The 114867-nt window shown below is 39.8% G+C and overlaps 7 protein-coding genes across 14 annotated transcripts; 3 read left to right on the top strand and 4 right to left on the bottom strand.

Annotated features, from left to right (window-relative positions):
• The first annotated feature begins 21768 nt into the window (after nt 1–21768).
• Nucleotides 21769–41343, top strand: mrtfbb (myocardin related transcription factor Bb). 5 transcript variants are annotated; one of them, XM_034142576.1, is made up of 15 exons: nt 21769–21788; nt 23021–23240; nt 27378–27443; nt 30845–30900; nt 30994–31069; nt 31937–32098; nt 32908–33089; nt 34548–34697; nt 35582–35832; nt 36611–36746; nt 36862–37689; nt 38702–38812; nt 38949–39065; nt 39829–39889; nt 39986–41343. In XM_034142576.1, exons 2-15 carry the CDS (start codon nt 23141–23143, stop codon nt 40432–40434), a joined length of 2745 nt encoding a protein of 914 aa, XP_033998467.1. In that variant the 5' UTR covers nt 21769–21788; nt 23021–23140; the 3' UTR covers nt 40435–41343. The 5 variants fall into 5 exon arrangements, with proteins under 5 accessions (XP_033998467.1, XP_033998469.1, XP_033998466.1 ...); XM_034142578.1 differs by lacking the exon at nt 21769–21788 and having other exon boundaries at nt 23001–23225; XM_034142575.1 differs by lacking the exon at nt 21769–21788 and having other exon boundaries at nt 23001–23240.
• Nucleotides 41344–41422: 79 nt separating this feature from the next.
• snrnp25 (small nuclear ribonucleoprotein 25) lies at nt 41423–48903 on the bottom strand. 3 transcript variants are annotated; one of them, XM_034142581.1, is made up of 7 exons: nt 47515–47602; nt 46804–47420; nt 45850–45999; nt 45579–45713; nt 45435–45506; nt 43933–44080; nt 41423–42880 (listed from the first exon to the last, which is right to left on the bottom strand). In XM_034142581.1, exons 2-7 carry the CDS (start codon nt 46811–46813, stop codon nt 42772–42774), a joined length of 624 nt encoding a protein of 207 aa, XP_033998472.1. In that variant the 5' UTR covers nt 46814–47420; nt 47515–47602; the 3' UTR covers nt 41423–42771. The 3 variants fall into 3 exon arrangements, with proteins under 3 accessions (XP_033998472.1, XP_033998474.1, XP_033998473.1); XM_034142583.1 differs by lacking the exon at nt 45435–45506; XM_034142582.1 differs by lacking the exons at nt 41423–42880; nt 43933–44080; nt 45435–45506; nt 45579–45713; nt 45850–45999 and adding exons at nt 47828–47918; nt 48526–48903 and having other exon boundaries at nt 46976–47274; nt 47346–47420; nt 47515–47620.
• Nucleotides 48904–49140: 237 nt separating this feature from the next.
• polr3k (polymerase (RNA) III (DNA directed) polypeptide K) lies at nt 49141–52811 on the top strand. Its single transcript, XM_034142574.1, has 3 exons — nt 49141–49393; nt 50234–50321; nt 52444–52811. Exons 1-3 carry the CDS (start codon nt 49283–49285, stop codon nt 52569–52571), a joined length of 327 nt encoding a protein of 108 aa, XP_033998465.1. The 5' UTR covers nt 49141–49282; the 3' UTR covers nt 52572–52811.
• Nucleotides 52798–59312, bottom strand: cdip1 (cell death-inducing p53 target 1). Its single transcript, XM_034142573.1, has 6 exons — nt 59203–59312; nt 57715–57766; nt 56884–57022; nt 56515–56682; nt 55665–55929; nt 52798–54708 (listed from the first exon to the last, which is right to left on the bottom strand). The coding sequence occupies exons 3-6, from the start codon at nt 56957–56959 to the stop codon at nt 54597–54599; spliced, it is 621 nt and encodes a 206-aa protein (XP_033998464.1). The 5' UTR covers nt 56960–57022; nt 57715–57766; nt 59203–59312; the 3' UTR covers nt 52798–54596.
• Nucleotides 59313–63109: 3797 nt separating this feature from the next.
• sult3st1 (sulfotransferase family 3, cytosolic sulfotransferase 1) lies at nt 63110–67151 on the top strand. The gene is made up of 7 exons (XM_034142303.1): nt 63110–63159; nt 63871–64208; nt 64309–64514; nt 65092–65218; nt 65979–66073; nt 66227–66398; nt 66793–67151. The coding sequence occupies exons 2-7, from the start codon at nt 64067–64069 to the stop codon at nt 66900–66902; spliced, it is 852 nt and encodes a 283-aa protein (XP_033998194.1). The 5' UTR covers nt 63110–63159; nt 63871–64066; the 3' UTR covers nt 66903–67151.
• Nucleotides 67152–67638: 487 nt separating this feature from the next.
• eif3d (eukaryotic translation initiation factor 3, subunit D) lies at nt 67639–74156 on the bottom strand. Of its 2 annotated transcripts, none has more exons than XM_034143543.1 (16): nt 74035–74156; nt 72868–73019; nt 72737–72782; nt 72482–72618; nt 72289–72374; nt 72131–72203; nt 71678–71793; nt 71145–71277; nt 70908–71055; nt 70256–70386; nt 69774–69859; nt 69541–69670; nt 68957–69099; nt 68341–68533; nt 68146–68239; nt 67639–67750 (listed from the first exon to the last, which is right to left on the bottom strand). In XM_034143543.1, exons 2-16 carry the CDS (start codon nt 73015–73017, stop codon nt 67737–67739), a joined length of 1680 nt encoding a protein of 559 aa, XP_033999434.1. In that variant the 5' UTR covers nt 73018–73019; nt 74035–74156; the 3' UTR covers nt 67639–67736. The 2 variants fall into 2 exon arrangements, with proteins under 2 accessions (XP_033999434.1, XP_033999436.1); XM_034143545.1 differs by having other exon boundaries at nt 72868–72993.
• Nucleotides 74157–85833: 11677 nt separating this feature from the next.
• On the bottom strand, nt 85834–101632 carry sstr3 (somatostatin receptor 3). Its single transcript, XM_034143429.1, has 2 exons — nt 101401–101632; nt 85834–88313 (listed from the first exon to the last, which is right to left on the bottom strand). Exon 2 carries the CDS (start codon nt 88233–88235, stop codon nt 86817–86819), a length of 1419 nt encoding a protein of 472 aa, XP_033999320.1. The 5' UTR covers nt 88236–88313; nt 101401–101632; the 3' UTR covers nt 85834–86816.
• Nucleotides 101633–114867: the final 13235 nt, after the last annotated feature.

Genomic DNA, 114867 nt, shown 5'->3' with positions numbered 1-114867 from the left:
TGTTGAACTACTATATGAGCCTGTCAAAATGTGCAAAGGCAACTTATTAAAAGCATGATTCCATGTCATGTAAGTGATCATTTACAGCAAGCTGGTCATGATTGCAAAATTAAACCCAGACAGGATGAGCTATAGTGGTTTATTATGCAATAATGACCAGCTGGCTGTTCATTATTCTGTACACTGCTACTCACTCAAGAAACAATTTAACGCACAAGATATTTAATTGATTTAAAAAGGATTTTTATTTGCCTCCCCTTTAAAAAAAAAGACAGGTTTCTTTATTTTATCAATATGTTAATAATGTTTATCGCGTAGTTTCTAAAGAATCAAAAATGTGGACATGTATGGAAATGATCCACTTTCTAGCAGGGAATTGGATAACATGATACTACCCTTTTTTTACTGAGCTAGTGGGGGTTTGAATACTTTACATTTAGTATTTCAACATGTAACAAAGTTTAATTTCTTCCAATCCAAAAAAAAAACCTATAAATTAAAATACATACAGAATATGTCAAGAATAATACATGGATTAATTAAAGAAACATTAAAAGCTATAGAACAAAAAGCAGTTGATGATACTCTCATTTCAAATAACACTAGTACAGCAAGCACACAGTCAGATGAGCATTACAAAATAAATCTGGAGAAATGTGCTGGAGGACAAAACTTAAATTCAGATCCTGGTACAAACAATTGTTTTGTGTGGATTTAACAAACAAGAGATCATATGTTAATGAGTTAGTTGTGCTGGTAGTGGAGGATGTGGTCTCTTTGCACAGAGCCAGGCCAGCAGGGTTCCTAACCTACTGTAGATAGATTTGACAAAAGTATGTTTTCTCTTCTAACTCTAAAACATTAAAGGTGGGGTAGGTAATTTTGGAGAAACCGGCTGGAGATCGCTAGAATTTGAAAATACACAGCCGGAACAAATCTGCCACTTCCTTACAGAGCCCCTCCTCCAACACACACGAACGCGCACATGACCAATGAGGGCACGAGATAAGTTTGTGCACAGATGGAAGGCTGACAGGCAGGTAGGCCGGCTAAAATGATTGGTCGTGCTTTTTACAGCGCTACGGCTTCCACAGATGACATTTTTTTATGGATCTTTTGTCAAAGCACTTAAGATATTCATTGCTATCGGGATGTTAAGAGCATTCCATGGAATATAACAAAAAGTGTATCTCGAGCCGGTTTCTCAAACTTACCTACCCCACCTTTAAGTAAATAAAAAGTGTTTTAACTTGAACAGTGCTTTGAAATGTATGGGCCAATACATTTTTTAAAGATATTACCATTCCTACATTTGCAAAGACATTTTCTCAAGATATTTTATTATTTTACAAGACAATTCATAACAGGGAAGCTAATAAAACTAATAACAACTCGATTCAAACCACATACTAAACGCTTAAACCATTAACCCACGATACACTACTGCCACTTAATTAAAGGTTCAGTAGAAAAAAAAGATATATAATTATTGCTTTACTGCAAAGAATGTTTCTTCCATTTGAAGACTCGCTGCTGTTGGTGGTTATTTTCAGATGTCATTGAGTGTTCACCTTGCCTTTCAAAAACTCTCTTGCTGCAGGCGATGCATTATGTGTCAGAGACCCAGATATGTGAGGCTGTGGGGGGGGGCGTAATGCTTCTGGTGCTGGGAACATTCGCAGCTCGGAGGGAAAACACTGTGGACCTGCCACAGCAGAGATATCCAGAATCAGGCTGCCAGCCTTGGCACGTGTCCCGGAGAATTGTGACTGCAGCGGTCATGTTTGAATGTCCGTCCAGTCCGCTCCCAGGTGAGCCGACCCACAAAAACCCATCACTATGTTTACAGAGGTTCGGGCTTATTTGATTAGTTTTAGCCGCTTTCAGAACACGAGCGTGAGAGGCAAAGTCACACTCAAAACATTTTCATTCAAATAGAAAACAATGTTTCCACAAACAACAGACAATGTGTTTTCCCGGGATGTTTGTGACTCACAATTTCAAGCTGAGTGATACAAAACTCAGAGGTAACTTTAATATAAAAAAATGTTTTTAAAAAATCAGACGCTAAATGATTTCCCAACTTCTTTTTGGCAAATTAATTACACACATTTGTGTGTAACGTCATCCCTAATTTCAATATGTGATATAGTATTGTTGGGGTGCACAAACCTTTCCCTTGGACGGTCAAAACTCAAACTTTATGTCGAGCCTTGGGTGGAAAGCAAACACCTGTTGTATTAAAATGCAAAAGAATACCAATATTCAACATTTCTGAGACACTAAATATTAAAAATAATTATGCTGTTTTTCAGGTTCATATTTGTATGTTGTGCCTCTACTGTGACATTTTTACTTGCTTTAATGTTCAAAAAGGTTTTTATTTTTTACAGAACCTAGTCTGCTCTGATTGGTTAGCTTGCCAGTCAACCACTGTTGAATGTAACATAGTGATGTCACTATGTTAAAGAAGTAAACAAAGGAGTACAATCGAAGCATTTCAGACAGGGGGGGGGGAGTGTCTGGGAGAGAAACTCCCTCTTTAGGGAACTTTTAAACCATTTACATGCACGAAAAGTCAAACCCCAAAAAGCATAATTGGGCTTCTTGTCTTCCAAGAAATATAACACAACAGCAATACATTTTATATGCAACCAACATTTACTTAATAATTCAAGGATAAATATCACTTAAAGCAAAAAACCTGTCTACCTGTCTACATGTTTGCACATTTCACTGTCTTTAGCTTGTGCTAGTTCACTGTGTTGATAATGTGACCTTGTCTGGTGTGATAGTCCACTGTGTGCTGCTCAGGAGAAGAGGAGACCTCCGTCTACAGAAGTGAAGAGGACATCACTGAGAGCTTTAGCAGCACGGGTCTCCTGTGCCATGTAATATGAAACACTAATCTTCGATCAGGCCTATTTTCAGCCCACACATTTTGTTGGGGCAAAGCTGATCTCCCTGACATGCACTTTGGGAGGAGTCGCACACACACCCAACACCCACACACACAAACACACACACACACAAAGCAGACGCTTGGCAGGGTTACTCAAATCCAATCGGTACTAAATTTGACCTTTGAGGGAAAGTCTCAGGTCTGTCCTCATCTGCAATGAGTATATGAAAACAGTCTGTCACATTAACACACAGTGAGTGAATTTGCTGTCTTTATTTATTTGCGATTCTCCATAGTTTGCATATTCAGTGGAAGTTACAGTTTCAGGGAAGTCATCACATAGACATTGTCTCTAATTTTGCACATTTGTCCTTCATAGCTCCAGAGTTTTTGTTACGTTGAGTTAGAATACTTGTTTAAATGAGACGGTGATGCTAACGCCACATTTCGGTTTGTGACGATTCTGACAACTTGATCAAGCTGCCCAATATGTCTGAGGGCCAGAAGACTTTTTCCATTTACAACATAATGTGCTTTTATTCGCCTGTCCTGTCAGAGCAGTATGTCACTCCACCTTGGATGGACATTTATTGCTGCTGTTCACTTTCTCTCTGCAAAAGTTCTCCCCCCAAGTCGTCTATCTCTCCACACTGTTCCGTTTTCCCATTATTTTTCACAGCTTTATTGCTTAAGTCGTTTGGTGGAGTTTAATTGAAACTGACAACTGTCGGCATCACAGCTGTAAATTCAGTTTTTATGGAACTTGTTTTCAGACAGCTTGGTTTATTTATTTGCCAACACACTCTAGCAACACATGCACATTTAAAACCGACTGATCGATTGCGAGTGTTGTATTAGTGGTATTTAATCTGAAATATGAAAACTGAAATGACAAATTCATGATGAATATACAGTAGTTTCTAATGTGTCCCTAGTATGTGCTCCAGTATGTAACATGATGTGACGTTCTCAAGATTATATATCAATTTTTTTAACCATATAACCTCTTCACACTTTCAAAAGAAAAATCAGATCCAAGCACTAGTCCTCTTTACTAGACAAAACTACGTAACATACCACCAATTTATATTTTAATGAATGAATGGATTAGTTAATTGTTTAATTTATTAATGTGTCACAACAACTTCAGGAAGCATACAAAGTTGCTAAGAGGCTGAGATTTTTTCTATTTAATTAAAAAACAAGATGATCAACTTATTACAACATATACAGAAATGTTATTGATAATCAAAGCAATCGTAAAGTTTGCGGTCAACAAAAATATACAGCCACCCTCTCTTCCACACACAACTCACACAGGTGAACAGGTGATTAAAATCCCTAGCAGTGCCGCCATTATCCATGTGACAAAACAAAACAACCCACTGCTTTCACACAATACAAATAAAGTAGTACAAACCTTATTGCTTTTAAAACTAAATTCATCACTTTTAAAGTTTCATGGCTCTTGCAGAATGAGTAAATCAACAGAAATATACAACTACTATGGGCTTAGATTTATTTATTATAAACGTTAGTCCTTCCTTAACATCTATCACTGTGTATATCACCATTCAAACATCTTTTAAAAGTTGAACAAACCCCACACAGCTCAGTAAAGACTGTGAAATGTTGACTTTATTTGATCATTTCAGTAAAAACTAACGTTCATATTTCTCTTTTTGATTATAACACTGATGAACGTTCAAAACAAAGCACTTTGGCAACTTACCACATACGTTTTAAAATGCTTAATAAGCACCGTAACTTTCATGATATAATTTCTCGGTCATAATCGGTTGTTTCCGTGAACGGCCGACTGTTGTGTGACGGCAAATGCTGCGGCTGCAAGGCATTGTGGGGCAGCATTTTCTCCTCTCCTTTCGGTTAGGGAGGTCCAGTGGTTCCTAAGCTAAAGGAGGTTATAAAGGAAGTTTGAAACCTCCTTTCCTTTCATTTAGAGAATTCGAACGGCACTTATCATGGCTGCCACTGAGGGACTTCCGGGTCATTTCACTCGGTTAGAAGGTTCCTAAGCTAAATGGACTATTCGACTGCAACCACAGAGTTTTGAGACAAACCTTCCGCCGGTCTCGACCGAAATCTGCTCGTGTCACTCGGTTATTTTCGGAAACCACGTGATGGCCTGCTGATGACGACATTTCCGCATTTCAAGGTTTCAAAGTAAGAGCATGATGGCTTCCCTCTGGAGTCGACGCTCGCAGCGCCATGTCGAAGTGCGCATATTCTACGTATTTAATCAGATCTTTTCGATTATAAGGAGTACAAATATCATGCAGATAACCACCGAATCGCTGGAACTGTAGCTTTCCAGCGGTACCTATTGTGAGACTTTACCCGACGACTCGCAGCAGCCAATAAGGCCGCTCAAAGCAGCTTGACTTTGCGTTACACTGTGTGGGATTTGGTTGTATCTAGTGATGGCGAGATGAAGCTTTGAAGCTTTCCAGCCAATTGGTTCGCAAAAGGGTTCATCTCATGAGGCTTCATCATGGGCTTCATTTGAACACAAACCCCCCTGTTTGTCAAAGTCTCAACAGTGTGCTCTTTCTCATACCGAGTTCCCAATGAGTCCCAAACAAACCATCATGCTCTTACTTTGAAACCTTGAAATCCGGAAATGTCATCATCAGCAGGCCATCACGTGGTTTCCGAAAATAACCAAGTGACACGAGCAAGTTTCTCTTGGCAAGTTTGTCTCAAAACTCTGTGTGTGTAAAAAGACGATCCACAAGCAGATATTTGAGATCCACAAGCGCATTTTTGGTTGACAAATACAAAATGGATTCACGGATGCCTGATCGAAAGTGGTCAATGTTAAAGAGATATTCACAAATTCCTTTTGTTTATTTATAAATTAATTATAGTATTCACAGATCTTTTTTTTATTTGTTAAATTGTTTGCGTATTTGCAGATCCGTTTTATTGGATGGTGTTTTACATTTACATATCACATATTTACACACAAATTATTTTTATGTTCACACAAATATTTATGAGACAAATCTAAGCCCATAAGCAACTTATATGGTGATTGATTTGTTATAAACACCTTTTTAAAGCAAAAATGTAAAATAATTGAAGAATGTTCAGAAATGTATTCGTAAATAGCAAATTCAACAATAATGTTGAATTTAAAGGGTAGGTTGCAGAATTAAATTGATTTAAATAAAGGGAATTTTGCAGATTTTCAACCAGACTGGAATCATTGCAATGTTGGTGGTGTGTGAAAATGAACGCAACGCATCATTTTGTATCATACAGCCAACTTTTGCTGACTGGGAGCTCATAGCGCTGGCAACACAAAGAGGAAGTGTCCATCATTTGAACACACCATCCAATTTGCAATGATGTAAATCCTGCTGAATATTCTCAGTTGCCCTTTTATTATAAACTGCCACCACAGAAGCAAATGACACAGAAAACATTCTTGCAATCTGCCAAAAACGCCCTAAACAAAATCTGTTTCAGTACAGTGAGTGTGTTCTTTTGCGTCTTAGTTGGGTTATTGTGCAAACAGTAATGAACACATTTAAGCTAAATGCTGAAAAAAAACAAAAGGCTAATGAGCTTTTCAGCTTCTCTACCCAGAGGGATTTCATATCAACCCTTCAACTCTTATCTATTTAAAACAAATGTCATGCTTCTCTTGATGATAGCGCTCAGAAACCTCAGTGGGTGAAGTTTTTGCGAGTCCCACCTCTCAAATTGTTGTGACATTTCCATTCAGCGAGAGTCAAGTGGAGGCTGCTGTATTTGTAAAGGCTTTAATCACTGCTGCACACTCTGAGGCCTGAACCACAGCCTCACATACTGAGAGAGAAACATACTGATGGAAATTAAAAGACTTGTGAGTAATCAAGTTACTGATTTAATTTAGAGTTCAGCGACAATAACTGCTCATCAAAGATAAGGATGCACAATAATACATTTTGCAGGTGCACAATGAGAAACACTGATTTTATTATGTCAGTACCGGTTAAAAAAACAACGTCATGGATTTCAATGACATTTGATTTAAAGTCTAGGCCACTGAATAAAGAACAAGTGTTTTCCTTGTCAAATTTTCCAGAATTTCTTTCACCAATTTATTACATTTCATTGCAATTATTATTATTTATTTTTTTTAAGTTTTTAAGTGATTCATGTTTTTTTTGTTAGTGTATCATTTTCCGATTAGTTGGCAAATGCTCATTAATCAACAAAAGTACAATAACACGCATATAGTAGCTCTAAAAATGATGGCATAGCATATGACATTTTGACTCCAAATATCAGCAACAAGATACATATTTGTTGAAATTCATCCTTGAGAAAAGCTGTAATTCCCCTTCATTTCAATTTTAAACTCTGCTGTGCCCCAAGTTTTTCATGGTTCCCCAAGCAGCCACTACATTTCACTAATCGAGACACCGAGAGACGCAGAAACAACATATTTTTGTAGATTCATGAGCTCTGGCTCTGTGTTTGTTTCAGTAAAGCAGCATAGTGTGCTAACCTCCATCATCAGTTAATACAACCCCTTTTAAAATATAGGAATTACACTTCCTTAAATACAGTAAGAACTTAAGAGAAACTTTTTATCATTCCCGTCACACTTCATAAAAATAATCTTTGAAATGAAGTGTTGAATGTAAATTGAAATGCAGTTATCCTGAGTACCTCACCAATATAGCTGGACTTTTGAGAACAGATAACAGAATCCCGATGGATTCACTCCCCACCATCGCCTCCGAGGCAGAGAATCACTGACTAACATTATCACACTCCTTTAGCCTCGTACTTAGCTCTATATTTGGAAAGAGCTGATGGAGGGCATGTGGACTGAAGAGATTTTAAAATGATCACTGTGTGGTACTGAAGCAACACTTCAGATATCATTTTAACCTCCCAGATTCAAAGCCAACTGACGAGCTGCGTCACAGTTTTCACTGCCCCCTTGTGTCTGTGAGAGGCGAAGATGAAAGGTTTAATAATTAAACCTCCTTTTTTGATTATTTGTGTTAAGTTATAGGTATTGTTTTTTTGTGGAAAATAATTGAGGTTTACTTTGAGAGAGCCAAACTTGACTCCTCCACAGTTTCAGAGTCACACTATCAATCCTCCAGATATAGACTCAGCTTCCCATACAAAATATCCAGAACATATTGCTTTTCCACAAGGTCAAATAGACATATAATAAACATAAATGCAGAGTTATTTGAGAACAAGATGGGAATAAACCACACTTGATTATAATAATGAAAACCTACTGAATGCCAACAGTTAAAGAAATGTTATTTATATGAAATCGGTACCCATATTTGCAGCATGCATATACCAGAATCAGAATATGATATGTTATTTATTCCCAAGTTACAGTGGCTCAATTTTAGAATAAAATAAATAATAAAAATACATTTACATTTGTTTTAAATAATAATAATAATAATAATAATAATAATAATAATAATAATAATAATAATAATAATAATAATAATAATAATAATAATAATAGTAATAGCTCAAATCAGTATGTACTGTGGTTAAGTCTTTGCTGAAACACAAGGATATTGCCTGCAATCACCAGTGTAATATAGTAATAATGCCAATGTAATAATTCACCAATTATCACTGCAAAAGCAAAATGTCTCCAGTTTCTTTTGTACGCCACTGGAGATTTGAACTGTTGAAGACTCATAAAGTATTTCTTCTCAAAGATATTCAATCTAATTCTGGTTGCTTTTTTCATATAAGATATATTGCTACTAAAGGAATTTTAATTTGCAGTGCAGCCCATCTTGTCTCAACATGGCAGCCTGAACACCGGATGGTCCTTGGAGGTTTGAAGTGCAATTTGGCCAGAAACTCCACAGCTGGTAGTTTATCTTCGGGCCGAGGCTCCAGAGTTTATTTGGTATGTCCTACGTACAGCTGGGGATAATACAAGATTGGGTTAGGCTCATTCTAATTTAAATGGCAAAATGAAAAGTGTGTTCGTCCCCACGCTGTCTCTTAGGGGTTAGAAGTGTCTCCGATGGTTAAAGGAGCTATTAGGCTGCAGCTGCTTTTGTTTTCAGTCTTCACTAAATGTGGCACAAATATAGTCTTAACTCTTTCTCACATTGTTTGGAATAGAACAAAAGCTGCCGAACGGTTTACGCCATACTGGAAAATGTATTATAATTGTATATTTTTATTACACTAGATGGCAGTGTAATCCATTAGATGGGAGACTCCAGCCAATATTGACAGTGGGTAAGAGGAGGGCACAGATAAATACTCCTATTCATACCTATGGGCAATTTAGAGTTGCCAGTTAACCTCACCTGAATGTGTTTTCCCTGTGAGAGGAAGCCTGATGGTTATCTGTGGAACCCTTACTTTGCATCAATATTCAAACATGCCTAGATCTCCAGAGAGTGTTTCTGTAGACATCATGGTTTGCTTTTGCACTCGTCGTTGAATCAACAAAATAAGATTTAAGGGATAGTTTTACATTTAGTTTTAGTTTTGACAAATATACCTAAAACTGCATAAAGTCCAGATAATAAAAAAATAAGAAATGTGACAGTATGGCAGGCTCTCTCTTGAAGAGACCTATCTTTCTATATGTAGGGAAATGTTATGTTGCATTAAAGCTTTAATCTTTTCTTTTTTTAAATAACTTGTACCACGTGTGTTTGTTATCGACTATTATATCATTTTAACATTTTATTGCTGTAATTGTTCTAGTCAATTAGACTTTTCTGTCTTCATCTATTTAATCCTGCTTTGTGATGCACTTTCTGCAGCACATTTGTACGAAAGCTGCTATATAAATAGAGTTGAGCTGTTCAATATTTCCTGATTGTTTGTGACAAAATATACCAAAGCACGGGAAAAATGTCCCGCCATGTGCCAGGTTTTTGTTTTTCCTGGGTTAGTGAACCCTACATTAAAGGCCCATAATAGAGTTATTATTTGTTTTCTGTTCGGGTTAGCTCAACATCAAGAGTGGTGGTATGATATTAGAACATTCAGGACACACTGTCCGCTGTTTTTGCAAGTTTCAAACCACAAGAAGTGGGCATGAAATCATGAAATAGTTGTCACTAGTTTTGGGGGAAATGTGGGGGAGTTTCAGGGGGCCCAAAGCCACAGGGGGACTCCGAGGGGCCATGTTCTCTTGTAGAGAGTTGTGCAAGAAACAAGTCATTGAGCTCCTCAAGGTGCCCATGGATTCAGGCAGTAAATCATTTTAAATATCAACTTGATCAGATTATTTGATTGCATTAATCCTTTGCCAAATACTATATTTTTGTGATATATTCTGGATTAAGAACACTACTCTCCCAGGAACCTTTGGCCTTTGTAGCCCTATGATGCATATGCCATGTGGGTGTGGGATCTGCAGAGTACCGCTCCGGGCCTGAGTAAATACTGTAGCCATTCCAGGCATTGCTGTGAATGGTGGAGGAAGGAAATGTCTGTAATCAGGGTAACTTCACTGTTTCCCATAGAGCTGAGGCAGGAAGCAAATTGGTTGCAGGGAGATGACAGTAGATGAATAGAGGGAACATATACTGACGGACAGACAAAGGAAGAGATCTTACATCATGAAAAATACCATATTCCGTAATTTAATACATTTCTGCTTGGTTCAAGAACATAAATGTGATTATTAATCCCCCCATGCTGCCTTTAGTGTAAGCGCTGCATTAAACATTTGAAAGCTACACTGCTCACTTTATATTCCTGGCATTTATGGAGCAGTTAATGCTTCCCTTGTGGTCTGGACTGTGTTCTGACTGTCCGTCTCTCCTCAGGCTGAGGCCGTGGTTACACTGTTATTGTTACCTGTTATTCCAGTGAGCAAATGTTATTTCTAATCTTTTTCTAGGGACACAGAAATGGTAGCACAGGGCTGTGTCGAAGGAGGGTTTATTGTTGGAAACATCAGGAAGCAAATGTTCAATTTTAGGATTTAGGAAAGCATCTGCATACTGGGTTGTAAGCTCCTGAAATGAATATCCATTTAGTTGCACAACAAAATGTAGTCATTGTACCCCAAACTGAATAAATGAAGAGGTTTTCCTTCTCCACTCGGGCATGGAAATATGTTGTTGTTCCAAATGTCAGCACCTCATCAGTAAGCCCAGTGCATTAACTGTTACTCGGATTAATGACTTGTTCACATGTAAGCAACTGCTAAACTTTGTTTTTCTGATGATATCATCACAACAGTCTGCGACTTAGCCAAACGCTAAAACCAGATTTCTGCCTATGTCATTAGAATTAAAAGCACCTTCATCTAATGCAATGTGAAGATGATAGCTGATATAAAGTAAGAACCGTTCTCATTGAGTCAGCAGAGATGCAGGCCTGGGATTATATTACATTAAGTTTTAAAACATCTTAACAGTCCTCTAAGCAGTCCTACTAATCTAATACAAAAATGTACTTAAGATTCTTAAAATAGCTGTGAAGAATTTCTTAAAGGCAAGACAATAACAGGCAAGAACTTTTTTATGTCATGCCATTTCAATTTTGAAATGTCTTATGTTAGACAAGTATAGAAAGAAGTAGAGAAAAAACATTCATAATGCACAATAAGTTCACATTTGAGTTTATCTTACTAAAGCTGTCTACTGTATGTACGGCTGTAGATGTATCCTAAAAAGTTGGCATAAGATAATACCTCATTTGCATATTTAGACATTCAATTTCAGAAAATGTATACATACTCATAGCTAATACTTAAAGGTAGGGTAGGTAATTCACTTCAGAAACACTTTTTGTAATATTCCATGGAATGCTCTTAACATCTGGATAGCAATGAATAAATTAAATGCTTTGACAATAAATATATACAAATATTTCATCTGTGGAAGCCGTGGCGCTGTAAAAAGCAAGTCCAATTATCTGCCTCGGCCCGCGGCAGATAACTGGATGGCCTACCTGCCTGTCAGCCTTCCATCTCGTGCACAAACTTATCTCGTGCCCTCATTGGTCATGTGCGCGTTCGTGTGTGTGTTGGAGGAGGGGCTCTGTAAGGAAGTCTGAATGAAGGGGCAGATTTGTTTCGGTTGTGTACTTTCAAATTCTAGCGCACTCGAGCTGGTTTCTCCATTCTTACCTACCCTACTGTACCTTTAACATAGTTGTCTTAATGTAATTTATCAACTGCAGAAGTATCATGGTGATATTTCTTTATTTTTCTTTATTTTTTTCTTGAACTGGATCCTTACATTTATTGTGATAGCTGATGACCCTTTTTACCTTTAGTGTCTCCCCTAATAAGTCATGTTTTTGTTTATCATGTAAAAGAGTTTAACGAAAATAAAAAAAACTGTTAACCATGTAATTCCTCTCTGCACGCATCAGATGGGAAAACAAAAACAACCAAGCCTATAAGTTTAAACTATGATCATTCAGAGAGGATGTTTTGTCTTTGTGTTTTGATTACTTTGTCTCAATGTAAGCCTTTTGCAGCCCTTAATACAATTGCAAGCTGCATGTTTAAGCTGTCTCTCACAGATCCTACAGTATCAATGCCAATGGGTTTCAGGATCCCCTATGACACCAGATAAAAACACAGAGGCCTGTCTTACTCCCAGAACAACAGAACGAGTTGAAGCATGCCAGCGAGCAAACAAGAGGTTATTTCTGTCTGTGGTTGACCCCAAACCAACCCCCCAGCAAGGAGGTGATGGGAGGGGGGGGGGGGGGGGGGGGGGTTGCATGTTGTGTGAAACGGCTCTGAGTAACAGCCACTTGGGGGTTAATTACGCTTATGGGAAAGTTTTGCTTGTTGAAATCAGGGAATGTTAGAGGGGCAGTGTGAAGAATGTGCCCTTCCATCGCTGGAGTTGAAACATTTGTTTTCTTTCCATGAAGTCCACATGATTATGGGGACCCCGTTATGCCCCGGACTCGCACAGAAACGGAAAGATTTTCTTCTTTTCCTCTCTCCCCCTCGTCCAGCTGCTTGTTCTGGCTATACGAACGGCTATTTTTAGCAGCCGAGTCTGCGCCTGCTTTATTGTGTTGAGATAATCGCTGGCCAATGTGGGTTGTTTTTTTCATGGCGACAATTTTCTACATCCCTTTTAAAACATTTCCCCTTTCTTTATGGCTGTGTACACACGACTCTTTCAACACTTTTTAAAATGTTTTCTTATGGGGCCAAATCAACCCGATTTAAAACAGCTGTAATCTTTTATTGTCCTCATGTTCCAACCTTAAACTAGATGAACTGTATGATGTCAGTAATCCTCTGTGCAGTGACGTTACTGTAGGAAGACACACCTCCTTTGCCTTCTTGTCCACTATTGTGTCTATTCTTTTTCTTAAATGAGTTGCTTTGTACGGTTATTTTGAAGACATTTGAAAAATGACAAGTTAATATTTAGTCTTGCACCTTGTAGGCCTTATTTGATTTGAGAAGTTTTGAAAAAACACCATGATTGAGGAAACAAAGATCATTTTTGATCGTGTTGACAGTGGTTCTGTCATGGGTAAAACTATAGAAGAGTATATGCATCTGAGATACCTCTATTAGAAAATCAGAAACAGGTTTATTGCCAGGTAGGTTCGCACATACTAGGAATTTGACTTGATGTCATGGTGCATACATCAAATATAAAAAACAAGAAATCTAATACAAAACACAAAATATTTTACACCGTAATAAAATACAGTTAAATAAAAATTAAAAATTAAATAAAGCAGTAATTTACATGGAAATAGAATGCTATGAATGAATTTTTGCATATAAACTATGAAATGTGAAATCAGAATATGTGCAGAAAGGAGTATGACATTGTGTGCATTAATGTAATGCATATAGTCTATGATGTGGCAGAGGTAAAGTGTCAGCGGGGGGGGCCGGGCCTTGTTTAAGAGGCTGGTAGCGGAGGGGAAGAAACTGTTCAGGTGGCGAGAGGTTCTGGTCCCGATGGAGCGCAGCCTCCTGCCAGAGGGGAGGGGGGCGAACAGTTTGTATCCAGGGTGGGAGGGGTCGGCCACTATCTTCCCTGCCCGCCTCAGGGTCCTGGAGGCGTGCAGGTCGTGGAGGGATGGCAGATTGCAGCCGATCACCTTCTCTGCAGAGCGGATGACACGCTGCAGCCTGCCCTTATCCTTGGCTGTGGCTGCGGCGTACCAGATGGTGATGGAGGAGGTGAGGATGGACTCCATGATGGAGGTGTAGAAGTTCACCATCATCGTCTTTGGCAGGTTGAATTTCTTCAGCTGCCTCAGGAAGAACATCCTCTGCTGGGCTTTTTTGATGAAGGAGCTGCTGTTCTGCTCCCATTTGAGGTCCTGGGCGATGATGGTGCCCAGGAAGTGGAAAGACTCCACAGCAGTTACTGGGGAGTCACAGAGAGTGATGGGGGCGGGTGGGGCTGCGTTCTTCCTGAAGTCCACAACCATCTCCACTGTCTTGAGGGCGTTTAGCTCCAGGTGGTTTTCCCCACACCAGATGGTCCATCTCCCACCTGTAGGCAGACTCGTCCCCACCAGAGATGAGTCCGATGAGCGTGGTGTCGTCTGAACTTCAGGAGCTTGACAGACTGGTGACTGGAGGTGCAGCTGTTGGTGTACAGGGAGAAGAGCAGAGGGGAAAGAACGCAGCCTTGAGGGGAACCGGTGCTGATGGTCCGGGGGTCAGAGACGTGTTTCCCCAGCCTCACGTGCTGCTTCCTGTCAGACAGGAAGTCTGTGATCCACCTGCAGGTGGAGTCGGCACGTGCAGCTGGGAGAGCTTGTCCTGCAGCAGAGCCGGGATGATGGTGTTGAAGGCGGAGCTGAAGTCCACAAACAGGATCCTGGCGTAGTAATTTCCTGGTGTGTCCAGGTTCTGGAGGAGGAAGTGAAGGGCCATGTTGACAGCGTCGTCCACAGACCTGTTGGCTCTGTAGGCGAACTGCAGGGGGTCCAGGAGTGGGTCTGTGATGGATTTCAGGTGGGACAGGACAAGGCGCTCAAAGGACTTCATAACCACAGAGGTCAGGGCGACGGGTCTGTAGTCATTTGGTCCTGTGATCCTTGCTTTCTTGGGATTATGAAGTACTTGCAGAAAATGTGATGCTAGTTGGTTATGTGCATGGTATCAAATCAGGTCAAAGCAAAGATATAGCTTTGTACATTTTTTGTGATTCGCTTTTTTTTGTTGAAAGAAATACGAATATATTTAAAAACATAAAACCATGAAAAAAAGACTATACATGTTTAACTTAAAACAACAATAATAAAGAAACAATTAAATTTAAGTTAAATAAAAGTAGAACATTTTCAATTCGGACCAGCTTTACATGAACAGAACACGGATATGAGAGAAGTTGGGAAATAAAATCCTTGAGTTCAATCACTCTAAGTATATAATAATAAACGTAGTCAACCACAAGTAGATTTTAGGGGATTACTCGTAAAAAATATGCCACAGTTAATGAAATAAATATGACGCTGTGGCATGACTCAGTTGTATTATCTGGATGCATTGAGTCATGGTAATGGTAAATCAGTCTAGTCAATTTCTATGGTATTTGGATATCATAAGAAAACAACTTTTTTTCGCAAGCCTCGGCGTCTCAATAAATTGCTGTATATATTGACTGATTGGTTATCTTGGTAAAACGTGGGAAAGAATGTGTTTGATTGGTTTATCCAAAAGAGCAAATACAAATGATACGTGGTTGCAGTTTGCCTTTAGGCAGCTGTGAATATGTTTTCTTTTTGGTAAGTGTGTGCAATTAGTTGTTTTCGGTGGCGATGTTAATGTGGCCCGAGCCGGCTGGGGCCTGCCTCTTTTAGCGTCCCGTGGCAGCTGCTTGTAGCGCAGCTTCAAAGCAAACTGCAGGCCTACAGGGATTTCCCTCTGGCTTTCCCACCATCTGCAGAGGCCTTCATGGGATGCAATGCTGTTGTGGAGACTCCCCTGTGAAAATGTATTTTCACTTTTACTGCACACATATGTAATCTCTCTTGACATCAGTGAATATTCTCATATTTTTCATTTGAAATCAAAAGCTGTTTATATCCATGTACTGGCTGATGATCAGGCCCCAGCCGGCGTACAGAACATCCCATCATTAAAGCACATTCCTGCTTTATTGTCTTTGCCTAAATTTAGGTCCAGGTGTAATCTGATACACCTAATGCCTTACTGAAGATAATGCCGTGGCAGCCACCCAGACGTTTCACTACCATGATAAATAACTTTACTCTGAGGCTTGAAATGTCAGTGTTTTATAAATGTTCAATCAGTCATGCACAGCCCAACACCTGATCCTTTGAGAACTAGTCTGATTAACAGATTCCTAGTTTGATTAAACTGAACATCTGTCTTCGGTGTAGCAACACATGCTCAACCAAGTGCTTGCGATCTTATTCTGTCTGACATCTTGGCTGAGAGTGGGCCAGAAGTGAGCTGCGTGTTATGGAGGGAGCTGTCTACTTTGCATACCTGCCCCTAAATTACTCCAAATGTGCGTCTTATCGAGACTTTCTCTTGGATTCTTTCTGGAACCACCCCAGTGAAAATCCACAAGGAATTTGATGCAGTCTGGGTTTTATAGGAAATACCTATGTGAGCTGAAAGGCGCTGTATAGATGACTCCCTCATCACAGTGCACCTGAATTTCATTACAGTGTGCCCATCAACAGGCATCATCAGAGAAAGGATAGGGTTACTCCCAAACCCTTTAAGTGGTTGTTTGAAATCGGCTTATGGTGCTTTCAGAGTGTTTTGACCTTTGGTGTTGTTCTTTTCATGCGATAAAAGTTAAAGTGTTTGTCATAAAATGTTGTTTGACCTTGACCCTGTACTGTACTGTACTTGGAGCATAAACAAGCAGATGTTATTAATCTTAGTAAGTGCGTGAGTTTGAAGCCCCCGCATGAGATGATGTCAATGATTGCCTTGAGTGTTGGTATCAAAATGATGGAGTGCACTGTCTAACCAGGACAACTGTATGACGGCACTTCAGCACAACTAGAAAAATAACTCCAGGAAACATTAGACTCATAAATAATATCCAGCTTTTGTCTATGTCATCTAATGTACCATATTATATAGACGTCAAACATAAGAACTACTTTTTTCCTCCGAAAAGGGGAGAAGGTAAAAGATGTCGATGGAGTGAATGTGTTTTCCATTCAGTTTTTAAGGGTCACTCATAAAGCTGTCAGTAATAATCAAAGGTGTTAGCTATACAGAGTGCAAACATTTAAGCAGTTTAAGAACACCATAGCCTAATACACCAACACAGCTAATAAAAACCATCCATTCAAAAGCACTTTTCAAGAGTTGTCTCCTTTTGACTCTTATCCAATTACATTCAGTTTGTTATAGTTCCTTATGTCTGTAGTGTGCAGGGGACAATGACTCAACCTCCCTGATCAATAATGACCAGACAGACCAGCATAATACTCTTCTTAAATACCCATATATTGTATTTGTAAACTTTGTTACATCATTGGGCAGACACATTATTATAGTATTACTTTACTGTGCATACATATCCTGAGAACATCTCAGGAAATAAGTTGAGGGAATGAGTTTGTAACTTTTTCTCCTCAAATACTTCAAAACTGAAAACCAAATCAGAGAGAAGCACAGGAGCTTTCTTTTTAACTTGTTTTTATTTGCAGAAAATAGTCCAAGAAGTCAGATTAAAAAAAAGTCTGTGATAAACTGACTCAAATTCTTCCTTGATTATTCTACCACAGTACATATTTTCATAATCAAATCAAATCAAATCAAATCAGGGTTTATTTATAAAGCACATTTAAAAGCGATTTTTGGTCGGGCCAAAGTGCTGTACATGTAATAACTACAATCACATAAAAACACATTTCTATAATCACAATAAAAGACAATAAATGACAACAGATAATGGTTTTATCGTCTCAAATGCTGGTTTCAAATCATCTTTAATACAGTACAATGTTCATTTAGTAAATTGTGGTCCCATTTTGTAAAATAGACAATAAACGGTGTGTGCTTTAGGGTGTGGCTACCTTACAATTGACAGGTCGCTAGCATGGTTTGTTCCGCTCTGGTTGTGTCAATTTGTCTTACAGTTGTTTCACAATGTGTTTAAAGTTCAGGAAAGTTTGATTTAACATTTTCATCACTGAAAAATACTTGTTTGGTTGCACTTACTGTAACTCCACCCTTTAGAATGCCAACCTAATACCCTTCTTATATACAGTGTATGTACAGTAATCAATATTCCTTTCAGGCCCTGGTGTAACAGCATAGGGAAATGAGAGTATGGATCTAACATGGTCAGCAAAATGAAGGCTGCCATTGTTCCTGGCTGAGAGTCAAGGCTCACGTTACAAATTGCCTCACAAAATACCAACAACATTGCATTGTACACCAACATACCCATCCCCTTTTTCCTAATTTTGTTAGTGTTTTTGCTCCGTAATGCCAGGTCCCGATTCTTCTATATCACTTAATTACTACCAAATGTTTCACTTCTCGTCATTGAAATGAGTCATCGTGAAGAAACCTGTAATGCAGCTGGTTTCCTCCACTGGAAAACGGTTACACTGTGGTAATGGGGCAGATGAGAATGGCGTTGTCCACCCTTGGGGAATGTGAAGCTCCTAATTACAGAGATTCTCATCGAGAGGTGGTGGGGGGGGGGGGGGGGGGGGCAGAATGACAATGGTTGGCTCTGTGTCACAAAAAGTACTTATCCAAATGTCAGTACGCCTACGTTTTTCACAACACAAACAATCCCAAGTAATATTAAATGATACTGACACTGAAGTAATGGACATGTGTAGACGGGACACATTTCCTTTATAATCATTTAATTTATGGTAACATGAGAATCTGATGTTTTTTGTTTTTGCACTACTGTCAGAATGACATTGTGCAATGGTTGGCTCTGTGTCACAAAAAGTACTCATCCAAATGTCAGTACGCCTAAGTTTTTCACAACACAAACAATCCCAAGTAATATTAAATGATACTGACACTGAAGTAATGGACATGTGTAGACAGGACACATTTCCTTTATAATCATTTAATTTATGGTAACATGAGAATCTGATGTTTTTTGTTTTTGCACTACTTTATATGTGTGATTCATATCCATACATTACACACATGCACATTTAAATAAACTCCCCATCACACAGGCATAGACAAACAATATGTGATGCAGTATAAATAAATATGATTGATTTCTGCTGACCCTAAATATCACAGCTTTTGGATCATCAGGAGTCGTGTTTCACTGACGTTTAAGAGGGTCTCCGTCCTCCTGTGTGACTAAAATAATTTCCCTTTGCGGTCTCAAGGACTGCAAGATCATCGCCGATTTAAGAGCAAGGCAACAAGGAAAACAAATTATTTTCAATGATTTGTTTGTGTTGTGACGTTGGGGATCAGATTAAATTCCCGGCGGGAACCAACACATAATCAGAGCCAAAGTAAATAATACAATCAAAGGTTTTCCTTGGGAACATGTATAGTCATGTGTTCATACATGATTACATCATTGAATTCCATATTTGTGACATTGAATCAAAGATTAAATATAAGTGCGTTTTTTTTTTTTCTGGGTACAACTGTTCAAAAATATCCATCTCTGAATATCCTGGTTTTTACTGAAATAACTGGAAAGAATCATTCTTAAAAATGACGATTGGATAATAATGGAGAACGGCTTTTCTATTAGGTAAATATGCAACAAAGGTCCCTAGATGTTGGTCTTCATGTTATGTACACTTCACAAATCTGAAACTTTTAAAGTAAGTAAGACAGAAAGTGTAGGAAAGACGATTGAATGACTATCGTGATTTGTGGCTTATCGTGTCAAAATATGATACTGATGACAGTGTATAGTATGTGTGCTGCACTAACATAAATATCTTTTGTACTAAACTATAGTCTGGTTTTAACTGAATAAGCATGAGTAATACGTTTTCCAGATGGAAAACAAGTGTTGCCCTTCGTTTCTGCAATTAAGTATTTGGGAGACTGTTTCCATTTTTCAATGGTGATAAAACACAATTTAAAGCTTACTGCCTAACTTCTCAAAATGACATCATTGTAGCGTTATTCGTAAGTGGCTATAGTGTTAATTATCCCAAAACCCTTGTTCTTTGTTTCTGTGGAACACATTTCTTCTATTTTAACGATGCCCTATTATGCTTCTTGGGGTTTTCCCTTTCCTGTAATGTGTAGGTTTTTGTGCATGTAAATGGTCTGCAAAGGCTACAATTCCAAAGTTCCCTCCAGCGGGAGTTCCTCTTCCACACAATGTTTACCTCCTTAACATAATGACATCACTGTGTAACACTCGCTCTTCTATTGACTAGCGCTCCAACACATTGTATGTGATAGGTTAAGGGGCGGGACACATCCGAAACATTTCTAAGCAGTTGACCAATCACAACAGAGCTGGCAAGCAAACCAATCAGAGCAGACTGGGCTCTGGTTTCAGACAGAGGGTGAAAAGAAGTGCTGCAGCACAGGCAGTATGAGAAGGTAATTTGAGGTCATCCAGGACAGTCCTCTTCGACTACTTCACCTTGTAATTTTCTCATAGACTTCTTTACAATTGGACTTCTTTTTTTCCAGCGTTTCCCCTTGATGGATATCAAAGAAATGTGCACTTCTGCATTGGTTTCACTTTTGAGTCCCAGCACATTTGCTCTCAACTGAACTGAGAACTGAACATATTGTTTCAGAAAGTGATTCAGTTTAGTTTGTTCACCCCAAGAGGTTTGTTCTATAAAAATCTTTCGTGAACAAGAAGAAGTCTGTCCATATGGCTTCGTGTTTACGGCCCTAGGTTTGGTCAATGAATCAGTATTTTGCCTGGTTTTCCAGTCAAAAGGAACAGAGCTACAGGTGTAAAAAGTACACTTAATCTTCTCGTACTTGTAGGAATAAATCAGGCAGTGATGTGATTTATTGTGAAGTTAAAGATATCTTTGAATCCTGAATCAAACACTGCCTAGAGACTGCACCTGTAAACTTGAATGTTTTTGCTCTAGTCTAAATGAGTAATTATGAGGTTGCAAAAATGAAAAACAGCTGGCCCAAGGAAAGCAATTGCATGTTATACCGTGATCTTTATCAAGCTGAAATGGCTATTAATAACAGTCAATGCAGGGAAACTGTTGCAGTATTTTAATTGAACACAGACATTTTTGAATTAGTAGACGTTTTAGTTTAAGAAATTAGACTTTAAAATTGTTACTGAAGTTGAGAAACAGCCTTGTTCTGGACTGGAAAGAGAAAGTGATAACCCACACCTGACTTTGATACACGAGAGAGGTTTGGATTGTGGGACTAAACAGGTGTTAAGGCATTAATAAAATCAGTTGTTGAAAGAAATGGAAATTCAAAAGTATTCTGTGAATTTACGGAAGGTGAGACATGCAGAAATATGCTTTTCCACATACCAAAAGCTCCAACTACCCTCCCATGTTTCTTTATGGTCTTGTTCACCATTATTCAAACCCAGCTGTGAAGTGTCATAAAACATTGTGCCTGACTGTACCAGTCCTATTTACTTTATCAACTCCATGTTTCCCATGTGTCCCATGCTGTTTTACATGCATATTTCTTGATTCTTAATCCCAGTCTAACCAGCCTTCCTGGACCCACTGAGAAACACAGAACTCTCCACAATTAGTGTAATTCCCCTTTTATCTCATTTCCTGTTGGTGCGTTTGTAGTCGTGGATGGATCTAACCACCATTGTAAGCAACGACTATGCATGTATTAGCTGCTGCATTTAACCCACTTTGATTTTCTTCTGACCAAGTATGTGTTTTCTCATCACATTTTTGGACATAGTCACATGCAAGATGGAGTTCCTGGGGATTAAAGTGCTATTTTGGATGTTTTGAAGCTGGGTTTTATAAGGTATTTATTTATAATCAGTTTATACCTAACTTAAATGGAGATTTTCACGCCCCCAGTTTGAAAAAGCAGACAGGAGTTCTGCCATGAAAGCCAGGTTTTTACGGCTTTGAACCCAATGTCCACCTTATCAAAATTGACATTAGTGTGTGATATATTTGGCCCCGATTATGATTATTATCAGGCCATTTAATGGCTGTCAGTAGTTGTTTTCAATACCACTTTAATGCATCTGACGGGGCAAACTGCACCCACCAGTAAGCAAGAAGATGCAGACCCAATGTTATGATTACACTTACATGACGTTATTATAGCATTGTACTGATGGTAGGTTTCACTTTCAGTTACCCAATGTTTAGTCTCAACTCCAAGTGGTTAGGTTTAGGAAAAAAGGTCATTTTTTTAGCCTGTGTGCGTTAGTAGCTCAACAAGTGGATGGAGCTCACATGTACTGGTGCTGAGTCCGACCCACAGCCCTTTTCTGCATGTCCAAATCTCATATCTACTATACTATCAAAAACACAAACAGTTTGATAGTTTGGTAATAACACATTCCATAACTTTGCTTACATAGGCTACGTCACAAAAAACAACTTGATATGATCTTCTGGTTTCCCACAGCACACAAACTCTGCTCCTTGGCAAATATCCATAAACTGATATAGATTTTCCTATGAACAGTCTTTGTTAGGTGGCTAAAATATGTTTTGATACAGCAGTACAATGCTTATCATACAGTGACTATATGAATAAGTACCGTATACAACCCCACTTGAAACAAACCATACAACAGCTAGGATGAAGTTGCTGATTTGAATCAATGTTGTTGCATCTATTCATGTAAAAAAAAGGATAAAAAAATGATAAGCTTCCATGACCCTGAGCGCCCAGTGTGTTTTTTCGTGTCATTGCTACAACGACTTCTTTAGAAAAACAAAACAAAACACTCATACAGTTTCTCATGGAGATGTGCCCGTTTGAATTTCCCAACAGCTTGTTTGGATCAACTATGTATTGGTTAGTCATAAAATATTCGATTCCCTGCTGATTGTTCATAAAAGAAAATATCCTCTGGGTTTTGTGCTGTAGTCTGATGAGCCCTCTGTGAGTAGAGCGAAATGACCCAGAGAGGGTTAACATGAGCAGCGTTGTGTTCCCTCCTCCTGACATTGACTGAGCGCTAAACACACACACACACACACACACACACTCACAGGCACACACTTTCTCCACAGAGGCCAGCACAGAGCCAGAGAGGAGGGACTGTTTGCAGCTCTGAGAGCCAGCTGTCGTTCGCTCAGCGCTGGGTCTATTCTCCCCCTGACTCCCTCGTTCTCCACTGGCCTCATCCCTCCATGGGACTCCAGACCTGGCCGCCAAGCAACCCACCGCTGTCCTCCATGGCCTGCCTTGAAGTGGAGACCCCTTCCATCTGCAGGGGTAAATTCAAATCAGGTGCCTTTTGAACTTTTTCCTTGTCTAACCCGCGCATGCTTTTCATTGTTGTATTTGTATGTTTACCTATGCTAAACTTGTTCTAATGTTTACTAAAGCTGTCAGTTGGAGAAGAGGTTGTAGTGACGTAGACTCATCCCCAACAGGAAATGACAGGGCAAAAGTAAAGCTCATCACAATGAGTCATGCCATGCATCGTTCTTACAGGAGAGACTGTTGTGTTCTGATGGATCATGAATCAAAGTTTCTCTAGAAAAACGGTCACAGTCTGCGAGGGGGAACATGCCGTTTATACTGACTGTGTTTATATTGGCACTGTTGAACTACTATTATGGTTTTCTGTCACATTATATAAGCAACACCTGTAATGTTAGTACACACAATGAGCTTGATTCAGATGGAGTGCAATACAAATATATACTGCAGATCAAGATTCTTATCATTATTTGCATTTTTTATATTCTTTGTCTGCACCCATTAGCGGAAAAAGTGTCCTTGATTAGACCAGAAGTTGAGTAATAGTGACTTTGTTTCTGTTTCGAAAACGTAACATAGCTGTCTTTAATTGACAACCAATATTGCTGCTTCTTTGAAGTAATATTTGATGAAAACTCCCGAGGGTCATGAGTGTATGTTTAAATTGTTTTTGATTTGGCATGATTTCTAAAATGATGGATGTCGTAATATGGCATAAGTGTTATCTTTTCCTGGTTTTAACGGTTGCATTACAGTAAAGTGACGTAATTGTCTGGACTTACCAGATGTCTCCAGCTCTTCTGTTATTTGCCTTTACCCACTTAGTCCCTATATCAACATTACGGATGAATATTTATCAGGAACCTCATTGTGTAAATATTTTGGTATAAGCACCAATAGTCATCCCTATAACATTGCTGCGATATCAATATACTGTAAGGTATTTGATCTAAATATTGTAATTAATAATCACATTGCCTAGCCATACTTTTAGGATAGAGTAAGAAGATTTATTACATGGCACAAGTTCATAATACTATATATGCTTAGTTTGTGTAAATTCCTCTCTGTCAGGGCCATCATGCAAGTTTTTCAGGTGTATTAAAATCAACACATAATTCATCATCTGACTAATATTACTGTTTTTAAACAAACCCACAGCAGTTTGCCAACACAGACATGCCCACTCATGGACTCACTTTCTTCTTTTTTTAAGACCTTTTGCTGAGGGAAAATTACAACAACTTACAAATCATCTTAAATTCATTGAGTGCCCATATCATCGTTTATTGCTGCACTACATTTTTGGTTTAGATATATCTAAAATCATAATCATAATAAAGGTACATTTAACCTTCTATACATTTGTTATATCAAAATGACACTGCTTAAAGGAGCCATAGTATTCTAATGTTCAGGTCCATATTTGTATTTTGTGTCTCTACTGTGACATGCTTTAATGTTCAAAAAGATCTTTATTTTTCTCATACTGCCTGTGCTGCAGCACCTCTTTTCACCCTCTGTCTGAAACCAGAGCCCAGTCTGATCTTATTGGTTAGCTGGCCGGCTCTGTTGTGACTGGTCAACCGCTTAGAGATGTCCCGCCTCTTAGCCTATCATGTACGATGTGTTAGAGTGCAAGCCAATAGAAATGAGTGATGTCACTATGTTACGGAAGTAAACAAAGGTGCATAATCGAGGCGTTTCAGGCAGGGGGGTCGAGTGTGTGAGACAGAAACTCAATCTGGGGGGAACTTTGGGATTTTAGCATTTACAGACCATTTATATGCACAATAACCATACAACACACTACAGGAAAGGGAAAACCCCAAAGAGCATTATGGGGCCCCTTCAAGCTTTACTGATTTTTAATGTCACAATATTAGATGTTCTCTACTCGATTTTTATGCCCAAAAGAATTCCTGATAACAATTTTTGGGATATCTAAAGAAAAACTGAAAAAGAAAAGTATTTGTGTGCAGGGCTTTGTAGGAGGTAGACAAAGCAAAAAAAGTAACAAACATCTATGTTTTTAAAGAGGCGCCAGATTATTTGCAGGATATAATGGTATTTGTATTATAAACACTTTTATAATAGTAACACACTTCTACAGTATCACACTATCAGTTATTTAGGTTTATTTGTGCTTTGACGTACTGTTAACGTGACCTCCAAATAATCACTTTCTGAATATACCATACTTCATTTTTGTTCTCCTTCTTCAGTACAAGACAAGGTCTATTCATTATACTAGATGAATGTGCCTTACAGTACATGAGTTGTGACTCCATCATAGGAAAATGTATCAGAATTAGCCACTGCACACTCAAATGACTTTGTGGATCTATGTAAACTCTATATTCGTGGTTTGACTTGGTCTTTGCTAAAATGGGATTGTGTTTAAAGTATTTGGTATTTATAACAGTAAAGTCATCATAACCCAGTGTCACTCTGTTCCTAAACTAAATTCATCTTAATCCGCACGAGCAGTATCTGAAGCCACACCAAACTGTTTTTTTGGACTTTATTTTTACTGGAAAAAAAACCCAGAAATGTCAAATAAAATCAAAGTTCTGATGGGAGACCTCCAGGGATGATTTGCTGAGAACAACTTGGTCTGAGATTAGAGATTACATCAGTAGACAGAGATTTCAGCAGAGCTCTCTCTCTCTCTCTCTCTCTCTGTTTCTCCTCTGTTTACGCTCTGCTGGTGAGCAAGAGAGCGGAGCCGGTTTGCATCGTGGAGAGGTTAGCCAGGGTTCACTTTGAACACCACATGACACAAAATGAGTAGGGACCCCTAGGCATGAGGTGTACCCCCATACTGGCGCTCAAATTAAACTCTTTATTCTCATGGAAGGAAGCTTTTGATGCTATTGATATGCAGCAATATGTGCTTATAAATCTTCTAGCCTGTGGCGCTTTTTCCAAGTTGCAGTGGATATGAATATTGAGACAAATTGATGGCAATTCTTTTTTTTTTGTACAATCTCCTGGTATGATCTGTCTCAGACCGCCTGGGTCTTTAATAGGAAACACAGCAGGCGGGGCGGGCACACTGTGTTCTCTGCCCCACAGTTGATGGGCTGCTGTGAGAGTGGTCTTGGCCTCTGCACTTGTCACTCTGAGTTCCCTTGCCCACCAGTGGAAGCCAGTGAATGTCCCCTCGGCTCTCCGCGTACAACCGTAGACCCCACCCCCTTAACAACCCCTGAATTTCATGGTTCCCAGGCCTTGTTCTCACAGCTGCCCAGTTTATTTTTGCTAGAGTGAGTCACAGAGGCTTGTTCAGACGCAGCGCATTTCCCAGGAGAGTCGCAGCACGTCTGTGTGTGTTTGTGTGTGAGTGGGAGTAGCTGTTTCCCCTGAGCCACAGAATAGCTGTAGCAAAGCCGGGTTCACTTCACTACATTGGTTACGATGAAAGGTCTCATGTACCTCAACCCGCCGCCTCATTCGTCGCCATCACCCACCTTCCCCTTCATGTTTTTTCTGCATAAAGTGGTGTTATTCTGCTGAAATAACAAGTCCACGCTCACTTGTTTATAAATGTTTAAACTGGGATTTAACTACAGTTTATATTGACGGTGTGGGGCCTGCATGCGAGACTCTTATTTCTGCTGAAAGATAGTCAGTCTTTGATGTGCCTCTGCTCCTTGCTTATCCACCATAAGCAAGATTACATTTTCTAAACAATTTAACAAATACACATGACTCACTTTTTGCTGCCGTTATGACCATCGCCATTTTTGCTCATTACTGCGACCGCAGCTTTAACATTAATCCCTCTCTTATCTGTGTGTATTCTGTACTGTAGATACTTTGTTTGACTTCTCTGTGTATTTGCATCCCAGTAAGAGATATTGACGCTCATTTGGAACTTTTTTTTCCTATCGCATTGCACTGTCCTGAAGTAACTGTAGTAAAACTTGTGGGATAAACATCAGTTGAAACCATGCAGGAAGTGGATTGGATGTGAGTGGTGGTGAAGAGGGAATGCTCTCCGGCCTTTGGGGTGGTTTATTGATTGAGAAATAATAAGCATTTTGTTTTATTTGAAGTCTGGCAGGTTTCACAGTTTATGGCAGAGATGGTTGTTAGTACTCAGCGGACTCGGCTCTGAATGGTTAAAGTTCAACTGTGACCTCTGTGTCTCTGCAGTCCTCCAGCTCTGTCTGCAGCAGAGGAGAAGTCGGGAGCAGCTCGTGGAGCAAGGCATCATGCCGCGTGAGTTATCACATCACACACTAACAAAAGTTTCACCTAAAGAAATTAGTACAGTCAGCAAGAAAGTTACCAATATGTCCAAAATCCAGAATTCCTTTCTCTCTCATTACATTACATTACATTACATTACATTACATTACATGTCATTTGTTAGACGCTTTTATCCAAAGCGACTTACATACATTCAGTACTGTGGACAATCCCCACAGGAGCAATTTGGGGTGAAGTGTCTTGCCCAGGGACACAACGACATGCTGACTGCAGTGGGACTAGAACTTGCTATCCCCTGATTCGAAGTCCAGCACACTATTCACTGAGCTACAGCCTCCCTATATAACAATAACAATTCTATACTTTCTGCAGGCATAATATTAGGGATACAAATCATCTGTTTACTTTACTGCATCATAATCAACAAAACATCTTAGGTGCTTTTGGCGGACATATTTGTAGTTCCATTAAAACAATTTGAGACCCATTTAAACGTCATAATGTTATTTGTGATTATGCACTACAAAGTGTATTAACCACACCTGCTTTAGTTGTCTTTAAGGCAATGGTTTAGAGTAGAGCATTTGCACTTTAAGACAGTTGTTGTACTTTTGACTCCACTATTTCACTATTAAACTTCAATTACTTTAAATATTTAGATTAGGTCTATAAAAATGACTCAACAGATAATTAATCAGGAATTTATATATGGTAAGATTACCTTTATTATTCCCTTGATGTAATGCACAAGCAGTTTGTATAAAAATCCTTATTTATCAGCTAGAATATCAAAGGGATGAGCACATTAATGCATACATCATAATAATACATATATTATTTTGCAATGAGCCAGCAAAATTATTACTTTTTATAATTTAAATGTTGATGCTTATGCTTTTGTAGTCTTTCTTGGTTTTCCTTATCAGAGAGTATTTATACAAAGTGGTAAAAGTACTTTTACTCAAAAGATCTGAGTTCCTCACCCACCACTGATATAGGGTGATAATGTTTGAGCTCACACAGGTCTATCAAAATGTTAAAAAGATTATTTTGCACATCTAACCAATTTATTAGGGAAGTTCAGGATTTTAGAATTGTATATTTTGCATAAAAACATTGTGTACTTCTGCACATGAATCAATATCTTATCCTTATCTAGACAGTGTAAAAGTGTATTGTCTCATTCAGACTGTTATTAATAGTCATCTTATTGTACTCCTGTAAACATAATGATGAAAGATATTTTCCACTTGTTAGAGTCTAAAATTAAACCGTTGGAAATGTAGGCTTTAAAAAGTCTAATATTGGTTTCAATTTGATTTTATAGTTCCGAGATTTAATTCTCTACTCTTGTTATTGCAAATAAAATGTAATTTACTTTAGCTCATGAATTAAGTGTTTCAATACCTCCATGCTGACTATCGTGCAAACTTACCAGCTTCATAAGATTTAGATGTCACTTCTAGCTAGATTATGACTGCTCTCAAAGTAATTATGGAACTTATTTGTATTCATAGGGTATCATTTCCCTGCATGTTTGTGCTACTATATCAACAAGATACTAATTAGTACTTAATTGAATTTTATGTAAAAGCCCTAAAAAGCCTTGTACTTTACTTGAAACCTACAGAAACCCGGGAAAATAATTTTTATATTTACCACAATAAGCCATCAAGCAACAACCCAGTGCCATAACAGAAAGAAAGCACTCATGCTTTACACCGTCCATCCTCTGATGAGACTGGAGTGGAGCAGACTCAGTCCCCTGTGCTACTCCTAATAAAAGATAAGCTGAATAAGTGACAGAATCATGCTGAAAGCTGGAAAGGTAGAAAGAAAATAAGACAAAGCTCTTTCTCTTCGTCCTGTTTTCCGTTGAGAGTCTCCTGCAGTCTCTGGCTCCGCTCGGCCCCATGAGTCAGCGCCTGAGCCCGCAGTGGAGGTCAGGGGCCCGGCCAAGCGTGGCCCTCGCTCAGACCTACGGCCATCCTCCACTAAAGCACTCTGCTGCTCCCACTTATAGGCTTATGCTAGGTATGCACTGAGGTTTAGGTGACGAGCAGGAATGTTTTGCTTTCCTCTCTGACACACTCCTAAGAGCACCTCTCCCACTCCAGCCAGTGTGTCTCCAAACAGTGCGGGTGATAGCAGAGGTGACTACTCAGAGCCAGACCTCGCTTAAAACAGGACAAGTTTATTCTGCCAGATCAAAAAGTCACTCTCTGCTTGAGTCAGTAAAGCTGGTACTTCCTGTTTGACTCCCATGAGCTCCTGCTTACTAATATCACACTCATGCAGGAGGACAGAGACAAGAACATGAAATGATGATCTTGAATATGAATAACAGGATGGACTGTCATTTTCCAAGGAAATGCTGACAACATATTAGAGATGGTGAAATGATGCTTATGTGCACTTCATATTGACCTGTGTATGACACAAATGTTCTAAAGCATTCTGAATCAAATGATACATAGGGATATATTTTTATAAAACAGACAGATATATTTACATTACATAGCAAATGCCCTTCCTTTTGTATTCCAGGCAGAATTCTACTGTCCTTGAGTTAACTGTGTATTATAAATTGAGCTGAATATTAGCGCTTTATACCTTCAAGGTATCGACCAAAATAACCCAGTCGCATGTTGAATCTTCCACACTCAAGCAATACCTCTTCAATCCATTCTGTACCAAGATCCCGAGAAGTATTATTTTTTTTCTCGCAGCCAAACACTGCAAATGTTTTTTAATTGAATGCAACCATTGATTGGCATGCTACCGTAAGCAGATTCAACCCATACTGACTCTGTTGCTCCAGTGAAATAGTGAATGTTAATACATTTTTAACACTTCCAAAATGTATTTGTATAGCAATCATTGAGATGGGGTGATGGTGGCATGTTGCTGCTTCCATTCACATGATGGGTATTGAATGAGGTAATAAAAAAAGTATCAAATGCAGTACTCTATTGATACATCATCATTTTAGGGGAAGTGGTATATGTACTGTGTTATTTGAAACAATACCAGCCCTTTTACCGTCAAACGTTTATATTATATTTGCTGCTGATTTGTGTCTAAATGTCAAAAGGACAACATGATTAATTACAGTATATATACATCTAGCAGAGATGAAGCCTTGTGTACTGTGAAGGAAGGGACTTTGGTTAATTCAAAATGCTTCCCTTAATCCATAACAAAGAGTAAATACAGTAGAAATATTCTGTACCTCACATTATTCCACTTACAGTATGTTGTTACATTAACCTCCTTCTGTTGATTTGTAGTTCAATTATCAATCATTGGTTGCTATTCAAAATGAATAACTGTAATAAACACCCCAAAGTAAATGGCCTTGGGGAATAAAAAGGGGTCATAATCTAAAATGTTATTTCACCTTTTCACAGCCCTGAAAACACCTGCTGCCTTTCATGAGCAGATTCGCAGCCTGGAGAGAGCCAGGGTAAGACTAGTCAAACTGAGGCTACTGATCGTATTGGTCTAAATCTAGATGATAACCCCAAAATATATGTTATTTATTTTTATTTTCTTACAGACTGGGAGCTTCCTAAAACACAAACTGTGCAGGAGACCTGAGCGCTCTGAGCTGGTCCGTATGCACATCCTGCAAGGTAATCTGCTCCTGTGAGCTCTTAATGGCTTCTAGATAACAGAGATGAATAAGGTGCTCATTCATCCAATGGCACCTAATGGCTGTTTACATTTGTTTTACAAAGTTAAAACCAGATAAATGTCTTTGGAGTTAACATAGAAGTTATTTAGGTCTCCAGTGAGTCACTCTGACAAAGCAGTTAAAGGAAGACTTAACCCCAAAATAATCATTTATATATCAACTACTCACCCTGTGTTGCCTTTAATTCTTAAAGAAAACGTTTTCTCATATAAATGAAGGAGTGACAGACAGAGACATTGTTGGCTGAATTGAAAAAAACAACAACTTTGGTTTACAAACTCTCACAAAACTAACCACTAAAATCCAAGACTGATTCACTCAGTCGTATGATCTCTACTTTGCAAACACATGTCATTCTCTATTGACTATATTTAAAACAATTTTAAATAAACATTCTCACGTTAATGCAAGTCCTGACGAGTAATGCGAAAAGGCGCTTGTGAAGTAGTGATCTTATGTCTGACTAAATTAACTTTGATGAAGTTTCACTTTTTGTGTGAGTTTGCAAACTTTTAATGTCATTTGCTACGTTAAAAAAACGATTTTTCCCTTTACAATGAAATTATTCCTTTGCTTTCCAACCCTAAAAGTAGTGGGTAATTGTCTGTAAGAATGGGTATGTGGTATAGTTTTGCTGTTGTTAAACTTGTGTTCAACACTCGTCATAAAGGCATGTGAGAAAAAGTGTTCTTCAAGAACTCAAGATATTGAAATACAAGTGGTCATTTTGTGGGTAAAGCTTTCCTTTAAAAGTCTAACTGATGCTAGTCTTATCACAGCGAATGATTCTCTGTGTTTTCCCCAGAGACGCAGGCTGAAGCCTCGCTGCAGGCCACACAGTTGAAGCTGAAGAGGGCCCGGCTGGAGGATGATCTGAACGAGAAGCTGGCCCAGCGGCCGGGAGCCATGGAGCTGGTGGAGAAGAACATCCTGCCTGTGGACTCCGGTGTGGAAGAAGACGATGATGGTAGGTACTCTGTATGATACATGTGATGATGATACATGATACAATGATACACTGTATCAGTATCATCCTCACTGTCAGCAGACCTGAGCCTTCCAGAGTGTGTTGTAGCGCTCTTTGGTGCCAAGCTCACCACCAACAGTTGTGTAACGGCCAGAGAGTTAACTTAAGCCAGCATTGCAGGCACATGTTTTAGCTGTTACTGGTGTTATTACACATGCTTGACAGATTAACGTCACATTTTTAACAAACATTCATTGAGCCCACTGGATGAAGCCTACTGACCTTGGTGATACCGTGGCTTTACCTCTAGTACCACCGTGAAGTTGACATTTTTGGTTATTAGTGAAGATATCCCAAAAACGTTTGGATAGATTGCCATGAAATTCAGCCCAGATGTTTACTTCACTCTTAGGAAAAATCGTAAACACTTTGGTCATGAGCTGACTTTTCATCTAGCACCACCATAAGGGCCAAATATCAAGTAGCTCCTCTATATGTTAAGTACTAATTATCAAATGTTAATATGCATATACGCTAAGTACAATTGTGGAAATATTTTACATGCTTAACATCAGCAGATGTCTTTGTTAGCTTCTTCAGCTCTTCTGTGTTGTCGTGTGTTGATTCAAGTGATGGCTTTTTTACTATTTAGTTACTCATAACTCAAGTTTTCTTTTATGGAAAAAAAAACGAACTTTCTTATAACAATTTGAATTTAAGTGGAGTGCCATAACCCAAAATCCAATGAGTTTCCTTTAAGTTTCCTTTAGTTAAGCTGTGGTTGCTAATGTTTGATTCTTGCCCCACAGGTGGTGAGGTAACCTGCTCTAAGCCAACAGACATCTACAACTTTGATGAGGACAGCAGCGATGCATTATCACCCCCACAGCCTGCCAGCCAAAAGTCTTCCAGCTCCACGTCTGCCTCTCCAAAGGAGTCTGGAGGGACTGAGGCCACTTCCACTTCCTCTAATTTAAACTCTCCAGTACAGGTACAACAATACAATGAACATTTACAATATATAAATTACAAACAACCATTAAAATAAAGGGAAGAAGCTTCTCATGTGTAATAGAGGCCCTATTATTTAATTTAGGGTTTTCCCTTCCTGTCGTGTGTTTTGTGCATGTAAATGGCTGCAAAGGCTAAAATCACAAAGTTCCCTCCAGAGGGAGTTTCTTTCCCATACACTCCCCCCCCCCCCCCCCCGATGCCTGAACGCCTCCATTGGTCTTCTTTGTTTACTTCCCTAACATAGTGACATCACTGAAACACTGGCGCTTCTATTGACTATCAGTCCAACACATTGTATGTTATAGGCTAAGGGGCGGGACATCTCTAAGCGCTTGACCAATCACAACAGAGCCAGCCAGCTAACCAATCAGAGCAGACTGGGCTCTGGTTTCAGACAGAGGGTGAAAAGAGGTCCTCTAGCATAATAAAAAGTATAATATTTAAAAATGATTAAAATAGTACTGCTTTAAAGAAGGCTGTGGTAGCCAGTGGTATCATGTTTTACTTATGAGAAGACAATTCGAGACTTGATTTGAGGCAAATACAAGGAACTTTTAGTTTTATCTTTAGCTCTATTATTTTTATTATAATTTAGTGGTATAGGAGTACCTCTGCGTCATGCTGATAAGATCTTAATCTGGCTAGTGTCTGTATTAGTTTTGGAAGTAAGTGAAAAGAAAGAAAGAAAGAATCAACTTCTTTTAAATACCATATCCCTTAATGATGGTGAAATAAAGTTCACTTTTTTAAGCCACCAACAAAAGTACATATATGTATGTAAAACCATTTCTTTCAATGTATTTCCTAAATAAACTAAACATATTACATACCAGTCCAGGATGGAGAGTCGATTAAGGATTGTTTTTGAATTCTCTACAGTACATGTGTTGTATTGATTTGTTCTTTGGTCAAATCATTTTCTTTTTTCTTTGTTGATCCTGCCCCAGTATACGACATAACCACTAAATATAGCCTACGGAAAAAATGATTTTCAGAAGTCTAGTTTATTTTCAAAGGCTGACATGCTGCTCACTGCCAAAGTATGCCTCTTAAAATTTAAACATGGCTATTCCAGTCTGCGAGCCTTAATTGTTTTGTCTAATGTTTTGTCAAAGAAAATCAGACTCAATGACAAGCATTAAAAATAAAACCTTCTTGCTGATGGTTTTCTTATGCAAGTCATATATAGGCATTACTATTTAAAAACTCCCTTTATATATACATATGTTTTACTGTATCTAACAGACACCTTATAATAAATGTGTAGACACATTTTGTTCTCGTGCTTCTACGTGTTTATCAACCTGTGTCTTGTTATATCATTCCAGTTGAGGTACTCTTTCTTCTTGCTCAGGATGATGACTAACAGGCGTAGCGGCTTCACTGTTCTTACTGAGCGGATCATGTGGTTTCTCTCTGTCTCTTCTGTTCTTAGCGCTTCCCCCCCCCTCCAAACACACAGTGCACATCAAACGCAGTCAGCCCTGTCTCCACGGGCGAGCGACAAAACCACCAACAAGCCTCTGCACCTCAGCCAATCACCAGCTCTGTCCCAAACATCACCCCGGGGCCACTTCTTGTAAAGGTGAGCTGCAGTTTACCGAAAAAGGAGAAACTTTCCTTTTATTAAGGATGAGTTAAGTTAAGCTGTAAATTCACCTAGAGTCTTTTTATATTTACACCCAGCCGACATGAAATTGACCTCAGTCACGGAGCTCAATTTGATTGATTGCCTGTTTTTGTTTTGTTTTTTGTTTCCTTTGGAAATGTGAAGAGTGTTGTCGGAAGACACAGAGTCTGTGTTTTGTCATTCTTTAAAGTGATATCAGTTTTAGGCTGAACTGAAAGTCAGCATACAGCCAAGTTAAACGCACTTCAAAGAACAACAGAGTAATTTAACAAATCCTTAGGCTGGAGTCTGTGCCAGCCACAGCTTGTCTTTGATTTCAGGACAGAATGGCCTGCATCATTCAGGCCAAGAAGCCAACAATCTAAGGATGGGAGTGAGGCAGTAACGTTTATTGCATTTATCATAATCCGGTTATCCTCTGAGCATAGGGTGAACTCTGCCTCCCTTGGAATACCGAGGAGGAATGAGTTTGACAAATTAGAGGCCGGTTGCTTGCTTAACCCAGCTTGAGTTTCTGGTTTCATAGCAAGAACCTGCTGCTCCTGTGCCAAGCCATTTCCATGTGTATCCTGTAGCTGCAGGTGGTAAAACAATAAAGGTCACATTTACTACCCGTTTCCTCATCTTGCAGTTCTCATCGGGTGTCAGAACAATGTTCTACCTTAATGTTTCAAACTATAAAAGCCAGGTATCAGTTCCAAGTCTTGCAATGTTGGAACTGGCACTGCTTACTCTGTTACCTGATAAACTGGACTGAGATCAGTTCCAGGAATCAAATATCCTCCAGATGGTCCTCTCAGCTTTGACATGCTCCTTTTCTTCTGTCTTGTGTTCTGCAGCAAAGCTTAACCAAGCTACCCGGGGATAAAAGCCGCAGCAAAAAGAGCAAAGAGCCCAAACCGCGGGTGAAAAAGCTGAAGTACCATCAGTACATTCCCCCGGACCAGAAGCAGGATCTCAGTGAAGTTCTGATGGACTCAGCTTACGCCCGTCTGCTGGAGCAACAGCAGCAGTTCCTGCAGCTTCAGATCTTAAACCAGCAGCAGCAGCAGCAGTACAGCTACCAGGCCGTCCTGCCCGCCACTCTCAAGTACGGCTCCATGCAAAATGCACTTTTGTACGTCTTTTATACATGTATGTGTCCCCGGTGGAACTCACAAAGTGTCAGAAAACACAACCCTCTATCTTTTCCTCCTTCCCCACATCTCTAAAAACGGGGGTACAACGGAGCTGATCCAGATTTGCGTCCGATCACGTAATATCGGAAATGTGGGCTGGCTTTACGCCCACGGCCCTATCAGAAACGTCGCTATCAGAAAAAAAATGGTGACTTGTTTTGGAAGTAATATGGTCTTTGTTTACATTAGCAAGCATCGCTAACACTCAGAGCTAACCTGTACTGGAGAGAGTATGTGTAAAAAGGCCGGATATAAAAAGGAACTCACCTTGTGGTAAACCCGCAAGAGAAAAAGCATTTGAGCTCCCCCCCTCTCTTTTTTTTGGGGGGGGGGGCTGAAATAGTATGAGGCATGGTTAGAATGGCTGATCTGTTTGGTATTTTGAGCAAAACACTTCATAGGCATGTTTTTTATATATTTGTATATACCTGAGACCTGTAATATATGCCTAAAAATAGAATAATAGGAGATCTTTAATGTCTAGATCAAAGACATGTATTACAACTAAATGAAAACACCTGGTTTTACATAAACTAATAACTGTTTATCCCCAGCTGCTGTTTGTCTCATATATTCTACATTTCCTGCTGACGGCTCCTCACATGGAAGCTGTTGATTGTGAGAAATGGATAATAGTTTAGATTCCATCCCTGATCTTTACTCCCTTTTTTTCCCGTCTTAAAACAACAGACCAACTACTGAGGTCCAAAGCAGCTGCTGCAGAGTTGCTCTGAGAGGAAGCGCTGCGTCTCCCCCTGTGCACCCCCGACACACTCAGACCAACCGCAGGCCGGATCACTTACCAGCTAACCTGGATGAGATGAAGGTGAGACGTTGCTGCCTGCACACGGTCTAACACTAATATGCACCTCATGCATGCTACAGACGAGAACGAGCGAGATCTTAAGGAGGTATTTTACCTTTATATGTTATCTTTACAGGTTGCTGAGCTGAAAATGGAACTAAAACTCAGATCTCTGCCTGTTTCTGGGACTAAGACAGATCTAATAGAGAGGCTAAAGATGTATCAGGAGAACTCTAACCCCCAGACCGCCACTGAGACCACAGCCTCACAGTCTGAAAACATAAGGTTAACCCCGCCTGTGTCCCCTATAGCCTCCAAGGTGTCCAGTCTGGGCATCGAGGACAGCCCCACCAGGCTTCCTGATGCTCTGTCTGCAGCCCCCTGTGTGACCTCCCCCCACAGAGCTCCACAGGAGGAGAGTCCCACCGAGAAGAGGCCCTTTTTTAAGGACTCTGAGAAGGACAAACGTCTCCACGAGAAGCAGCGGCAGATTGAGGAGCTGATGCGGAAGCTGGAGCAGGAGCAGAGGCTGGTGGAGGAGCTGAAGATGCAGCTGGAGGTGGAGAAGAGGAGTCAGCAGGGAGATTCTCCAACTCACCGCAGCCCTCTCGCTCCCTTCAAGGTCAAAGAGGAAAACGTGTCAAACTACTCAGTGTCTTGTGGTTCTCCTGGCCTTCCAGTGTTGGTCAAACAAGAGGAGGCGGGTCCTCAGAATCAATTTATCAACCAGACAATGCCTGAAAGCGTGCAGCGAGGTCAGGCTAGAGCTCAGATCATCCTGGCTTCATCCCATCCTCCCTCAGCAGTCGCGGTCCAGCTCCCTCCCAGCAGCATTAAATTACACACTACTGTTAGCAGCGCGGCCCCAGGCCTCATCCAGACGTCTGGACAGGTGCCACAGAAAATAGAGGCCTCAGCAGCGCTACAACAGCACTGCAGCGCTCAGACTCAGCCGTCCACAAAGGTAAGAAAACATACGCGTGCTCGCATAGCCTCGGTCCGTCTCTGTTTTACTCGTCACTATCAGCTGTGATTTTAAGCTAGGTTTGGATTTCTTGAAAACGTGTGAGTTGTATGTTATCATCCATGTGCGTGTGTGCACCTGAAATCATAAAGTGTGCTTTCCATGCAGTTAATTCAAGTTAGGTTGCACGTCACACATCTGCTGCAGTGTTTATGATGGCTCCGGCTAATCAAACATCAGAGGGTTTCTTTCACTTTATTGATGATCTTTCATGGGTAATGCATCTTTTTTGTTCCCATAATAATAACCCTTCCTTATTCACATCGAAACAAGGCTTGTGGAAACTGGAGCAGGCGCTGAGTGGAGGCTGACAGCAGTGCCCTCTGTCGTCCCTCTGCTCTGAGCCATACTAGCAGCCAGAATTATCAACAGAATTAGCAACTCAATGCTAGCTGGGGATAACACTCATACTGCTGTCAGTATGTGGGGGGAAAGATGGTGAGGCTTTACCTGATGAGGTACCTAAGAAAAGTAAAACAAAGATACATTGCTAAAAACCTGGAAGTGATGAGCAATCTTCATTTAGGTTGCCCGTCATTTTGTCCCTCAAAAGCAGCTTGGTTGCTCCCACAAAGATAGTGGGTGTTGTGATGCACAATGTTGCCAAAAACTGCACAGCTCATTCACTTTTAATTCAGATATACATATTTTTTTCGCAGTCATAAAACACTCCTTTTTTTGCGATCTTGCTCTTATTTGACCTTTTATTTCCTCTTGGGTTTCTGTATGATCATACGTCAAAGGAATTTCTTTATATTTGAAAACCTACTTGGCATTAAACTGAATTCTGACTCTGAATCTGATGGTATCATTTCATTGGATAATGTGTGTCCCCATGCTGACCCAGGGGCGGACTGGCCATTGGGAATACCCCCTGTTGACAATTGACTAGCGGTACCGGATTTTTAGTCCCTGTCCGCCCCTGTGCTGACCTATCTCACTGTCCCTGCAGACATGGATGATGGGTAATGCAGCACAAAGCTTACTCGAAACATTCCCAGCCAGTGGTGGTCCTGTAGGAGCCTCCTCCAGCCAAGCTGGTCCTAAGGATGCTACTAATAAGGTACTTACTCTATTTGTCTGAAGGACATTATGACTCCTGATTTATTTACGTATCGATACAGCGGCAAGTGCATTTGAATGATGTTTTGTCTCTTTTCATTTGGACTAAGCCTCTGTTGTCTTCTCCTCTCTAACAGTCTCCCTGCACCAGCCAGCCAGCGTTGATCATGCCAGACCATGTGTCGAAGTGTAAAGACCCGCCCCGCTACGAGGACGCTGTAAAACAGACACGCAGCATGCTAACAGCTGTTCAGGTGAAAATATTCAATAGGAATGTGTAATTGCTTCCTTAGCTAGAGCAGTTTCTTCCTGTGTGGTCTCCGAGGCATATGCTTCTGCAGTTAATACTGTGTGTTTAGTTTATTGTGTTTTAACATTTCAAGGGTGATTTGGAAGAAATATTTTATTGTGATTTCCTTTTTTATTGATATTGCAATTGTCAGATGATTCACTATACTGAAGGGAACTATCATTTTGGAACATATATTCTAATTTGTATTGAAAGATATTGGAAAATGATCATGCAATGACATGGTCTTTTTTGCCAGGATCTTTCAGACAAGAAAAAAAAGTATTTAGAGTAAGTTTTGTAGGCTGAGAAATCTTCGCAGAACCACCATTTATGTATTCATTATGCCTCCTGCGATTTGAATAGTAGTGTTCCATAATGTGATTTCAATAAATGTCCAATACTAACTCAAATAATGTTTAGCTCCATTGTGTTTCTAAACTATATGTTTGTTTTATGTGTTTGAAATGTTACTTAATGTTCAATCTACACAGCTTAGGGGCGGTGCAGACAAAAGGCAACAATAAGATAAATAGAGTAGTAAGGTAACACACTAAATAAAGAATCACTGTATTGCTGCTGTCTTGGAAGTCATGTTATCTTAATGGGACTTGTCTGGTTAAATGAAGGCTTCATTAATATATAAATCAAATGTATAATACAGTATATCATTGACATTGTTTCTATGGCCACTCAAACATTTACTTACCTTCCTTATTTCTCTGCAGGGTCCCAGCGCAGCCAGCCAGCAGATGGATGACTTGTTTGATGTGCTAATCGAGAGCGGTGGTGAGAATAATGCAACCTTTCTTTTTAGGACGGACTGTCAAAGTATCTTTTAGCTTTTTGGATTCTCACCATGACCCTTTGTGTCCTTGTTCACAGAGATCTCCCCCTTCATCAGACAGGACCCTCCCTGCCTGGACAAGCCTCTCCCTGTGACAGCCAGTGTCACCACCCTACCCATCAGCACGGCTCTGTCCCGCCCTCCCCCTGTGGTCCAGGTAGCCCAGCTTCCTGCAGCGCAGCTCAACCCCTCTGCCAGCTTGGCGGCCCTGACCTCCGACCCCCAGCTGGAGACCCTGCTGGCTGCTCACACGGAGCCCCAAACTCTGACTCTGCTGGAGGAGCTGCACTCCCCCGGGGTCAGCATGGAGGTGGACTCCCCCTCCGCTTCGCACTTGCACAGCACCAACATGGACAACATGGATTGGCTGGACCTCACCCTGTCTGTGCCCGCGGGGGGGGTCAACCCTTTGGACATGTCAGCGCCGGTGGGCGTCTTCTCCTCCGACTTCCTGGACTCACATGAACTGCACTTAAACTGGGAGTGACCGAGGAGATTTCACGCACCTATCAGACGATTTTTTTGTATGCAAGGGAGGTAGTTTCCTGTGTGGAGAAATAAGTGCTTTTTGGAGGTGGGGGCAGCTCTGTTTTGCTTTCTGCCCCATAATAATCAGCTCAGTAATAATCGAATATGTGCTGCATCAGTTAAGACGTTCCTGCATTGCTTCCTTTGAGGTCTTTACAGCCTCTGATTGTAATGGGAGACTGACATTAAGTAGGACTGGTACTGGCAGATTAAGATGACAGTGGAAGGAGCTTTTAAAATGTCAATCTTAAATAATTCCACCGTTATTGCTTTCCTTTCGTCCTCCGATCGTAATGAATGTACAGCGTTTTATTGAATGTTGTAAAAGCTGAAAAAGCAGGAGATATGTCCTAATGCTGGTTAAAGATAGGACAAACACTGCATGTAGCTGGGGGGTGTTATGTTCTTCACTCCACCCTGTCTTTCACTATCAAAACAGATTGTAAACACACACCTACTCAATGTGCCCCCTGTGAAAGTGTAAAATGTGAAGCATAAATCAGATGTTTATATGATAGTGTGAATGTGATAATGATAGGATATGAGCCCGCTGACGTAACATAGTGTCAAATGAGCCCGACCAACCCAGGATTTACTGCAAAAAATTCAATTTCTCAACCAGTTCTGACAAGAATTCTAGCATCAGCCAAATCCTGCACACTCTTTGTAAAACCAATAGTCCCAGGGCACAACATTTGCCAAAAACTGGTCAAATATGCAAGTTGCTACAGTAGATTTGCATTAACTACAGGTCCAAAAACACCAGTGATATATGGACTGAAATCTGCAATTTTACTAGCCTTTTTGCTTCTGGACAAAAAAGTTATTTTTGCACCCTGCCTTTGATATTAAAAAACAAAACACTGATTAGGAGACCTCATTATCTGCTGTGCTCTTGATAAAAATGATCATTCATCGACTCTTCATGGGTTAAAATGATTCCATACATGCCTGCTTGGTTTTTGTTTAGGTAGTTTATTCATCTCTGTGCAGCATTACAATGTAACAACAGACCAACACAGTCATCCTACAGAGGAGAAACAACATCCATCAGTATGAACCACTGCTCATTTGGGTTGTTCACTCACCTCACACTAAAACAGCAATACAGTTGATCTGTATTATAGTGACATCTGCTGGCCATACCCAGCCTTTGCAGCAGAAAGGTCTGTGGTCTGACCGCTTTCCTTTTCATTAAAGGTCCCCTATTAAATGCTTTTTATACAATATATTATAGGTCCCAGATCTATACAAAACATTTCTCCAAAGTGTTTGGCTCGAAATACCAAACAGATAATTGTAGCATGCCATAAACCCCTCTATTTCTGCCCTGTTCCAAAAGTGCTGATTCTGTGTCTGTACCTTTAAATGCCATGAGCTGCTGCTGGCCACGCCCCTCTGCGAAGTGATTGGTTGAAAAAAAAACAATGGTGCTCTAGGAGGAGATTCAGGTGATAAGGTGGGTGTTACCATGGTTGGTTATTGGCTGGTTGCACAACCAATAAAACAGTTGTCACATCACAAAGTTGCCAAAATCTGATCAGCTGATTTTCAGACAGGTTTTTATATAAATGGATCAGGACAAAAAGAGAGAGAATCTTTTTTCCTGAAGCTTTCCGAATCTCTTAACACAGAGGGGACACATATGTATGTACAAAACACATGAAAAAGTGGATTTTGCGTAATTGGTGACCTCCCACATAAGAAAAATAACATTTAGTATCAAAGTAACCATATACACAGCATGATGCACCACTGTTGAATTCTAAAGGAATTCACTGTCTGCCTCTGAAGGTTATCGGAAGAACTGTTAACGAACTCATGTGAATGTAGAGGAAGGTGTTGTAAAAAGGACTGATGACGATGACACTTTTTTTGATAGTTATCCTATAAGAACATTAGTGCTTTTTCTGACAATCCAAATGTCACTCTTTAAAAGGATTATGTGCTATAATGAGATGTTTGTGTCATTAATTAACTGGTAACACCAAAGACAAACTCACTTATTAGCCTGTAAAAGCAGATTATAATTTCAAAATGATTGAATTAGAGGTCTGCTTGTCTGCTTTGAAAAAATGGATGTCACGTAATGTCCTTGTCTAAAATATCCATAAATCTAGGATAAATACAGACACCAGTTTGTCCCTCTGACATGAGCGTCATCCTTCAACCACTCATATTCAATGCTCATGATGATAGTAAACACAAACAAATCTGCAAGTGCTGCTGTATGCTACATCACCATTATTAAGTCTGATACTCTTTCAGGTTCAAGTTCTTACCAACTGCTTTTCTCTCACAGCTGTTTAATAGTTATGATTGACGTTCGACACTTGGGACATCTGTGTGTGGTGGATTTGAATCTATCCATGCAGAAGGGAATGAGGCAACAACCAGCAATGCAACTGCAAAATAAGGAACAAAATAAAATGTTAACAGACCTGGAAACATGGCTCTGGCTGCACCAATAATAACAGGCTAAATAATCATCTCATGCCAATATTTCACCGGGATTAAGTGAATGGTTTCATACCCCAGAGTTCCCGTTAGAATATTTTTTTGCCGGTCAACATGTCCGTTAAAGTTGAAATCTTCCGGACAAAATTAGATAAGTGCCGGTTAAAGGTCTTCTTTGTTATTTATTGAGCTTTAAAACAAATTGATATGATTCGACATTAAACAAACTAATTATAGTAGATTAACTACATTATTCAAAAGTGTACAGTAATTTACAAAAACGCGGGAATAATAAACGGAGCGCTCTCTCCTTCTCCTGACAGCCCGTCAGTATCATGCAGCTCGCGGATCCAGTAATGAGTGACCCGACAGTAAAACTAAACATATCTATAACTAGTTTAGGTAGTTTGAGAGGTAATTAAAATAGCTACGTGTGATTTTCTAACCTGAAGTGTGTTTTGCTCTGCTCGCCGCTGCAGGGGATCATGCAGAGCTGCGTGTCGACTCGTCAGCAGCAGCCGATCTCTCTCTCCTGTCAGATTAGACTTTACTCGCATTTATGTCCATATCGATCAGATCTAGCTAGTTCTAGCTAATGATATGACTACCTGCTTGTTAAAAGACACCTAAACAATAAGCGTCGCTATGCAACCGGATGAGGCCACAAAGTATAGCGCAGCATTATGCATTTGTTTACATGCCCACCGGAACCCCGAGGCATTACCAACAGATCAACGCACAATCAACCCATACAGGACATCTCTTTCTCCACATTAAGTGTTAGACATTAGAATTGACAATTTTTGTCTGTCACATACTCTTTTGTCTGTCACATACTATTCTTGTCTGTCACATAAGTGGCGCAACTGATGCGGTATTGCGCTAAGGGAAAATTATTTTGACCGGACATTTTGACCGGAGAGATTTAGATTTGCCGGACTTCAGCATATTTTACCGGTCATTGTCCGGTAATTACCGGCTAACGGGAACTCTGTCATACCCAATTAAAGCCGTCATGAAACACATGAGCCAAGTGACGCTGCTGATGGAGGTGAACGTCTCTGTCGTGATGAACTGCTCACACTCAGGACACTGCGTCCTGGTGGGGCGGGGGGGAAGGTTCTCCAGGTCCAGAATCACTGTAGGCGCTGTGAAGAACAAAACAACAACTAATCTATGTTTTTCCAACAGAAATCAAACTTAAAGTGGACCTATCATGCTATATTATAATAATATAGTGTAGGACCATATCTATATAAGGTTATAGGTATTTTTTTTCCTTCAAAAAACCAAACAGATCCTGCATTTTAGCCATGCCTCATATTGCACAATTTGCATTTTTTTACCCCTGTTTTTGCAAGGGCTGATTCTGTGAGAACAGCACCACCTACAGGCCCGGCATATGTACTACAGCGTCTCCAGCGCTTTCGAACGGCAATGGCCGTGGCTGTCTCCTCCTGATTGGTGGAGTTGGCCCAATAGCCGTAGCGCCACTGTCCTGACGTCAGGACAGTGTTCAAATCTGGATCAGTTTTTATCAGATCCGTTGCAGCCCCTTTTTTAGAGATTTGGGTATGGAGGAAAATAGAGAGGGTTGTGTTTTCTGACACTTGGTGAGTTCCCTGGAACACCGGGGACACATATTCATGTATAAAAGACGTACAAAAGTGCATTTTGCATGATAGGTCCCCTTTAATATTTCTCTAAAACTTCTAGAGGGAACATTCTGAAAAATGGTAGCTATTAAAATCTCCAGTTAAGTGTCAGTAACTTACATTGTAATTTAATTAATTATCTGATATAATTCTGGTCAGATTCTGGTATACATTTACTGACACAAGTGCGACAAAGTTGCAGGTGCATGAAGTAAGACATGAGTTAATTTTCTCCAGCATGTGACAGCATGTTTTCAGGTTTAAACATCTCAGGAACGTCAGGAAGAAATGTCTCTTTAATTTGGAACTTGATGAAGTGAGTAGAATTTGGGGCTCAGAGGTCACTGTGACCTCACAAAACCATTTTACTATAGGATAAAGTCATTATATTTTGGACAGACATGGATGTAAACTGCAATTTGACTGGCTGGCAGAGGCCTTTGAAATACTAATTTAGCAACAGTATGGCTTAAGTGTTACCCCATGTGCTAAATTCATATTTTTACCAGGTGACTTTTAATTTCTGCATGCAAACCCCCTCCCTTCCTGAAAAAAACCCAACAACAAATGTTGTTTACTGATTCTTTTTTTAGGGCCTTTAAAACAAAACCTTTTTTCAACTGTTCTTAAGACATAAACACATGGAGGGTAAAACAAATAGACTTAAATGGATCACATCGTTTTCACTGATGAAGCTGAAAAATAAAGAACATTTTAAAGAAAATGTTACACTGATTACTGACAGAAGAAAATTATTCTCAGTAGATATAACAGCAACACAGTGACTGGGTGCAGGTTCTGTAGAAGCCTTGAATTGAACCGTTACAAATGTGCATCAGAGCCTCACCGGGAAAATCCGGGTGCTCAACAAAGAAAATTCCAGGACCGTCAGGCACAACCTTCTGGATGGAGGTGATCTCTAACAACAAAGAAATGGAACACAAAATAAGTATGATGGAGAAACGGTGTGCTGCAGTGCATTTGGACACACCTTTCAGGCTGTTCTTCTCATCGTTCCCGTAGACCATGTTGTCGTGGTTCTTCTGGAGCTCTGCCTTCCTCTCTGCCAGTTGATTCAGTTTGTCATCAATGCTGTCAATCTCATGCTGATACGGGTCACCCTCCTCTAGGAAAATTTAAAAAAGTGACTCGCATGAGATAGCATAGCTGATTATGTAATATTCAAAATATGTGAGATAGCTACTTCATTCTCCTGTTGCAAATACTTATAGACATTTCTTTAATGCTCATTTATACATCACCTGGCTGTTCAAGTTGAACACGATTCTGCAACTCCTGAAATATGCACTGGAGTTTTTTCCTCTCCAGAAGTTGTTGTCTCTTGAGTGAAAGGTGTTTGAGCTCTGTGGAAATCTTGTTCAGCTCGCTTTCTGAAGAAGTCATGGTGGAGGCTGAAGAGACATGAGCAATTGTTGGACTTTTTTTAACAAAGGACTGATATTTGGTTAATACATTTAGTGCAAAACTCCTCAAAATGTAGCATACATTTTTCAGGTTTTGCAGTGAGAATGCTCAAGGGTACTACCTAAAATATATTCATCCGTCACCCAGTTTTTGTCCAATGACATCTCAAAATAAAGAACAAGTTAGAAAATATTGATAATCTACTAAATCGTAGGATCTATTTTGAAAAATATGTTTGCAGGTATCCTTTGCTTATTTATCTTCCATGTGACAATTGAACCACACCCATGAAAATGTTAGCAGACCAAACGTTTGTAATCAAAGACTGCAGTTGATATCCAATTATAGAAATTTGCTAAAACATTGACACAATTTTGCTGTGCAGCTCTGAATGTCAACAATACAGAATACATTACATTAGACAAACTGCTAATGATCAAAGGTCGACTGAAAAACACTGCTAACTCAGTGTCCGTTGTAGCTCTACTACATTTCATATTAATGCTATGTTAAATGCATTTTAAAAGTAGTGGTAATTAATAAAATATACTAAATATTGATCAAACATTGCTTTTCCTCCAAAAAACAAGACGGTGGTAGGAAAAGAAAAAAATATACAAGACTAATTCAGGTTTGAGCAAGCAAAAGTAAAATAATAATAATTAGTAGATAAAATGCACTATACTCACTACTACACTATATACCATTTCAACTACTATCTTCATACAGTTAATAACATTACAACTCAGTTGAAGATAATATAATATGAAAGAGAATAATGTATGTGTTACCGTATTTCATCAGCTGCTCCCAGTGTCTCTCGTACAGTTAATATTCAAACCAGGTCAACAAAGGCTGGTAGTGTTTACTCATACCAGGAAATATTCAAATCCTCAGTTCACAGCTGACCTCTCTGGAAAATGTTACAGAATGCTCTTGTTGTCATGCAAGTAAAACACCAACAAACTTTAATATGTTTTAATGTTTGTAGAAAACTTTACAAAATCACAACTCAAGATTTATTTACATGTAGCCTCTTCGAGAAGCGTGCTCATTTTATACTAAGATGTCCCGACTGCCTCAAGCAAGTCGTACTCATGAGAACTTTGTGAAAGTCATTTGATGTCTGCGTGGCAGGGGGTCCCAGCACACACTGCAGGAACTTTGTTTTTCGCCTGACGTTTCAAGCGTTGGGTGGGTCGTTTCACTTTTTCCTGAGTCTCTTCATGAACGTCACTTCATCCCTGTTTCTGATCCCATAGCTGAACAGAGAAACAAAGTCAAACGGTGCAGATGATAACACGTGACAGAGGGGATTATTTCATGCACTTACTCCTTAAGCCTCATCTTGTCATCGTCAAGCTTTTCCCCTTGAAATATTAACAGAAAAGTTCTCCAAACATATCTCCTGTAAAACAAAGAGAGCAAACAGTGGCTTTTGGTTTGGCTTTTTTCTTAATTTAAAATATCTTCTATGGTTTTGTGTTTGTGAGCATGTTTACCAGCTGACTTGTTTCACTCCGCCTTCACGTTGTTGTTTCAGCTCCATGAATCTGCGGATGGCGTTCTTCAGATCCAGGACGGTTGCATTTTGCACCACAACTATGGCTAAGGGAGGAACGTTTATTTTATAGATGGTTAATAAAAAGAAAAAAGACAGACATAGTAAATGTTTAAATACAACTTGTGGAGTTATGTTTAAAAAAAATGGTAATTGTTATGTGATCAAAAACACATAGTGTATATTGAACTACAGTTTTCAGTACTTTGACCAAAGTAATATTTAGAATTCAGCAAAACACTCTCAACACTTACGCATAATCTCTCCGTCTGCCTTTACAACCCTGACTGTCATGGCTTGGCCGTACTCCAAAGCAATCTGCGAATTAACCTCCTCCAAAGTTACCTATAGATAAAGATGATCAGGTTTCAGGAAAAAATTAAAAGACAATTTACAAGTTTGCCCAATAATCAAAAGAATATGACACTATGACCTGGAAAAACGTTGACCTGTAAAATAACAATAAAAAATCAACTTTGACCTCAATTAAATTGTATTTATCTTTCACTCTTCCAGAAATACATGATTTGAGGGGTGTACTCTTAGAATGTGTGGTTTGACATTCAATGGAAACAGTTGGAAGTCAATTTGACCACATTTGTGATGGGTAATGCCCTGTTCCCCCTCAACTTCCTGATCCTCAACTTCCTGATCGTGGCTGATCCTGTTGCTGTGGTCCTGTGTCCTGGATCCTCTATCCTGAGTTCTGGATTTGAGTCCTGGACTTCGAGTCGTGGCTGAACCTGTCTCTGCGGTCCTGCCTGACTCTCATCATACTACAGTACTTACTACATACTGATATTCTGTACAAACTGTGAAGTCCACTGAGACAAATGTAACATTTGTGATATTAGGCTATATAAATAAACATTGATTGATTGATTGAACTTGAGCACCTGCCCCCCAAAAAGCCTGTGCTCGGCCCTGTGTAATACAGACACATCACACAGACCTGAATTGGCAGATCACAGAGTAAAGGGTCCTGAACAAGTTGAGCAAGACCCTCCTCGAATATGTCCAGGATCTCTGAGTGAGGAAGAGTCTCTTCGTCTTCCTCCTCTTCTTCTTCTTCGTCTAAAGCTGCCATCTCGGACACATTCTCTTTTTCCACATCTTCCTCTTTTACAGACAGTCCTCCTCCAGGAGTTTCCTCACTCTGCTCCTCCGTCATAAACATAATTCAACAGGCCTGTTTGTCAGGATAGCAAAACTATAAAATTAGAAAAATAAGTAAGAGTAAATAAAATGTACCGTAGGACTACAATGTGTCAAAGACAGCTGAAAAACATTGTTAAATTTGAATTAATTTTGCTGCAAAAAAGGCATGAAATAAACAAACGGTGTGCTGAAATGACATACCGTAAGGAAACCGCATCTCAGTTCAAATGGTTCCCCCTAAGTGGACTTAAATTCAGACTCTTCTTAACGGTTTTATTAAACGACAAAATGTTTATGTTAATGAATGTTTCTTCAAAAGTGATAGTTATTTGGGATGTGTTTGTTTAATTATTATAAAGTCAGTGCCACATTCATTATCTGTATATTTCGTTTCCAAACGAGCGATAATACGAGTAGCACCAGCTTCACTTCCGCTGCTCCACATGTACCAGTGTATACAAGTGACACTAAAGCAGTAAGCTAGTTGTGTACAAAACCATACTTATTGAGTTTGTTGGTTTAGTGTTTAGCTACATTTATGTGTGGGGAACATGCTTCTCTTTTGTCCAACCTGCGGGAATGTTTTAATTGTCGAGGAAGGACAGAAGTGCATGAGATTCGCCTGCAACACCTGTCCGTATGTTCACAACATCACAAGAAAGGTGAGTTATGTTCGAATAAAATGTCACGCGACACATCATGTCATTTCTAGTTATCAAATATTAGTTAAATCAAAAGGCCTTCCTAGCTTGGAAGTAACGTGTCATGTAACTTTTCCTCGACATACTCCACTAAGATATTTTCGACAATCTACCCTAAGACTTTAGTTTGCATACTATACTATGGCTTTTTCTCATATTTTTCGACATACTGAACCATTACTTTTTTCAACATACTTGATATTTTTTCGAATTTTCGCCATTCTGTATACAATGACTTGTTTTCTTAGTTTCGACAAACTATGCCATGACTTTTTTCAACATAATATGCTGTGACATTTTTAAATATTTTTGGCATAGTATGCTGTGACTTTTCTCGAAACACCATACACTTACCTTTTTATTTTATTTTTTTAAGTAATAGTGCCAATTTATTTGTACATTTTTCAATTTTCGAAATACTATACTATCTCTTTTTGTGTGCATATGTTCGACATACTATGTCGATTTTTCAGATTCTATTTGAATATTTTAAACATGCTATATATACTGTTTATTCTTTTTGCATATTTGCGACATACTATACTGTGTTGTTGTTGTTTGCACAATTCTGACATACTATACTTTTTTTGCATATTTTGCTTTGTGTTTTTTTATTTATTTTTCGACAAACTATACCATGACTTTTTTCAACATACCATACTAATTATTATTTTATACTTGTACAGTCTAGAAGGCCTTATTTTATTTTACATTTTGACCACACTTTACTAAGATTGATTTGTTCATAAAGATGGTACTGCTGGCTCACACGTGGCTGTGTTTGACATACCTTTTCTACAGGTAAATTACAGGAACTTTCCCAAGCTGAAAGAGGTGGATGATGTTCTTGGTGGCGCTGCAGCTTGGGAAAACGTTGACTCAACTCCTGGTAAGTGACATGAAAATGATCCACAGTATTAAGGCTTTAGTTGATGATTATACCAGAGACCAAGGCCGTATCTCATTTCTGAGACTCCCCTCCTCGACTCCTATCCTCGTGTCTTAGTCCCGCCCACAGGAGATGCGAGCGGAGGAGTCGAGGAGGGGAACCGAGTAGAGAGGAGTGGAAGCAGCAGGCGTTTAGAGAAATGAGAAATCCTTTCCTCTGAGCAGTCATTTTAAAGAGACGTCCATTAATGATGACAGGAGGCACATCAGCCCTCTGTCTGATGGACAGATGTGTTCATGACCACTTGTATATTTACTTTTAATTCATTCACAGTGCGGTATAATGAGACAATAACAGGCTACAGATGCGGACACACACACACACACATATATATATTTATATAAATATATACAATTTCAGAATCAAACCAGTATGAGAGCACTCTCATAACGTATCACTATCAGAGACTGGATATATCCCCTCTCCCCTCTCTGGTCGCTACAATGAGGAAAATAAATGACGGGCCAAAAAGTTTTATTTACAAGTATTACAAGTAAGCAGAGGACACCAAACCAACTGAGACCTGTCTGTCCGCTGCATCTACGCACACACTGTACCACACACACCTACACCACACACACACACCTACAGCTCCTAAAGCATATAATCAGGCTACAGCCGTTATGTATTTTATTATGTGAAGCACTAAATGGTTTTAGAAAAATATCGACTCTTTGTTTGTAGATATCTACTAAACTAAAGCAAATAAAGAGAGTAGGCCTGTTATACTTAAGCAATAGCTCACGACAGGCCGTGGTATATGGCCATTATATCACAGTTAAGGGGCGTGGTTCGCCCGACGAGAAGCGGAGGGTCGACAACCCCCTTAACCCCCCAACATCGTTGCTTGCTTTAAAAGTAGCACAATCATGATGTCAAACCTTGGAAAGTATCTAGATATCCCTGCCCTAATGCCAAAGGAACTGCACACTGAATATGTTTTTGCCGTTTGATGTCTGTGTCTGGACCGCTGCGTAAAAAGGAGGGTTTCTGCCCCGTTACTTCTCCGCTGCTTTCTTGTTCCAGTTTGAAAAGCAAACTGCAGGCAGTTTGCTTTTCAGCCCAACTGTATACTGTTTATCTCAGACGCGGAGGGATACTGACTTGTTGTGAAAAGTAACTTACAATTCTACCCGTGGTATACGCTCAGTATACCACGGCTAAGAACCAATCAGATTGCTTGATTTGACTTGTCCGTTTTATAATGAGTGATATATATTATACACACTGCTCTGCTTGCGTCGCGATGAAAGCAGTTAATAAAATAATATCCAGGGGATGCATGCAGAGCTATCATTGGCTGAGATAAGTCCGGCCGTGCGTCACGACTCTTTGAAACATCTCTGTTGCCGGAAATGCATCCACGTAGGTGCTGTGGAGGACCGTGGAGGACCCATCAGTGTATCCTCGGTTATAGCTCCTCCAGAGAGCCTCCTCGACGCTCGATGCTCGAAGTGCATTTAGAGAAATGAGATGTCCTTCAACATGGCGCGCTGAAATTCATTTCCGGGTCACTACCGGAGGAGGGGAAATCTTTTAAATGAGATACGGCCCAGTAATCTTAGATCTGTTGTCTTGATACATTTGTGTCTGTCTGCCACCTCAAAAACCCTGCATTTTCTCTGTTACATAATGGCTTTGCTTTTTATTATTGTTTAAACCTGTCATTCCCACATGTCATCGCTAACAATGTTTACTCTTTCATAGATTGTTTTCTTTGTAGCACATGACATTCATACGTGTGGCCTGGGTTTTTATGTTTTTTCTTTAATTTAATACATAACATTTCTAGTAAAATCTCAGCACCAATTCATCTCTTACAATTGGAAATGCTGTTATTTGTAATCAAATATTTAATAGAATGAATAAAATGTGCATGCACACAGATTTGGATGTGTTTGTCTTGGAGATGATCTTGTTTTAATCTTAATATTTTTGATTGACATTATCATCTCAAACCTGTCTTCTCTTTTACACAGCATAAACCAAATATGGCTACAGTAACTCTCGGGTTTGGAGTGATTCCAGACTGATGTTTCATTCTGCTTGTATCACTTTACAGAAACGTGTCCAAAGTGTGCGCATTTGCGGGCGTATTTCATGCAGATTCAGACCAGATCAGCTGATGAACCGATGACAACCTTCTACAAATGCTGCCAAGCCCAGTGTGGACACAGATGGAGAGACTGAAGGATTAGCACTTTGAAAATTGTATTTAATATAAAAATGATGTTTATTTGGCAAAGATACTACCTTCAGACTTTGTTTTTTAAGCCTATATCTATTGTTAACAGGCTCTCGTAGTTTCGGGCATTCTTCTGATGATTCCCATTTATTTTGTTTTTGTGTTTGCAGGTGAGATTTCCATACATGTTTTACTTTGCAGACATAGTTCATTTTCCAAACAACATTAAAATGAGTTTCATCAATCATGTTCTGATTTTTATTGATAAAATAGTACCTGTATACAACAGTCAAACAAATGTTGACATAGTTATACATATCACAGACATTTAGAGAGCAATGCAGACCAGCATTATGCACAAGAATGGCATACAGTACTTCGTATTAAAAGTTCAATGCAATCCTTCAAATCAAAATTCACTTTCTCGCACAGTTTAGCTAGCCTCAAGAAGAAAAAAAAGAATTCAATGCACATAGAGTCCAGGAACTAGCCAGTAACAATTCTTTGTTTTGAGGTGTGGCTCATGCAGACAAACTGCACATTGTGAGAGAAGGTGGTGGGCAGATTGAGCATGCTGTGGTGGGCACACGATGGATGTTCCATTGTTAGTAATCTCTATGGAATCACATTGTTATTTTGCAGGATATCTGATACAATCATTTATTAGAAGCTTATTCCTAACAGAGATGTTCACTATTTAGTATTAGTCAAAATACCTCGGTATTTGTTTTCTAACGTGCATCTGAACAATGCAGGTAATCTTAAAGGGCTGATGCCGTTACTAGGAGGGTTACAGGCTAAACATGTCATGTGATGATGATGGTGCCACCACGGTCATTTGTTTGCCAACATGGTCTTATAGAGAGGACGTAAGATTGCCAAGATGCCATGCAGTGTGTCTCGTTAAGTAACAGTACACCTCTTTTGTTGGCTCTACTTAAAGTCTACCTAAATATTACACTGCTTTTACTCATGAGATGACACTGTGAATCTTCAAATCTCTCAAACACTAATGAGGTGGATGAATGCATCAGAGGGCAACTTAAAGTGCAAATGTTTGATTTACTATCAAAATAAGTACATAATGGACAGAGGGCAGGACTGTAAGTCACTAAATATGTGTGACTACTGACTGAAAGCCCAGAAGATTATTAAATATAGAACGTAACATGAATCTTGGGCATTCCTAAACAAGCAAATACATCCGTTTAAAATGGTTCGTTAGTTTGCTCACATTCAGTACGGGATAATGATTAAAAGGAAAAAAACTAGGTTTGTTAGAGCAAAGATCGGACATAGACAAACATGTTCACAGTTATCAATATTAACATGTTAAGCTAGTGGATAAAATATCGGAAATAAATACAGGAAAAAAACAAAGCTAACCCAGCATGTTCGACTTCAATACGTTTGCTTCTCAGCAAGATTCACAGATGAATTTAATAAATAAAGTGACCGTTTTCACAGCTTTCACTAACTGACCGTTTCTATCCAGTATCTTCTTCCATTAACATGCGTAACTTCACTAGCCTTTTCTTCAGGTGTCTATACAGGACCAGATGCACCAATGGGCCTGCTGCTTATCCACCTCTGCGGATATCTAAGTGTCCTACATCTTCTGTGAGATTTGTACATTTTAAATGCATGTTTTTTACATGAAAGAGTTATGCTGAAATATATATACAGTAAATACTCTGTGAACTAATGAGAAAACTGCACTTACAATTTAAGAGGGCTTCACAACACTTTGCAAAAATGGAGGGGAAAGCCTGTCACTACCAGCAGAGGAGGAGCTGTGTGTGTGTGTGTGTGTGTGTGTGCGTGCGTGCGTGTGCGCGTGCGCTAGAGAGAGAGAGACTCCTGCCCCACCTCCCAAACTTTCTTTTTAGTTGTGTCTTGTTATTGGTGCTGAAGCAACATGCCACTTGAACTTTATTTCAATGAACTTAGTAGTAATTATTGTCCTACATTTTAATTTGTTTTACAGAGAGATTTCACATCACGTCTCTGTTGCATACTGCTGTCGGTGGTTAGCATATACGCTTGAATGTGTAAATGTAGCCCTTACAGTACGGGCAGGTGTGTGTCACATCCTTCAGGTCATCAATCAGACAGGGAATCAAGCAGCAGCCCAGATCACACCTGAGGGGGGGGGGGGGAAATGGCAAATTAAGACACCTGCATATGATTGTTGATGTTCAGTCCAATCCAGTGAAATAAAATCAAACGTTTTTGCTGAACATGCAGGATTCAGCATAACTCTTGTGATAAGAGCAACTTCAGTAACTCTGTAATAGCCTATGTATTTTCTGCATTCATGAGGACAGCTTCTGTTAAACTTGTTATAAATGAAGTGTAGATAAAAAACTATAGGGATCCTACTCAAATACAGGTCTATGTGCAAAATACAAAATAGGAATTGTGAAACTGTCCCCACCAGATGTCTGTACATTTTGTCTAGAACAGAAACGTTATTTGCATGTGCCAAACCATAAAGAGGTGCACTGGCTTTGCATATAGACAGGTTACTGAGAACAGGCAGAGTGAACAAGTAACAGTTCAAAGGCATCATTCTGAGTTTGAGCAACGTTAGTCACAGAGTCGATCAACGGAAAAATTGGGAATTATTTTGAAAATCGATAAATTGTTAGATGTTCATGAAGATGCTGTATTTCTAGCATATGGAGGTTTCCATTTTCTAAAAGTCAAAGACATTGTCTTTGACTTTTAGAAAATGGAAAGGGCATTTTTCAGTATTTTCTGACATTTTGTAGACAATAAAGCAATTTATTACATTTATAAAACAATCGTAGTTGCAGCCTTACTTTCTGACACATAGTAATTTTGTATACTTTAAATCAAAGTGTTTATCAATTTAGGTTTTAATAAAACCCAAAACAAGCTTGAGGTTCTGACTGAAGGTAAGCCTCAATATGAATAAGTGTAATGTTTTACAATATTTTTTATTGAAAATAAACTAATTTGAAACACCAAGAAGGCATACATTAGCCCAGCCATGAAGTGATACATATTCAACAAAGGCCTTCCAAGGATGCAAAAAGGTGCTCTTAGGTGCCTTTAATCAGTCTTCTACTCACCCTACAAAGAAGCAGAAGAGGCAGAAGAGTGTGTTCATGAGGCCCACATCGTGGGAGATGCGGGTGACGATGGCCTGCTGACAGTGCGGACACACAGTCTGCACCGGGGAGGTCTGGAACATCTCCCCCTGCAGGACGGTCACAGTGGTGGCAGCTCCAGGAGGAGCCAGGACGGTGGCTGTGTGCCCCCCCATGTGGACAAAGTGACTGGGACCAGGGCCCATGGGTCCCGGCATCGGAAAGTGACCGGGCGGGTAGGCGCCACCTGTACAGGAGGAAGCAGCACTTAATATCAGCATCAGCATTTTCCTGATAATTGTACAATGGTAATAATGCCAAGACCAAACAACCATTTCTAGTTTTATAATTACTCTGCAGCAAAGTTGTTGGAAGCCTATCGGTTACAAAGAGGTTTAGTAAGGAACGACAGGCTAACATGTTGACAGATTCTGCGGTTTTTCTTTTTTAGATCAGGGAATATTTAGTTTAAACAGATTGGTGAAGTTGGCTTTATCGTTTTCCTTCAAGTTTGCTGAGATGTACACAAGTTCTACTTCTTTATGGTGTTCTTTCCAACTGTGAGTACGAGGCAAGCATTCATTAAGTCAGAGCTGCATTTAATGTTTGCTCATGTGAATAGTGGTTCATGTGGATTTGGGAAAAATGTACTGATAAATGTCTGTATGATAGACCTTCTTTAAAAAGCTTTAAATGTGATGATACAGTTTGCTGTAGTGTAACCTTGAAGAATCAGTGAATGGTCAATTCATTAAATGCAGATTCATTTGTGCTGAACATTACATCAAGTGTGTTTACGATGTTTTTGTATGTAGCAAACTGTCTGCAGCACCTTGGGGTAGAGGCATTGGCATGGGCATGGGCATGGGCATGGGCATGGGCATGGGTCCGTCTCCAGGAACATGGGGGGGCAGGAAGCCGGGGTTTGTGGCCTCATAGGGTGGAGGGCCATAGTCTGGAGGTAAGGGCTGTCCCTGTATAGGAGCATTCCTCAAAGGAACTGCAAATGAAAGATAACACAAAGGGAAAAAAAGGTATTAAGTTGATAGGATGGCAAATCAGAAGTTTTAACAAACTCAGAGACTATTATTAAAATCTCCATGGTGACATCTGATTCAAGTCACAATGATTTAAATTTGGCCACACACTGCATCTGTGCCTGTTAACATTCACCACAATCCTGCGTGCTTGGTTTTATTACCAGGTTGTCCATTCTTCTCCTCAAGGAGGGGGGCGCTGGGACCCCCGGGGTACGGAGGAGGAGGATCACTGGACATTCTGGCCGGATGTATGTATAGGGAAAGGGGTTGGACACGGTGCTCCCCTCACAACTCTTTATTCTGTGAGAAGAAAAAAAACACATGCAGTTTGAGTCCCGCGGCTCATTACTCTCTGACACAGACTTCTCCCAGGTTGTAAAATGTTCCAACAGCAGGCAGAGAGGCTAATGAAGTAGTCTGTGTAACTGCTGATGTCAGTCTGCAAATAAACCAACTGAGTGAAACGCAGTGACATTTTGATCAGCGTTGTGATGCCCTGGTTTATTGGAACACCCTCTACTATCATTGATTTGTGAAAATGACAATGTCAAGCCTTTCAAAACTGCGCTTTTAAAATGATTACAAACTAAGACAAAAATGATGGCTTGGCTGTAGAGAGCTACAGGTACATTTGAACATTACATAACAGAGCATTGTGAAACTGCATGTACTGGGGGAGAAAATGTGTAAGTGAGGGTGAATTTCTCAAAAGGAAACAGGAAGGGGCTCTTTCAGTTTCTTCATGGTTAGTGACGCAAGGCATTTCCTTTTGAAAAGGGTAGCCAAACAGGAAAGTGTAGGTTGTAACACAGTTACAGTTTGTGTGTAAACTGTAAAAGTAGAATTACAGAATAACACCTGCGTACAGTCAAGAACAACAGGCCTGAAATAAATACTACCTTTGTGACAAATCACTATCACTTTCATTCAGACTAAATGTTGCTGCTTTTCTGTGGTTTATTATTGCTGCTAATAAGGAAAAAGATAATTACCTGCTACCAAAAGAAAGATCCCACCTGAGGAATCTGGCAAATGCGCTTGGACCTGTAATATGACAACAATGTAAAAATTGCATTAATAACAATAACAATGTCACAAAAGAGGCTGCGTTGCCCAAAATCTGAGTGCTTCTATATGGGCCTTAACATTCAAATATTTCATCTATAAATTAACTGTTTTCTCCAAAGAAAACAAGTTATTTAGCACAAAACCCATGTTTTCTTCCTTCGTAAGTCCTCCAGCTTTAATTTACATAACATTTCCTGAAACTGTACAGGTTGACACTGAAAGACAAAACAGATCTTCTGTAAAAATATCACTCCAAAAAAAGCTACATAAATTGCTAATGCAATTAAATATTGAATCTAAGAAGTGATGAGATGGATAGGTGTCATTCAAAGTCACTTCTTTGGCTATGATAAAAATCGTTTCTTTTTATTTTCTCAATGACTGTATTCTTGAAGAACATGTTTTTTCTTCAGCTGATTATGGTATTGTTGTGTTACTAAAACATATCTAATAAACCAATAACTGCTTACTACTAAAGTTGATCACTTCAATACACAGTGGCGTCATTTCTGGCGCAATAATAGAGAGAAGCAAAAGCTGGGGAATCATTGTTTGGAGGGGAATTGCAAGGGCATTTATCACTCAACAGTGTTCTCAAATAGAGATTGAAGTATCTATCATTCAAATCTTAATCATTTCAGAAATGACCAAAGTCCTCTATCAAATGGGCCAGAGCCCAAGACTGCAGAGCTGCCCCCTGGTCTCTGGAAATAACCAGCTGAGAGAAACCAAAAAGAGGAACACCATTGCAATCACAACACTTTATGAAGCTACCTTTTTGTAGGACAATAAATGAACCCTTATTCAAATGTGCTGGGAGTCATTTCTCATAAATTAACGCCAATGCTTCTAAACTAACCTACTAGCTAACGTTAGCTAGCTGATGTTTGTTTTAATCCTTCCCAAGATAATCCAGCTCAAAGCTACTTGCACAACTAACCATGAATAACTTAGTGACATAACGGGGGCTAGCTGTAAACAGCATGAATGTAAACTTGAGTGGGGCCGTGTATCTAGTGCAAACACCTCGCATTATCATTAACGTTAACACGGCTAACGTAACGCAGATAAGCGCAGTGGTGTTCGCATATCTAGTGTTGGCTTAAAGACACGTTTCAGGCCATTTGTCTAACCCGGCTTTTAAAAATAGGGTGAGAAAAAAGACTGACAGCGAGCGTTTGTTTGTTCTCAGCTGGTAATTTGGAAGACAACAAGGGTGTGCTTGTTCAGTCTGAGAAAACATGTTGGCTAGCCGTCGTTAGCTAGCTAGCGTCGCCATTCTAGACTGCAACAACTGACTGACTGCCCCGAAACATGCCCGTTAAAAAGCTAAACGGCTGTCGCGTTATGAAACATAATATCTGGTCGTGACCGAAATTATGCAGCTGTCATGGTGCTGAAAGACAAATTACCTGCTTTAGAGAGAGACTCTGCCTGTCACCCGCGGTCGTTGCTGAAGCTGTTTGACGTTTGCAGCTCCGAGTCAACATCCGCTAGAACGGATTTACACCCACGTCATTAACTATGATGTAAACAGAAAGGGAATTGTTAAAAAAAAAGACATCTTCCTTGAATTGTTCTGGTTTGAGTTAAGTTGCATTCAAATGATTACCTTAACATGTAACTATTAAATAATACTAATACAAAAATATCAAAACAACAACAACAAATACAAATGGATAAAGTCATTTATTTTGAATGTGTTCACCGGAAGAGTATCTCAAACATGGCTGAAACCACAACTGGATTTTATTGTGAAGGGATATACTGCAGTTAGACGAGATAGGGACTCTGGCAGAGGGGGAGGAGTTGCAACATTCATACAGAGTAGTATAAGTTACAAAGTTATGCATGTAAGTACAGATCATGAGGCAATAGTTATAAGGGTATGGAATGATAGAGGACCTATAGATATAGTAAATTATTATAATCCATGTGGGAAATTAGATCAAAGTATATTAGAGGATGCTGGGGGTTCACTGCAAGACAAAGTAATATGGTGTGGGGTTTTTAATTCACATAACTCGCTATGGGGAAGCAGTAGCACAGATGCAAATGGTGCAGTAGTTGAGGAATTTATAGATGACCACGGGCTAGTGTGTATTAACACTGGGGAAGGAACACGATATAATTGCACGAAGAATATAGAAACAGTACTCGATCTGACATTTGTATCTAGTGCTATAGCAGGTATAAGTACATGGAATGTGGTAAAGCATACTACAGTGGGCAGCGATCATTATCCGGTAATGACTAAAGTTGGAACCAACATAAGTTTTGAAAAGGAAAATAAAATTCCTAGGTGGAAATTGGGAAAGGCTAATTGGGATGCCTTCCAAGTTGTAAGCACGAATAGATGTAAAACACTTCAAGAGGAACATTTTGATGATATAAATAAATTCAATGATGAGCTGGTCAAGGTTATCATTCATTCAGCTAAAGAAACAATTCCGGAAATTGCAGGAGTTAGGCGTACCAAGAGTGTACCCTGGTGGAATGGTGAATGTAGCAAGTCCATTAAAGACAGAAATAAAGCATTCAGGCAACTCAAACAACTCCATTCTCAGGAAGCTTTGAATCAGTATAAAAGGGCCCAGGCTATAGTAAGGAGAACAATAAGAACGCAAAAACGCACTTTTTTGAGGCTATATTGCAATAGTATTGGAAGAGAAGTACAGCTTGCAGATGTTTGGGGCATTATTAGGAGAATGGGGGGAATTCGAAGGAATTATGAGTTGCCAGTTTTGAGCAGAGGGGACATAATAGCCGCGTTCACACCGGAGTACTTTCACCGTACTTTTCGCGTTTTAGTTCCGTGAGTACCCCTTATGTCGCGTTCACACCAAAAATTGTACTTAATCTCGGGTACTTTTACCCCCATTTTTAGAGCCAGCTCAGAGAGCGTACTTTTCTGTGGGTGAAAAGTGCTCCAAAAGTGCCCCAGTGCTGATTGGCTGGGCGAATTGCAAACCACGCCCCGTACAACTGTGGACATGTTGTGTAGAGCCGCCATTGTTTTGCCTCGCTACAACAACCTCATCGCACCAAGAAGAGTAGTTTGTTTTTTTAACGCAGTGAAATAATGACAAACATGAAGAAATCCGAGCGATGAACTGATGAGGAGGTATCAGCGCTTCTCTACATCTACGCCGACGACACGACGCAGGGAATGCTGTTGAAGCCAGTACCCAATTCAAAGATCTTGGCTGTTACAAACTTAGGAAAGGCGGAATTTCTTTCGGAAGGACTACTAATCAAGTTAAAATCATTGGGAATTGGTGGTAAAGCATATAATTGGGTTATGAATTTTTTACTGGACAGGGAAATACAAGTAAGAGTAGGTGCAGAGTATTCAAGTGTTTATGCTGTGGAGAATGGTACTCCGCAAGGTAGTGTATGTAGTCCGTTGCTGTTCAATATAATGATACATGACATTTTTAATCAAGTTCATCCAAGTGTGGGAAAATCTTTGTATGCAGATGATGGGGCTTTGTGGGCAAAAGGTCGCAATGTAGCACATGTTGGAAAGAAAATACAAGCTGCAATAGTTGAAGTGGAGAAATGGACAAATAAATGGGGATTCAAACTGTCAGTAGCTAAAACGCAGGTCATTTGTTTTACAAAACGGCATAAAATTGCTCCTATATCGTTAAAATTGTATGAGCAACCTCTTGAACAGGTTAATACAATAAAGTTTCTTGGTGTTTGGTTTGACGGAAAGCTAACATGGAGCAATCATATAGGAAAAGTTCAAAATAAATGTAAAAAGGTCAATAATGTACTTCGGTGTTTGGCGGGACAGGAGTGGGGAGCGAGTAGATCATCACTTCTGAATATATATTGGGCACTCATGAGACCTGTAGTAGATTATGGGTGTATAGCGTTCATGGCAGCAGCAGAATCAAACCTTTAAAAACTGGATGTCCTACAAGCTCAGGCCCTGAGAATATGTAGTGGAGCTTTTAAAACATCTCCAGTATCAGCAATATAGGTGGAAATGGGAGAAATGCCTTTAAGGATAAGAAGAGTTAAGTTAATGTTGGCATACTGGGTAAACCTTCAGGGGCATTGTGATAGTCATCCTGCGAAAAGTATTTTGAAAGACTGCTGGGAGCACAATGAGTCACATTTAACAAGTTTTGGATGGATTGGCGATGTTAAAGCAGCAAGTATAGGTTTGAATAAAATACAGTATTGCCCCACAGTTCCAATCTCGTCCATTCCACCCTGGTTATTCCCATTGCCAAGGGTAGACCTCAATATACAAAGGGAGTTGAAGGAAAAGAAAGAACTACTACCAGTATGGCGCATAGTCCAGAATTATTTTGCAAGAAATTACTCAGACTCAACAATCATATCTCCAAAGATCCAGAGACAGGGCGTGCAGGGGCAGCAGTTTATATCCCAGTGAGTAATACACATATAAAGAAAAGGGTAACAGACCATGTGTCAGTATACACGACAGAGTTGTGGGCATTGGTATTGGCATTGAAATGGATAGAGGAGAAAGAAATACATAATAGTGTAATTGCATCGGACAGTTTTTCAGCATTATCGAGTATACGATCAGGCAGATCTTCATTTAGAATGGACATAATAAATGAAATATTTCTAATTTTATATAAAATGCAAATCAAAGGCATAGCAACTCGTTTCATCTGGGTTCCTGCTCATGTTGGTTTGGAGGGTAATGAACAGGTGGATATTCTGGCCAAACAAACACTCAGAATTATGAACATAGACATAGAAGTTCCACTTAGCAAAGCGGAGGTTAAAACATTCATACATAAATATGCACAAACCTTAGTGATACAGGAAGACATCTTTATAACATTCAAAGGTGGGGATGGAAGGAAGGTGGGGTTTAAAAGAAGGGAGGAAAATGTCATTTCTCGGATGAGAATAGGTCATACAGGGCTCAATCATACATTGAGTAGAATAGGAAACCATCCAACCGGAAAGTGTATACACTGTAGTCAGCCAGAAACTGTTGAACATGTTTTACTGCGTTGCAGGAAATATAGTACTCAGAGAGATGTGCTTTTCCAGACACTGAAGAAAGCAAAATTCCATGACTTGTCGCTATCAGGGCTGTTAGGGAAAAACATCAGGCAATATGTATGTGAGATTATTAAGTTTTTAAGAGAAATTGATACATTTAAAATAATCTAGAGTTTTGGTTCTTTTTTTTTTGGTTTTGTTTTATTTCTTTTGTTTATTGTTTTCTGCATAGTCTCTTGTCCACACTCCAGTCCAGTTGGTGGCGGTAATGCACCTACAAGTTGGTTTGCCAACCGCCAATAAACACTAAAGAAGAAGAAGAAGAAGGAAGAGTACCTCCGTTGACGCTAGTTTAACATTTCTAGCAGGTGACGTTAGACTGGTTAAAATATTACAATCACAGTCATCAAACTGTTTAATGCATCAATATGCTGTTATAGTCAAGCTAAACATGAGTTTTATATATGTTTTGTATATTGATAACGATTGTTTCGACCACACTAAGTTTCTCTCAGAAGGCGTATAGTCTTAACTAAAAATTAAATTAGTTAGTCAGTGTTTACTAGATCGAAAGTACTATTTTGCACAGTTATGCTTATATTTATAATCTAACTTCATTGTCTCCCTCTCTAACCCTCTGGAGTTGAGGTTTGGTTTGGTTAAAATGTTGCAGACTTTATATTAATTTTGCAGTCTTTCTATTGCACCATTTTGAAAATATTCTTAACCATCGTAAAAGTTTAATTTATCATGATGTCAAATTATAAAGTTGTGAGTATGTTATTACAGTGCTTTAAAGTGGCACAGAAATGTACAAATTACAACCTATTGCTGGGCTTTTCTTTTAAAATTGACAATTTATAGGCCTATGAATCACTGAAAATATGAAAAGTAATCTTATTAAATATTATTAACAGCTGTAGTTTTGTACAATTATCTTTAAAAAGACGGTATGACTTAAATACATAAGCTTGCCTCTACATAATATATAAACAGACTTATGCTACTAAACATAAAACATGCTACATTTATTCACAGATTATGACTCCAGGTTTTTTTTTTTTATTGACCTTCAACAGTGTGTTAAGTTTACAGTTGGTGGCAGAGTGAGCCAAGCCGTCAGTAATCCAGGCTCATACAGGAAGAAGCCAACAGCCTATAACATGCACGAATCAAAGTCCAGAGTCCTGCTAATCTACCTGAGAGCTAACAGGTGTCCTGCTCTACTCTGATCTCTAGCATTTCTCTCACTGTTCTGAGTGATTGAGAAGTAACATGGAGCAGATCACAGACTATCTCTGCAGGTATAAAAACTACAACTTCGCCGTCGATTTCACAACTCCAGAGTACCTTGATTCCCTCCAGAGCTTTGAAATAAGAGATAGTGACATATTCCTCGTCACTTATCCAAAGTCAGGTGAGTGAGAGGAACTCTTCATGACATAATTTGCATTTACAGTTGTGTGCATTGCTTGGAACAGATGTACTGATCAGGTGTGATGCACCCCCCCCTTCAGGTACTATATGGACTCAACAGATCATCATCTCCATCTGCGACTTAGAAGGAGGTCTGAACAAATATCAAAACAACTTGGAGCAGATGCCCTGGCTGGAGTACAGGGAGTCTAGAGAGGATTATGCTCTTCGACCCTCTCCACGACTCTTTGCCTCTCACCTCACCCCGACTCTCTTACCTCCAGGACTAAAGGACAAGAAGGCAAAGGTCAGCATTTTATGGAGGGCCGAAACAATAATAAATTAGTATAACCTTTTTTTTATTTGAAAAGATTGTGGTAAGGACCTCATTTACAAAACAATCCTAGGTATTAATAGAGAACATTTGAAAAAGAATTCCATGGTCAGTATAAACAGCCACCAACTGTTTGATAAGGGCCAACATAAAAATACAGCAACGGAGTATAGGTCATGTTATGTAAGGGAGTAATTCCAATTTGGTCTAAATGCTGAACTGCATTGTCTTAAGTTAGTATACTCAGTGACAGAACAATAAATCAGAGTGTAATCAAATATTTGTAAAAAGTTTGCAAGATATATAGACAAAATGTTATAAGATGAATTTGAAAAAACTTGTTCTGGAAAAAGATTCTAGATATTTTCTGAAATATACGTCAGAATAAGAATGCTCGAACATTTTCCTTTTTTAACATTTTCCTTTTCGATTAATTCAAAAATCCAAGGTATCACTTAATCATGCATCTTTTCAATGGAGTTAGATCAGGAGGGGACAATAGTACATAGTCGTTTTATTCTGGACTGATTCATGTTTTGTTTAATGTCAGATTATCTACGTGATGCGGAATCCAAAAGACAACATCGTCTCTTATTACCACTTCTGTCTTAACTGTAGCGACCTGGAGACTCCCAAAAGCTTTGAGGACTTCTTTGAGCAGTATGTGACGGGCAACGGTAAGAAACCTCCACATCAGAGGCTGGAAGATGATGTTCAGAAAGGGACCCGGGCTGATAAATGCTAATTACAGTACAACCATGTGATCATGACAATTTGAGAGAAAGATTGGAAAGAACCTTTAATCTTAAATAAAAAAAAGGTTTATATGTTTTCACTTGTTGAGATTATGTTGACAATACCTGCAGACACAGAAGTCTTGCTTGCAGACAAACTATACTATGATGATATTTTAATCAAAATGTTATAACATACAATACTAAGATAAATTAAATATGATATAATAGCCTATTTATATACATTTAATGGGTTGGAAACCTTTATGAAACACAATCCGTGTAATTTATTGATAACATTTTAATGGAATACTATATAATGACATTTTATAACATTTTCATACAATAAATTAATTCACTAAACTTTACTTTTTTTAATGAGCCATCTTTTAGTTTTTTCATGGCATATTATATTGTGACTATTTACATTACATTTTTCTATCAAATACTTTTTCATTTCATACTAAACAATGTTTTTTAATGACTTTCTTGCTATAATATAATATGATTTTTCTATGACACCCATTTTTAAAACATACTATACAACATGTTGTCATCTCTTTCTGATGTCACTATACTATGACGTCTTTTAACATTAGTTTTACAATTGTTATCATTAATTGGGAAATTCTTTATTATGTGCTAATGCTTTGAAATGCACATTACCTTTCTGGGATATCTAAAGTACATCTCCATTTTACAGTGGGAGCATCTTCCTGGTTTGACCACATCAGGGAGTGGCATTCAAAAAGAGACCAGTACGACACCCTCTTCCTGAGCTATGAGGACATGATTTTGGTAAGACGGTCTTTGCTGTAATTGTAAAGTATTTTTGTTTGAGGAAGACATGCATTTCAAATCATTTTAGTTTTATGAAATAAAAGATCCGGTTAATTTAAAATATGGAAATAGATTACTAGTCAACGTTTTAACTTGTTTTTTCTCTTAAAGGACCTGAAGGCGGCAGTAACGAAGATCTGCACTTTCTTAGGGAAGAACCTGAGTGAAGCTGACATTGAGAAAGTTGTGGAAAAGTCTACTTTCAACAACATGAAGAAAGACTTGAAAGCAAACTACGAGTTTCTGCCACAAGAGAAGGTGAAGGCAGACTTCATGCGCAAAGGTAACGTAACCAGTGATGAAGAAGTTATAGACCCTTTACTCAAAGTAAACATAAATACTATGATCCTAAAATACTCCATTACAAATAATTGAAAATGTCACTTAATTAGAAGTACATAAGGGTGATCAAATGAATGTACTTCAAGTATCAAAAGAAAAGTACTCAGTGTTCAGATTGGCTATTTTCATAGTCTTATAGAATATACATTAGTTTTAATCGCCAACATTTACATGTTATATTATTGTAATTGTATGAGCCCATTTCATTTACAGTGCTGCATCATATTATATAGGCAAATGATGTGTTTTTTTATTTGTATAAACTATAACTGCAGCTCTTGTGCAGAAACATATAAACAGATATCAGGTCTAGATAGTTTTTTCTTTTTTTACAGGTAAGATCGGTGACTGGAAGAACACCTTAAGCGCCGCTCAGAGTCAAAGAGTGGATCAACTGCTGCAGGAGAGACTCAGTGATTTGTCTCTGAACTTCATCTGGGAGTAAGAAGAGTTGCAGAGGTTTTTAATTCTGCAATATCTTGTCCAATGTATTTTATAACTTCGACAGATGATGTTAATGTGTAACTGTTGATATGCGTCACAATAATGCTTTATAACGGACCGTCCACACAGCAGCGTTAAAAAAATCTTGAAACGCTTCTGCCCATTTACTTTGAATGGGGTGACGTCACTTTGCCTCACTTTTCGCCGAACTGCATTGTGGGCAGGCGAGCGGAGATTTTCAGGATTTTCAGGATTCAAAGTTGAGCAATGTTCAACTTTTGAGGCTGAGGTGGAAGCGTCAGCCAATCAAATCCCGTGTACGCAAATCTGACAGTTCAAGCGCTAGCCAATCAAACCGAGTGTATGCTGGGAGAGACATACCGCAGGTCATTTCCTCATATTCCAAAGAATGGAGGAGAAATTAGCGGTAGGGAATCACCCGGTGCTTTATGACCAGTCCCTATTTACCTACCGGGATATAAACCGGAGGAGCCAGGCATGGAGGGAGGTGGCAGAGACAGTGGTAGGTTTTCGCCTGTTTGGGGAGTTTATATCCAGTTTACTTCAAACTTTTTTGCTTCGTATGTCGGGGGCGGGTGATTCATGTGATTGGTTGTTGGTGCCTTGCTCGCAAAAAATCCCCAAGCTTCAGATACGCCCACCTCCAAGATTTTTTTAACGCTGCCGGTCCGTAACCCCTGCTTGGACTTCTGTACTGGAAAAATAAAACGGCAATAAAGTGTTGGCCAATCTGTCTTTATTGAATGTCAAAGGTTAAATTGTGTTTGTGTATGATGTTGAATTGCTTCGGTCACTGTGTAGACGACACCACACTTCAGACCTCTTCATCTAGAATAAGAGAAAAGAAAACAGTTTAATATCATTAAACAAAACAAGTTATATAAATGATCAGATTACTGCAGATCCAGATTGGATGTAATCTGGATAGAGGAAACCTGCTTTGTGGAAGAGAAAAACATGCCAGATATTTTACTAAAACAGATTTATTTTACTCCAAGTAGCTTTTATAGATACAAAAAAATATGAAAATAATTAAAGCTAGGGCCAGATTAATCTATACAATAGGTTTATGACCGAAGGATGGAACAGTTTTAACAACTACATTGGGTTACATTTTTCAAATACATTTAGCATTTGACTTCAGAATTACAATCCATCAGCCTGCTGCAGCTCAAACTGTAAAATAAACGACTTAACATGTAGCAATAGCAACTAAATCTCACCTTCTTCCTCCTCATCCTCTTCATCTTCCTCCTCCTCCTCCTCCTCATCAGAGCTGAAGGTTCCGTCAGGCAGGCTGTACACCCGAATCACTTGCTGTTAACAGAAAGAAAACAGAATATCGACCCATTAGCTCAACAGTTCACGATCATTTTAAAAAACAGGATGTTTTTATGAATCTTTGAGATGTAGCTCACCTTGTTGGGGTCCTTGAGGATGAGGTACTTGCCCTCGTCCAGCTTGCGGCAGATATCGATGACGCAGCGCAGGATGCCCCAGGCGTTCTCCATGCTCAGATTGATCTGGCTGGCAAACTCGTTGGGCTTGAACTGCTGCGTTCCCAGCACCACGTGACGGGCCGAGTCCTTAGCGTGGTACCGAGACACGTACCTGAAGGACAGAGAGGGAGGCAGTCAGTGCACGCTCTCACACACTATGGTCTGCTGAAGCTTGGGCTTATTGTCTCTATATAGTTAACTGAATCCTATTTTAAGACATTAGTTTGCATCATAGACGCAAAGCACAGGTATAGTGGTTTGTTTCAGGCCGTGTATTTAATTAGAATAAAACATATAAAATAAATGATGCTCTTCATTTATTTGCTAAATGTGTTTCCGTTGCACTTTGTCAAATTGCTTTCATCCGTACACCGACCTTTCCTACTCAGCTTAGCGCAATAAAAACATTTGTGATAGTTCAAGATTAGAACATTTTTGTATGTGCAAATTGAAATGTTCATAAGAGGCAAGAGGAAGGATATGCATAACGACTCCTCCATATATTCAGTATGATAGAATGGTGTGTGTTCCTCACCCCAGTTTGAGGTACTCGGACCCGGCCAGCATGGCGCAGCAGGTCCAGCGGGCCAGCTTGTAGCTGTTGTTCTTCAGCTCAGTGGCCAGCACGGCTCCCCTCTGAGAGTCCAGCTTCTGACGCCAGTCCACCCCGTTACAGCTCTGAGGACGAGACGGAGCAGATACATCAGACACAATTCAACTGACATTAATGCTTGATACTCTTGCTTCAAAGGATGAGTCAGGATTTGATTTCTTAACACAAGTTTTGGAAGTATTTTTATTATAAATATAACAAAAACACTTCTTATTTCACTACAGAGCAGCTGGAATATTTCTTAATTTTCTTTTTACACAAGATTGTTGTGGTTTGGCAACCTTTTTTATTTGTTACAAGTATATCATAAGTCAGTCCTCAGTAATGAAGTCCTCCAACAGTGTGGGCATCCTGGCACTTACTGGCCTTTTGCTTACTAATTCATATGGTACTTGTTTGTTGTGAAATAAACTAAACCAAAAGTAGCTCATGACTTTGCAAAAGACTTAAATCATGTAAAGACAAACAAATCCTCTGCTCCTGAAAGAACTCCCGCTGCCTCTTACCCTGGAGTCCCACTCGTTGAGGGTCTTGACGTTGAGGAAGGACACTTCTCCGTTGGCGCCGGTCATCACTCCGTCGTGCTCACAGCGGACGATCAGGTCGATGTCTTCCCCGAGCTTCCAGTGACGGTACCTAAAGAAGAAAAAAGGAAGCCGTCAGCCTAAGAGGAAGTTATTACGTCCAATGACGTGTATATAGTGTACGTAAACATAGTTTATTTATCTTGCGTTCATACCTGTAGGCAACAGAGGCCACCTCACTCTTGTCCGTATCCTCCTCCACAAACGGGTTGGGGTTAGGAAACTTGTGCCTCTCTCCACCCTGGAGAAATGAAAACAGAATAGTTTATTTATGTCTTTTTAAGGGATACAACTCAAACAATACATCATTAAATATTAACAAAGGCAGGTTTATTCTGACCAAATGCATATTATACTTATATCACCTAACCTTTTTACATAACTTAATTTGTACAATTTTAACTACTAAATTAAATGAAACAAACAAAAACAAGTTTACGTATATTAGCCCAAAAGCCCAATAAATACTAGTGTTCAGTTTGATGTTTTAATCCTCATTTTTTTCAAATGCATTACACATTTTTATTTCCCCTTTATAACTATATAGAAACCTCTCACTACAGGCAGAAGGATTTGACTAGCTTAGCACAGAGACTCTGGTAATGGTGAGGGCTTTACATTGTGAACTTGTTCTCACCATGCGTAAACACTGCTGGCTGAAGTTGTGGTTGATGTACGTGGCCTCCATGGCCAGGTTACGAGGAGAGTTGAAGGAGTTTCCCTCGTCCTGCGGCGGCTCATTGGCCGTCTCACTCACGGTGAGCAGATCTGAGAGCAGCGGTTACAGGCAGGTTAAAATACAGTACAGAACGAAGTATTCAGATCCTTCGCCTCATTAAAAGTACTAATACAAAACGGTAAAATTACTCTACAAGTAAAACTCCGGCAAGACATTTGGTCTTAAAAGTATGCAAGTATTATTAGCAACCGTATTAAAATTATGAAAAACTGTAAAAAAATGTTGTGCCTAAAAGTGTAATTTTAGTACTTTAAATGAACGTAATGATTGTGGAGTAAAAGCTTCCTGTGTGTTTCATCATGTTATTTGACCCCTTATGTATTTTCAGAAGAAACTGCCCCATGTTCAGCTTTGTGGCCATACAATTCACAGCTGATCTAAACAGCTTTTTAAAGTATTTCTTAAGTTTACACATCTGGACTAGGTTATCTTGACTGGACAGTAAGGAGAGGAAAAACTGTCATCCGAAAAGTAACCAAATCTGTCAAGAGTAAATTGAGATGGGTCTAAAATATCTTTGTGAAACCCCCGGTGTCAGTAGATCTCTCACCAAAGTCAGAGTTGTCTCTCTTGTCAAAGAACAGCTTGTTGCCCACTCTCTGCACGATGATGTCCCAGGAGTTGACAGAGCGTGTGCAGCACATCAAGGTCGCCAAGATGGCGTCGGTGGCAAACACATTACCCTGAGTCTTAGCCAGCTAGAAGGAGAACAGGAAAATGTGTGTTGACGTAAAAGAAAAGCACTGTTTGTTTACTGTATCAGCTGATAATGGTCAAATGTGCGCACCTTGCGGATGACGGGATCATCAGTGGTGGTGACGGTGTGGAAGATCCTCTTGATGCTTTTCAGCTGCTTCTCATTGCGGGTGGTGATCCGGTCAAAAGCCTTATCGTAGTGCTCCAAAGCACCGCAGCACTCACTGCAACAAAAAAATTTAAAATGGTGTGTCTGTGTCATATCACCTCAAAAAAGATTTTTAAATCTTTAAACAAAATCCTAAATTTAAATAAATGGATTATTCAGATTAGGTTATTTTTTCCATAAAACATTTTGTAATGCTAGCAGACTGACAATCTTAGGGCAAAACATAGTGTGTTATTTGCGTTAATCCTGTAAATAACACTCTGTGTGCAGCAATTGGAAAGAGCTAACAGTTTTTGACCAGAGGGAAATGTATGTTTTTTGAAAAGCTTGTCACAACAGAAGTCAGAAAACATCTTACCACTGGAATTCTACAAATTGTAAAATACTCCACCCAATTTTAATCTGCAGAAAAAATGTGTTGAAATAGAATCAAAAGTGCAAAAAAGGAGACTTACATGTCCTCGGGGTCAGCCACCTCGTTGTATCTCATCTTCATCAGTCGGGGGAAGTCCATCTCCTCCTTCACCTCCCAGTCGCTCCTCACCTCCACAGAGGAGTCTCGGGGCTTCAGCTGGGCCTCAAAGTGTATGTGCACAGAGGAAGAAACGAGAGGGGGAGAAAGGGGGTATGGAAGGATAGAAGGGTTGAATGGGGGGGGAAAGGTGGTATGGGAAGAACAAATGTTAACACCCATGTTGACAAAGCCCTATACAGAAGGATCAATAGGCTTTCCCCCCTCAAAATGTATCAAAAAAATTAAGTAAATGTTCTGCCATCAACAATTTGACACCAAAAAGAAGGATTCAGATTATTAAAATAAAGGCTGATAAATGCTCAAACGACTAATCGACCAATGAGTAGCTCTCGCAGCTCTAATGCAGTAACAAATTTGAATAACCGATCGAAACCTGGGATTTCTGGTCCCACTTCTGACGGACACCAAACTGCTTCTGGAACTTCTTCTGCAGGCGCATACGATCCCTGTAATAAAAACAAATTGGAGGTTAATACCATAATGGGATCATTCTTCTAACAATAAGATCAGCTAACGTTGTACATTTCTCACCTCTCCTTTTGCTTGGCGCTCTTGGGGAGTGTTTGCATGTTGAACTGAGTCATGTTCCTGCGATCTTTCTCCCTGCGCATATTCCTCTGTTGACACAAAAATACATCATGTTATGGGCCGGTTCAAATATAATACACAACCCTTACATTTTAATACATGAGGCAACATTCAATGTTTCTGCGGTCTGGTTTACCTGAGCAAACCTCATGCGGTTCCTCTGGTAGGCGGTCTTCTGCGTCTTGGCCGTGTCCACCAGCTGGAAGCTCGTCTCGTCCTCCTCGTGAAAGTAGGCGTACTGACTACCGCCTCCAAACTGAGAGGAATACTTATCTGAAGAAAATATATATACATGAGAAATCAACTTTTGTTTTTCCTAACATCTGAAGTGAAAGACACTTTATTGAAATTTAGGTGGAGGTACATTTGGCGGGACAGCAGTTTTACTCACTTGTGTATCTCTTGTCTTGATAAGTCGCTCCAGTCCAGTCAGCAACCTGACAGAGAGAAATACATTGTGAGGAAACTGAAAACAACCTGCTTCTTAGAGTGAAACACTTTATTTTATGTGAAAAAACAAACCTTTCCGAGACGGTCTCCTTTGCTGAAAGGCTGGTAGGGCATGTCTTTAAATTTATCTGGGACCGCACAGGGACCCCATCCGGACGGATTGTCCTGGATCACGGGGGCGTTGAACTTCGCCATGACCTGAAGTCGGAGTGGAGAAGACATTTCTGTGAACCATAGTTTCATTAAATGATTGCAATGATGGCCGGATAAATCAATACAGTACATAGCATAAAAGTGTTAACAAGCACAGAGTCTCAGGAAATGAGCAGCACAGGTTTCTCCAGCAATGCACTAAAACACATAGGCACTGATCAGCTTGCGCAGTGGGCTAGTCCTCATTGACCCATCAACACCATGGTGGTACTGTTAGACAGGAAACTTATATTTATCAAACGGGCAGCTTAAGCTTCAACAGTTTCCTCTATAGGTAATGGTGCTGATTACGTTTAAATCATTATTTAGTCATTGTTAATATCATCCATTGTGTTTATCACATTTTACCTATAGCTAAAAGTGGCACCAATGACAAAACCATAAGATATTACACCAAAATAAAAAAGATAATAGCATTTAGAGCATGAATAGAATGTTTATGATCGATCAAATGTACATTTTTAGCGTTTATCAGTATGAAGGTTTTTCTAATAATATCGCAGAGGCCCTAATGTGTATATTGGAGACAAGTACAAGCATCTCGACCGTGTACTTAAGTACAGTAACAGTGTTAGTGTACCTCATTACTTCCACCATTTTTATTTTGTACATTTGTAGCAGCATCCTTTATCGATCAGCTGACATCTGGCAACGTTAGCTAACATTATCTTAGCATTAGCTTCACTTGAAGCGTAACATTGGTAACAAATAACATGGTATATATATTGGTTATATGAAACATTTCGATTGAAGGACGAGGCACATTTCAGGGAAATAACTAATTGAATTATCAAAGAATGAAACCCAAACGTTCTTCTGATAAAGGTTCTTATTTTCCCTAACCCATGATTCGGTGAGCTAACGGAGCTACATGCTAGTCATATCGCCAGGTGGCCGCTAGCTATGCTAAGCTAAGGGTGTGTTCAGGCCCTAAACAAATAAAAAGCGACAGCAAGGGTTTATCTTAAAACACGACTGAAAACGTTCGTTTCTAAACTGTGTGATGATGTTTTACTGTAATCATACCGTCAATGATGTTACACCCAATGGGACTTTTAATCCAGCCGGTCCTCAAACGGTGTAAATGCCCGACGGAGCGCCGGTGTGAAAGGAAGTGGCAAATTGCCGTAAAGCAGAAACTGGCTACTACTTCCTGTGGTGTTACGAGTGCAGCAGTCGTAATGCTGATTATAATGATATTATACGTTGACAACACTAAACTGTCAAAAATTACCCTGAATTCAAAAGACTGAAAGAAGTGTTGATATACTGTCTCTTACTGCTACAACAAGGGAAACAAACCTGTAGCAAATGGACTTTTATAAAGGTACTAACCAGTTATTTTTACAAATCATTAGCTATTTTGTATATATATATCCCTACAATAAACATGTCTTTAAATTATTTGAAAATGAAGTTATTGTATTTCAGTATCTGTACATTTTCTGTTGTTATGTATAGAATACATTCTATACTATTTATATCATCCCTGGTTCAATTATTCATTAATTATATTACTTACTTATGTATTGTTATTAATATGATTATCATTATTTATAATTGTTTATTATTAATAATATAAATATCATTATTCGGTTCAATTATTTTTATTGTCTTTCAGATGATGCCAATAAAAAAATGTTGAATTTAATTGAAATACTGCCCTCCGGTGGTCACAGTGCGCAACTACCGCTCTGTCTATAGTGAATTTTATTTTTGACAGTTCACCGGATGTACTATACTACGCTATCACATCTAACTTGATGCTCATGTTAATATATTGTAATATATTGTATTGTAATATAGTGTGACCGCTTGAGGCCAGCAAACCTCCATGATAAACAGAAAACTGTTATTAAAACAACTCAGTACCACAGTTTTTACCAAAACCAAAATGTTGTTGTTATGCTATAAATAACAATTGAAATAATTATTCTAATAATTGGTTCTAGATGTTATTATTAAAAATCAATTATACTTGTATTGTAACCGTTATTCGTTATTTTGGATGTACTATTGCAGTTTCTACAGGAGGGCGCTGAACACTCAATGCAGTACTATTTCACTGCCGGTGAATGCTTTCAAAATAAAATCAAACAAAAAATAGCTGTTCGGGAGAATAAGGATGAAAAAACAAGAATAAGTTTCAAAGTGAAAACCTGTTAAAAGTAACGTCAAATAATATGAAGAAATAATAACATAATACCAACATTGAAGCAAGATTATTTTATATTATACAGTTATTATATTTGTTGTATATTTATGATAATATTCATTTTTCAAATGTGTTTATTAACTTATTTTCCTTTCATAGTTGTAGTTTAATACCCTCAGCATGTCAGCATGGGTTGGAGAAGGTGGGACATCAGTCCAAACATGTTTTAGGGTAAATTGTCAATGTTTTTGACCACTTTTAGAAACAAACTTTGCTCAAGACGTTGCAAAGGAAATCCAATGTCGTTATTATGTTCTAAATATAAGATAAAAAATACAAATTATACATAAGGTATTGTGTGTGTGTGTGTGTGTGTGTGTGTGTGTGTGTATGTGTGTGTGTGTGTGTGTGTGTGTGTGTGTGTGTGTGTGTGTGTGTGTGTGTGTGTGTGTGTGTGTGTGTGTGTGTGTGTGTGTGTGTGTGTGTGTGTGTGTGTGTGTGTGTGTGTGTGTGTGATTGATTGATTTCCGTGCGGTGCAGATCCACTGCAGGGAACTGGTTGTCTGATGATGAATGATTCTGCCATCTTTGCACATCTGGTCTTATTCAACATTTGCAATTATCTCTTCTCTTAAACCTTAACAAACCACTGACCTTAACTGATAGCTAAAATTATCTTTGTGTTCCATTTTTTAAATTGCCTTTGTTGCATCATTACCTGGCAGCTGCATTGTGACTCATATCAAACACACCCACATGTCGTCCTTCAGGGATCTTTGGAGCAAACTGCAGATGGTATTCGCAGCGTGTGCAGAACCTGCTTCATTATGTATCTTGATGACTTATCATTTCTGGATTTTGTACATCGTCACATTTACAGGTCGACAGTAAGAGGAGTTTGAGATGAGCCAGTGCTTAAAGCACCGCTTTAGTCCCATGAAACTTTCAACAGGTTAAATACTTTTGAAAATTCCAACACTTGAAAAAATAATAAAATTCTCATCAGCCTTAACTGTACTTTGGGTTTACCGCCTTGCTGATTGTAACATTATTTGTTTTCCATAATAAAGGCAACCTGCTATAATATATTACATCGAATTAGTGTTATAGCCATTATTTGACTTGTTTAAAGCTCCCATGTCATGCTTTTCCGGTTATTACCCGTCCCCTTGTGTGTTATGAAGGTTTTTATGCATGTAAACGGTGTGCAGAGTCAAAACCCTCAAAGTACACCCTGTAGCGAGTAAAACTCTAACACAGAAAATACCTCCCCAAAACGCCTCGTTGGAGATACGTCACTGCCCATTTGATTCTTCCGGGTACCGCCTGATGTCATGCGGTACCCGGAACGAAATGGACCAATCCCGAAGAGCTATGGCCACACCAGCAGCGGCGTGTTCCTCCTCCAGAGGTTCGAAGAACCGGCATTTCACAGACAAAAGCTTCCAAAACATTGCCCAGTTTGAGGCCGGATATGCACAGCTTGTTTGGACCGTTTGGAGCAGGGGAAGATCTGGGTATACAACCTGTAAGTTTGCATTGTTATTTGTGTATTTATCAAACAAGACTGTTTAAATGTGTAAACTGTGTTGGACTGCTAAGCCATTGACACAGTGCTAACTGTGCTAACTAAGTTGCTAGAGTTTCCATATATCAACTCTAATATCAGCAGATGGCCTTGCATACATGTATCTCATAGCAGGAGAATGTCTGCATTCACACACACGGAATACTCATACAGTATACTGTACTGTGATTTACCGTACATTGTGACCGTACATCAGTGGCGAGCCGTTAGGGCCCTCTAGGCCCTCTGTGAGGGCCTAAGATATTCCAAAAAATAATATTTAAAAACATTAAAAATATATATTTTTTTTTTAAATATATATTTTTTTAATATTATTTTTGTTATATTTTTCATTAGTTTTACCGAAAAAAAACTTGATTTAATAAAATAACATTTCCAAAGAAATAAATCCTTCGAATCTGCCTGTTCAGTCTCTGTTTGAATGTCAGTTACTATAGCGGGCCTCTCTGCGATTCACAGAGGGCCCGCTATAGTAACTGAACGAGAGAGTAATGTCAAATGACAGTACAATTGACCAATCATATCTTCCCTCTAAATGGGTGGGTTTTATTATCGCGGACTTTATGACGAGTTCCGCCCGCTGTGAAACTGTTCTTGTTTCCATAGCAACAACAACTTCCTGTCAACAGCGTGAACTCGCCTTCAAAATAAAAGCATGCCAAATTACACTTAAGACATACAACTGCAATGAAAGTAACAAACACAATGCAATATCATTTTCAATGTCAAAGAACACAAATTGGGTTCACAGGTGTTGTTTTGTGTGGTAGAGGGTCGCTGTCATTGATGCGTTTTGCACCCTGGGCCGTTGTTTTGATATTCCGCTGAAGTATACGCTGTGACGTAATAATGTATTTTTTTCGAAGGAAGGGGTGGGGGTCAGAGGGCCTAGGTATAAAGCTCACGGCTCGCCACTGCCGTACATATACTGCATGTAGTAGTGATGGGAATTATGGCTCTTTGAAGGGAGCCGGATCTTATGGCTCCGTTCCTTTCAAAGAGCCGTTCAAAAGAGCCGTTCAAAAGAGCCGTTTTTTTAAAAAGGGGGCGGGGTTACTAGGTTTATCTGCGAAATAATCACCAGGATAATGATTGACTGCATTGCCAGACCTAATGTCAATAATCTGCATTGTAAACATGACACAAGGTGGCGCCATATCCATGTCATTCATGTCAGTGAATGTACTTTGAATTTACCCTCTGCATGTGTTAAGTAAATAAAGTTGCCTTGCCTTGAATGAAATTCACGCAACTCTTAATATTAGTAGTGTGTTTTTAAGTGGCGATGGAGATTATTTGTTGACCCTGCTTTAAAGGATATTTTGCCTTTACAAATGGTGCGCTTTATCACTGCCTGGGTTTTGGTTGAAGTGCATCCAAATGCTGCTGCGTTTTCGCGTTTGGCTCATTTTACATCCGAAAAACACGTCGTCTATCTGTCCAGTACCACTTGTTATGACTTCTCTCTCTCGCGTATTCCGTTAAGACCCACCCCACCTAACTCCTCGTGCTGAAACCTACAAATCAGAGTAGGGGCGGGTCTTCACAGAATACGTTTGGGGAACAAAATCAAGCTTTTTAAAAGGCGAGTGAATTTTGGCAGGCAGTGAGTGCGGGCCAACTTTGATTGAACGATAAGAAGAACGGCTCTCACCAAGTACGACTCGGTTCCCCTCGTTCGTACCAAAGAGCCGTTCAAAAGAATCGGCTCGTTCGCGACCGACACATCACTAGCATGTAGCTAACGAGGCTAGCTGTATGCTAGCGCAAAACAATGTATTCATGCAAGTTACATTGTATGGTAGCAGAATACCCGTATACGATTGCAATTATAAACACGTTATTGCTAGCCTAATATGAACCACTAGCTTTTGTTCATAGTAGTTTTATTACACTGCATTATAGTTGCCTTTCCTCCAAGCTAACGTTCATATCGTGTTAGCTACCAAGGTAAACAAAGCTAGGTTAGCATATTAGCAGGCAAGCTGTTCATTACACAACTACTACTAACGAATCTAAAACAACTAAGTTTCTCTAATATTTTGTGATTTGCATTTGATTTCGTCCAGCCAGATCCTGGCGGACAATCCATGACGTGCTAAAAGGCACTTCTACTACTACTGAGGCGTCGTGCTAAAAGGCACCGCACCGACTGTGCGCAGGCAAGATGCGAGGAGGAGGAATGGATGATATACCGTGTATATATGTATATTTATGTTCATTTTGTACATTTCTAAAAATAAAGTTTAATGGAAATACTTAGTAGGCCTATCCTTTCTTCCCTGAATTCATATATAGCAAACCATGATTTGATTTCTCATCAAACAGTAGTAGTTTATAACGGGTAAAAATAACTTACTCTTTGTTATGAGCGGCTCGTAGGCCACAAAGACAAGGAGACATACACGAGTTTACAAAACCACGGCACATTTATTGTGGTAAATGCAGAGATAGGTGGTTGAGAGGATCGCAGAGTTAGTCTTCCTGCAGCCGCTTTGGAGAGAGACTGGGGCCGAGGTGTCCGTGATCGTGCTGATTAGCCTCTTCAGCTCCCCCCCATCGTAAGACAAAGGCCCTGGGGCCGTCACACTCTTCTATAACAACAGTTAAAAATATATATGTATATAAAATATACCGCTGTACCGACGCCATGATAAGACTGATACGCTGAGAGCAGCCGGGAAAAGCACTGACATGGGCGCAGCCTCTCTGGTGGTTGACTAATCAGAACGAGTGGCCGAGCTGACCAATCGGAGCACACTAGGCTCACAGGGAGGGGGGGGGGGCAAGAGCTCCAACGAGTCGTTTAGTGGAGAAAGTGAATACTGCTGAATACACATGCTTGACAGAGATGCTGTATGCGAAACCAATGTGAGTTTGGAAAATTGCACAGTATAAATCTATTTTAGTATACCTCAACAATGTAATTATGATCAGTGGAAATGGCCATGACATGGGCCCTTTAACGGGCCGTCTCCACGGCAGCGTTAAAAAATCTTGAAACGCTTCTGCCCATTCACTTTGAATGGGGTGACGTCACTTTTTTTCGCTTTCGCCGAAATGCATTGTGGGCAGGCGAGCGGAGATTCTCAGGATTTTCAAGATCCAAAGTTGAACAATGTTCAACTTTTGAAGCTGAGGAGGAAGCGTCAGCCAATCAAATCCCGTGTACGCAAATCTGACAGTTCAAGCTCTAGCCAATCAAACGGCGTGTATGCTGGGAGAGACATACCGCAGGTCATTTCCTCATATTCCAAAAAATGGAGGAGAAATTAGCGGTAGCGAATCAATCACCCGGTGCTTTATGACCAGACCTACCGGGATATAAACCGGAGGAGCCAGGCATGGAGGGAGGTGGCAGAGACAGTGGTAGGTTTTCGCCTGTTTTGGGGAGTTTATATCCAGTTTACTATGGGCTTTTTTGCTTCGTATGTCGCGGGCGGGAGATTCATGTGATTGGTTGCTCGCAAAAAATCCTCAAGCTTCAGATACGCCCACCTCCAAGATTTTTTTAACGCTGCCGTGGAGACGGCCCGTTAGTGATTGGCTAAAGGTAAAAGTCCTGTGTGCAAACACAAAACTTGCTTTTAGTTTTTAGTTCTATGATGTCCCGCCCCTTAGCCTATCGCGTACAATGTGTTGGAGTGCTAGCCAATAGAAGCGTGAGGGTAACATAGTGATGTCCCTATGTTACGGAAGTAAACAAAGGAGTCCAATGGAGGCATTTCAGGCAGGGTGAGGGAGAGAAACTCCCTCTGAAGGAAACTTTGGGATTTAGCCTTTGCAGACCCTTTACACTACCGGACAGGGAAAACCCCAAAAGCATAATGGGGCCTCTTCAAATGAGAAGCCAGTTAGCTAAGATTAGCATAACGATTGGAAAAGAGGAAACAGCTAGCATGGCTCTAAAGGTAAAAGAAAACACCATAAGCAACAAAATATTAAAAGTGGAGCGGCACAATTATGAGAAAAACAAACAAATGAACACAATGCAGTGTATTTGATGTACAAAATCAACCTGCATCCAACAGAATAAAAATACAAATTAGAATCGTTTTCATTTCTTATGAGGTTGTGTGTGTGTGTTGGGAAACTCTTCCTGCATTTAAATCAAGAACAACAATTCAAAATTCAGTGAGGGATGAAAGTAATAAAGACCAGTGGGATGCAACTCTTCATGCTTCCTAATAACACTGTGCTAATTAACATCACTGTGTGTTTGAATGTGAAAGTATCAGGGCCAGGCATACCTTCATGCACAATTTACTGTCTGTCCCACGTAACCACCTTAAGACCCGCGGTGATCGAGCATTCGAAGCCGTGGCTCCCAAGCTATGGAACGCTCTGCCTGCTCATCTACGGTCTGCTGATATGTTGACTCCTTTAAAGCTAATTTAAAGACATTCCTGTTTGGGTAACCGGTGTGCTTGATTTTATTCTATTTTATACTACGTTTTTATTTTGTTTTCATTGTGTTTTATTGTGTTTTTATTGTGTTTTTATTGTGTTTTTATTATGTTTTGGTGCTTTTATGACTTCTTAACAGGGGGATTGTGTGTTCATTTATCATTGTATGATGATGTTTTATTGTTTTGTCCAACACATTCTCACTCCCAACTTGGCCTATGTTGACGTTATGTCAGGGTCCCTGTCGTCACTTTCCAACGCAAGGGGGGACCCTTTAGCTTCGAGTTTCAACTATCAGGGAGTCCCATTGACTTGCATAGAGCTCCCTGAACGTTGGTAATAGACGAGTTGGGATCGCGGCGAAATGCTCTCCGCAGATCCATTCTCACAGCGTTTATCAACCTTTTTCTAACTCAATATCAAGCCACACTTATTGTTTTTACTTCTTTATTTTAATTGAATAATTTCGGACTTTTGTTGCCGTCAGTTAGGGGGAGAGTAGGGGCTCAGAATACTGAAATCTGTATTGTTTCATCGTTTTTTCCTTCTAATTTTGTATTCTTTTCTAAACCACACACTGTTATTTACTCAACAATAACACATAATTATCCTTGTGTTTATTTATTTGTTTGATTAATAAACACAAGTTGGAGTCCGTCAGGACCGAGGGTCGGAGCAGCTCATAGTAGCTGCTTTAGAGAATTTTACACCCGGAAGTAAGTATTCTCTCCGCTTCGCTTGACAAACCCCGTGATTAGTCCTCAAGCTCTGTGATTGGATGTTTGAGTGTGCGCCGAGGGTTACACCGAGCGTTGAACAGCACTTTGAAATGGGATGGAACCACGGCAGACTGTCCAAAACTGGATTTGAATGCATCCCGTCCCCCCCTCCCCCACCCCGTCCCCAGAACTACACATGCTGGCTATTGTGTGTTTTGCAACATGTTCTATGACACGTCTCTACTGGGAATTGTAGTTTTAAAAGACGTTTTCGTATTTCCCATAATAAGAAGTTGCCAGTATTAAACTGTGTACATCCCTGGAGGTTTAGGGGATAGGAGACACTCCAATTTAAAACATATCATTAATAAATGGGTGAAAATTGCTTGTGTCCATAATGGGCAGCATTAATATACCCACATGACAGCTAAGGTCAGAAGAGCTTTATTTAACAGCTGGTCTTATGTCTGTGACCCCTCCTGTTGTTAATTGATAAGCCTGAAACATGCACTTGTCAAGGTTCAGAGGCACATTTTGCAAATATGGCAGTAGCCATCGATCGTCTTAAGATAAGATATACTTTATTGATCCCAAGTTGGAAATGTTTTCGTTACAGCAGCATGTGTAACAGTTGTAAATATGCAGTGGTGTTTATTTGTAAGTCATTTAGTATAATCACACAAATTCTGTGTTTTATATTTAATAATTCTGTGGTCTTTATTTATTGAATGTTCAATACCTGACAAGGTCGGAGATGAAAAACTTGGGTCGCAGGTTCCTCAACAGTGCATTACAAGACATCTATCGATATGTGTGTACCTCCACCATTAAACTGTCATATTCTGCACATTTCTTATTCTATCTACATACATCTTATAAGAGTTTAATACATATGTATAATATCAGTTAAAATAAGTGCTTAAACATAGTTAACATTGCAGGAAAGTTGATTGTCAAGTCTCAAAACAAATTATGCAATATATTAGACGTTAAGTACTTTGTCAGGCTTAATATTTATCTGTAGTTACCCCCAAAGCTTTTTTCTTATTCAAAAGAAGACCTTAACCTAAAGTATTCTTTAATGTTTAAATAGAGCCTAATTAGTTTGTCTGTTTTGCACATCCTCCTGTTAATATCTTTGGACGTCCTGCACTAAACTCTTTTATTGTAGAGATCACTTACAGTATCTTATTGATATGTTCTATTCTATATTTCTATCATTGACCTTCTACTTTCCCCCTATGAAAGTATGTACTCTTAATATTTCAAATATAACGTATCAACAAAAAAACTCAATAACATGCTTTAACCACTAGGCGGTTAAAGCACTCAGGTTTACAGTGTTAACACAATAAAATATACTGCTGTTTCCAGTTTAGTTTATGATGGATGTATTTTGTTATCCACACATATATTGTTTTTATATTTGTAACACCAAACCGACAGAAAAGATGGTCTTAACATGCCCCAGTGGTCTAGTTAATAAAAAATATATTATCAAACATAATATTAAAATGAACTCTTATTTTGAAAATACAGCTTCCTGTGTTCGAATGAGCTGCTCCGACTCTCGGTCCTGACGGACTCCAACTTGTGTTTATTAATCAAACAAATACATAAACACAAGGATAATTGTGTGTTATTGTTGAGTAAATAACAGTGTGTGGTTTAGAAAAGAATACAAAATTAGAAGGAAAAAACTATGAAACAATACAGATTTCAGTATTCTGAGCCCCTACTCTCCCCCTAACTGACGGCAACAAAAGTCCTACATTATTCAATTAAAATAAAGAAGTAAACACAATAAGTGTGGCTTGATATTGAGTTAGAAAAAGGTTGACCAACGTTCAGGGAGCTCTATGCAAGTCAATGGGACTCCCTGATAGTTGAAACTCGACGCTAAAGGGTCCCCCCTTGCGTTGGAAAGTGACAACAGGGACCCTGACATAACGTCAACATAGGCCGAGTTGGGAGTGAGAATGTGTTGTTTTGTCAAGCACTTTGTGACTTTGTCTGTGAAAAGCGCTTTATAAACTTTACTTACTTACTTAGCCTACTTCTGCAGATGAGAATCTTTTTTACATTTTGCAATTCAAGGGGAAAACGTCTTAATGTCGCGGAAAAGATAAAACTTTCAGTAGATGCCCTAACGTTACATTTATTCTCAATATTTATTTATTTTTTGACCATTTGACTTAATTGCCAATATTTTCACTTCACCATTAAGATTTCAATTTCCACTTGCACCTGATACACTTCACTATACATGTGCCCCATAATAAGATGAGACTTGTAATCCCACCCCAAAGGGAAGCATTAATGTTCAATAAGGGTCGGTATGCCGTTTTTGCACAGAGTTTCCATGGTTTCTCCTGACAAAAAAAGTGAATAATGATCTATTAGCGTTAACTTGACCATATTGTCAGTGGGTGTGTTTCTGTGGGCAGGGAAGCATGCTGAGTCACCGGCTGACTATCACCTCGCTGTGTGCTGTTAGCACAGGTGGGTTATCACAGAGGGGAGTCTGGGAACCCACAGCTCAATATTTATAGATCAACAACACACACAAACATCTTACATGCAGAGAGAAGAGCAAACAGCTCCACAATCTCAACAAATCTCCGTTATCGCCAAACCCCTCCGGAGGGCTTTGCAAATAAAATCCAGCCAAACAAATCTTTTTTTAATGTGCCTTTAATGAAGGTCTGATGCTCCTCCTCAGCATATCTTTGCAGGAGGGGAGCGTGGGCTGAAGAGCAGCAGCAACACAGTAACACCCCGTTTCACTGTATCTACAGCCAGCTCAATGTACGTGTGGTGGGTTCACACTCATGAATGAACGGCTGTGAGGACAGTTTCTGATGAATGGTGGAGAAAGTATAATATCTTTTTAAAAACGTGTGTTGTCAATAAATGTAGATGCCACAGTAAAATGTGCCAAAAGTGGTGGATGACGGAGAACCTTTACTTAATAAGTAAAAAGGACCATTAACATACAGTAGTGTAAAAGTATGCTGGTATAAGCATCCAAATAAGATTTAAGCAACACAAGTAAAATCACTCATCATGCAGCTCGGCCCACTTCAGTTAAAGTATTTTTAGACTTGTTATGTGCTCTTCACTTTAATGTCGCAGCTGGAAAAAGTGGAAGTTATTTTATTTACTTTATATGTGCTTGGTAGATACATTTACCTGAGAGGATAATTAAAGGTGTATCTTAACCTTTAGATATTAATTTAATTGTGTAGAGTGGAGTTGAGTGGAGAACAAGAACAGAATAACATAAACTTAGAAAACTCAGGTTTTACTGGGACAAGAAATACTACATTAAACTTGCAAAGTAAAACTAAATATACCAAAAATCTGAGAATATAAAGTTAGCCATGTCACCTAGATTAAAATGAAGCTCTGTGGATCTCCTAAGAAAACCCTTTTTTTCTTAAATAACTTTTCAATTAAAAAAACAATATTACAAATTATTCTGCTTTTGATTGTAACCATTTTTCAAAATCCATTCTTGTTAATTATTTCTTTAAAACAAAAAGATTTGTGTTTGTCAGGCATCAGCCAATGTAGCCTGGAGTCCTTAAATGTGTCTGATAAAGAATAATAATGAACTGTAAATGTGTTTGTTTTACATGATAACGGACATTCTTAAAATAGTTTATCAGCCAAATTAAGTATAACCCTTGTTTCTTCTGATAAGAAAATGATTATTAACTTTTCATTTCTGACAATGTTGTACAGGCTATTACAAATCATTTGTTTTAGAAATACCTGTTATATTATATGTTGTAGTACAGGTATGTATTGTATTATATTGTATTGTATGCAGGAAATTATGTGTTTTTTTTAATCAATATAATTAATTAAAGCAAAATGTTTTCTTTGACATGTGTTTTTCAGTCCATCTTGATCTGCAATCAGAACAACAAAATGTATTGTCTACGGTTTTAATGTGCTACAAGATGAGTGCTAACCAATTATTATGCACAACAACCTTTACAACAGTCACCACATTTCAGCAACAACACTTTAATTAAAATTAATTTCCAAACATCAGGATCAACATCTGGATGTCAGCCATTAACATAAAAGCTTCTGTTCATAATGAGAACTCTGTATCAAGTGAAGGCATGTAAACTCATCTCTTGGAAAATTATGTTTTTATACCACACATTTCATAACTAAATTATATTTTTCATTTCCATTGAAACAACATTTGGTCAGAAAAAACTCTATGCCTAAACAGATAAAGGAAATCTCCTTTATCGGGCTGAAATGAACAGTTACATCACGGCCTTTTAAGAGAGTTTGGTGATTTGGGAAAATCAATAAATAAATTGTTGCTGTCATACGCCCAATGTTACTGAACATGCCAGCCAAGTTGCCACAACCTCACCCACGCTTTATACATCCATCTACCTACACAAGCTTCTTTGAAATTACAAACACAATGCTAGCAATATTTAGGTGCCCCATAACCCTGTGTTTCCTATACACATAATTAGTAAAAGATGGGATTGCAGGCATGTGATTCCTATTGTAAATAAAGGTGTTAGCCATGCCATGGTTGACATTAGCTTAAAAACAGTGAAGTTTCAGCAGAATCTTGTCACATTATAGAATTAAAAGGCTACAAGTACAGGCACCAACAAGTTACATTTGAAAAAAGTTGGTAGTAGTAGAAGTGATAAAGGCACAACTTTGTACATTCATATTCATGCATATGTACACAATATAAACAGGGATACACTTTGTATCTTGGTAAAACTTTAACTTAATGTTAAAGGAACTTAGAGTCCATGCATTCAAAAAACACTTAGCTGCATCTGAGTGTTTCTAAAGTTTACTTTATATATATATATGTATTCTTTTATACAAACTTTCTCTTAATACTGTTACATACGGCCCCTATTTTACACTATAAGTAGCTTATTTACAGTGAAGCGCTCTGTTCCAAGTTGTCCTCTGGCAGAGGTTTAACGCTGCCATTTTGGTTTCCGTTGAGAAGTAACGGTACAGTCAGTGTGGAGCCGTTGGCAGAATCTCTTCCCTTCACGTCCCCAGATTTGCCCCTCCTGTCCGGGCTTGACAGATCCGTTGCTCCCGGAGTTGCTGCTTTATCGGACAACAGCGGCTGTGTGCTCTCAGGCTGAAAGCTGCTGTTGCCGTTTTCGCCCATTCTGTAGATCTCAGTCATTTCCGAGATGTCTTCCTCTTCTTCGTCCTCCACTTGTCTGAGACCCCTTCTCAGGCTCTCCCTGGGCTTGAGCCCCGCCCTGCCCTCCTTCTGCTCCGGTTGAGGCTCCATTGGCTCGTGGTTCTCCACTTTTCTTGTGGAGCGGCACAGGGCTTTCCTGAAACCCCTCTTGAAGTTGTCTGATAGAAAGCCATAGACAATAGGGTTGGCACAGCTGTTGGCGTAGCCAAGCACAACGACAAAATAGTAAAGCCCATGGTACTCAGGGGGCAGGGACACGATCAGGTTGATGATGTTAAGGCCGTAGAAGGGCAGCCAACAGAACACAAAGACGGCGACGACAATCACAACCATGCGCGTCACCTTTCTCTCAGACTTCCTCCGTTTGGTGGAGGTGGCATGGACTTTTTTTCCAGAGCTGCGGACTTTAAAGACGATGAGCAAGTAGCACAGGCAGATGATAAGAAGAGGGCAGAAGAATCCGATCGTAAAGGTGTAAATGATGAAAGCCGCGCTCCATATGTTCGCCGGTTCGGGCCAGTCGATGTTACACGTACCACCCCCCTTCTGAATGTTGGCAAAGATCACCACAGGCATAACGACGAGAAATGAAAGAGCCCACACGGTGCCATTTACCATTTTGGCCACTTGAGGTCGGCGCCACTTTGATGAGCGAATGGGGTGCACTACGGCGAGGTATCGGTCAATGCTCATCACTGTCAGGCAGAATATGCTCGTGAACTGGTTGATGGAGTCAACGGTCATCACCAGGCGGCACATGAAGGAGCCAAATGGCCACGAGTGCATCGTGTTCTGCACCGCCAGGAAAGGCAAACCAAGCATAAAGAGCTCGTCGGCGATGGCTAAGTTGACGATGTAGATGTTGGTCACTGACTGTATCTTCGAGTAGTGCAGCACAATGTGAATCACCAGAGTGTTTCCACCCAGGCCGATGACACACACGATTATGTATATGAGCGGTATGAGGACCCCGGCCACGCTGAGGCCCGAGAAGATGGGCGCAGCAGTGGAGTTGGTGTCGTTGAACAGCGTAAAATTCAGATCGCTGTTGTTGAACATGAGCAGGAACAGGGGGAGTCCCAGCGAGGGGCTGGCAAGGCTGCCGTTTTCCCACGTCTCATCCGTCATCTCCATCCCTGGAAAGTGAGGCGACACCCGTGGATCTCTCAGCCTATATTATCCTCCTGACGTCTCAGCTCCCGACCATCTGCTCTGTTGGAGGGAGAAAATCAATTAGCTGCTGTAAAGTCTTCTACACTTCTATACATGGTGGATCTCTGAAAAGGCTGCAATGAAAACACATCTTTGTCTTCGAAGGACAAGATGAGATGTTCCTGCACACAATACTTACAATGCCGAAGTGCTGCTGACTTCAAGAACACATATCTTTTCATTCGAAAAACGTCATGTTGCACATTCCAACTTGTTTGGTTTTTGCAGATATGATTGAATAGATTTAAGGGACATTTTGGTTCAAATTACATGCATTTTCTGTACAAACTGACTGTTAGTGTTGCATAGTGTTTTGATATTTGTTTTTTATTTTCAACCTGAATTTTTGGAAAATGTGTTAAGTAATAACTTTTAATGCATGAGGTAGAGATCCTTAATTGTATAATTTATCAATAACATTTCAAACATAAACCTAAAAGCTGAAGTTGCAACTACTGCTATACCAACACAAAAAATTAGTGGTTCATTCATGGTGAATCAAAAAGACATTATTACGTGTTTAATCTTTTACATTTTAAAATAATTGGAAAAAATCATGTGATTGTACTTAAGTTGTTATTAAGTTCTGTTTTATTCAAGACTTATTGCATCACTTGAAAGTTGTATTATTTAAATATGATATGCACTGCAGAAAAACTCACAACACATTTAAATAAAACAATTTGCACAACTGCAACAGACCCTAAACAGATTGCAACTTAATTAAAAGTGATCAAAAAGCAAAACATTACTTTTCTTTTCCAGTTTTTCCCTTTCTATTTTAGATGTATGATAGTGGTGACGAAGTAATTCGCCAACATGATGTAATAGTGCTCATGGGGGTAGTAATGTTGAAATGAGAGGAAATGTTTGCACACACATGCACTGTTTGCCCTGATTTAGAAAGAAAAATGTATTCTTTGTTCATTGAAGCTCTGCTGAAAGAACTGAGGAATAAACATCATAAAATACTGTAATGGCAAACACAGGAACTAGACAAAGATAACACTCGAAGGACAATAAAACACTGAGTGGAAACAGGTGGATAGGAAATGATGAGCCTGAAAGGAAGCAATTCAAATCGGGTGAAGATGGATGTTTGTTGGTAGATTGATTTAACAACAGCAGCTATATTTGTTCCTTTTGACACGGCAGGTGAATGAAACAGTGTGTGTTCCCACACGTGGGCGAGGCTGATAATTGACATCTCATGATCAACCCAGCAGCACTCTGGTAATATGAACTGAGAACACACAGGGGAGAGACGCCGTATAGACTAACGTTTGCTAAACAACCTCTTAAAAGCTGGCACAATCGTCAGCAGATTCACACAGTCATTTTAATTTAGAAAATTGCAAAAATATTAATATATTAGCCATGCTAGCAGGGTGGCAATGGCCAGCTATAAAGTTTTATCTGGAATTATTTCCTTTACATCCCACACTGTAAAATATTACCATGATTTCACAATATTTAGCTGTAATATTTTACAATAAATTACTGTTTTACCACTTTACAGTCTTTACCTGTAATGTTCACAATATAATACTGTAATTTTGAATTTCACAGTGAAATCAATACAGGCACCGTTAATTACTGTGAATGTACAGGATACATTATTACCAGGATTTCACAAGATGTTACTGTATTATTTCACAGTAAAATACTGTATTCAGACCATCCTCTGTGATAACACAACAAATTAAGTGATTTTCTTGCTTTTATCGCTCTTGCTTGGCTTTAAATACGAATATCTTTCTTTTGGTGCAGGTTTTACTTAAATTGAAAGGGGCACCGCTGCATGTAAACGATGCAACAAATAAATCTATGTAAAATTGAAATTGTTGTCTTGGCTTATTGTTTTCAGGTGCTTCCTGGGCATTAATCTTGAGACGGGCTCGAAAGCCAAAAAGAGGCATGGCAATTTAAACCCCCATGTCAGCACATTCTTCAGAACAATTGTTGACTTCGAGTGGATGTCTGTGTAGACATGTGTTAAGTGCTCCCCTCCCGCAGGTGCACCTAGTCTGCCCCTGGCTCCACCTCTGCCCAGGTGTTCCAAATTCCACTCAGCCGTGTATATATAAAGAGAAGCTGGAGGAGAAGGATGTCTCGCCTATTCTGACGCCGGGAGACACTCTCCTTAGAATACCTCTTTGCCATTTTGAGCTGTAGGCCATATTTTTGGGTTCATATTTGATTTCTGGTTAGCGGGGGGGGGAGCTCTGGGTCCAAGGCCCGTGGTGTGGCTGGCTCGGGTTCCATCCTTCTGTTTGTTCCTTTTGGCCAGTCCTCCAGAACTCTTTTTGTTTCCCGTTTCGCTTGTGTGAGCAAACGGCTGATTATCAATAAATGCTCGTTACCAAGTACCGGTTATTGCGTGTATTCTTTCATGTTGCGGGTCTCAGCACGAGCCACTACCGCGGAGTAGAGGTTGGGGCCGTAACAACATGTCCAAGACACTGTGAAAACTACTTTGCACTTCAATGGAGTAATAAAAAGTTAAAATGGTTAAAAAAAATTCTTTGTTGATTGAGCTGATTGAATTGTGTAGTTATGGTAAAATCCCAGTTAACTAGTCAAATTTACAATATATTATCGTATTATTTACATTTGTATATTTACAGTAAATAACTGGCTACTGTGTTGCATTACTTCTACAGTAAAAGTGTGAAAATACAGGTAATTACTGTAATTTATGTACAGCAAGGTACCATAATACCACAGCTCTGTACTGCTATATCACAGTAATTCCATGGGCATGGCAACTGTAAAGTCACAGTATTTAGCTGTACTTTTATTCTAATTTACTGTAAAATATCTACAGTAAATTACTGTGAAATATTTACAGTCAATTTCTGTGAAATATTTACAGTCAATTACTGTGAAATCCACTAGTAGCCAGTAATTTACTGTAATTTTACAGCCAAACATTTTACAGTGCACTGTCACTCTGATCGACTTGAAACTTTTTAAAACTGACAGCTATCTGTGTAGAAAAGATAAAACACCCTCATCCGGCATGTGTACCCAGAATGCATGTGAATACTGACATCAGTGTCAGTAGCAGACAGCTCGGCAACTCTCCTCTGCGCTGCGGGGGTGCAGAAACACGGATGAATTATTAAGCGAAATTTGATTTGAGTTGGCTCAAGTCTTTTACAGATGAAACATGCTTCTGGAATAGTTTCAAGGTACAATAACATAGCTAAACCTTTATTAATGCCGATTGGGAAATTCACTCATGGTGGAACAGCAATAAGAGTGAAACACAGTATAGGCTGGTAAGAGTTCACACCACACAAGGATGATACGAATATAACATGTAATCAAAAGTATAAATTAAAAATAACCACAGTAGGAACTTGGCTTAGGAACCGAGAATAAATTAATTTTAAAAGGTGCCATTTTGTCTTCCGGGCACTGTTGAGGTGCCCCAAGGTGCAAGGTGACAGACACCCACAATGCTCCCCAGGCGTTTTTACATATAAAAGCTGCCCACTAGGATGGTTAACTTGCAGAGTCTTCATTGTGTGCGGTGCTGTGTACAAATGTGGAAAAAGATGGCAGTAAATCAGCTCCATTTAAATAGAAATGATGGACATCACTAATGTGTCCTTAGACAAATGAAACAGTAATTTATACCTTTCTGACAATTTACTGTAATTTAATTCTGTGGTGAAAGAGGCCTATTTTGTCTTAATAATTATTGTATTTTTTGTATTAACAATACACCTAACAGACGGTGAGAAATAAGCATCTGATAAAAGCGCCTATCTCAAGTTAACCAGAATAAATGAACAAAAAACATGAAGATAATCTCATAATTTTGCATTTATATTGCAAACGATGACTTTCAACTTGAAAGGTTGTCTTAACTTAATATATACAGTTAAAGCTGTGTTTTATTTTCTGAATAGATAATAGGCCTATATTCCGTATAATGTGTTTTATATAAAAAGTCTTAAATATTCTCAGTTTCATGGTTTATAAACAGGCAATTACAATCAGACACACTAGAGAGCAACACACAGTTTCAAATAAAGAGAAACCGTGTAAGGCATGAAGTGACAACACTTTGGTGCAACAAGCTTTGAATAACAATATGTTGGCTGATTGTGTGATTTTTCAGGGTTTGTTTTTGTTTTAAGGACGCTGTTAAAATGACTGTTTGATGTGTTGATTTGGGATTCACTTTGTATTTAGATAGTATTGTAGCTGGCTTGCCAATTTGTCTTGAGATATTATAAAAGGGGATTTAGGAGTGAAGACAAGCACTCCTTGGTTATATGTTGTATTATGTACTTTACACCTGATGAGCATGCAATTAGCTGTTAGCAGTCAAGGTAATAATATTTTGTTATAACGTTAATTCCGCGAAACGTTACCATGAGCTAAGTTAGCCTAGCTTACATTAAAACAATGCTTGATAAAATGTCTCACTCTAATTAACAGATCAAATGTTGATACCAATCAGCAATACCTTTGACTTCAAACTTGGTAGTGAAAGGTTAATGGCTTCTTTTGGAATAGAAGTCAGAAATGTGAGCAACCAAGTTCTAGCCAGGTTAGCTTTAGCCATTGTTAGCAATAGCAGCTGATAGCAACGCATTAAGCTGTATTTTACACACTCAAACACCGTGGCAACATGTAGTTTTCCAAAGTTTCATGTGCTGATCAGTTTGTGTTGTTGTGAGACTTCAGTGTTTAAATGTTCATTCTGATTCACCAAAGTCACACAATAACACAAATGAAGGTGAAATTACTGATTTTCTCTTTGGAGTCTGATGCCTTTCAGGAGATATCATAGATAATGCAGGGTTGCCAACTCTCACGCATCTGGCGTGTGACACACGCTTTCACTCTCAATCTCACGCTCTCACGCTGCCCAACCTATTCTCACGCCAACAACAAGATGAACCGGCGATCGTTTTTGGTTGGTTATTTACAATGTTGAGTTGACAGCTGCTCAAGCTGTCGATCCGCCCACCACTCTTAACAACGTTAACAGACAGCAGAGCAGTGGGAGCCGGTTGGTCAATCCCCGACCCGTATTGCGCATGCGCAGATCTAAGATCCAGTAGAAATTATAAAAAAGTAAAAGTCTGCTGCTTATTGTTCTACTAGGCCAAAATAGAGTCAAAGAGTATATGAGAGTGAGAGTGTGTTAATTAATATATTTGGCAGTTTGGAGTAAGTCTGTAGATTTGTTTGTGTGTGTGTGTTTGGCCTCTCACGATAATTAATTTTGTTGGATACATTTTCCCGTAAATTATTGCGATAAACGATAATATTGTCGGCACTGTTGTATGACCATTTTAGACCACTGACATAATGATAATATATAATAATAATTCAAGTAGGCCTACATCCTTTCAAACTGCTAGTCACATCCTCATGTAAATGGCAATTTATCGAGTTCATTTTTATTTATCTTATGATAAGTCAATTATTTGCTTATCGCGACAGGCACACAATAAAACTGTGGAAACAAACATGTGTTTGACTTTCATTAGTGAATGAAACTGTGTGCCCTTTATAGTCTGTGTCCAATATTGTGTATTTGTATATATTGTATATATATATCCTATATATATGCTAAGGTCCCGCTACTGACACGATAGCAGCCATTTAGTGCGCATATGTGTAATTAAACCCATGATATCAAAATCTCACTCCAGCCAGGTACCCAAAGTTGGCAACCCTGGATAACGGCTACAGTTACAGAAAATCTGAGAGCAAGGAAAAGTGTTGGAAATATTCTCAATATAGCACAAACTTAAACTGATAACATTTTAAGTAGTTAAAATGTGTTTTGCTGCTGCCCCACACAGCACTACATTGCTTTACCTCCTATACTCCTGTTGGTTTTTGCTAACTGGGTTGATGCCTGTCTAATGTAGGTATTACACTGACTTTTGATAAGTTCTTCTTACAACCCCCATCTAAAAAAATACAAACTATCTCTTTAATATCTTATGTCGAAAAATAACCATGAAAGGTAGCGTAACACTGTTTTATACTTCTACAGTATAAGTATAAACTAATGTTGCAAAATATAAAGGCATATAGAGGACAGTCCATTTCACTCTTCATTAACTACACAGCCATAGACAACTGAATATCATGACAATAAAAGCAGCAGGAGCACCATTTCAGAATAAATATACGACCATCTCTTTTTGTTCTTCCCCCAAATGTTTAATGTTGCTGTGAGAAAATCAACAGCGAGAAAAACACACATAGGCCGTGTGCTCATTGAGTTCATCAAACAAAGCGCCTGGAGGGCTATTGTCACTTCGGTGGTGACAGCGGTAGAGTCTATAATCATATTATAAATAATATTCCTGGAGCTCAATTTAAAACACACATGAAAAACAAACCAAAAACAAAACCTATAGGCAAATCAACAAATGTGCTGTGTGTCTTTTTATGGGACCAGAGTGGTTTCTTTGATTTTACCATACTGTCACATCAATCATTTTCTCAATATCTTCCAATTCCTGTAGTGATAACATTACATTTGAAAATCTGGATCACCATGGAAACCAGCGGAAGAGAAAACCCAGAGATCCTTGTCGCAAATGAAACAGCAGCACATTGCAGCAACAAAGACACAACATTTTCTCTTCTCAAGTGAAAATGTTTGAAAGACAGATGGGCATAAATGAATACTAAATGATAGAATAAAAACTAGATAACAACAGCTCAGATCAAGGCTTTAAATTATTTCTGTATATTTAGTTTCCGTTATAATTTTTATTTTGCCACCACATGTTCTTGGCCCGATTTTGATTCGGTTAGTTTGGAATATTAGTAAGTTACCTCTCTGTTACAGTGATCTGATACTGTTAACTGTATCTTTCGGGCTAAATGCTAATTTATGCAATGGAAAAGACAGAGAATTATACAAAAAACAAGTAGCATGCAAATAGTAGTGCATTAAATCACAGCTGGATTTTATCAGGGTACGAGATGGTTCCAAGAAAACTACAGCATGCGACTGGCGCAGATAATACATCTCTTTTGAGCCAAACCCTCAGTAAAGAGCAGCTGTAACATTGGCTGTAATGCTGCAGAGAAATCAATTCTCTCATCTCAAACACCCTGAAGTCTGAAATCTGCATTGTATTTTATTTAAAGTGTCCTCATTAATCTACTTCAGGCCTTTCAACTGTCTCTGAGGGAGGAAATCTATTCACTTTGTAAATTGAGGTTCTGAACCTGAGCCTGGGTGGCATACTCGTCTGTCTTCATTTCCATTGAATGACACGAGGGGAGAACAATCAGTGCAGGTCATGTGACCGACAAAACCAAAATATCTGAATGCAAACAATCAGACTGATCAATATCTTTCTGCTTTGACTTTAAAAGCAAGAAGCTGCTGTTGTCCCCTTTTAAAGGAAGACAACTTTTTGACATTGATCAAAGAGGACAGGGCTAAAATTAAATGTGATCTATTTGAATCTTCTGATGTTCACTGCGTTTTTATTGGTCTACACCAGGGCTATTCAATTAGTTTGGAATGGGGGCCGGTTGATGAAAATGATCCAAAGCAAGGGGCCGGGAAAAAGATGGCTTGAAATATGAGCAATCATATTTAAGAGCTTCAGATACAGTAAATACTACAACAGCATAGTGGAGTGCATATATTGTGTTTAATTCAATCAAACAACATAGCCCCAAGGCCTTTATATATCTAAATGGCAAGTTCAGAACTCAGTAGGCCTACATGTTTCATTTGATTTCATTTAGGTGAAATGATCTAATCATTCACGCAGAGATGCAATCAATGACAGGAGTTGTCACTACAGTATAGTAGGTGGGTTCGAAACCCGAGCCCGTCGAAGTTTTCAGGCATTGTCTACCCCTCTATCTCTCAATGTAACACCCTCTCTGGAATAAAGGCACTATGGCACAAAAAAAAAAAAAAAAAAAATCTTAAAAAAAAAAAATTGATTACTTTTTAACATTATACTCAAAGGGCCAGTAAATATCACCCCGGGGCCGGATTTGGCCCGCGGGCCGCCAATTGAATAGCCCTGGTCTACACTCTACAGTGTGATCAGTATCGAGGACACTTCTCTTGAGGTCATGCTGTTACTTGTGACACACTTTTTCCCAACTTGTATAACCACTGATTTCCTCTGGATACTATACTTTGTATACTGCTTTAAGTTTTACATTTTGTCGTTCACTCTCTTTGCACCCAATCAGAGCTGGATGAAATTATTGCTAATAATAACTCAATCATTTCTGTTGCTGCTTAAAATAATTCAACTGGCGGTTAGATTTTCTGTACAACAGGATATGCTATTATTCAGCACTGAGGTAAGCATTATTACAATTTTTTATTTTCTAAATCTTTTCACAGTGGATGTCACAGTTGATTTAAGCAATCTAGGACTTCTTAAACAAACTATTATTTGTATTTTTTTTTACCAGAAGTGCCGTAAAACAAACATGCAGCTATCAGAGCTGCTGAAGGTGAAAGCTTATCTCAGAAATGTTTCTCTGAAGTTACCCACACACAAACAATAAGTACTATAAACGGGAAGTTCATTTCTTCACAGCAAGTTCTAATCTTTGTTGAACAATTATACAAACAACAGAATGTGTTACTGTTTGAACCATTAGCAACTGACAGTGAGCATTTTTATATGTGTAGTATTTGAGTATTTGCATGTGAAAATAATTATTCAATGAAATGACAATAATCATTCAAATAGTTTCAAAATATATAAAACGTTGTTATAAATAAGCCTCCACTGATTATTTTAATATCTAGAAATACTAAGGAATTTTTTTCTGTTTGTTTTTGTTTTATGAAACATTGCACAAAATTACAGTTACAGCCAATTGTGCACTATAAACTGTGACTTAAATAAAAACACAAGTATGTTTCTAGCAACGTATGCAACATATAAAGGTTTGTCAGTTGTTACAAAATGTTTTCCCTACAACATAACAAGGTCTGGTGAAATTGTACAATATAGTGAGTTATAAGCCATGGATTAAATGTTTACTTAGTGCTTATAAATGCTTAACATGGGGTTAAAGTTAAAGGGTTTTATAGCTGTGTTGATATAAATGGCCCTCTGTCGGCAAACAATTAAGTAGATAACAGACTAAATACATCTACATAATATAACATCCCTCATCAAGGCAGCATAATGAGCTTCAGTTGAGGGAGCATTTGTATCTCACACAGGTTTGAGCGGAAATGCCAACACTGTGCTGCAGTGGCGAGCTGAGCATCCATCACAAAGGTCAGAGTCTCTGACAGCCGGAGCACTTGAAAGGTTCAGAGTATTTCAGAGAGGAGCTTTATCATCCAGACAAACCACAGATCCACAGATGCATCCAGGTACAAACCTGGTTAGAGGTACTTGTACTCAACTTCAGGATTGTATTGGCATGCCATACACTTGTTTACGAAACCACAGAGAATCATCACCTGAATCTGCAGCTCTTTTCACTTTTATAGAGCAAAATGAAATTAAAATTAGTTTATGTTATTCTACCAAAAAAAGAAAACCGCACGCGAATCCCAGGCTCCCAAGCCAATACAATGACAGTGTTTCCATTAGCTGGTATTTACCGGACATTATCCAGGAGGCTACTGTTGGCCAAATGTAAACCTCTTCCGTCATAATGTCTGCTGGGTATTAATCCCCCTAAGTACAATTTAAGGTGTATTTATTTTAAAAGGCTTGATAGTCTGGGACATTGAAAATCTTCCAGGACACATTGACCGGAGAAGGTGACAATGAATTCAACACTCTCATTATGCCTGCTATTGTTTATCTTTTGGAGAATAAGTCATTAACGACCCTCTCACCGGCTCATCACCCAACAGCAGACACGCTTAGAGACAAGCTGGTGAAAATAGTGGATTATTTTGCAGCTAAAGAGAGAGATAATTCCAAAAGGTGACCAAAAACAGAGCTAAAAGGGAGTGAACATTGGATTTATGTTCATCAGGTGGGAAAAAACAAAAAGACTCCTGGATGATAAATATGTTGAAAAAAAGCAACCTCAAATGTTGAGCACACTAGGGCTGTATCCAACAAATGTTTTCCTTTTCGATGAATCCTTCAGTTAGTTTCCGGATTACCCATTAGTTGTTAACAAATATGTTTCCCAAAACCCAAGCTGATAGCCTTCATTTTCTTGTTTTGTCGTGAATTCAAAGACATTCAGTTTACTCAAATAGAGGGGTAGAGAGCAACTAAAATCCACATTTAAAAATCCTGAATTAGACAATTAACTAAATTAAAAGTTGACAAGTAATTGTTTTATGTTTCAGCTCTAAAGTGAAGCATCGTTATACCAATACACCTAATCTGTCTTGAAGAAACTCAAGCTGATTATAAAAAGGGGAACATGTATAAAATGTATCAATAAATATCACAGTTTTATATTCATGACGCTTTGAGTGTGACAGTCAAAGTTTAGAACCACTTTCAATCCATTGTACAAAATGTTCTCTCTTGCATCAAAAAGCGTCTAACAAGTAACATGTAATAGAGCCACTCATACTGGACTGATTCAGTTCTCCGCAGTGAGGAGGCCGCTCAGGGTCATGGAGAAGGACGTCCGCAGAGCTGTTTGAATAGCTTGTTTGTTTAGCTATATTTTATATTTTCTTCTCTCTCTGAAGGATGATACAAATATATATCTGTTATACAACAAAGAATGAATACGAAAAGAAGAGTAGAGAAATGGTGCAAAAGTAAACTATCTACTACATATTGTATAAGATATGATATGTTTTTGTTTGTAAGTATAAGATGCGTAGAATTATTCCATTGGACGAATATGGAGGCAAATGACTTCACATACATATCACAAATATCGCAAACCTTGAACCTTGCTCCTTTTTTAAGCTTCCATTCTCTTCTCCTAAGCTATTTACCATACATCTCCTCATCTAACTCTCTGCCAGAAAGCAAATAGCTATACAATTATTCTTCTGGAACTGATGAGAGGGAGGAGAAGTAGATTAATTTGCCTCCCTTGATCTCACGATTTATGATTATCCAAGGTTTCCACAACAAAATTAGTTTTTAGGATCCGGCAGTGATGCACTCTACCTTTTAAAGCAATGGAGCTGCTAACCATAAACGTTTTTTGTTGACTGAATGAGGGAAACTTGCATAAAAGACACATGAAGCCACCACTTTTACAGCTCCATGAAGCCAGTGGTGCTACATATTTATGTCTGAAAAGGGCTTGAGAGGAAGTAACACCACCACCCATCAATTTGTAGATAGATATTGAAATGTTGTTATTTCCAAATGCTGCTTTGGTCTTTGAGGAGGCAGCAGATTGTTCCTCCTTTCTTATCTCCTAGAAGCCAATTTCGCCTGAAATTATGCTGTGGATTGGTGCCGATTAATTTACCACCTGGTGTCTGAGTGTGTGTGTGACTGTTTGTTTTGAATTTGTGTCGATTACATAATTAGTGTGTGTGAATGCATTATAATTTCAGTTTTCAGGATGGCACATTGAATAATATCTGAATCTTTTGCTTCCATGCCGTAATTAGTTTCAACTCTTCTATTCCTGGAAAAATGAATAAAATGCAGCATTTTGTCATAAGTGGTTTCAAATGGAGGAGCATGATGCTGTTTTGCTTCGCTGAATGAAAGAAATCATGGTGGATGGTAATTACGCACGCACTTTCATAAACACAGTTGGGAAGTTGTTTTTATTTCCATGAAAATAACGTGTTTTTTTCCGTAAGCTAAACTGACTAAAAATAAACAATCATGATACAATTCTCAGAACAAGATACACTCCTCGAAGCAAATAAAGTACAACTTCTAATTATGGAAAAATAATTCTTTCCATAATATATAGGGTAAAGAGTATCCGAAATATTTCAAGCACATTTTTTTATTTAGGCTGCATTTTTATAATAATAATAATAAATTCAATTTATAAAGCACCTTTCATTGCTAACAGCAATCCCAAGGTGCAATTATATGCTGTTTATAAATGCCAAATAGGTCATCTAAAAGCACACACACACACACACACACACGCACACGCACACGCACACGCACACGCACACACACACACACACACACACACACACACACACACACACACACACACACACACACACACACACACACACACACACACAGAGATAAGATTACAGTTCCAATTGTTTTAGTATGGTTTGACTTTGAAGGAAATTGTACTCATAGGGAAATGTGCTTTATTGAGAAAGGCACTGTGTGATGTCAAACCCCAAAGAACATAACAGGTGTTTGTTAAAGGAAAATGAAGTTGACGTAGCTTTTTGGAGACTTTTTTAATGAATTGTAACTACTCACTATTATGAAAATGAATATCATTTTTCAGTTGAGTAAATGGACTTTGGCATGAATGCAAACAATTCTAAAATGACCACATAGAGACACAATTATACAAGGACAAAACATTTGCCAATAAAAAACGCAAATATAGCCTACTAGTGCAAAAATGACGACACAACACAACCTTAAAAAGTCCCCACATGACCACAAAGAGACAGAAAATGACCTTAATGACCTTAATGCAAGATAGCAACTAAGAAATGAAAAATGACTATAAACTAAATGACCAAAATGAGACACCAAATGGCCATTAAGCGACATAAAACAACTGCAATGAGACACAGCATGTCCAAAAAGAGACAGAAACAGCTGCAAGGAGACAAACAACAATTAAAATAGACATACAACGACGCCAAAGAGCACGAACCGAACACAAAGAAACACAAACAAGCAAAAGGTAAAGTGTTGTGTGTAACAATTGTGTGTCTTTGTGTTTATTTGGCATACATTTTATTAAAATGAATAAATAATATCATCTAATAATGTACGGAAAGGCTACAGTTTATTATTATAGAGAAGCTAATAAAGTTTCTAAACCCTAACCCTTAGGTTTTTTGTGTTTGGATGGTATCATAAACGGTGTTTAATACAGAAGTGAGGAGACATTCGCAGTGAAGTAACACGGCTCTTTCTCAGTCATATACGGTATAAAAAGAATCCATGATTAGACATTTCATAACGTATACCTATAAACTTACCTTTATGTGGCGACTTTTCAAACCGCGATCTTGTTTAAGCCCGCTCTCGTCGTGTGATATTAGGATTTATAGATTTCATTAGCAGCTGCCGTTGGTTTATTCCCTGTCGGGACGGGTTTTATCTTCATCATCAGCCGTGAAAGTGTCCGGTCCTCCGGGGTGTCGGTCAGTTTCCGTCCTCTCTCCACGAGTGATACACTGAAGTCACCGCAGCGACATTATAACAGACAGCCTCTCGCCTGTAACTAGGTAACAGCGCTGCTGCTGCAAGGAGTACAGGAGGAGGTGTTGAAATCCTGTGTGTGTGTGTGTGTGTGTGTGTGTGTGTGTGTGTGTGTGTGTGTTGTGTGTGTGTGTGTGTGTGTGTGTGTGTGTGTGTGTGTGTGTGTGTGTGTGAGATAGAGAGAGAGAGAGATGGAGAGGGAGAGAGAGCGAGAGCGAGAGTGTGTTTGTGGAAGAAAGAGTGGAGATCTTGTTCTCCTGTAAAAAGCCCGAAGAGCCATTAGAAGTTGGAGGGGTTCCACTTAGCACACTTATATTAGCCAACTGTAAAGGAAGTAGGAAATGTTTTATTTTGTGTGATAAACAAAATAAGCAAATCATCACATGTATAGCATTATGTTGTGTTATGGAATCAACATTTTGTTTTTGCAATGAATGCTTGCATGATAAGATCAAGGGGTAGTACCCATAGAGTCCAGTAGAGGGCGGAGCCTGTGAGAGATATAACGAATTTGCATGCCAATATTCACTCACATGCACTTATAATCACACACATGTAGGCCTATGTAGGCCCACAGTATTCATAATATCATGTGTGTAAAATATAAGAAAATAATCACACTTTTTTCTGACTATAAAGGTTGTGTCTCGTATGTAGGTTCTAACTGTTAGATAAGCTATCTGGCCGTGTGTGGTTTGTGAGGGCTGCGTATAAACAGTGTCCGCTGTTTATGCATATTGGATAAAAATCATTATTGCACCCTTTAGATTTGAGACCGACAGACATATAGAAGAACGGACCGACTGTCACTGCCCGTCCCTGAAACCCCTGTTAGTGTTTGTATGTGTTTGTTTCTACTGTGTGTCTCTCTCTCCCCGCCCGCCCCCCTGCCTGCTGGTCTGCTCTACACGGCTGGGAGCAATCTCCAATCAACCACACCTGCAACCTGCTCATCAGCCACACTAAAGCCTGCAGCCTGCACTCATTCCCTGCCGGATTGTTGCCGTGAACGGTTTGTTGCGTGCCGCTCTAGCTTTTTACCAGCATATTCTTTGACAACTTTGCCTGCTTTTGCCTCACACTCATTTTTATGTCTCTCCCAGGAGGAATCCAAGGCCTTCCACACTCCCAAGACCAGCCAGGCTTCTCTACTAGAGATGGGCGAGTCCTGATTCATCCGGATCATTAACCCGGATCCTAGAAATTAGCTGGTCGTGACGAGTCTCCCCTCTCCATTAACCCGAGTCCTTGATTCCCACACTTGGTGTGACGTACAAATTAAAACTATAAATTGCGTCACTCGCTACTCTCTTTATAACATGTAAAATCACATTACAACGTACCCCAGTCCATCTGCCTACCCTTTAGCAAGTATACAGGATAGCTGCCTGCCAGAAGTGATCGTTTGGCTCAGCGGAGGGGACGCGGATCAGTGAAACTTCCTGCAGACTCGTGGGGACTCAGAGGAGCCGACGGCTCCTAACTGTAATAGCATAGCAGATCCAGCGATCCATACTCGTCATGTGCACGAGCATAGCCTCTCCTCCAGCACCCGGCTCCCGCGCTATATTATGCACGAGTCAACAGCAGACTTGCAGATTCGCAGATTCGCAAATCCTGACTCGCTGTGCAACACACAGCAGAGCAGACTCGTGCGGACTCGGAGCCTTACCATATAGCAGCAGATCCAGAGATCCAGCAGACTCGTCGTCATGCACGAGTCAACAGCAGACTCGGATTCGCAAATCCTGACTCACTGTGCGCAACACACAGCAGAGCAGACTCGTGCGGACTCAGAGCCGTAGCCATATAGCAGCAGATCCAGAGATCCAGCAGACTCGTCCTCATGCACGAGTCAACAGCAGACTCAGATTTGCCAAATTGCAAAATAACCCTTTTTTTATCAACATTTTTTATTAAAGCAAAATACACTGTGTAGCGGAGGTTAATATAACGTCAGTTTGATAGATAGATAGATAGATAGTACTTTATTGATCCCAAATTGGGAAATTGTTGTTGTTACAGCAGCATAAAAGGCATTTTACAATAAAACAAAACTACAAAATATACAAGAATAGAAAGTAAAATAAAATATAAAATATACATGTCGAAATAGAAAATATACATGCAGATATTATATATATATATATATATATATATATATATATATATATATATTCAAAATATATGGAATAATAATATGCTCGTGAAATGCAACAACTTTTCGGTTTCACCGATAGGATTTCTACGGTCTTGGTGATGCTGACTCATATGACTCAAATGACTCGTATGATCCGGATTTCTTCAATGACTGACTCAGAAGACCCTGAGTCTGTAAAAGGATCTGGATTTGCCATCTCTACTCTCTACCCACCCTGGAACAACTGTTTCCCACTGCCGCCATAACCAACCTCCACTCCCAGCTCCCCTTTTCTAATAAACAAATGTTACTTTCACCAGCTGATTCTGATTCTGGGTCCCCTCCAGTACGATAAAGCACGTTATCCTACTCTAAAATAATAACATTCTGGCAACATAAAAAAAATCGAACTTGCTGCTGAAAACGTTTTAAGAACAGTAGGGCATAATGTTCTAACAATGTTATCAAAAACATCTTAAGAAGGTTATCACAAAACATTTTAAGAATGTTTTTAGAGAACGTTATCCTACCTTTCAAAAGAACATTCTGGGAACCAAAATAAAACGTCCCGCTGAAAACATTCCTAGAACAATGAATGGTAACATTCTCAGAATCTTTTGAGAACCAAAAATGTCTAGCTGGGAACTCACACATGCCACCGCAAACATGCAATCTCTGCTTACAGCTTATCATGAATTGCGTGCTTGTTTGTTTTTTTCAAAAATAAAATATGGTGACATCAGATTTTTTAAAACATCCTTTTCAAACAAATGCAACAAGTTTGTTTTTTAACACTAGAAGCGCCGACGGGTCAATTTTAGCCGCAGCTGTTTTTTGATTGTATGTAACTTTTTTTCAATCAAATATTCAAGTCTCCCAGTCCGTGACTTGTCCTCAAAGTGTGTTATGTAGCACCGTCTGTTGTTAAAAATGGTCAATATGAAGTCAGATTGAAAAAAATCGCCCAAAAAAATTCCATTTATACCTATATCCGCCAGCGGGTAATATTTACCTCATAGAAAATGCAGCGTAAACATGACGTGTTGCTATAGCAACGCCTTTTGTCTACTGCGGTTCCTTATAGATAGATAGATAGTTAGATAGATAAATAGATAGATAGATAGATAGATAGAGAGAGAGATAGAGAGATAGACAGATAGATAGTTATAGATAGAGAGAGAGAGAGATAGAGAGATTTGTACCTAAACAAAGCAAGTCTAACACCAAGCGTTTAAATCAGCACTGGTAACGATATGTTATACTTCATGCTATCTGCACAAACTATATCATATGAAAAGCTGAGAGTCCACAGATTCTATTGGTATAAGTTTCATCCCTGTGCGATCAAAACTCACTGTTCTTGTATGATAAATAAAAGAACATTGTACCTTGAAAATCAATAGCGGGTAAATTTGACCCGTTGGCGGTTTTAGGTATACAGCGACCTCTGGCGGTTCTAGTGTTAAAGCGCTCTAGAAATAAATCTGACGTTGACCATGACCGTGTTAATATTTTGCATCACAGGAACATTTTATAAAAAAAGAATAACCTCCTGAAAACATTATCCGAATGTTGCTTTGAAAATGTTCTTCTTTTGTTATCTTTTGTTATGTAACATTGAGGGAATGTTTTATAAAAGAACATCTATATGTTACCTCAACAACGTCCACAAAACATCCTCAGAATGTTGCAGGCAAAACGTTCCACCTTTGTTAACATATCACATTAAAGGAACGTTTTATAAAAAACTTTCTGTCATCTCAGGCCTCAATAACATCCTGAAAACATTTTCTGAATGTTGCAGTTAAAACGTTATCTCTTAGTTAACCTTAAACCTTATAGGAACATTATTTGAAATAATAAACATCCTAAAAAGGTTCTTTGAACATCAGATTAAAACGTTTCTTTAAAACATTATTAGAACCTGTAGGTAACGTTAGCCAAAGTTGTGAGAACGTTCCCTGCTAGCTGGGTTGTTTTCAGTCCACTTGACCACCTGATTTATTTTAGTTGGTGCAGCTCAGGGTCGTCTGTGTTACTGAGCAGAGATATTATTGCAGTATCATCAGAGTACTTAACGATGAATTTATTTGGTGTGTTGGTACGACAATCATCAGTGTAGAGAGTAAAGAGCACAGCTGAACTCACGCAGCCCTGGGGGACCCTACATTGGTTGTGATGGCAGATGACAGGGTTTTGTTCCCCTTCACAAGTTGCTCTCTACTGGTGAGGAAAGCGGCATACCAGTAAATCAGGTATGGATTTACTTCCATTTTGGCAATTTTTGACACCAAGATGTCTGCTTGTATTGTGTTGAAAGCTGATGAGAAGTCTAGGAAGAGGGCTCTTGCATAGGTGTTACGTTTATCTAAATGTTTAGTGATGATATGAACCAAAGTAGCCACAGCATCTTCCGTACCGCACCCTTGTTTATAGGCAAATTGGTATGGATCAAGTTTGTCTTGTGTTGTACTGATAAGAAATCGGAGCAGAATTATTTCTTGTGATTTCATAATCACTGATGTGAGGGCTATTGGTCTGTAGTCCTTATGTTCTTTTGGGCATGGAATTTTGGGCAGTGGTTTTGTGTGAAGTTTTCCATGACAGAGGGATGGTGTGCGTGTCAATGGAAGCCTGAAAGATGGGTTGCCACACTGGAGCCAGCTCAGTAGCAACGTTTTTCAGCAAAAAAACGCTGCACCCATCTGGCCCAGCTGCTTTCTTGGTGTTGGTATACTGAAATGTTTTTCTGACCTCTTCGACACTGATGGTCATTTTGTCAGAGGAAGCAGATATTATGGTTTCGAGAATTTCAGTGCACTTTGCAGAATTATCCAACCAGGTATCACGGCAAGACGTGAACATGTGACGATCTACCATGCTGGGAGACGTGAATATGTCACGGTTTCGTCCCTTCAAACGTGACAGTTACACGGTATTGTTAACATGGCCCAACCAGTGGAGAAATACCCGGAAGTGCCAAGCAAATCGTCTACCGCGCCTATTGGTCGGTTTTTATTGTCAAAATGAGATGTTTTTAATTTATTTTTTAATCGTCACACTCGATTTCGCCGATTTTCTTGTTGCCCTAGCTGGTCGACACCTCTTTTAGCAGAAACAAAGGCTACATTAATGTATTAAATCGATGTTAATCCAGGTGTGTGGATCATAGACTGGTGTGGATGTGGCATTAATGGACGTGACATTGTGTGATTGCGTTGCCAGGCAATTAATTAATTATATTTAAAAACATTTTAGAAGGCCTCACTAAATACTTTAATGTAAATTAAAATGTAAATGTGAAGGGATGTGTGTAATGTATGTGGTGATTGACATTATTCACCCACGGATCTATGGGTTGGGGGTATTGTTCCGCACGGACATTTTAGTTAACCGGACTTACTGTTGATGTGAAATCCGAAAGAAAATAAAAAAATAAAATACTTTATTCCGAGTTTGCTTGCTTTTCTCTTTGGAGGTCATCACATAACGGCATTGTAATACACGGTTCGGCTGCATTAAATATTACATATCTGCCGTAGTTCTGTATGTATAGAGCCCTGATGAGAAGACTTCTGGACAAACAGGAAGCACTGCCGCCAAAACTGAAAACGTGACGTGGATCATAAATATGTCAGCAATTAAACAACATCTTACATTTCTTTTCACACAATACGTCTCCTTGCAGTATCAATACTAATTCGGCTGACTTTTATATTTGATCCAATTGGTAGATAGGTTATATTTACACCATAACGGTGCACAGCTGATATAAAAGGACTTGTCGTTTTTAAAGATATTACTGATTTTCTTTGAATATAAGAATGTAAATACTGAGTTGAGAGTGTTAGGATGGCGTGGAAGGGTAGGACCCAAATGCAGACTATCAAAAAGGTAACAGGTCTCGTAACAAAAAGCAAGCTTTATTTTAAAAGCTGATCAAAACAAGGCATGAAACAAATGGGTTGTACAAAAAACTGACCGTGACCCACATGGAGGGAGACAGGAGAGACAACCGTGACTGACATGGAGGAAGACAGGAAAAACCAACAATGAACCGACAGGGGAACACAGGAAGAGACAAGACTAAATACAGGGAGGGGTAATCACAAGACAAGACACAGCTGGGGTAAGAGAGGCAGAAACACAAGGGCAACAGGTGAACACAATCAGACACTCAGACACACCAGGGGAACTAATGACAGGAAGGCAAACACAGGAAGAAGGAACAGAGAAGACACAAGGAGGAAAACATTTCAAAACCAAAGGTGGAAAATGAAAACATAAATACAAAACCGTAACAGAACCCCCCCCTCAAGGGACGGATTCCAGACGTCCCAAGAAAACCCCCAAAAGTCCAAAAAATTCCAGCAGGGTGGGGTGGAGGGGGTCTGGAGGACGGGTTTGGGCTGACAGCCCAGGGGCACAGCGGAGGACCCGGAAGGGGTCTCGGGCGGACGGCCCGGGGGCAAGGCAGAGATCAAGGAGGGGGTCTCGGGCGGAGTTCAAAAAAGGGCGAAGACCACAGCGGGCGAACTCAGGGGGCCGGGCATGAGAGCAAAGGCAGCGGCTGAAAGCGTCAGGAGGCCGGGCTCGAGGGCGAAGGCCACGGCTGGGGAAATCAGGGGGCCGAGCTCGAGGGCGAAGGCCCCGGCACTCAGGGGGCCGGGCTCGAGGGCGAACAAGAAGGCGTCGACGGGACAGCTCCGGAGGCCGGGCAGGAAGGTGCTGACGGGACAACTCCGGAGGACGGGCAGGAAGGCGCTGACGGGACAGCTCCGGAGGCCGGGCAGGACCCGTTGTCGGCCAGACAGGAACCGGAGCCGACGGAACAGGCGTAGACGGGATCCTGGACATGACATGGACTGGTGTCAATGGGACCCCGGATGGAGCAAGGGCTGGTGTCGACTGGACCTCCAACGGAACAGGACACAGAGTTGGCAGGACCCCCGGTGGAACAGGTGTCGGCGGGACCTCCAACAGGACAGGACACAGAGCTGGCAGGACCCCCGGCGGGACAGGTGTCGGCGGGACCCCCAACAGGACAGGACATGGTGTAGGCAGGAAATCTGGTGGAGCAGGTGTCGGCGGGACCCCCAACAGGACAGGATCTGGTGTTGGCAGGAAACCTGGCGGAGCAGTAGTCGGCGGGACCCCCAACGGGACAGGACATGGGGTTGGCAGGACCCACAGCTGAACCCCCAACGGCACATGACACAGGGTTGGCAAGACCCCCGGCAGAAGAGTAGTCGGCGGGACCCCCAATGGGACAGGACATGGAGTTGGCAAGACTCCCGGCAGGAGAGTAGTCGGTGGGACCTCCAACAGCACAGGACATAGGGTTGGCAGGACCCCCGGCAGAAGAGTAGTCGGCGGGACCCCCAACGGGACAAGACATAGGATTGGCAAGACCCCCGGCAGAAGAGTAGTCGGCGGGACCTCCAACGGCACAGGACATAGGGTTGGCAGGACCCCCGGCAGAAGAGTAGTCGGCGGGACCTCCAACGGCACAGGACATAGGGTTGGCAGGACCCCCGGCAGAAGAGTAGTCGGCGGGACCCCCAACGGGACAGGACATAGGATTGGCAAGACCCCCGGCAGAAGAGTAGTCGGTGGGACCTCCAACAGCACAGGACATAGGGTTGGCAGGACCCCCGGCAGAAGAGTAGTCGGCGGGACCCCCAACGAGACAGGACATAGGATTGGCAAGACCCCCGGCAGAAGAGTAGTCGGCGGGACCTCCAACGGCACAGGACATAGGGTTGGCAGGACCCCCGGCAGAAGAGTAGTCGGCGGGACCTCCAACGGCACAGGACATAGGGTTGGCAGGACCCCCGGCAGAAGAGTAGTCGGCGGGACCCCCAACGGGACAGGACATAGGATTGGCAAGACCCCCGGCAGAACAGTAGTCGGCGGGACCCCCAATGGGACAGGACATGGAGTTGGCAAGACCCCCGGCAGGAGAGTAGTCGGCGGGACCTCCAACAGCACAGGACATAGGGTTGGCAGGACCCCCGGCAGAAGAGTAGTCGGCGGGACCTCCAACATCACAGGACATGGGGTAGGCGTCGGCCATAGAGCCAACAGGACACGGGGTGCTGGAGTCGGCCGGACCACCGACAGAACACGAGGGGCTGGAGTGGGCCGAACCACTGACAAAACACGGGGGGCCGGAGTCGGCCGGACCACCGACAGGACACGAGGTGCTGGAGTCGGCCGGACCACCGACAGGACACGAGGTGCTGGAGTCGGCCGGACCACCGACAGGACACGAGGTGCTGGAGTCGGCCGGACCACCGACAGGACACGAGGTGCTGGAGTCGGCCGGACCACCGACAGGACACGAGGTGCTGGAGTCGGCCGGACCACCGACAGGAGACGGGGTGCTGGAGTCGGCCGGACCACCGACAGGACACGAGGTGCTGGAGTCGGCCGGACCACCGACAGGACACGAGGTGCTGGAGTCGGCCGGACCACCGACAGGACACGGGGGGCTGGCGTCGGCCGGGGAGCCAGTACTGGAGCCGAAACTGAAGTCGGGACCATGGCTGCTGGGACCGGAACAGGGGCCGGAACCATGGCTGCTGGGGCCGGAACCATGGCCGCTGGGGCCAGAACTGGGGCCGGAACCATGGCTGCTGGGGCCAGAACTGGGGCTGGAACCATGGCTGTATGGGCCGGTTCTGGAGCCGGAACCATGGCTGTGTGGGCCGGTACTAGAGCAGGCACCATGGCTGCTGGGCACGGAACCGGAACACGGAACCATGGCTGTGTGGGATGGTACTGGAGCACGGTACCATGACTGTGTGGACCGGCACTGGAACACGGAAACATGACTGTAAGGTCCGGTTCTGGAGCAGTGACTATGGCTGCTGGGCACGGAACAGAAGCCTGGACCCTGGCTGTGTGAGCCAGGTAATGGAGCACGGAAGCATGGCTGTGTGGGCCGGTACTGGTGCACGGATCCATGGCTGTGTGGGCCGGTACTGGACCACGAGCCGGCCTCCCGACCTTGCGTTTCTCCGAGGCCCCCTGGAGGCTCCGTGGACCTCCAAACGCCAGGCGGGATCCCAAAAAAGGGCCAGAGAATGGAGCTGGAACCACTGGAGCACGGGCTGGAATCTTGGTCTTGCGTCTCCTAGAGATTCTTTGGAGGATCTGTTGGCCTCCCCAGGCCTGGTCATACCCCAGGAAAGGGTTAGAGGCTTCGGACAAGTCCTCAGGACTACTTGTGAAAAGTTGTAGCCACTCAGGCAACATGCTCCTAAGCCAGGGCTGGCGAGCAACCTCCTGACGTGCCTCCTTCAACGCAGCCTCTCTACCACGTCTAGAAGAGGCGCCATTCCAAGTATAAAAAATGTACTCCAGAGAGTACCCAAGACATTCTGCCTGTAGAGCAAAACGATCCGAGTCTGCTGAGTCCAAAGCTGGTCGGTTCATTCTGTTAGGATGGCGTGGAAGGGTAGGACCCAAATGCAGACTATCAAAAAGGTAACAGGTCTCGTAACAAAAAGCGAGCTTTATTTTAAAAGCTGATCAAAACAAGGCATGAAACAAATGGGTTGTACAAAAAACTGACCGTGACCCACATGGAGGGAGACAGGAGAGACAACCGTGACTGACATGGAGGAAGACAGGAAAAACCAACAATGAACCGACAGGGGAACACAGGAAGAGACAAGACTAAATACAGGGAGGGGTAATCACAAGACAAGACACAGCTGGGGTAAGAGAGGCAGAAACACAAGGGCAACAGGTGAACACAATCAGACACTCAGACACACCAGGGGAACTAATGACAGGAAGGCAAACACAGGAAGAAGGAACAGAGAAGACACAAGGAGGAAAACATTTCAAAACAAAAGGTGGAAAATGAAAACATAAATACAAAACCGTAACAGAGAGAATAGTCAGGGGATTTGGGTGATGGGAGACACATCTATGGATTCAGAATTTCAATAGCTTACTGTTAAATGACGGATATACCTTTCTGTCTGTGATGTTTTACAAATCAGATATTAGAAGTAAAACATGTGAAATAATATAGCAATATCCTGTACAATTATGTGAAAACATGAATAAAACTACACATCTTCAGATGTTATACATACACAAGTGTCCTACACTAATAATACAAAGTTATTATGGCTGTCTGTACCTTGTGTGCACCGCCTAGTGGTTAAAGCACGTTATTGAATTAGTTGTGTATATGATATGTCAATGAACCTTAGAAAATCTTGAAATCTTGAAAGGGATATGCAAAATAGCCATTATATACAGTCTTTAATTAACTATTAGTAGAGAATAACGAGTAATGAATATACTTTATAAGGATCTGCAGATAAATGTTTAGTCTTCTCAAGCAGCAACTATCAAATATCTCTCCTGATTGTTGGCACTTGACAATCACCTTTCCCTGAATTTTACTCAGGTGTAACTAAAGCCTGATTTAAGGGTTGTTTATATTTCACATCATTAATCAGAATCTGCAAAGTAACTAAAATAAATGTAGTGGAGTAAAAATACCAGGTTAACCTCTGAATTGTAGTGGAGTAGAATTGCTGTTTGGTTTAGTAATGGATATTGAATATGGAATAAAGGTTTTGACAAGACCTGGTGTAACAATAATCAAAAAGGACATTAAAAGAGCTCCAGATGTCAATGATCTTTACAAAACAGCACACCTGAAATGTATATTTAAATACTTTATTAAGGGCAGTGAATTAGTTTTTTCTGTATGTTTTTCAAATCAGTGTTATACAGTAGGCTAAGTGTCATAGACAGTGTTACATTGCTATTATTATCCTTAAAATATATATAAAACAAAACCACTTATGATCTTTTTTTTGGGTGGTTTACTAATGACAGTTAATTCTGTTTCTGCTATTGATGGTTTCATTTTTGTGAAAAATAATAAAATAATAAAATTCAATAACGTGCTTTAACCACTAGATGTGCCTTTCTATCAGCTGTGCACCGTTATGGTGTAAATACAGCCTATCTACCAATTGGATCAAATATAAAAGTCAGCCGAATTAGTTTTGATACTGCAAGGAGACGTATTGTGTGAAAATAAATGTAAGATGTTGTTTAATTGCTGATATATTTATGATCCACGTCACGTTTTCAGTTTTGGCGGCAGTGCTTCCTGTTTGTTCAGAAGTCTTCTCATCAGGGCTCTATAAATAGAGAACTACGGCAGATATGTAATATTTAATGCAGCCGAACCGTGTATTACAATGCCGTTATGTGATGACCTCCAAAGAGAAAAGCAAGCAAACTCGGAATAAAGTATTATTTTATTTTTTAATTTTCTTTCGGATTTCACATCAACAGTAAGTCCGTTTAACTAAAATATCCGTGCGGAACAATACCCCCAACCCATAGATCCGTGGGTGAATAATGTCAATCACCACATACAGTACATTACACACATCCCTTCACATTTACATTTTGATTTACATTAAAGTATTTCGTGAGGCCTTCTAAAATGTTTTTAAATATAATTAATTAATTGCCTGGCAACGCAATCACACAATGTCACGTCCATTAATGCCACATCCACACCAGTCTATGATCCACACACCTGGATTAACATCGATTTAATACATTAATGTAGCCTTTGTTTCTGCTAAAAGAGGTGTCGACCAGCTAGGGCAACAAGAAAATCGGCGAAATCGAGTGTGACGATTAAAAAATAAATTAAAAACATCTCATTTTGACAATAAAAACCGACCAATAGGCGCGGTAGACGATTTGCTTGGCACTTCCGGGTATTTCTCCACTGGTTGGGCCATGTTAACAATACCGTGTAACTGTCACGTTTGAAGGGACGAAACCGTGACATATTCACGTCTCCCAGCATGGTAGATCGTCACATGTTCACGTCTTGCCGTGATACCGGGTTGGAATTATCCAGTGACTCGAAACGGGTAAAGAACGTGTTTAGTTCATTAGCAAAACAAAATTCATTGTCCGTCACTATTGGTTTAGCTGAGGATGACATTCCTGTCATGATTTTCATGGTGTCCCACACTTTTTGGGGGTTTTTGGCTTTAAAAGCATTTTCCAAAAGCTCTGTGTGCCCTCAATTTGACTTTGACTTTTTTGTTTTCTGACAATGTTGGCTATAGCTTACATGTTTGTAACCAATTTGACTTATCAACACTGACTAAAGTACTGTTTCTCCTGTCACTGTACACCTGCCAGGCCAACAGGAATCCCCAGGACAAAACATATATATATAATTTCCAAATTAAAGCCAAAAATCAATAACAGTGTTCTCCTGTATATTCATCGGTGGCGGGGAGCCGTTAAATGCTGCAGGGCACTGCCATCAGACTGTGAATGAGACAGTGTCTGTGGTTAGTTTAAAAGTCTGTAATACCCATACAGCCTAAAGGTAACAGCAGTCGGTGATATTTTATCTAAACTGCTAAGGTCAGTTTAACACAAGTGAAGTGAAATAACGTTGTAGCTAGCCTACAGGTTGTAAACAGGCTCCGTAATTTATCTTATTCTAAAAACAGGGATTCTGTGATTTTATGAGGAAGTCTTTGAAATGATAGTCTGCTGCTCCTCTCCCATCTATTTGTACACCCTAATACACCACCAGTTTACTCCATGGTTATGTAATATAATGTGTACAAACCATTTTTTAAGTAGTACTGTTTTCATGCTGCATGTGTTTTGCACACCAGCTAAATGCATGTCCTCATCAGTGACGTCAGCTTGTTTTCTCCTACAGCATACTCTAAATATACAGTAGGCCAACAAATTGGGATTACAAACTGACAAAAGAAGACACATTTCAGACTTTTATTTCCTATCTGTTCTTTTTCGTGTTGGTAATGATTTTATAAGGTTAGGTTTTGGAAAACGAAAGAAATAAGCAATGAAGATATCATGACATGTTCACCAGATTGTCGACAATCTTGTTAAAATAGATTTAAAGGCTGGTGATAAATAGAAGCAGACGTTTTTTTATTACTTTGGAAGTGAGAGTATTTCACAGACTGTTCTAGCTCCTGCTTTGTGCTTCAGATCAGGGTGATTGGTGCCATGGGTCTCGTAAAGCTGATAAACAGCTGCCTTTTTAGATGTA

Source organism: Trematomus bernacchii, unplaced genomic scaffold, assembly GCF_902827165.1.
Source record: "Trematomus bernacchii unplaced genomic scaffold, fTreBer1.1, whole genome shotgun sequence".
NCBI classification, from domain to species: domain Eukaryota; kingdom Metazoa; phylum Chordata; class Actinopteri; order Perciformes; family Nototheniidae; genus Trematomus; species Trematomus bernacchii.
Note: the sequence above shows the minus strand (reverse complement) of the source record. Positions and strands in the feature narration are given on the sequence as shown.

Excerpts from the sequence above, each read along its gene's own strand:
- polr3k (XM_034142574.1), top strand. The coding sequence starts at position 49,283 with ATGCTTCTCTTTTGTCCAACCTGCGGGAATGTTTTAATTGTCGAGGAA. Across the intron at positions 49,394-50,233 it reads TTCACAACATCACAAGAAAG|GTAAATTACAGGAACTTTCC; the intron begins GTGAGTTATGTT and ends CCTTTTCTACAG. Across the intron at positions 50,322-52,443 it reads AAACGTTGACTCAACTCCTG|AAACGTGTCCAAAGTGTGCG; the intron begins GTAAGTGACATG and ends ATCACTTTACAG.
- sstr3 (XM_034143429.1), bottom strand. The coding sequence starts at position 88,235 with ATGGAGATGACGGATGAGACGTGGGAAAACGGCAGCCTTGCCAGCCCC.
- eif3d (XM_034143543.1), bottom strand. The coding sequence starts at position 73,017 with ATGTCTTCTCCACTCCGACTTCAGGTCATGGCGAAGTTCAACGCCCCC. Across the intron at positions 70,387-70,907 it reads GAGAGACAACTCTGACTTTG|ATCTGCTCACCGTGAGTGAG; the intron begins GTGAGAGATCTA and ends CGCTGCTCTCAG. Across the intron at positions 69,671-69,773 it reads GTGGCCTCTGTTGCCTACAG|GTACCGTCACTGGAAGCTCG; the intron begins GTATGAACGCAA and ends TTTCTTCTTTAG.
- cdip1 (XM_034142573.1), bottom strand. The coding sequence starts at position 56,959 with ATGTCCAGTGATCCTCCTCCTCCGTACCCCGGGGGTCCCAGCGCCCCC. Across the intron at positions 56,683-56,883 it reads GGAGAAGAATGGACAACCTG|TTCCTTTGAGGAATGCTCCT; the intron begins GTAATAAAACCA and ends TTTCATTTGCAG. Across the intron at positions 55,930-56,514 it reads GCCAATGCCTCTACCCCAAG|GTGGCGCCTACCCGCCCGGT; the intron begins GTGCTGCAGACA and ends CCTCCTGTACAG.
- mrtfbb (XM_034142576.1), top strand. The coding sequence starts at position 23,141 with ATGGGACTCCAGACCTGGCCGCCAAGCAACCCACCGCTGTCCTCCATG. Across the intron at positions 32,099-32,907 it reads TGTGGAAGAAGACGATGATG|GTGGTGAGGTAACCTGCTCT; the intron begins GTAGGTACTCTG and ends CTTGCCCCACAG. Across the intron at positions 37,690-38,701 it reads AGACTCAGCCGTCCACAAAG|ACATGGATGATGGGTAATGC; the intron begins GTAAGAAAACAT and ends CTGTCCCTGCAG.
- snrnp25 (XM_034142581.1), bottom strand. Across the intron at positions 45,507-45,578 it reads TGAGAAGAACAGCCTGAAAG|AGATCACCTCCATCCAGAAG; the intron begins GTGTGTCCAAAT and ends CTTTGTTGTTAG. Across the intron at positions 42,881-43,932 it reads TTCATGACGGCTTTAATTGG|TTGCATTGCTGGTTGTTGCC; the intron begins GTATGACAGAGT and ends CTTATTTTGCAG.
- sult3st1 (XM_034142303.1), top strand. The coding sequence starts at position 64,067 with ATGGAGCAGATCACAGACTATCTCTGCAGGTATAAAAACTACAACTTC. Across the intron at positions 64,515-65,091 it reads TAAAGGACAAGAAGGCAAAG|ATTATCTACGTGATGCGGAA; the intron begins GTCAGCATTTTA and ends GTTTAATGTCAG. Across the intron at positions 66,074-66,226 it reads GCTATGAGGACATGATTTTG|GACCTGAAGGCGGCAGTAAC; the intron begins GTAAGACGGTCT and ends TTTCTCTTAAAG.